The 144,179-nt window shown below is 43.2% G+C and overlaps 1 protein-coding gene and 1 long non-coding RNA gene across 2 annotated transcripts; both read left to right on the top strand.

Annotated features, from left to right (window-relative positions):
* Window positions 1–32,849: 32,849 nt before the first annotated feature.
* On the top strand, window positions 32,850–115,163 carry BARX2 (BARX homeobox 2). Its single transcript, XM_086384038.1, has 4 exons — window positions 32,850–33,414; window positions 99,633–99,930; window positions 105,292–105,376; window positions 114,196–115,163. The coding sequence occupies exons 1-4, from the start codon at window positions 33,228–33,230 to the stop codon at window positions 114,460–114,462; spliced, it is 837 nt and encodes a 278-aa protein (XP_086240164.1). The 5' UTR covers window positions 32,850–33,227; the 3' UTR covers window positions 114,463–115,163.
* A 5,202-nt stretch (window positions 115,164–120,365) lies between these two features.
* Window positions 120,366–135,446, top strand: LOC147342210 (uncharacterized). The gene is made up of 2 exons (XR_015157835.1): window positions 120,366–120,551; window positions 129,121–135,446. It is a non-coding gene; the product is annotated as an uncharacterized LOC147342210 (long non-coding RNA).
* The last annotated feature ends 8,733 nt before the right edge of the window (window positions 135,447–144,179 follow it).

The raw sequence follows: 144,179 nt of genomic DNA, 5'->3' as shown, positions 1-144,179 counted from the left end.
TCCAAGATCTCCTATTTGGAGGGTCTAAGGACTCATATGGCATCCGGTCCCATCCCTTCATGGGAAATAGATGGGGAAACAGTGTCAGACTTTATTTTTTGGGGCTCCAAAATCACTGCAGATGGTGATTGCAGCCATGAAATTAAAAGATGCTTACTCCTTGGAAGGAAAGTTATGACCAACCTAGATAGCATATTCAAAAGCAGAGACATTACTTTGCCAACAAAGGTCCGTCTAGTCAAGGCTATGGTTTTTCCTATGGTCATGTGTGGATGTAAGAGTTGGACTGTGAAGAAGGCTGAGCGCTGAAGAATTGATGCTTTTGAACTGTGGTGTTGGAGAAGACTCTTGAAAGTCCTTTGGACTGCAAGGAGATCCAACCAGTCCATTCTGAAGGAGAACAGCCCTGGGATTTCTTTGGAAGGACTGATGCTAAAGCTGAAACTCCAGTACTTTGGCCACCTCATGCGAAGAGTTGACTCATTGGAAAAGACTCTGATGCTGGGAGGGATTGGGGGCAGGAGGAGAAGTGGACGACAGAGGATGAGATGGCTGGATGGCATCACTGACTCGATGGACGTGAGTCTGAGTGAACTCCAGGAGTTGGTGATGGACAGGGAGGCCTGGCGTGCTGTGATTCATGAGGTCACAAAGAGTCGGACACGACTGAGCCTTCAGGGTTGGACCTAGTCTTATCCATTTTCTGCGGTGGAACAAGGTCAGGGAGAGAGGGCCCCCCAGCTGGGAAGGCTCCCTGAGAAGCAGAGACAAGCAGGTGGGTGCAGAGGCAGGCAGCTGTGGCTGCAAGAGAGCTTTGGTTTGGCAGCTGGGCTTGAGAGGTTCATACTGTGGCTCAGCCACTGGTAGCCCGGTGACCTGGGGCGTGTAACTGAACTTCTCTCTATCTGGGTTTCCCATTTGTCGAGTTTTAAAAGAGGCTGTAGGAGGGGTGAGATTGAATGAGCTAACAGAAGTAAAGTGAGATACTGATGAACCTATCTATCTGCAGGGCAACGATAGAGACACAGACATAGAGAACAGACCTGTGGGCACCGAGGGGCAAGCAGAGGGTGGGACGAATTGAGAGAGTAACATTGAAACATATACATTACCATGTGCAAAATAGATAGCCAGTGGAATTTGCTGTATGACTCAGGGAGGTCAAATCCAATGTTCTGTCACAACCTAGAGGGGTGGGAACCGGTGGGAGGTGGGAAGGAGGTTCAGGAGGGAGGGGTCATATGTATACCTATGGCTTTGATTCGTGTTGATGTGTGGCAGAAACCAACACAATATTGCAAAGCAATTAAAAACAAATATATTTTTTTAAAAAGAAGTAAAGTGAAAACAGTTCTGTGTACAAAGCCCTCCAGAAATGTTCATTCTCAATTTGGAATAAGACTAAAGGAAAGCTGATGGTTTTGCAGGATCTCAGAGGCAGATGGAGGAGTCAGACTGGGCTTGGTGAGATAAGGCATGGGGAACATGTCGAATAGAATTTGGGATGAAGAATCAGACCCAGGCAGCCCAGCCAGGCGGTGGCTGCTGGGATCAGGGTGTAAGGATGTGGTGACCATGAGGCAGATCTCAAGACGGAATGACAGATCAGATACGGGGATAAAGGATTGCTTCTGTGATGTTTCAAGGCCGAGTTTCTAGAACTCTAGATCCAGAAAGTGCCCCAAGAAAGGACCCATTCATCTAAATTGGAGAAAACCACATATTTCTCTGTTTGGAAAGTCACAATGTATATTAACAGAGTAAATCAGTCTAAGAACTCTGCAGTAAACAAACAGTTAAAATTTTGATGAATTCAGTACTTCTGAAATAGTTTGATCACAGGACATCCCTCCCCTTCTTCCCCCAGATGAGTAATTCAAAGAAGAAGAGCCTCTGTTCAGCAGGACCCCTCTGGAATCCACTGCCGTGGTAACATGTGTGAACCGTATAACAGTTCACAGAAGGGAGAACACACACACACACACACACACAAAGCCTAGAATGTTACTGTTTTCCCTTCCGCTGTTCGCTGGTGGGCTCCCACAGTGGGGAGCCCAGGAGGACAGCTTAAAATTAAATGCATATTTCCCTTTCCGTGCTTGGTGTGAAGCTGCCTTTCTCCCCTGCCTCCTACCCACTTCCTTCTCCAGCAGAGTTTGCGTGCCCTAGAGAGAGCCATCTGGGTATTAATGCTGCAATATTGACTCTTTCAAGACACCTCCTTTTGGCATTCATTCTAGTTCGTGGTGTTTTACTTCAGCCTCTCTGTGTTAGAAAATCATCTGGCTTCTCTAAGTGGTTTCTTTGGGGGTAGTATTATTAGTACAATTTTTCTTTTTCTCCAGAATCAAGGCTATTTCCTCCCCCTCCAGGACTTCTTGGCATTTCCGTGAGGTGTGTTATTCTGTTGTGCTTGAAATAGGTGGCATCCTGTTTGCACGGCAAATAGTAGAATAAAATCCCCGCTCAGGATCACTAAGGAGCCTTAGGGTCACTTCTGCAGAAGGAATTCCATCTGTCCTTGGTTGGCATCTTGACCCAGGAGACGTGTCTGGACTGGAAAGGGAAATGGGACCGGCAGAGGTGATGTCGACTTTGCAGGCTCCGGTTTGCACTGCGATGTGAGTAAATGCAGGTAAGGAGGGCCAGAGGCCACAAGGTTGTGTGAACCACCGACATTCAGAAACTGAGAATGAACAGCTGGGGCTGGTCCCACTTCCTAAATCTGGGCAAGAAACTCTCATGCATAAAGAGACTCCTCCTGAAAATCTTCCTCATCCTTCAGACTGTTCTCTTATCTGTCTGTTATCTCTTATCAGTCTGTTCTCTTATCCCTCCTTAGCAGCATGGTGTCATCAACATATTTCTGTGTGTTGAATCATGCAGTTGTGTCCGACTCCTTTGTGACCCTATGGACTGCAGCCTTTCAGGTTCCTCTGTTCATGGAATTTTCCAGGCAAGAATACTTGAGCGGGTTGCCATTCCCTTTCCCAGGGGATATTCCTGACCCTGGAATCGAACCTGTGTTTCCTGCTTGGCAGGCCCATTCTTTACCAATGAGCCACCTGGGAAGCCCTCTGTTCTCATCTCCCTCCTTAGCAGGACGGTGTCATCAGCATATTTCTGCTTGGTTGGCTATAAGAACTGCACAAAAATGGGAGAGTTAAACAGACAGATCCACGGCTATCCTTGGCTTGGAAACCGTCTTCTAAATAAAACTCAACACTTCGGGTGCCCTTCTTGGGTACACACTTCTCCCCTGTGAATCCAACTTTTCTTGGCCACATTTTCTGGGCAAACCAGGTCCTTTGGGGGTTGGGATTCAGATACCAGATCAATTCCAGGTCAAACTGCATCTACTCAGCCACTGAATTCTGAAGCTCTTTTTCCACCCTGCAAGTCTCCTGATTGGCCTCAAGCAGGAGCCTCCACTCCCACTCGAGTTCCCAAGCAAGCTTCCCCCTGCAGCTGTGACTGTCACTCTGGAGCTTGCTCTGAGAGGATTGCCATGGTTTTCCATTGTTAAGGCTCCTTTTCCTCATTGGCCAGATAAGAAAGCTTTATCCTAGGAGACTGAGAATAATTGGAGAGACACTTCAAGGAGGCTTATTTCTGGAATTTAGGCAGGTGGGGCATGGAGCTGAAATAAGGGTAGTATATAAAAAGTAAGTGGGATCTCATTCTGTTATAGGCTGGTGAGGCCAGTGATGTGAGTTACTCGGGGGCATTGTTACTTGTTGATATCTCTTTCTTACCTGGTTGAAACCATACCTTACTCAGTTTTACATCTTCAGAAGCTAGCCCAGTGCTCGACCATAGAGAGTATTCAATGAGTGGTTATGGAACACATTTCCCTCTTCAAAAATAACTCCTCAGTGTGACTGGTTAACTCTATGTGATTATCTGGAGCAGAGACAAGTTTCTGATCTCACAGAGTAGATCGTGCTGAAACCACACTACCCAGATGGGACTTGAACCAATGGGCCAGACTCAAACCCAGCCTGAACCCAGATCAGGACTTGAACCCACAGTCTTTTAACTGAAATCACACACCTGGGGTCAGGACTTAACGAAGCTCAGATTCTTTATGTCGAACTTCCCTGGCAGTTAGTGGTTAAGACTCCGTGCTTTCCAAGCAGGGGGCACAGGTTCCATCCCTGTTCAGTGAATGAAGAGCCTACATGTTGTTGTGCATAGTCAAAGAATAAATAAATAAAATTAAAAAATTTTTAAAAAAGATTCTCTAAGACTCATGTAGACAGAATTCAATAAAAGACAAAACAATAGGTAAGAAGAGTGTTTATTGAGAGACGCACATTCCACAAACAGAATGCATGGAGATGTCTATCTAGTAAAAGCTATGGATTTTCCAGTAGTCATGTACGGATATGAGACTTGGACCACAAGGCTGAGCACCAAAGAACTGATGCTTTCAAATTGTGGTGCTAGAGAAGACTCTTAAGAGTCCCCAAAGGAGATCAAACCAGTCAATCCTAAAGGAAATCAACCCTGAATATTCATTGGAAGGACTGATGCTGAATGTGAAGCTCCAATTCTTTGGCCACCTGATGCTAAGACCTGACTCTTTGGAAAAGACCCTGATGCTGGGAAAAGATTAAGGGTAGGAGAATGAGGTGACAGAGGATGAGATGGTGGGATGGCATCATTGACTCAATGGACATGAGTTTGAGCAAACTCTGGGAGATAGTGAAGGACAGGGAAGCCTGGCATGCTGTAGTCCATGGGGTTGCCAAGATTGGAAGTGACTTAGCTACTGAACAATAAGAGACAAAATGTGGTCTATCTCAAAAGGGGAGAACAGCCTTGGAAGAAATGCACTCCACAGACAGTGTGGGCTATGTTGGAAGGCCAGGGGGCATGAAATGTGAGGTGGTTAGGTTTTACGGGCTGTGTAATTTCACAGTCTAGTAAGTGGAAGGATTAGTCCAACTGTTTGGGGGAAGGGGCAGAGATTTCCAGGAATTGGGCTTTTAGGGTTGCCCAATTTTTTGGCCTTTTAGGGTTGGCCTAAGAACTGTTGTGAAACCCATGGGTGTGTCATTTAGCTAATGCATTACAGGGCGTGTATAATGAGTCTCAAGGTCCACAGGAAATTGAATCTCCCACTATCTTGGACCTGGTTGGATCTAACCAGTTTTTGTCAGGTCTGGTGGTCATGTCATTCTTTCAAAGGTTGTGCCCTATCCCTCTTCCTTCCTGTTTCAATTCCACGAACAGGTACTTCTTAACATTTTCAGAGATTTTTCTTAAATGGAATTGAAACCTGCCTTTATTCTTTCTACTTTACCCTCTGGAGTCAAAATTACAAATCAGATACCTCTTCCAGGGTGATATTTGGTTTTCTAAGAAACTTCTTTCTCATGTTCAGTTCAGTTCAGTTGCTCAGTTGTGTCCGACTCTTTGCGACCCCATGAATCCCAGCGCGCCAGGCCTCGCTGTCCATCACCAACTCCCGGAGTTCACTCAAACTCACATCCATCGAGTCGGTGATGCCATCCAGCCATCTCATTCTCTGTCATCCCCTTTTACTTCTGCCCCCAATCCCTCCAAGCATCAGAGTCTTTTCCAATGAGTCAACTCTTCACATGAGGTGGCCAAAGTACTGGAGTTTCAGCTTTAGCATCAGTCCTTCCAATGAACACCCAGGACTGATCTCCTTTAGAATGGACTGGTTGGATCTCCTTGCAGTCCAAGGGACTCTCAAGAGTCTTCTCCAACACCACAGTTCAAAAGCATCAATTCTTCGGGGCTCAGCTTTCTTCATAGTCCAACTCTCACATCCATACATGATCACTGGAAAAACCATAGCCCTGACTAGACGGCCCTTTGTTGGCAAAGTAATGTCTCTGCTTTGGAATATGCTGTCTAGGTTGGTCATAACTTTCCTTCCAAGGAGTAAGCATCTTTTAATTTCATGGCTGCAGTCACCATCTGTAGTGATTTTGGAGTCCCCAAAAATAAAGTCTGACACTGTTTCCACTGTTTCCCCATCTATTTCCCATGAAGTGATGGGACCGGATGCCATGATCTTCTTTCTCTGAATGTTGAGCTTTAAGCCAACTTTTTCACTCTCCACTTTCACTTTCATCAAGAGGCTTTGTAGTTCCTCTTCACTTTCTGCCATATGGGTGGTGTCATCTGCATATCTGAGGTGATTGATATTTCTCCCAGCAATCTTGATTCCAGCTTGTGCTTCTTCCAGCCCAGCGTTTCTCATGATGTACTCTGCATATAAGTTAAATAAGGAGGGTGACAATATACAGCCTTGACGTACTCCTTTTCCTATTTGGAACCAGTCTGTTGTTCCATGTCCAGTTCTAACTGTTGCTTCTTGACCTGCATATAGGTTTCTCAAGAGACTGGTCAGGTGGTCTGGTATTCCCATCACTTTCAGAATTTTCCACAGTTTATTGTGATCCACACAGTCAAAGGCTTTGGCATAGTCAATAAAGCAGAAATAGAGGTTTTTCTGGAACTCTCTTGCTTTTCCCATGATCCAGCAGATGTTGGCAATTTGATCTCTGGTTCCTCTGCCTTTTCTAAAACCAGCTTGAACATCAGGAAGTTCACGGTTCACATATTGCTGAAGCCTGGCTTGGAGAATTTTGAGTATTACTTTACTAGAGTGTGAGATGAGTGCAATTGTGTGGTAGTTTGAGCATTCTTTGGCATTGCCTTTCCTTGGGATTGGAATGAAAACTGACCTTTTCCACCAGTCCTGTGGCCACTGCTGAGTTTTCCAAATTTGCTGACATATTGAATGCAGCACTTTCACAGCATCATCTTTCAAGATTTGAAGTAGCTCAACTGGAATTCCATCACCTCCACTAGCTTTGTTTGTAGTGATGCTTTCTAAAGCCCACTTAACTTCACATTCCTGGATGTCTGGCTCTAGGTGAGTGATCACCATCATGATTATCTTGGTCATGAAGATATTTTTGGTACAGTTTTTCTGTGTATTCTTGCCACCTCTTCTTAATATCTTCTGCTTCTGTTAGGTCCATACCATTTCTGTCCTTTATCGAGCCCATCTTTGCATGAAATGTTCCCTTGATATCTCTAATTTTCTTGAAGAGATCTCTAGTCTTTCCCATTCTGTTGTTTTCCTCTACTTCTTTGCATTAATCGCTGAGGAAGGCTTTCTTATCTCTCCTTGCTATTCTTTGGAACTCTGCATTCAGATGCTTATATCTTTCCATGTTAAACATTTCTAAATACTTGAATTTTCTCTTATATGACAAGCTATCTTAGTGCTCATTGCCTGGGTGACTCTCTTCAAATAATTGATCATATTTATGAGCATAAATTAGAGTATTTGCCCCTGAAATCACTCCTGTTTATTAAGAACCCTTTTAAGGTGAGCACCAGGAATTGCCCTCCAGGCTTTGGGGCAGAGGGCAAAGTCATCCTGGACAGAGTCACTTCCTCCTTTGCCCCCTGCTCTCTTTTTCTACCAACGCACCTGCAGAGCATTCAGGCCTTTAGGAGGCCACTACAATCGACTGCAAATTCTCAGGAATGCAGCCCTAAGGAAATGGAGGACAGGGCAGCTGAGTTTTGATGCAAATAGGGTGGAGAGCTATCTGGAGAGCTGGAGTTTGGGGAGAAAGACAAAGTCAAGCTGGGAGTTATCACAGGTGGAAAAATGCAGGGAGGGAAGGTTCCCCTTCCCCATCCCTTCCCTCAAAAATCAAATATAAAATAGGAGTGGGGGTGACTGGGGAGGTCATTCCAACTGGGAGGCTAAGAGGAGAGGCCTGGGGTGTGGCAGGGAAGGGAGAGGGTGCTCAGACAAATTCCCCCTACCCAGACCCCTAATCCAAGCCCCACCTATAGTCCCGTGCTTAAAAATAACATCTTATGGAAAAACCCCAATGAACTTTTAGGCCAACCCAATAAATCTGAGACTAAAGTTATTGAGCTTAGCTGTCAAAGAGAAAGGATTCCATTTTAATTTCATTTTAATAGACTTCTGCTCTATGAATTTTGCATCAAAATGTTTTACATTTGCACTTATACAAAATGTATGATTGAATTCAGAATGAAAAACGATAAATTACAGAGATACATGTTAGATCTTCTATTCTAATGCCAGCCTATTAAACCAACTCAGTAGTTAAGCAAATTCAATCTTCAATTAAAATAGACAAGTATTTTCACTAGTGAAAAGCTGAAATATAAATGACTGGCTTATATCTAGAGCTCTTTTCCTGGTCAGTAGGTAGGATAATTTGTTGTGAATTGGTCTCTTTTCATCAAGAGAAAGCAGTGAGGCTGTAATTTCCTATCTGTCACTCTTTCTTCTCCTTTGTCTTGAAGATGTTATTTTTCTTCAGAAAAATCTCCTTGGGGTGGATTTCTTAGCCAGATGAGTGTCTTGGTGATCTTAGAGTTCAACATCTTATTTTGTTGCAGATAAAAGCATCAGAGAGGTTGCTGATTAGCCTGCAGTCGCACAGCTAGTTGCTGACAGACTGTTAGTCCCTTAAAGAGTGTTATATTCTGCCTTTTCTTGGACTTTCAGAATTTATCTGGGCAGTTTGTCTTCTGGCTAGGACTCCCAGTCCTCCTCTCTCCTCTTGAGCGCCAGTGTTGCCTCTCTTAATTCCAACTCTACACACTTGGAATGAACACAAGCTTTCCCTCCTCCATGAGAACTGTGAAGACGTGTTAACGCAAGTTTGTGTTCCCAACGCAGAGAGGCCAAACAAACAGAAATGTTGGGACTTTGAAGCAGAGAAAGGTTTACTGCAAGGCCATGCAAGGAGATGGGTGCCTCATGCTCTATAAAGGGTTTCCCTGGAGGGATTCAGCAAAGGACTTTTAAAAGCCAGGCAAGGGAGATGGGGGTCAAAGGGTGCTAGATGGATCTTATCGAACCCAATTCTCTGGTCTGCTGATGGTGAGGGAGCAGGGTAGTTTTACAGGGGTGAACATGATCAGTCCTCAGGCTTCAGGAGGCCTGGGGCTGTGTGCTCAGGCTCATCAAGTAGTTCTTTCATTTAGTGGGTGTTTTTTTTTTTTTTTTACATCTACAAAACAATTCGGGAATACGCATCAAATACTGTTATCTATTCAATAGGTACTTCAGAGAGGACCTAAAGCAGATGATGCTGGGATGGAGGGAAGGCCCCATAGGGTCCTGTTCAGTTACATGCACAGAGAAATGTAGGGACTATTTCTAACACATTGTCCAAATCAGGTGGGGAATATTGGTGGGGAGGACGCCCAAGAGAAAAATACAAGATGGGCATAGAATAGGCTGATTTGCATCTGATTATGCTTAATGTCTGACCTTTCTCTGTGGCGAGAGAGTAAATAATCTGTCTGCGGGAGATTCAAGAGACACGGGTTTGATCGCTGGGTTAGGAGGAGGAGGAAATGGCAACCCACCCCAGTATTCTTGCCTAGGAAATCTCAAGGATAGAGGAGTCTGGTGGACTACAGTCCATGGGGTTGCAAAGAGTCTGATGAGACTGAGCACGCGCGCGCGCACACGCACGCGCACACACACACACACACACACTTTCTACATTTACTGATGTAACCCTGCAGGGCTAAACAGAAGATTACATAAATTAACCTGAACTTTGCTAACTAAATGACTCAATTTTACACTTCCATGCATTCACATTAAGAGAAAGAGACAGAAAAAAATGGAAAGGAGATTTAGGAAGAACAACTACATCAACATTGCTGGTCAGCGTCTCTGGTTCTCTGCATCTGGGTCTTCCTCCTGCCCACAGGGCATGTCTGCATGGACAGCCTTGGCTCATATGGGACTCAGCCTTACCATGTCCCACCGAGGTGCATTTACTGAATTTTGTTATTTAAAACAAATGGAGGGACTTCCGTGGTGGTCCAGTGGTAAGGACCCCGCACTTCCTCTGCAGGGGGCACAGGTTCAATCCTTGGTCTGGGAACTAAGATCCCACATGCCGTGGGGCAACTAAGCCGGTGTGCCTCAACTGCTGAAGTCTGTGCACTGTAGAGCCTGTGCTCGGCAAGAGAAGCATTGCATTGAGAAGCCCACGCACCACAACTAGAGTAGCCCCGACTCACTGCGGCTAGGGAAAGCACATGCACCGCAAAGAAGACCCAGCGCAGCCAAAAATAAAGTAAATAAATAACATTAAAAAAATAAATTAAAAAATAAAACAAATAGAAAAAGACTTCCTCAGCAGTTTCGTACCTGACATTGAACTTAACGACAAGTCAGGGGTACACAGTAACCATGCTCTTTCCTCTTTTTCTTCCCATGTCTTCTCCTCTACAGCCTGTTCTCTCCTTTCCATCTTAATCTGCTTCTTTTTCTTCGATTTCTATCCTTCTTGGTTTTTTCTCTTTTCTCTTCCCCCATGTTTTTCTCTTGTGCCGATGAGAGATAGAGAAATTAGGAGTCAATTGAGAGTGATCCCAGAGGCCACAGGGAGAAGTGTGGAGCACTTCAGCTCTGGACTTGAGGCTGGAATCCTGGTTTTGACCTTTGCTAGCTGTGGAAGTCCCAGCAAATTATTTAAACTCTCTGAGCTTGTGGTTACTTATTGGTGAAATGAAGATGAAAAGGACAGCTTCCTTCATTGGTTTTTGTGAAAATTAGAAAAGATAATGCATGTAAAGAGCTTAATACAGTGGTTGGATGTTAATGGTAGCCACTTATTGTATTAAGAGAAAGAGAATGTATATTGTGGAAGCCATGCCTATATTTTCTGTGTTATTTTAGGGATAGGATTCTTTAACAAAACTGCATGTTTCAAATGTGTATTTAAGGGCTATGGGACAAGACTTGCCATGTGTGTCACGTTCTTTTTGAATGAATAGCCCCATGGATAAGCATCCCACTTACCTGTCTGTTCCCCTTCTCTACTTCAGTAATTCTGAGCAGACAGCTTGTGGTAATGGTGGAAATGAGCAGATGGGGGACCAAAGAAAATGGGAAAAGGAGGGGTCACGTCTGAACCCGAAGCTGAGATATGCACGTTAGGTACTGTATTTATTAGAAGTCATTTGGGCCTATCTCTATCCCACTGACAGCCCCAGTGGTAGACAGATACACCTCAGAGTTTATCTGGACTTGAGGAACACAGACCTGAAAAGAGACGCTCTAGTGGGTGTTAAAAGAATGGGAGCTGGGGAGATCCAGGGAGAAGAGAGGTGCCAGGCACCACGTGCTCAGTAAACAGCAGAGAGATCAAGTAACAAATACATTTATTCACTATTAAACTATCTGTCATGGGCCAGGTCTGTACCAGGCTGTAAGAAAAAAGATGACTAAGAAATGGTCCTTGTCTGCAATAACATGGATGGACCTAGAGATGATCATACTAAGCGAAGTAAGTCAGACAGAGAAAGACAAATATCATGTGATATCACTTATATATGGAATCTGAAAAACTGATACAAATGAACATTTTTACAAAACAGAAATAAACTTACAGACATAGAGAACAAACTTATGGTTACCAAAGGGGAAAGGCGGGTGAAGGGATAAATTAGGAGTTTGGGATGAACAGGTACACACCACTACACACAACATAGGTAAACAACAGGACCTGTTGTATGGCACAGGGAACTATGTGCAATAAAATATTGTATTAACCTGTAACAGAAAAGATTCTGAAAAAGTTTCAAATATATATAACGATCACTCTGTTGTCTACTTGAAACTAACACATTACAAATCAATGATCCTTCAATAAAAAGTTATTTGTTTTGGAAAAAAGAGTCAGTCCTTGTCACCAAGAAGCATATTATCTACTGAGAGACAGATATCTAAATAAATACTAATTACAAAACAGTATGGTATAGAATTTGGTACTGAATGGCTTGCTCCGCCTCTGGAGTTGGAGTGTGTGGCTTTGAATCACACTACTCTCACTTTGTGAGTATATTTGGACACGTCAATTAACCTCATTGTGTCTGTTTTCTCATCTATTAAATGGGGATAATAACAGTGTCTGTCTTCCTCATAGGGTAAGTGTGAGAACTGAATGAGTTATACGTAAAGCATATAGACTTCTGCCTGGCACAAAGTAAATGCTATGTATGTGTGGGCAACAAGCATTATTTTTACAGATGAGCACACTATGTGCTGGGGCTTCCCAGGTGGCACTAGTAGTAAAGAATCTATCTGCCAATGCAGGAGACATAAGAGACTCAGGTTCAATCCCCTGGGCTGGGAAGATGCCCTCGAGGAGGGCATGGCAACCCACTCCAGTATTCTTGGCTGGAGAATCCCAAGGACAGAGGAGCCTGGCGGGTTACAGTCCATAAATTCGTAAAGGGTCAGACACAGCTGAAGCGACTTAGCAGGCATGCATACCATTTGCTAGATGAGCAAGGTGGAAAGAGCAGATGATTCTGGAAGGTTTTATGGAGAAGGTAACATTTGACTTAAGTCTTGGTATAGTTTGGTCTTCCCTGGTGGCTCAGACAGTAGAGTCTGCCTGCAATGTGGAAGATCCGGTTTTGATCCCTGAGTCAAGAAGATCCCCCAGAGAAGGAAACTGCAATCCACTCCAGTATTCTTGCCTGGAAAATCCCATGGATGGAGGAGCCTGGTGGGCTACAGTCCATGGGGTTGCAAAGAGTCAGACACAATTGAGTGACTAACACTTTCACTTCATATAGCTGTTTGCCGGCAGAAATAGGGCAGGAGGAGGTATAGGAGAGAGTGATACATGCAGGGAGAAGATCACTTGCATGAACAAAGACTTATGCAAGAGGATGGGGTGACTGGAAAACACAGTCCACGGATTACTTGTAGGTCCTTAAATACATTTCTTTTCTTTCAAAGATGCAGTAAAGGGAAAACGACCAACTTACTTGGAGAAAATACATCTCACTGTGTTTTGTGCTGCTGTTGTCTTGAAAGCACTGAATGCCTGTGTGCATGGGGAAGGCAACTCCCATAAGGGGATGAAAGTTGTCTATACCTACAAGAGTAGAGAGGACATCTCTATGCACACACACACCAATGTCTATGCACAGAGACAATTGTCCTTTGTGGCTGGTTTGGAAATCGTTGTGTTCCTGGTCTTGCAAAGTTCAGACTTGTATTGATTGTCATGATCACAGACTTCTAGACCACAGAGATGACATCATCCAATGACCTCATTTTATAGCCAAAGCCTGAGGCCCAGAGAGTGACTTGCTCCACATGACTACATTGCCCAGTTACTTAGTGGGAGAACCAGGATGAGAACTGGGGTGTTGTTATTGGAGGAGCTGTGTCAAACAAGTCCATATGCTGAAGTCCTGACTCCCAGGACCTTAGAATGTGTCTGTATTTGGAGATATGGTCATTAAAGAGATGATCAAGTTAAAATAAGGTCATTAGGATGGGCCCTAATCCAAAATGAGTGGAGTCCCTTTACAAACAGGATATATATACATTTTAAATTTTATTAATTTTTTGAAGTAGAGTTGATTTACAGTGTTGTGTTAATCTCTGCTATTTAGCAAAGTGACTTAGTCATGCACAGACATTCTTTTTTTTAATATTCGTTTCCATTATAGTTTATCACAGGATATCTAATATATATAGATCCCTGTGCTATACAGTATGTATGTGGTCAGTTCAGTCGTGTCCAACTCTTTGTGATGCCATGGACTGTAGCCCACCAGGCTCCTCTGTCCATGGAATTTTCCAGGCAAGGATACTGGATTGGTTTGCCATATCCTCTTCCAGGGGATCTTCCTGACCCAGGGATCGATCCCGTGTCTCCTGTACTGGCAGGTGGATTCTTTACAGGGAAGAATTCTTTACCTAGGGAGCCCTGTACTATACTGTCAAAACTTGTTATTTATCCATTCTATATATAAGAATAAGATCCCACATGTGACAATTAAGAGTCTGTACTAAGACCTGGTGCAGCCACATTAAAGAAAATAAAAATAATGCTGATTTAATTTTTGAACAGTGACTATTCATAAATACTGCTGGAGTATTTGCATGTCTTCATCTTTTTTTAATACTTACTTTTATTTGTTTATTTATTTGGCTGCTCTGGGTCTTAGTTGGCGCATGTGGGAACAAATTCCCTGACCAGGGATTGAACTCAGGTCTCCTGCATTGGGAGCATGGAGTCTTAGCCACTGGACCATCAGGGAAGTTCCCAGTGATTTAGCTTTTGTACAGTGACTATCCATAAATATTACTGATGTATTTGCATGTCTTTATCTTGATTGCATGTCTCATCCTTGGCAAGGACTGTAATAATGTACACCTTTATGTGTTCTTTGTGTCAATAAAAAAATCCTCATTAGATAATAAAAAGAAAATTTATCAGCAGTAATTCAAACAAACAGTGCCTCTGCGTTGGCATCAGCACAAATTCCTGCAATTGGTACCTCTTGGACACGCTGTCCGACTCCCTGTTGACACACTGCCATCTGGTGGAGCGGGGCCTGCGGACCGCTTTTCATAGTCTGATGTTGCCTGTGTCTTGACATATGTTTGTTCCCTTTTCCTGCTGATTTTCCTGACAGCTGTCCAAATCCAGGGGCGAGACCCATGCAGGCCCAGGCCTTTGCAAAATACCACAGGAGGCAAAAATTGTCTTCGATTTTCTCTTGCTTTGCCTTTCAATGATGCTAACAGCCTGGTGTTCCCTGGTTTGGGGATGAAAACTTGAATTCCATTCACCAAATTAACATCTCTCTCCCTTTCTCAAATCCCCTTTATTTGCATAAAGTTTAGAAATTTCTTCTGAAACTACTCTGTCATTGGCTTCAATTTTTTTTGAAGTAGGCATGTCTAGAATATTGCCTTCACTCAACAAAAATTTACTGTGTATTGACTTGCTCAATATTAGAACTAGGGGTACAGAGATGGTGGAAAGACCAGGGCCAACTTAATTCATTGCATGCAGAAGGCCTGGAGTCTTTCATATTTGTAGGGACCTATAAAAATGTTTCAATTTCTTTTAAAATCAGAACAAAAAATAAAGTTTTAAGTGGAATAAATGTAATTTGATTATTATATATGATCCTTTTAATGTATTGTTGAATACATTAAACATAATGAATTTCGTTTGCTAGTATTTTGTTGAGAATTTTTGCTTCATATTCATCAGTATGGGGCTTCCCTGGTGTCTCAGATTGTTAGGAATCTGCCTACAATGTGGGAGACCTGGGTTCAATCCCTGGGTCAAGAAAGTGCCCCTGGAGAAGGGAATGGCTACCCACTCCAATATTCTTGTCTGGAGAATGCCATGGACAGAGGAACCTGGTGGGCTACAGTCCATGGGGTCACAAAAAGTTGTACATAACTGAGTGACTAATGCTTTTTCACTTCATCAGTATATGGGTCTATGATTTTCTTGTACTGTCCTTGTCTAATTTTGGTCCTGGGGAAATACTGGCCTTATAAAATGAGTTGGAAGTAGTCTCTCCTCTTGTATTTTATGGAAGAGTTTGAGAAGATTGGTATTAATTATTCTTTAAACGTTTGTTAAAATTCAACAGTGAGGCCATCTGGTCATGGTCCTTGTTGGGAAGTTTTTGATTACTAATTCATTCTTCTTAACCAATTAGTCTGTCTAGATTTCCTACTCTTTCAAGATTCAGTCTTGATAGGTTGTGTATTTCTAGGATTTTATGCACTTCTGCCTTGTTCAATTTGTTCATAGTAGTCTCTTAAGATCATTTCTATTTGTGTGGTATCAGTCGTAATGACTCTTCTTTCATTTCTAAAATGGCATTGGACAGTCACCCTCTGCAGACCCACAGATTTGGAGATCCAGAGAGCTAGTTGTTCTCATCGATAACTCACTGATTTTTTAAAATATAATTTTGAATTCATAGATTTAAACCTGTTTGAGGAGTTCCAAAGAATTGCAATTATTTTCATTTTGAAGCTCCAGCTGGATTTTCTTTGGCCAGTGAGAGTCTCTTTGTCTTGGTTCTTTCTGGCAAGATCCTAGGAATATTTGATAGCTTCCTTGTTATCTAGAAAGACAGGATGTTCTAGTCTTGCAACATTTCCTTCCCTAGACCTGAAATTCAGCCATTTTTTCAAGAAGTACTAGTTTCTTTTATTTTTTTTAAACTTATTTTATTTTTTGGCCACATGGCATGTGAGATCTCAGTTTCCCAACCAGGGATTGAACCCATGCCCCCTGCAGGGGAAACACAGAACCCTAAGCAGTGGACCACCAGGGAAGTCCAAGAAGGACTAATTTCTTCAATTAATAGTGCAAATGGTATCAGGTTTCAATTGAAAGGTATCATGGGCTTCCTTGGAGGCATGAGTTCGATCCCTGGGTTGAGAAGATCCTCTGGTGGAGGAAATGGCAACCTACTCTAGTAGGAGAAGGTGACGACGGAAGATGAGATGGTTGGATGGCCTCACCGACTTGATGGACATGAGTTTGAGCAAGCTCCGGGAGCTGGTGATGGCTGATGTGTTGCAGGCTACGGGGTTGTGAAGAGTTGAATGTGACTGAGTGACTGAACTGAACTGAACTAGTATTCTTGCCTGAAAAATCCCATAGACAGAGGAGCCTGGTGGGCTACAATCCATAGGGTCATAAAGAGTCAGATACCACTGAAGCTACTGAGCTTGAACACTAGGTACTATGGTCTGAATTGTGTCCACTTCCTTCCCCAAGTTCATGTGTCAAAGCCCTAGCCCCCTAATGTGACTGCATTTGGAGCTAGGACCTTTCAAAGGTAACCAACGTTAAATGAGGTTAGAGGAGTGGGCCCTACTCTGATGACCAGACAGTTCTTTCTCTCTTGTGAAGACACAGCAGGAAGGTGGCCATGTACAAGCTGGGAAGGCGAGTGAACCAGCCAGCACCTGGATCTGGGACTTTTAGCTTCCAGAACTGGGAGAAATAAAAGTCTGTTGTTTAAGCCATCCAATCAGTGCTTTTTTTTTTTTTTATGGCAACCTGAACAGACTAATATGCTTGGGATGCTCATTGTTACTGGATTGGTGATTACTTTTAGCTTCTTTAATGGACAAGACAAAATAAAGTTTATTCCTCATTATATGGTTTACAGTCCCAGGATAACAACACTGAAACTACCAACTATGTTATATAATGGAATATTTTCATCATATAATCACTAAAAAGGCTGAAAGCTCTTCCTTATACTTTCCTCATATAGCTCTACTATATTTGTATAGAGCATATTACCATTACACAATGTTCTCTCCCTTTTAATTTTCATTTAGCCTTAAATTTACAAGTAAGCATAGGCTTAATGTTCATCAGTTTTGGGGTTACTTTTCTGTGTTCGTAGTGCTGAGGACCTTTATTTTTCCCCAGCTTTATTGAGGTATAATTGACAAATGAAACATATTTATTTATTTTTAATTGGAGGATAATTGATTTACAGTGCTGTGTTGGTTTATGCCATACAAGAACAAGAACCAGCCTCAGGTGTACACATGTCCCCTCCCCCATGAACTATTTATTTTTAATTAATTTATTTTTTGACTGCTCCATGCAGCATGTGAGATCTGAGTTCAGTGACCAAGGATGGAAACTGTGACCCCTGCAGTGAAAGCGTGGAGTCTTAACCACTGAACCTCTAGAGACATCCCCAACTTCCCCAATACATGTATTTATTTAAAGTGTATAATAGGATGATTTGACACATATTTATATATAATATCTATATATATGTGAAAAAACGATGACCACAGTCAAGCTAATTCACACATCCATCACCTCATGTAGTCATCTTTTGCATATGTATGTTGTGGGAACACTTAAGATTTCCTCTCAAAGGTGGTTGTCTGAAAGCCAGGAAGAGGGGTCTCACCAGGAAGTGAATCAGCCAGCACCTTTGTCTTGAACTTCCAAGCTCCAGAGCAGTGAGAAATAAATGTCTGTTGTTGAAGTCTATGGCTAATCTATGGTATTTTGTTATAGCAGCACAAGCAGACTAACATGTGCCTGTGTGACTACGTGTGTACACGGGTGCACAGGGTCATGCACACACACACATATCTATATTTACATATTCTGTTTCTATAGAAACCTGTGAGTGCTCATCAACACCCCCAATTCCAATCCAACAGCAGAGTATTCCTTTCGCCTTGCCCTCATTTCGAATCTCAGACGATGAAAACTATGACTCTTGCTGCCCTCATTATTTTTGTCCTCAATATTACTTTATTTGCTCAGTCACCCTAGGCAATCAATCTTTTCACCCCCAATCCCTGGGTCTCACTTGGCCATCTTCCTCACTCTGTCCTAACCACCTGCTAAGCCACCTCTCTGCCCAATCTCCTTCTTTGCTTGGGTCCCCTAATGGCTCTTCCCAGGTGGAGCTAGTGGTAAAGAATATGCGTATAATGCAGGAGACATGGGCTCAATCCCTGGGTCAGGAAGATTCCCTGGAGTATGAAGTGGCAACCCCCTCCAGTATTCTTGCCTGGGAAATCCCATGGGCAGTGGCCCTGGCAGGCTACAATCTATGGGGTCGCAGAGTCAGTCATGACTGAGCACCAGTGGCTCTTCTATTCAATTCGTTAAGAAGGAAATAAACTTGTATTATTTAAAAAATGAATTTAAATTTATCTTGAAATAGAGATTCACTGTTCTCTGTTGTAAGATTATGGCATGTTCTTATCTGTAAGGATGTTATTTTACTCCTTATTCTTTTTTTTTTTCTTGTAAGAATTTCCATAAGATTTGATTTTGATACTTTTCTCTTGCTATTTTTTATGTGAGGTTAGTTTCTCTGAGTTTTTAGAAAGAGGCAGAGTTGAGAGAGGCCCATCTAACTTCCAAAAGCATTAACAAACATGATAGCTTGCTTTCTGAGATTTCCGGTCTCTTTTCCTCCACCCCAACTTTGTCTGGGCCTTTTCTTCCATTGTCTTTTTCATCCCTGTCCTGTGAAATCTGATTTCACTCTTGGGACTTTCTCCTTAGTAGAGGTTCTGTTCTGGAAATCAGTCTTTTTTTTTTTTTTTTTTTAATGGTACAGCCACTTAAAAAAAATTTTTTTTAAAGCACTCTTATTTCTTTATTTGGCTTCACTATGAGGCATACGGGATCCTGGTTCCCAGATCAGGGATTGAACCCAAGCTCCTGCACTGGGAACTTAGAGTCCTAAGCACTGGACCACCAGGGAAGCCCCTGGGAGGGAGTCTTGGAAGTCAGTTTTGAGACCTACAGAGGGTAGGCTCTCTAGACCTTTTCACGTTCACCTTGGACTCCTTGCACTCACCTGTTATAACCCCAAGTAAATGGTACTACCATGCTGTTAAAACTGTTCGGTGTCAGGTGCTGCTCTCAAGTTAGACCATCACAGATTTTAGGGAATACTAGTTGCTCTTTTGGGGTTCACCTTTTGTCAACTTCTCAGATACCCCATTGCTTCCATCTGCACACGTGCCAGTGCCCTACCAGCCTGTGCCATGGGTGGGTTGCCCTCACTGCTTGCATTTTGTAGTTCATGGGGACGCTTTATCACTTAGTTTCCCTGTAAAGTCGTGTCCAACTCACACAATCCCATGGACCATAGCCAGCCAGGCTCCTCTGACCATGGGATTTTCTAAGCAAGGATACCGGAGTAGTTTGTTATTTCCTTCTCCAGGGATTTTGGCCCCTGATTGACAACTACCGATCATACCTCCAGGCCCCCCTCCACCTCCACTCCTATCAGAAAAAATAAGCAGAAGCAGTCTGCCCTCACCTGGGTGGAATGAAGGAAGACCTTTACAGTCCTGTCTCACAGCCTCGCCACATCTCCAGCTCTCTGACACATAAAATCCAGAAGGATTTGACTGTCCTGCTCTCCCGTGGAACATCATGCTGGCCCCTGACATTGATAACATTTTTTTCTAGTTGAATCTGGAAGAAAGAATTAGGGAACACTCTGACAAGATAGGAGAAGGCAATGGCACCCCACTCTAGTACTCTTGCCTGGAAAATCCCATGGGCGGAGGAGCCCGGTGGGCTGCAGTCTATAGGGTCGCTAGGAGTCGGACAGGACTGAGTGACTTCACTTTCATTTTTCACTTTCATGCATTGGAGAAGAAAATGGCAACCCACTCCAGTGTTCTTGCCTGGAGAATCCCAGGGACGGGGGAGCCTGGTGGGTTGCCGTCTCTGGGGTCGCACAGAGTCGGATACGACTGAAGCGACTTAGCAGCAGCAGCTGACAAGATGCATGCTAGAAGGGAGCTCAGAAGCGCTTGCTCCATCAGTGACAGTTCCAGGGCTGCTATGGTCTGGGGCTTAACAGCCACTGCTAAGTGAGGCACAGACTCCTGCACCTTGCATGCTCACCGCAAAGGAAAAGCACCCCGTTTGCGAGCCTGTTTGGGTTGTGGGGCTTCGTATCTGACATTTGGCTGTGCTACTTTGACTCACACACTGGGTCCCCCATTAGGCTGCTTATTTTGAGTGGAGCCTGATACAAGAACCCTTGGCAGAGCTGCAGGCTTCATTTCAAACTGTCCCACCAGTTTCACTGTAAAATCCAGCAGACCTAAATTATGGAATCCCTGGCAGACAGAGATGCAACCTCCACCCAGCTCCCACAGGAGACCCCAGGGGCAAAGCCAGGCTTGTTCTGTGAACAACTATACTGTATTTGCAAATACAGCCACCTCACAGCTGGGTCCTGGCAGAGACGAGATGTCTGACGATGGGACACGAGATGAGTTTGCAACCTGAACTGTTTGACTAAACTACATTTGTCATACAACTAAATGCAACCACAGAGCAGCATGTCAGCATAGGATGGAACCAATATCTATGAGATCAGGCCTGAACACGTCCAGGAGGCACGTTTTCTGTTGCCGTGCAAGAAACTAAGTGATTCGAAACAATGACTTGTTATTTCTCCTGATTCCGTGGGCTGGGAATTCAGGCAGGAATTGGCAGAGGAGTGCAGGAGCTCCCTGCTGTGTTTCCATGCTGTGAGGTCATGACCATGGTGGGGCCAGATCATCCAAAAGCATTCACATGCCTGGCTCCTTGAGACCCCTCTGCATGGCCACTCTCCTCCCAAGAATTTGGGATTCCTCACAGGTCTGTGGTCTGTCAGGGGAGCTGGATTTCTTGCATAGTATGTACTTTCCAAGGGAAAAAAGTGGAATCGCCAGTGCTCTGAAGAGCCAGGTCCGGAGCCATCACTTCTGCTGTGTGTGTGTGTGTGTGTGTGTGTGTGTTAGTCACTCAGTCATGTCCAACTCTTTGCAACCCCATGGACTGTAGCCCTCCAGGCCCCTCTGTCCATGGAATTCTCCGGGCAAGAATACTGGAGCGGGTTGCCATTTCCGTCTTCCAGAAAGGATGCCTGATCTTCCCTATTTCAGGACATGATAGGGATTTGTGGTACTTCTGAGACAGCACTGAGGTCAGGGAGCCCCTGGAGTGGAGGACAGGGGAACTAGTTGTCCAGGGAGGGCATTCCTTAAACGTCTGCACTGAAATACAATAGAATGGTACCTCCTGAGGACCTCGGGTGCTGGTCTGGGCCCAGGTGATGCTCTGAGCCCACCGGCGCCTCTCTGAAACCAGTCTTGGGCGATGGAGATTTTTCTGCCAATAGAGGGAGACGTGGCACCACAGCACAGATGCAGTTCTTCCTTTCATCCGGGAGGGGGCAGTGCCGGCCGCCGCCCTAGACACCGCGGGCTCCCGGACAATCCGTTGCTGACTCCTGGCAGGGTCCCTCCGAAAGCCAAGGCGATTGGGCCCTAAAGCCCCTCCGGGGGCGCCGGGAAGGACTGCTAGGAGGTGAAAAACTTGTGAGAACTCCGAGAAAGCCCATTGACAGTCTACCTTCTACATGATTATCAACTCATTTTCCTTGCTCATGAAATTTCTGTTAACTTTCAACAGGTGATTGGGACTGTCTATATTTAGAGTAACCGAAGCTGCAGGACACATGAGATGCTTCGGCTTACCATCCGAGACCAACTTTGCTATTTCCTGACTTTAATATGTTTTCATATCAGCTTCCTTAGTATTCAGTACATCTCAGTTTTATAAAGTGCTGAGCATTAATCTTAATGTGGAAGATGAAAAACAGATATTTGTATAACTGTAATTATAACTTTTCCCACCCCCTTCCCTCCTGTTTGGAAAAATAAACTGGTATTCTTGAAGAATCATTGTCCAGTGGGAGGTATAGTGAACTTGAACTCAAAAGACCTGGGTCTGGGTTGTTTCATCGCTAAGTCCTGTCAGACTCTTGTGACCCCATGGATTGTAGCGGGCCAGGCTCCTCTGTCCATGAGATTTCCCAGGCAAGAGTACTGGAGTGGGGTGCCATTGCCTTTTCCAGGGATCTGCCCAGCCAAGGGATTGAACCCTTGTCTCCTGCATTGGCAGGCGGATTCTTTACCAATGAACCCCCTGGGGAGCCTGAGGCTCTGAGATTAGGGTCTACAACATTCTTAGCTGTGGGTGGGGTCCTCAGGTAAAACACTAATTGTTCATACCTGAAACACAAATGATGAGATATGTCCCTTTTCATTCATAGGACTTTGTAAGCCTCTAATGAAATAAGCTATTTGGAAATTTTCTGTAAATGTAAGTGTTCTGCACATGTAAGATGTTTTAAAAGTATATAATATTTTTGAACTTAAATGAAATGCTTTTGAGGAAAATGAGAAATGTTAATTGAAAAATAATTCAAACAATATGAAAAACTACAGAAAGGAAAGTAAGTCCCTCAAAATTTCACTATTAAGAGATTATCACTGTTAGTATTTGAACATGTTTTCAGACAACTCTGCATGTCCATATTTACATATGTATGTAAACAGTGTTTCAAAAGTTAAATTGTATTCCACATTCTCTTACTTAAATGCCTTTTCCTCCACTCAACATTGCATAATATCTAATATTTATTGATCTTTAATAATGTGTCAAGCTTTATCTAAGCCTTTTAAGTGAACCCTTATTTAATCTCAGAGCAGTGGCATTGAGTATCTACTTTTATTGTAAAGATGGGGAACTGAGGTTCAGAGAAGTGAAATAACATTTTCCAATTTCCTGCCACTTTAAGGAGTCTTAGAACTAACGTATTTGCTTCTGCTTATGGCTTTTTCTACTTTTATTACTATGTCTTCGGCACCCTGTTTATTGGTAATGAAATCAAGAGAGCTACTTATTTAATACGTCGATTCTCATACCTGCAAATCTCTGGGGAAAGAGACTTAGGGGTTGAGAAATTTTTAAACAAGCTCTCCTTGGAAGTTGCTCTGTGTACAGTCATGTTTGAGAACCACAACCTTGGTTTAAATTCCTAGGTTGGGTTTGCTGGATCAGTCTTAAATCTGAGACATAATGCCAAACGGCCCTCCAGAAATGTCAACCAGTTTACATTCCCACAAACCGTGTGACTAATTTAGGCTCTTTTGCTTGGATCTCTTTTTCTATTCCACAATAGTATCTTATAAATTGTTTCCTAGTTTGTCATCAGGACAGTAACCTACTTCTTGGCTATTTAGCGTGTGTGTGTGTGTGTGCTAAAGTTTCAATTTGAGGTTGAGCACTTGTTTTGAAATATGTTAATTATTTGAAGTTCAGGAACCTTTGTGTGTATTCTGTTCAACACTACCTTCTCTTCCTGTCTCATCTCTCTAACACCTTGCCTCATGCTGTTCTCTTTCTGGTCTCCAAGCCATTGTCTTGGACTATAAAACGTATTTTTCTAAAATCCTACTGGATAAATGAAAGTATAAACTGCATAATTAGTACCTCCAGGTGGAAAACAGATTCTTGTTATTTCCACAAGAAGTCAACTATAATCTACCTTCTGCCCCCGTTTGATCTCCCTAGTTTATCCTATTCTTAACCCAGAATCCTTCTGCCAAATTCTCCAAAATGTCTTGATCTTACCAACCTCCAGTCTCCCCACGTCAGAACTAAAGTCCTTCCCCTTGTCTACGTGAACATCATTCCTTTACTGGATCCCAGAGTTCATGAAGCAAGATTCTCCTTGTACTAAAGTTCTAAATAAAACTCCTTTTCTCCTTTTCAAAAACTATCTTCTTCCTACCTAGGAAACTGGATTTCTTTGAATTTCTTTGTCCTCAAAGTAAAGAGTTATTTTCTCTCCTAAAGAATACAGACTTTTTTTTTAAACCCATTCGTTAACTATTAACTTTTAACAATTAAGATACAGACAATTCACAAGTTATACACAGACAGCCCCTAAGTGACCATGTACTCTGGAATATTCAGTAGGAGGGTGAGTCATCTCAGACTTAAAGTTTACATTATTCATTTATGACAGTGATTGTTTCTAATTGTCTGTATCTTATAAAAAACATTTAAATCTATACGCAGAGAATAAAGCCCTGTAAAATTAGACATAGGTAAGTTATCTGGATTTCATTTTGCCCAAAAGAATATAAAAATGTCTTCTTTTTCTAATGCATTTATGCAAGTGAGAGCTTTCGTTCTGATACAGTTTTCTGAAACAAATTATTTTATAAACTGTTTCAGATCAGAAGATTTTTAGTCTGTGAATGAGAGCATGAATGTGAAAGGAAGACGGGTTAGTACAAGCAGAATGTTGGGCTGAGGTCCTGACACTTTCTCTTCCCTTCTCTGAGCATTTGTTTCTCTTTGGGGCTGTCTCTATGTCATCTAGAAAGGTAGTGATTTGAAATCACAAATATTCGTTGACAATTCCATATAGGAGGCTGAAAAAAATAAAAGGATTTCATTGTTATGATGATTTTACAGAGAAGCATTCTATGAAGCAGTGATTCAAAGAAAAGGCTGTATTCTCATATATGTGGTCGTTCAAATAATGTATCAGATTTCCTTTAAGTGAGGACATAGGCGGACAGGAATGCTAGTAAATTCCAGGGGAATAAACACTATTCGGTGATTTCTAATACTGCTGCTTTTATTTTTCAACATTTAACAAACACCAGTCTGGCTTAATTCTGGCATGATCCCAACCTTGAGAACGTCGAATTCAAATGAACACAGAATCGTCTCAGAGACATGGCTAAGCCATCTTCATACCCATGACATTTTGGACTGAAGATCTGTCAGAACACCTCCCAAACATTAACCGATAAAAATCGCAACCTCCTTCAGGAACCGGTTTCAGAAAAGAAAATTAAAACCTTTTGAGCTGTATCCACTTACTGTCTACTCTGAGAAAACAACCCATTGTTCTGCTGTACAAATGACTAATTTGACTAATTTTTTCCCCTGACTTGGCAGAATCTTTTATTGAACTGATTGAAATGACCAGATGTTTTGGCAGCTTATGTAGACATAATCTAAGAAACTCAGTAATTGACTTAAGTAAACGTATCAGGATGTGGACTGGCAATAGAATTGGGGATTCTCTGTTCTGTGATGACTTCAAATCCCTTTTTAAAAGGAAGGCTGCTTGTGTAGTTGAAATGCACAACAGAGATTGGCACCATCTCATTCATTTACTTTAGTAATTTATAGCCTATATAGATCTGAGCAACTCTGTAACTTTCAGAAAAAAAGCAAGGAAAAGCTTCAGCACTAGAGAGCTATAAAAATTGTCTGTGAGGCTGTCTGCTCAAGTGAAATGAAATACTTCTCTGCATAAGAATCCCCAGATGAAAAGATTGAAGCAGAATTTCATTTGACTCAAATTATCTAGAAAATGATACAGTTGCTTGCCTTAAGTTTTTGAGTGTTTTTTTGAGAAACTATTTAATACCAGAATTTTCCATTTTATTTTTTGATTCTCCATTTTGCTTTGAGCACACTTCTGTGTTATAATCTCTACTGATAATTAAAAATATTCATCATAAATAACTCACTAAGGTCAACTTTCTCTTAAAAGCCTATAACCAAAAGAAATATTTTAAATTGTGGTTTATTCCTTAGAAAAGGAAACAGTCTAATGAAAAAAGAAAAAAAAAAGGAAACAGTCTACACGTCTTTCTGTGTCCAAAAGTCTGCCAACCTGGGAAGACCACAGGGCAGACAGAAAACAAATGTCAAACTTTGGGCTGGACAATTCACTTGGCCTCAGGTTTTTTTTTTTTTAAGAGTGTTTTTTCCCCTCTCCTCTAAGATTAAGGATTCCTCCTGAATTTGTTTAGGAAACAAGGTTTTTTAATATCTCTTATTTCCCCCTTTTCCTGTTTTTTCCTACTCATTTATTCCTATATTCTAAAAAATGTATAGAACCTGGGCTCTGGCAAGTGTGCACACTCACCTCCTCTACACTTAGAACTAAGTGGGTGATTAGCACCTGTGTCCAGGAGTCCAAGCAACTTCCTCTTCCTTACCAGCTTGGAGAGCAGAGGCCATTACGTTCTGATTGGCACTCTGCACCCAGTGTTCTTGGTAAATATTGTTCTGTAAGAGCATAATAACAAACCCGCCAGCAAGTTAATCATTTGAGCATTGTTTTCCCTTCATGTGGTCAGAGGCAGACTGGCTCCACAAGTCTTTCCCTGTGCTGGCTGACACAGGAACCTTCCTGTCCTTGATAACAGCCTATGCCAACAACCAAACGACTGATCGCTCTCTTTGAAATCTGGCCTCTCTGGGTTGGTTGCTGGCTGGCCCTTTATTAGGGCAGATTACAGAGAATTCACATGAAACCTAACTGAGGCCTGCTTGAGGCAGAGGAGAGAATAAAAATACTTTATGAGATGATTTGGGTAAGCTGTCACCCAGTGGGTGCAGGATCTTAGCATTGTTTTGTGCAGACAGAAAACAACAACGATCAATGAGCCAGTCTCTTGTGAAGTGCTGGTTAGGATGATTGACACCTACAGATGTGCTGAGTCTGGGCTGCAGGTGCCAGATGTTGAGTAGCACTCAGGGACGCTTGGTGGCCAGCGCCATTCCCCTCAGTTAATGACAGTCCCTTACTCTTATACCGGTCCCTCCCACTCTTCATTTCTTGGTTGACCCTAGGTTCTGAACATTGAACAAAAGCCCAAACCAGATGTATATGAAACTGCAGTGGCTCTGACTCTTTTTAAAATATGCAGTTGTATTTTGTGATGGTTTTTTAGCCTAATCCTTGCTGTTTATCTATTAAAAAAAATTTTTTTTGGCTACTTCACAAGGCGTGTGGGATCTTAGTTCCCTGACCAGGGATCTAACTTGCACTCCCCCTGCATTGGAAGCTTGGAGTCTTAACCACTGAACTGCCAGGGAAATCCCTTTGTGATTTAAAATATATATATATATATATTTTATATATATATATTAGTTCATTTATTTATTTTTGGTTGCACTGGGTCTTCACTGATGCACAAAAGCTTTAATCTCGTTGCAGTGCGTGGGGGCTACTGTTTCCTGGGGTGAGCGGGCTGCTTATTGCAGCGGCTTCTCTTGTTGCCAGCCACAAGCTGTAGGGTGCGTGGGCCTCAGTAGCTGCAGCTCCCAGGTTCTAGAGCACAGGTTCAACGTTTATGGCACATGGACTTAGTTGCCCCGAGGCCTGTGGTGTCTTCCCAGATCAGGGATCAAACCCATATCTCATATATTGGCAGGAGGATTCGTTACCACTCACTGAGCTTCCAGGGAAGCCCTGTGATGGTTTTTGAAAGCAAATTGCTTCCTAGGTTCTGGACATTGAACAAAAAACCAACCAAAGGCTCGGATGCTTTTTGAAAAATGCAGTTGTATTGTGTGATGGTTTTTGAAAGTGAATAGCGTATTTTATAGAACTCAGAGTAAAGGTAGTGGGAGCACCGGCTTCTCATAAATTAGCACAGTGCCTACAGTCCTCCATTGAACCCTCCAGCAAAAGTGAGTTGGCTATCATCATCCCACGTTGCGGGTGCAGACCAGAGGTCAGGGAGATTACTAACTGATTGGGCTGTGAATGGAACACACATTTGCCTGACTCAAAAGTTCTTTCCACTTACCCCAGGCTCAGAGCACTGCTCCCTAACATATTGAAAAATGATTCTCCTCTCTTGTGGCAGCTTCCTCATGAGTGAGGGATATTATTTCCAAAAAAAGAACAAATCAAAAGCAGTGGTGTCCCAAACATCAATATCCATTTCTACAACATTATGAAAAACATAGGAGTGCTTAAATTTTATTTTCCTGGCTATATCCAATGGGATAATTGAGAAAAATAGGCAGAAACAAGACTGTTTAGCCTGGATGGAAGGGAAGGTTGGGGGAGAATGGATACACGTATATGTATGACTGGGTCCCTTTGCCGTCCACCTAAAATTATAACAACATTGCTAGGCAGATATATTCCAATATAAAATAAAAAGTTAAAAAAAAAAGAAAAAGAAAGAAGACTGTTTAATGTTAGGATAGAGCAATTTTAAAAAGGAAATAATCAACAAAACAAATGTTTTTTGAACTTTTTATTTTATATTGGAGTATAGCTGATTCACAATGTTGTGATTGTTTCAGGTGGACAGCAAAGGGACCCAGCCATACACATATGTGCATCCATTCTCCCCCAAACTTCCCTCCCACCCAGGCTCCCACATAACATTGAGCAGAGTTCCCTGTGCTGTACAGTAGGTCCTCAAAACAAATGTGTGTGTGTGTGTGTGTGTGTTTTAATTTTTAAACCTGTATACCAAGCTTCTAAAAATTTGGAAACATTTGGATGATTCACTGCATTTTCACTTTTCACATAAATGTTAGGTGCCCTGTAGATACAGCAATCGTCTTTTTTTTTTTTTTCAGTTTAAAAACTTTTCCACCAGAAAGATGTTTCGAGAAAGAAGGACCTATTCAGACATTTCCAAGCCCATTTGTCAAGTGCATTGCATTTGTACCCTCTCTTAAAAAGATGCTTTACAGAGTATGAGAGCAGTTTTTGTAAATTAATATCATCATTAAAAATAAGCTGGCTTTCTTGTCTGCCTCCTTTGACTTCTTGTGCAAGACTGCTGGGCCGGGCTCTGCAGGCAGCAGTTTTGGCATGGCCCTGGAGCCCAGGGGAATATTAACTTACAAGGCTTTCCCTATTTTGCTTTTACATGTCTGAAACTATTTCAAAACTTAGCGACTGAAATACAAGTTATTAAACACACTTTACTGGAGTGTAAGGAGTGCTTTCGCTCCCCTCTCCCTACTTGGAGAAAAGACGATGGGGAATGAATTCGTTTGCTCAGAAGGCTTATTTATGCACTGGCCACTTCGGTATCTACCTTGACACATTGCCCAAGGTTATAAAATGATAGTTACACAAAAAATGAAGCTGAGTTCATTTACCTAGGGTTAGCTCCTAGAGGCAATTTAAATGCCACCCTAGGATTTTTAAATACCATTTTGTTTTATTAAATTTTCATGTATTCTGGTTGAGTAGAGACACTGGGTGTCAGCTGAAATGGGAAAGAGCAGGTCTTTGGTTTCTAGTTGTCAAAACCTTAAACTTTACACAGGTGTCTTTGCCCCTTCTTTCTGGCTGGCCCTATCCCCAGGAATCAGGCGCCAGATGGGGGAGGGGAGCTGAGCTCCTGAAGCCTCCTGGGGGTGTGCATTATTATCCCCTTCCCTGCCTGCCTGAGCAAGAATGGCTGGGTACAGACGGGTCTGTTTCTCTCCGTGTGTGTTCCTCCCGGTAGAGGGGCAGACACCGCTGGGGCACCGTCGTCACAGGAGGCTGGGAAGTGTCTGTGGGTCTCCAGCAGCTGGAAAAGGTTTGAGGCTCTTTGGCAGATGTTTGCTGTTCCAGCCACTTCATTAATGTTGGAAACTAAACCCCGGACTATTTCTGACCAAAGCCCCACTTTGTGATTGACAGCTGGGGTGTGCTTCCTTCTACCGAAGCCCTTTACAATCTGAGACCAGGAGAAGGGGAGTGAAAAGAGAGAGATGAGAGCAAAATGGGAGCTGGGCTAGATGCCATTGCTGAAAAATCAAAACTACAAAGGAAAGAGAGATGGATTTAAGGAGAAAGACAAATTCAGTACAACCAGTGAAGATTCTGAAGTCCCACCAAGTTCTCGAGTCTTACACACATTATACAATGATACAAACTTTCATGCATTAACTTATTCATGACATGTACTGAGAACCTACTATGTGCCAGGTGCTATGCTGGTCTTGGTGATATAAGATGAATTGTTCAGTGGGTGACACTAACACAGAGAAGACAGTAATTCGGTAAAGAAACCCCTAAGATAGGAACAGCAACCCCAGTCTTGAGAAGTGGGGGATATTTTTCCAGAGGAGGTGACATATGAGATGGGCCCTGAATTACTTTTTCAGGCAGAGAACGAGGGAGGGGATGGGGTGCCTTGGGCATTCTCATTGAAGGCAAGAGCTGTAAAAAGGCACGGATCATGAAATGCCAACCTTGTGAAATAGATATTATGATGGTCACGTACAAATGAAAAAACAGGCTTGTCTTTGATTATAAGTAACACAGAACTGGAGGCTCCAGACTCCAATATCCGGCATCCCTCTCCACTCTACTTGGAGACTTGTGCCCTCAGACCCCTTCTGAGATTTCTTGCGTCTGTGGTAGAAAATAGAAAAGACGGAAAGCCCAAGAATTATTACTTAATTTATTATGTAGCTATTTGAATACGCTGCAGATTTCCAATCGCAGGACCAGTTGCGGGAGAGTCTGGGCGAACGTTGTGCAGTGCTCGTGTGCACACTGAGAGGAACGCGGGTTAGAGGGCGCGGAGGGCAGAGGCGAGGCCGGTTCCCCCCAGAACCGGCGGCTGGGGCTTTGGCGCAGTCCGGTCCCACGAGCCACCCGCAGCCGTCCGGGCGGCAGAGCGGCGATGCAGGAGCACAGGGAAGCGGCTTCAGATGCGTGTCTGAAGAGAGGGGGAGGGAGAGGACAAGAAGGAGCAAGGAAAGGAAGAGAGGAAAGAAAGAAAAAGAAACCAGGCTGGCAGATGGGGAGAAGGGGAAAAGCGGGAGTTCGATCGAGCAGAGGAGGCCCGAAGGCCTGGGAACAGTGGGGGAAGGAGAAATGGGCGCAAGCGGAGGAAAGGGACGGTGGCGGTGCAAGGGCCAGGAAGAGCCGGCGAGGGGAGGACCGGGCAAGAGGTGGAGGAAAAGGCAGGGGCCAAAGGGCGCGCGCGTTCCGTGAAGGCCCAACAGAGGGTTCAAGTGGTTAACGCTCGATCCCTCGCCAGGGTCGCTGGGTGCGATGCAGAGGCCCACCCCACAGCACGCCGCGCCCTCCGCTCCCACCAAACAGTTTCTCGTCGCTGCAGACAACGCTGCACTTTCCAGCAGGAAATTTAGCTCCGCACCCAACAATGTCCTCTGCTTCAACGCCGTACCCCCTGGGACTGTCCCCAGCTCGTGGCGCAGCGTGTTCTGAAGGCGCCGGGCGGCGCTGCCCGGACTGAGCCCGGAGCATCCTCGGCCAGGCTTGGGGCAGAGGACAGGCCGCGGAACCCGCCACCACGGCCGGGGGCGCACCGGGGCCCAGCAGGGCGACCTCCAGGCCTTGCGGCGGGACGCGAGCCGCACCCGGACACATGGCCGCAGCTCCCGCGGGCCCTCGAGCTGTCTCTCCGGGGGAGAGAAGAATGAGCATAAGGAGATATGAGAATAAACGAAAATCGTACTAAATGCAGGGAAGGGGCGGAGGGGAGCCAGGGTGCACGCAAACACTTTGGGAATGAAGTTCCTCAAAGGCGCGTAGCGGGCCATGTCTAATGTAAGGCTATAATTCGGTTTATTACTACTTTTTTTCTAAGTGCCTCGTTATTAGTTCTCCAGGCGTGGCCCTTCCCTCTGAGTCGAACCACTCGCCCAGGCGCGCGCGTTCACTTGCTTTGCCGCGACTCCGGCTCCGGGACAAGCAGCTCCGCTGGGAGCCCGCCGCGATCGAGACCGCGAGATGTCACCAGCCCCAAACTCGGTCTCGGCGAAGGCCATTCGCATCTGTAATTCTTAATACTCCTTACGGCCCCGCGCAAACCCATTTCCAAACTAAATCGCGAGGAACTGGCAGCACCAACAGTTTCTGCCGAGCGCGGGCGCGCGGGGAGGATGCCGGCAGCACTGTCAGTCCGGGTGCCTAGGCTGGGTGGGGTCCCCTTGCCCAACAATTTCAACTGAAAGCAAAACTTCGTTCAGCTACTAATTGGAGCACCCAGGAGGCAAAAGACAAAACATTTCATGAACGCGTGTCCTCGAGAGTCCCCGAACCCTGCGCGTTGCCAGGGACCTGGGGGAGGAACGCTGCGGTGCCCGAGTATTCGGCGCCAGGAGCCACCGCCGGGCCGGCTGCCCGAGGACCGGCCGCACCGGCAGTCACTCTCCGCTGGCCCTCCTGGAGACGAAAAAAGGTTTATAAACAGAGTTAAAGAATAAAAATAAACACACACACACACACACACATGTTTTTACTGATTCCTCTTTTTTTTTTTTTAAAAAAAAGTTTACTGGTGGGATAACGGACAGCGCTAGGGTCATTGATGGCTTGGGATCTCCGTGGAACCATTAAGTTCGCGATCCCAGCGCACACTCCGGGTGCTGGAGCGCGCGGGCTGGGCGCGGGCTGCGAGCCTAAGGAACGCGAGGGGATGCCGTAGTCCTCGGGAAACGGCCTCCGGAAGTCCAGGTGGAGAGGGAAGAAGGCAACCAGATGCTGGGGGTCGCCGATTCTGGGGGTCGCCGATTCTGGGGTCCGCAGTCTCGGGAGCCACGGCGAGGTCTCCACTTCTTTCTAGTAACAGACCAGGAGGTGCCGGCCGGCTGGGTGCTGGCGATGGGAGCGGGACCGGGAGCGCAGCATGCCCAGAGCGTCGGGCTCGGCGGGGGCCGCGGCCAGCTGAGGCCTGGCCGGCAGGCGGGGGCGGCGCGCGCTCCCCTCACCGCGCGCACACACGGGCGCGCACACTGCACACACACCTGGAGCTCGTCCCGGGAAGGGGGTGGGGAGGAAAGCCAAAGCAAGTGTCTTAAAATAGGCAGGCAGAAGAGCGCTAGACGCTGAGAGGCGGGAGGAGGCGATCGCGAGCGGCAGGCACTAGGCGCGCAGGTCCGCGCCGGGTTGCACAGGAGGGCTGGGCGGGGTGGGCGCCGACGCCCCTCGGCGGCCAGCCCTCGGCGCAGCTCCGCACCCTGTCCCGCAGGAAGCGCGCGCTGATTGACAGCTGCGATGTCCCCAAAAGGCTCCGCGAAGATGCTGATCCGCGGGTGGGTCTAGACGCGCGGCCGGCACGCCCGGTGCCGCCTCCCCTCCGCACGCCTCCTGAGCCCCGCCGCCTCCCGGCCGCGGAGGAGCCGGGCCGAGGCCCCCGCCGGCGTGCCAGCCCCACGGCCCCGGCTGGTGGGCGCTCGCCCGGGCTCACCATGCACTGCCACGCGGAGCTGAGGCTGAGCTCGCCCGGCCAACTCAAAGCAGCCAGGCGGCGCTACAAGACTTTCATGATCGACGAGATCCTCTCCAAGGAGACCTGCGATTACTTTGAGAAACTTTCCCTCTACTCCGTGTGCCCGTCGCTGGTCGTGCGACCCAAGCCTCTGCATTCCTGTACCGGTAAGACGGCCCGCGGGGGCGCAGTGGGGTGCGGCAGCTTTGGCACCAGGGTCGGGCGCTTGACCACCTCTGTTCTCGCACCCGAGGGCGAGAGGAAGGAACCCGGGAATTCTGGGCCCCTGCAAGGGAACTAGGCTTCTCCGCGGCTAGCATGGCAGAGGCCTCTGCAAGTTGGGGAAAGGCCCCGCAAGGTGTCGATGGCCAGGTTGGAAACGCAGTCACGGCAGCGCGCCCCCGAGAAACTGTGGCTCCGCAGCGCCCTGGGATCCGCCGGCAGGAGAACCTTCCTTCTTCCCAGCGCCGCTGTGGTTTTCCGGCAGAAAAGGCTTGTTTTCGGGCACAGAAGGCAACCCCCTGACCTGGTTCAGCGCCTAAATCACAGTTTCTCACCTGAGTTAACTCGTCCAACCCCCTCCTGTCTCCAGTGAGAATTTTACATGTAAATCAGTAGTATCCTGAGGTTCCCAGAAAAATCGTGAATCCGCTGAAGTTTGCTTTAAAGGATCGCCTTCTGGGAAAGTAGTACTTCTGGGGAAGAAGTGTGGCGTTGTGCGGCAAACACAACCCCCTGAGTTCTAAGCGAGTGAGAAACAATGCTCACAATAAAAACGGTCCTGAGGTCTGGTTTCCTTTCTCCATAAGAGCTAAGACCCTTGGGAAAGATAAAGAGCACTTAATAAATATATTTTAAAAGTCGTAGGTTTATATAGAAAATAAAACTTTACATTAAGAGAAGCTCCAAGTTTCATAGTACCCTGGTATTATAATTATAAAATCATCATAATTTGGATTTGGACTATCCAAACGTGGGTGTAGCAAAAAAAATTTTTTTTTAATCAAAAAAACCTGTTGACTGTGCTTCAACTTAAGGTAAAAAGTTTAGTATTTTCAAACTGGAAGACCCTTTGAAGTTATGTTTGTTGCATGGGTGATATGAAATAAATGAATTTAATTGTACTAACATTGAAAAAGTAAAGGGAAGTGTTAGCAGTGGTTTTCAAAGACAATTTTGTAATGTTCGGGCCAACTGCTGGTACACAATGCTTGGAATACTACATTTTCTGGTGGCTCCATTGACAGGCTCTTTAGGGAAATCAGTAAATCAGTGTGTGAATAGATAAAGTTCTTTCACAACCAAGTTGTTGCTACATGTGTTTGGTAATAAATGAATATTCTATTCAGTTACTCCTTTGTAAAATACAATTTGTCTGTAAGGTGAAGTTAGGTCTGATAGCCCAGAGCAAGACTTGAAATACTGAATTTCAAAAGCCAAGAAATTTATGAAACAAGAAATGAAGAAGAAATTTTAGAAACAAGACAGATATGGTTGATGTTGATGTTTTTACTTTTGTGTGTCTGCTGTGCGTTAGCCCTGGGATGACTCGTCCACATAGATCTTGAATGAAGAGAGGAGGTAGGCTGAACCTTATTTTGAGTATGAAGAATCATTTCCTGAAAAAACTCAAATCCCTTAAAGGAAAAAGAGAGGATCTGTTTTAATCATAAATCTCCATGAACCCTGCAAAGACATTGCATACCTGGGGGTCCCTAGGACAAAGCAGAACAGCTTCTCCTAAGCACCTTGGCATAGGCTGATGCCTGCAAACTTTTTAGTGACTTTGTACCATGCGTTGACTGGAAGGCAGCTTTTCCTGGCTTTTAGCAGTCACAGAGTTGGATCATAGAAGAAATCATGCCATAAAAAGAGTAATAAATAGCCTCCAAAAACAATGATCCAGTCATCAGTCAAGGCTGAGTAAGTTCTATGTTTTATTGAACCTTGTGCGGGACATAAATCAGAGGAAAATACAGTGATTCATATGTACTTTTGTGAGTGTTAAGAGTGAATTGCACATATTTCACAAACTAAACGTTTTGCTCAGTCTTGTGCTCTTGAAGTTCTTTGATGGTTTGTTGGGAAGCATGGTTGTTGGCACTGACATTCTTTCCCTATCATTCCCGCGCTTGATTTCTTTAGGTTGTTCTTTTGAAACGTGTGTTATGATTTTGCTGTAGTTGAGATTTAAAATATAGAAACTGGGATTGGCCAGTGGAATTAAACTCAAGAAAACTGGCTACAATAGTCCATCCTTTCAGATCATAAGCTTTCAGTGGGTTTACGATTACAGTTAAAGCCTTACATGTATTAGATCATGGGAATACCATTAACGACTTCTCAAAGGCTTTGCAAATACCACGCTTTGAAAGTTTTGCTTTTAACAGTAATATTCAGGTTCACAAATCTTAAGATTGGATGAACTTAATTTTTTTTTGAACTTAATTTTTATTAATTGAAAAAAACAGCAATAAGTTGCTGGCATCCATAATGAAACTATATATACATATATATATGTATATATAGGATAGAAATAAGTACCTTAGCACTTTGGTGGAACCAATGAATAAAATATTCAAATCAAGTGAAAGGCATAATTTGGAATTAAAGTTACTGAACTGTCTCATCCTTTGGTTTTGCTGTTTTAAGGTTTAAATAACTAAGAGAAATGAACTTTGTCAGATAAAATAATGAAAACTAAGATAGTAAAGTGACCACCCTCCACAATAAGTACATAAAATTGTAGAGAAAAAACTACAGTGTTTTAAAAGCCTCTACATAATTAAACAATCTGTGTTGTTTAGATTTAACAATCCAAATGTCAGTTTATGATACCGATCTCCTTAGGCAGAAGAGCATGTATTCAAGTAAACTGAGAAATGGAAACATTTTTCATCAGGCAGATAATCGCCTGACAGTAATTTATTATTAGATACTTTAACCTTGATGGACTGCTCATCTTCAAAAAAACTTATTTGTTTGAACAGGTCTTTTCTTATTAAAATATAGTGATTTTAGTTTTAGGACGCAATCTCTAAACGGATTTAAGTTTCCTAATGGATCTCTTACATCATATAATAGATATTGAGTGAAGCAATCCTTTTCTTAAAGCCAAATAAAGGAATATTTGTCATTAAATTTAAAATGAAATAACTTAAAGAGAGTCTCCATTTGAAAAAAAATTGTTATTCCGACCATTGATGAATGTGGAACATGTTTAGAATTGAGTTTAGAACATGTTGTTCATATTTTAAAATCTGATAACAGTAATCTTTATTCAGAGGGGAACGATATTGTCGTTTAGAAGCCAGTGATGATCTCTCATAAATATTAGAATGTTGACAGTGATTGAAGCGCAATATGACTTGTAGTGTATGCTATCATATTTAACTTTCTGGTGCCTTGTTTTATTTTTCTGGTTGTGATGACTGTTTCTTGGTGGGAGAGTTGCTTGAACTGGCTTCTCAGGACAGAACATTGCAGAGGTATCGTCACGGTTCCTTTGGAAGAATCTCTTTCAGTTTGATCTTTAGAAATGGGCAGGGTTTCTAAATTTGAGGAGTGTTTGGAAAAAATGAGTAACTTGAATCACAAAAACGAGTTGTTACAATTTACCCTAAGAGTTTTCATATGAGGATACTGAGAAACCAATGCACTGTGCATAATTACATATAGCATTATAATTATTGAGATTTATAACCTAGAATTACCCTAGGTCTTGGACATGCACATTTAGGGGGAGCTGACTATGATATTTGAACATTTTACAACCCGTGACCGCTACATGATTTTTAGTGATCTTACTGAAACCTATAGTTTAATTCCTTTTCTCTTCTCTGGGTTCTGTTGACTGTCTCCGGGACCTCCAGTGGCCAGTCTTATAGAGCTGACTGGTGAGTTTTAGAGCTGGAAGGAAACATACCAATCACAGACCAAGCTTCCCAAGTAGACATACTTTTATTTTTTGCAAAGTCCCCAAACTCCCCTCCCATCCAGGCTGCCACAATATGGAGAAGAGTTTCATGTAATGTATGGCTGAGACCCTTCACTTCACCTGAAGCTATCACAACATTGTCTGTTAATTGATTATACCCAGTACAAAATTAAAAGTTAAAAAAAAAAGTGCTGTGGTCACATCAGTGACATATGACAGCTTAGACGTACTTTCAGCCTGCACCAAACACTGCTGCCTTTCATATTAGGGTACTCAGAACTCAGGAAGATTTTTCCAACTCATTTACACACCCAGGATAAATCCGCACAGTCACACCCAAGAGACAGTCAACCAGTCAATTAAAAGGGGCATGTGGGGAAGGGTGTTTATCTTAGGAGGTGGCTTTGAGAACATTTTATTCTTTGGTGGGTCTAAGAGAAACAAGTTCTTTTGGGTGGTGTCCTTGGGTTCATTTTTTTATCATAAAGATTGAGTGTCATCCTGGTTAAGAATGAAATGAGGTGTGGACATGTGTGATGACTTCTTTGGGACTTAGGGAGCTGGCCGCTGCTTCATGAGTTGGCTCCAGTGAGTCCCTAGATTGTAGCTCAGTTTTTTTAAATTAGAGCCCAAAACCCATTGGATATTGGGAGCCTGGCTCCTGGGCCCTGAAATGTTGATGGAGAAATGCAAACTGTGGGTTTGGAAAATGGTCTTTATCAACAGGCATTTGTATTTCTGCCAGAGGCAAATGGGCTTTTATTAGCAATTACTCATCTCTGTCTTTCCTGTTCCCATTCTCAGGGTAAATAAACTAAGGAATGCATGGGGTAGAGGACTCAGAGTCAGAATATATTTGGAGCGGAGCTCTTTTTGGATACTGAGTTTGGGATCCTCAGCTGTCGTCTCTTTCCTCTTTAAATTTTATAATGCCTCTGCAAAATAGAGAGGCTAAGGGGATTCCTTAGGAGTCAGTTTTAAGGAGTTTATTAGCAGTTTCTTCTCTGGTTCTGCTTTTTCTAATAGGAAATGGGAAAATGATTCCAAATTTAGCAAGTTAAAAATGCCTTTCCAAAAGTCTATAATCTTCAGTATCATTTAACTCAGTAATTTAATTCAACAAATATTTACACTTGGTTGGTGATGGCAGTCCCATTATTTTTAAGTTTATTTTAAGTCTTGACTAACAGTGGGGATATTTTAAACCTTTCTCTGAAGCACCTGTAGAGCCACTGCCTACTTTGTGGTCCTCTGAAGTCTGTTCGGGCAATTTAGAATTGTGGACATTAAGGGCATAGTAACCCACTCCAGTATTCTTGCCTGGAGAATCTCATGGACAGGGGAGACTGGCAGGGTTGCAGAGAGTCAGAGATGACTGAACTTCATGACTGAAGCAACTGAGCATGCATGCATGACAATTAAATCCTTTTGCTTACCATCTGGAATTTTCTTTTTGAAGTACACCTGAAGGGTATTATCAGCACCAAAATTGTCATATTAACCTCCTTAAATGCAACTCAACTGACACTGCATATATAATAAATCTTTTATGAAACCAGTTTCCTACAGTGTCAGTTGTACCTCTGGGTTGAAAATAGAATTTGTGATCCCAGCGTAGCCCGTATACAGTTGCTCGGTGGAAATCTAAATGAAAAGATTGTTACATTTTTACATCCAAGAAATCTATGTGGAAAGCAGTAAGGATGGTAAGATGTTGTTGAGATTGTAAAGAGAGATGAAAATGAAAGAAGAGATGGAATAGGGAAAAATAAAAAGAGTAGGTTTCTTTGAAACTCTTGAAGCCACTTGATTCCACCTTGTATGTAGCACAGTGTCCTTCAGGATGACCGTAGGGGTGACACAAAGGTGGCTTCTAAGATTTTTCTGTCCCTGCGTGGAGAGGAAATGACCAACGCTGATTTTACTTAGACACCTCCCTGGGGACCCCTCAGGGGAGAGCCTGGCGCCAGTGCCCTGCCTGGCATTTAGGCCTCACGGTGCAGGACTGAGCCCGGGTGAACCCAGAGCATTTTTAGATGCTGTTTGCACTTTGTTTTGAGGTCAGAAGGAAGGGGTGGAAGTTAGGCAGGGCACGGACCAGAAGCGCCCTCCTTTGTAGGAGCCTGGGGACTTTGGTGTTGGAGCCTACAGGCTGCACTCACCACTCATCCATCCAGAGTGAAGACACTTTGGGTCCCCTGGCGACACCGTTGCTGACCTCTTAGCTGGAATATGATTAGAGGTCACGGGGCTTTGGTTAGATGGATAGATAGAGGCCTCATTCTGCATTCTCTTGGGGAGTGTCAGTGTCCATTCTGATCTTGAGACGGTGGAGTTTTTCTCATGGACCCCTGACTCTGCTAAATTCACCCCCTTCTAACCCAGAACTTGCCAAAACCAACAGGTGCTCTCTGGCCTGCTGCGAATCACTGGGCTGCAGGTCTTTTGGGAACAGTACGACAAAGAGGAGGAAGGAGAGAAAGAAAAATAGAGAACCTTTGGGTAGAGACTTCCCATGTGAGGCAAAGGCCCTCCGTCCCACCTGGCATGCCTGCCTCCATTTCAGCTGCTGTGATGTTGGAACGGTTGTTTCTCCTTCCGTAACACAGATGACGGAATTAGAACTGGCCTTAGGATTGATCAAGAATGGGGTTCAGACCAGGACCGTGTACCAACTTAGTGATATTAATAAAATCAGAAATACTCTTGGTCCAGGAGGAGAGCTGTTTGTTTGTTTTTCACCAGAAATGCCTTGCAAACCCTCAGAATTTAATTTATTTTTATTGCAGTTTAAAAACAGTTAGAAAAAGAAATGTCTTGTTAAAATGAATGCTCTAAATAAAAACAAGGTTAATTTTCCATTACAGTGTCTAATTACTTATCATCACCAGGGCATTTTTATATGGCGATTTAACTTCTTGGAAGCAGAAACTTGGCACACATTTAGGGAAGAAAGCAATACACCCAGATAGATATCAGAAGAGGGTCTAATTATATTTGGGCTGGAGTTGACACTTACACATGATTGCTCTGCCGAAGGCAGGAGGAGGGTCACTGAGGAAAGTCTCTGGTTTCTTGAGTGCTGGTGGAAACTGAATCTGGAGGGAGAGATGAGGTGCCAGTCACCTGTTGAAGCTGATGTCAGGACTTCTTGATCGGCCTGGAGGTCAGCTGTAAATGCTCCCTGACTCCCCTGGCAGAGTTCATGAGGATGAATGTGGCCCTTCTCCAAGGAGAAGCCAAGATGCAACTGAGCAGAAGCCAACCTGGGAGGCTCTTGGCACAAAATTAAATATGTTAAGAGTCTGAGCAGAGAGGCTTACGTGATTCCTTTTTATTGCATCTCTCTAGCTCACCACCATACCCTTAGAAACATGTGCTTCTGGATAGCAGGGATAGATAAGTATTTTCACAGAGTGCTTGCCACCGAGGTGATGTCAGTGTACTTTTGGTCACTATTATAAAAAACACTTCTGTGTTTGATATGTGATAGGATGATTGTCTTTTTGCTGTTCTTATGTGAGGGACGTCATGGAGGCATCTCATGAAGTCAAGGCTGTGCTTCCATCCCAGGAACACCAACAGGTCTCTAGCACTGACTTACCTGCTGGCTTCTACCACCTCCTGCCCCCCTCCCTTTTCATGCAGGTACTTGAAATTCAGGATCATGGTCCTTCTGCAGACAAGATCACAGTCGCTTGTGGATTGGAGGATGTGTCACTTTGATGTTTCGTTTAAGCTGTCTGGGAGGATCAGCACTGCACACGTTCCTCATAGAAACTTGTAAACAACAGAATCTTATTATGTTCTTGTATCTAGGGGAAGTCGGAGTAAGAGATGCTCAGAGTCCCCTTCCTGAGTCCTGCAACATTTATCCCAAAGGAGTTGTGAACTGGGGAGGAAGGCTACAAATGCATACTCTAAACCTCATTCTTCATCTTCATCACAATAATGGAAATAGTGACTTGTTTTGAGGCTCTATGTGTAACAGGCACTGGACTCAGTGCTTTTTGATCTGCTTCCGATTGTTCCTAAGAGATGTTATCTCTACTTTTCTGATAGGAGGCTGAGAAATTAAGTCACTTTCCCAAAGTCACAGAATATATAAACATCTCTTCCAGACCAGTTAAGAAAAAAAATGCAAGTAGGACTTCCCTGGTGGCGCAGTGGATGAGAATCTGCCTACCAATGCAGATAGGGGACTGGGTTCGATCCCTGGTCTGGGAAGATCCCACATGCCGGAGAACAGCTAAGCCCATGTGCCATGACTACTGAAGCCCAAGCTCTAGAGCCCATGCTCCGCAACAAGAGAAGCCACTGCAATGAGAAGCGCTTGCCCAGCTAGAGAGTAGCCCCTGCTCGCTGCTACCAGAGAAAAGCCCACAAAAAGTAACAAAGACCCAGCTCAGCCCAAAATAAATTTAAAAAGACAGCTTAAAAAAAGGAAAAAATGCAAGTAGAAAAATTGGCAATTCATAGAAATGAAGATCTATGTCCAGTGAACATGAAAAGGACTTTCCTGGTAATCAAGAAAACACAAATGAAAACGAGGTACCGTTTCATACCCATCGGACAAGCGAGCATGAAAGAGTCTGATGCTATCGCTAGATGAGAAGGGTGCAGAACAATAGGCACTCTCATCCCCTGATGGTGGAAGTGTTGTTTGGTACAATTACTTTGGAAGCCATGTGGCAGCACCTGAAACTGCACATATGCACAGAAGCCCTTGATCTGGCACTTCCACCTCTGTTTACGCCCTAGATCACTGCATGTGGGCAACGGGATGCTGGGAGAGGAATGTTCATGTCTCTGTTGTTTATGCTAATGAAAAATCTCAAGCAGTTTAACTGCCTTCAGAGGAAAAAAATCATATGTATTGTATTCATGCAGTTAAATTCATGCAATAATGAAAATGAATGTGTGTGTGTGTGTATGTGTGTGTGTGTTCGCGTATGCTCACTTGTGTCCAGCTCTTTACAATGCCATGGACTGTGGCCCGTCAGGCTCCTCTGTCCATGGAATTTTCCAGGCAAGAATACTGGAGTGGGTTGCCATTTCCTTCTCTGGGGTATCTTCCCGACCTAGGAATCGAAACCTCGTCTCCTGTCTCCTGCATTGCTGGGTGGATTCTTTCCTACTGTGCCACTAAGGAAACCCAAAAATGGATGACCCAGACCTAACTGTATGAAGATAGATAAGATTTAGAATTACAAGGCTGAGGAAGAACAAGCTGTAGGTTGACACCATGTATATAATGCTGGAAAATGTGTAGACTGATACTGTTATATTGTTTAGGAAAGCAGGTGCATGGGATTGGGAGGGCTACACACAGATTTTTTATTTTCCTGTGTAGTAATTTATTTATTAAGGAAAAGAAAAGGCCTAGTGTCAGTATAGCCAGGCATAAATATTGGACAAAGCTGATCACGGGCACAAAAATGTTCCTTACATTATTTTGTGGACTTTTCTGCATGTTTGAAAATTTTTATAGTATAAACTTTGAAAATGATAGTACAGGAGACTCCACATATTCATACACCTCTTGGTCTTGGGGACTTCTGATGGTTTTCTTCATTGCTTTCTATCCTGAAACAGAAACTTTTAAATACAAGCTTCCTGTATTCATACTCACAGTAGGGAAAGAACTTTATAATTAGACCTGTGTGTGTGCTCACCCTGAAACAACCAAAGCAGCTTCTGAAATTGGGTTTTGGATCTCACTTACCTACCCTGGCTGGATGGGGATGTCATTTATCACCAAGATAACTGCTGTTCCCCCAAGTAATGCTTTGGCATCTGAATAAATGGGCTGAGTTGGGCTTGGAGGCAGGAGGGAATTGCTGATGAACTGTGTGTTTATTTTCCCTAAATATCCGTCAGTGATCATGCAAGCAAGAGTCGTGAGGTTCTTTTCCCCTCTTTCTTAATGATGTTTCAAAATCCAAGTAAATTGCCTTTGATTGCATCCTGCTTTGCTGTTTATCTGCTCAAATGATATGCCACCCTTAGCTTTTGACCAGTGGTCATTGCTATTAACAGTTTAACTTAAAATTTGTCTAGGGACATTGGTGAATATCAAATAATCAAAAACTGTTTTAAAAAACATAGCTTCTTGTATAGTTTTGAGATTAGTTGTTTGTCAGTTGCTTCATTTGCTATTATTTTCTCCCATTCTGAAGGCTGTCTTTTCACCTTGTTGATAGTTTCCTTTGATGTGCAGAAGCTTTTAAGGTTAATTAGGTCCCATTTGTTTATTTTTGCTTTTATTTCTGATACTCTGGGAGGTGGGTCATAGAGGATCCTGCTGTGATGTATGTCAGAGAGTGTTTTGCCTATGTTCTCCTCTAGGAGTTTTATAGTTTCTGGTCTTATGTTTAGATCTTTAATCCATTTTGAGTTTATTTTTGTGTATGGTGTTAGAAAGTGTTCTAGTTTCATTCTTTTACAAGTGGTTGACCAGTTTTCCCAGCACCACTTGTTAAAGAGATTGTCTTTAATCCATTGTATATTCTTGCCTCCTTTGTCAAAGATAAGGTGTCCATATGTGCGTGGATTTATCTCTGGGCTTTCTATTTTGTTCCATTGATCTATATTTCTGTCTTTGTGCCAGTACCATACTGTCTTGATAACTGTGGCTTTGTAGTAGAGCCTGAAGTCAGGCAGGTTGATTCCTCCAGTTCCATTCTTCTTTCTCAAGATCGCTTTGGCTATTCGAGGTTTTTTGTATTTCCATACAAATTGTGAAATTATTTGTTCTAGCTCTGTGAAGAATACTGTTGGTAGCTTGATAGGGATTGCATTGAATCTATAGATTGCTTTGGGTAGTATACTCATTTTCACTATATTGATTCTTCCAATCCATGAACATGGTATATTTCTCCATCTATTAGTGTCCTCTTTGATTTCTTTCACCAGTGTTTTATAGTTTTCTATATATAGGTCTTTAGTTTCTTTAGGTAGATATATTCCTAAGTATTTTATTCTTTCCGTTGCAATGGTGAATGGAATTGTTTCCTTAATTTCTCTTTCTGTTTTCTCATTATTAGTGTATAGGAATGCAAGGGATTTCTGTGTGTTGATTTTATATCCTGCAACTTTACTATAGTCATTGATTAGTTCTAGTAATTTTCTGGTGGAGTCTTTAGGGTTTTCTATGTAGAGGATCATGTCATCTGCAAATAGTGAGAGTTTTACTTCTTCTTTTCCAATTTTCAACTCCTACAGCTCAACTCCAGAAAAATAAATGACCCAATCAAAAAATGGGCCAAAGAACTAAATAGACATTTCTCCAAAGAAGACATACAGATGGCTAACAAACACATGAAAAGATGCTCAACATCATTCATTATCAGAGAAATGCAAATCAAGACCACTATGAGGTACCATTTCACACCAGTCAGAATGGCTGCGATCCAAAAGTCTACAAATAATAAATGTTGGAGAGGGTGTGGAGGAAAGGGAACCCTCTTACACTGTTGGTGGAAATGCAAACTAGTACAGCCACTATGGAGAACAGTGTGGAGATTCCTTAAAAAACTGGAAATAGAACTGCCTTATGATCCAGCAATCCCACTGCTGGGCATACACACTGAGGAAACCAGAAGGGAAAGAGACACGTGTACCCCAATGTTCATCGCAGCACTGTTTATAATAGCCAGGACATGGAAGCAACCTAGATGTCCATCAGCAGATGAATGGATAAGAAAGCTGTGGTACATATACACAATGGAGTATTACTCAGCCATTAAAAAGAATACATTTGAATCAGTTCTAATGAGATGGATGAAACTGGAGCCTATTATACAGAGTGAAGTAAGCCAGAAGGAAAAACACCAATACAGTATACTAACGCATATATATGGAATTTAGAAGGATGATAACAATAACCCTGTGTACGAGACAGCAAGGGTGACGCTGATGTATGGAACAGTCTTATGGACTCTGTGGGAGAGGGAGAGGGTGGGAAGATTTGGGAGAATGGCATTGAAACATGTAAAGTATCATGTATGAAACGAGATGCCAGTCCAGGTTCAATGCACGATACTGGATGCTTGGGGCTAGTGCACTGGGACGACCCAGAGGGATGGTGTGGGGAGGGAGGAGGGAGGAGGGTTCAGGATGGGGAGCACATGTATACCTGTGATGGATTCATTTTGATATTTGGCAAAACTAATACAATTATGTAAAGTTTAAAAATAAAATAAAATTTAAAAAAAAAACATAGCTTCTTAGCTGGGAAGAATCATGTGGATGTTGGCACATAAGCTGGTGAGTTCTCTTTATAGTCTATAACCATGATTTGATTTTAAAACTTTGATGTGTGGTGTCAGGGATTGTTAGGAAGGAATGAGAACTATTACCATGGTAATCACACAGAGAGCTGTCTGTTAGGGGTGATGGATGGTCATATTGTGGTTTGGAGAGGTTAACCTGGACCACGTTACTTTCCAGTGACAACTGTGATGGCAGGTGCTTTGTTCAGCCTCTCTTAACAGCCCACAAATTCTTCTTTTCTCTGCAGAATAGTTGCAATGTATAAATGTTGCTTTAAGGTACTGTGACAAAACCCTGACATTTTGGGAGCTCTATCTTTCTATGTCCCTTCAGAGGGAATGTACTCCTTGGTGTGAATGAAACAGTCTGTACAGTCAAGAGTTTGCCAAAGCATTTCTCCTTCCAAAACCACCCGTCTGTCCAAAGTAAGGTACAGAGTGCATGAGTGCTCAGTCATGTTTGATTCTTTGCGACCCCGTGGACTGTAGCTGGCCAGGCTCCTCTGTCCATGGGATTCTCCAGGCAATAATACTGGAGTGGGTTGCCATTTCCTCCTCCAGGAGATCTTCCAGCCCCAGGGATCATACCTGGGTTTCCCTACATATCCTCCATTGGCAGGCAGATTCTTTACCAACTGCACCAGCTGGGAAGCCTCTCTCCAAAATCCATATATAAATGGAGAAGCAAATAGATCAAAGCATCCAGAGCTCACATCTCATCCCTACCGTCCATAGCCAGGGTCGCTGTGCTGTCTTTGGTACTTGGCAGTGTGGCGAGGTCTGCAGGAATTAATGACCACATCTGGAGGGTGGTGGCCAAATTGCACATGACTGAAAGGCCGGTGGATCTAGCAGACCTGCTGCCAGTGGACAGACTTTCAGGGCTACAGGAGCGAGGCCTTCTGCATTTGATCTTATCTGTATGGAAGCACAGAATGGCTTCGGTGAGAAGAATAGATTGAAACTTCATTTTTGCCACACTCTGTCCCCTTCCTGGGTTTCTCTAGTGAAATCTTATTCCTTCAAGATGGACTTACCAGGCTTGAGGCTCTGAACGGAGTGAATACTATCGAGAAACACACTCCATGGGCTGTGTGCGGCTGTCCAAGGAAGATAAAATGCAAGTCTTGCTCCTGCTGCCCTGACTGCCCATTTACTGGCAGCAAATCTGACGGCTCCACCTTTGATCTTCTCTTTGGAACGACTTGGGAAAGGACGAGCAAGGATTTGGTGTGTTTATGGTAACTTTGAACAAGTTTCACTGACAGAGGGGATATATCTCACTAAGGTTCCAACCCAAGTTCTTTCTTTGTCACCACTGAACATTTGATTGAAATAATTCGTAACTTTCCCCAGAGGAGATTTTTTTAGGGAGAGAATGTTGTTAATTTTGTTATCCCTGGATATCATGGCAACTCATTATTGCTCTTAGCATGTTAGACAGCTGTGTGTCTTGGAAGCATGCTCTCAATCCTCAGTTGGGAGGACGGCAGAAAGGAATGTCCTACTGGAGGGCTGGATTTTTTTTTTTTTTTTAACTGGGACATTGAGCCTGTGCAGTTAGCTGCATAAACAAAATGTGTTTCACTTTTCAGAGAACGGGAAAGTAAAAATAATAACAATTATAAATGGTAACTGTGAGCCATTTGTAGAGGAGCCAATGGTGCTCCTCTATACTGAGTAATTAAACCATAAGTGGATACTCTATAGGAAGTAGTTATGGTTATCACTGTTTTTCAGAGGAGGACAGTATTAGTAAAACTCAGAGAGGTGAAGAAAATTGTAACACGATCCCGTGAGGAAGTGGCAGAGTTGAGACTGGAATTCAGGTCTGTCTCTTTCAATATCAAGTTCCATCCTGTGATAATATGTTGTTGTTGTTCAGTCACTAAGTCGTGTCTGCCTCTTTGAGACCCCATGGACTGCAGCATGCCAGGCTTGCCTGTTCTTCACTATTTCCTGGAGTTTGCTCGGTGATGCTATCTAACCATCTCATTGTCTGTCACCCCCTTCCCCTTTTGCCTTCAATCTCTCTCAGCATCAGGGCCTTTTCCAATGAGTCTGCTCTTTGTATCAGGTGGCCAGCTTCAGCATCAGTCCTTCCAATGAATATTCAGGGTTGATTTCCTTTAGGACTGACTGGTTTGATCTCCTTGCAGTCCAAGGGATTCTCAAGAGTCTTCTCCAGCGCCACAATTCAAAAGCATCAGTTCTTTGGCACTCTGCCTTCTTTATGGTCCAACTCTCACATCCATACATGACTACTGGAAAAATCATAGCTTTGAATCTACAGACATTTGTCAGCATAATGATATCTCTGCTTTTTAATATGCTGTCTAGGTGTGTCATAGCTTTCCTTCCAAGGAGCAAGTGTCTTTCAATTTCTTGGCTGCAGTCACCGTCTGCAGTGATTTTGGAGCCCAAGAAAATAAAACCCATCACCTTTTTTGAGACCATACAAAGGTGTGTCAATTAGGAGTCAAGTATATCTTCTTGCATGGAGGCACCATGCTCTGTGTAAGGAAAGGTCCAGTGAATGCCGGCTCCCTAAGGATTTATTTTGAATGTATTAACTCCTTTACACATGTATTATACAAATGTATTTATGATCATTTCACATGTTTCTGAACAATTCCAGATGAATCTTAAGCAGCAGTGCCTTCTTTGGAGGACGTGAGTGGTGGGCAGATTTTGGGCCTGCAGCTGTCTGGCTGGGTCACCCTGAACTCATGTCATTATTTCTGGACATTAGTGTTCCCTGCCCAGGGATCAAACTGACACCCCCTGCATCAAAAGTGCAGAGTCTTAACCACTGGACACCAGGGAAGCCCCTGGAAGCTTCTTCTTCTGGATAAAGCTTTTCTGTGGGAGTCCAGAGTAGAATTCCCAGGCATGCCTGTGTTCATTCATTTATTCATTCTTGTGAACCAGAGAGAAAGTACTGAACGATGGAATGCTAGCCAATTGCCTTGAGAGTTAAGATTTTGAGTATTTTTTGTGAAATATTCATTATTAAGTTCAATGGGGAAAAAAAAAAATCTGGGACTTCCCTGCTAGTCCAGTGGCATCTGCCTTGAAATGCAGACCTGGTTTGATCCCTGGTTGGGGAACTAACATCCCACATGCCGAGGGGCAACTAAGCCTGGGCAGTATTACTGAGCCAAGAGAAATTCAAAGTGAGAGAAAAAAATCTGGCCATTTTTTTGGCATTGCTTAAAACAAAAGATTAATTTCTTTCATATTTTATCCAGTCGGGTTGGGGTGAGTTCTGGGAATCTCCATTTTGAAAAAGAGATTGTAATGAAAAGTCAAGTTTGGGAATCACTGTAGTAGACGGTAGCTTAAGGATGAGATTGAGGTAATTTATATCCATGACTCAAATATATGAAGCTGTTGAGCAGAATGATCCTACTGGATGGATTTTGAGTCAGATGGTCCTGGATTTGTTTGTGTTTTATTATTGGTGTGACCTTAGGCAAGTCATTTAGTCTTTCTGACACTCAATTTCCTCATCTGTAAAAGGAAGATAGTAATAGCTACCTAATAGGGTTAGTCATATAGGTTAAATGAGATAATGTGTATAAAGCACTTAGCATTAGTTCCTGGCACGTAAGTACTTGGTAATTGATAGCTTCTATTACAACTAATTATCTTATAATAATAACCTCATCTTGGTTGGCTGAAGCACAGCCATTTAGAGAATGATTACTATTCCTGATGAATGAAACTCAAGAAAAATTAAATATCCTTTAAAAACCACTTCACTCTAGGGCATTCTTGTGGGTTATGTCATTGTACTGGCTGCCTTGTAAGTCCTCTGCAACCTGGGTGGTCTGTGAGCTGTTGAAGTCTTCATGAGTAGGTATGTTTCATTCTCTCCACCATTCTGGTTTATAGTGTGAATTCAGAATTTTGTGAATTCATACATGAGTGGCACAAACAAGTCAAACACTACAGCATCACAAAATGTGCTTTGTTACTTTACTTTTTACAAGAATTGCTCGGGATTCATTTACCCCTAGGAAATATTTCATCATACATCTATGCATCTCAAGAACTGTTTTAGAAAAGTGGCAGAATTTCTCAGCATGTTTTTTTTTTTTTCCTTTGAAGAATAGAGTTAGGAAAAGTCTTTTCTTTTGAAAGAGAATATGTGTTTTTATTTTCTTATCTCAAAGTACTAAGAGAAGGAAAGAAATGCAGTTGATATCTTTCTTTCTGATTGGTAGTGTGGAAAAAGGTGGCAGGTTGGGGGTAATCCTTGTCTTCCTATATTTTTGAATCTGTGATTCAGAGGGAGTTCTAAAGGAAACCCCTGTATTACAGCTTTCAGTTGCTCATGGGGATCTTTTATGATTGCCTTCTGATCAGTAATGATGACCATTGTATAGAAGGGGCTCAATGCACAGGGTTTGCATGGATTTTTCCTGGAATTGTGTTTCTTAACTACTCACTGGTATCTTAGGAAACCAAGTATCTGCCAATGAAACTAACTGGTGGATCCCCATCATAGGGTGAGAAGATTCCCATGGGCTGAAGGAAGTTACAGTGACCAGGGCAGCAGCTCTGTCCAACTATTTATAGTGGCGGTTCCTGCAGACAGTTTCTAGTGACATCATCCAGGTTCAGAGGGGGTGGGGGCTGGCTGGAAGCAGGTGGGATAGGAAGGAGGAGGTGCCTTGGGTGGTATTAATTTGTGGAGAGAATGCCAAAGTGGTCCCTTAAGCTCCTCAGAACCCTTGTAGAAATAGGACTCAGTTGGAGATAAGGATCTTTCTCCCCTCTCTTTATGTTTACTTTTGAAGACCATTATTTTTTTATTTATTTGGCGTGCTGTGCCTTTCTTGTGGCATGTGGGATGTAGTTCCCCAACCAGGGATTGAACCTGTGCCCCCTGCTTTGGGAACGAGGAGTCTTAATCATTGGACGACCAGGGAAGTCCCTATTTTCATGATTTTTTTAAACCTTTTATTTTATATTGGAGGATAGCCGATCAACAATATTGTGATAGTTTCAGGTGGATAACAAAGAGATATGGATCTGTGGCAGCCTGTTGAGAATACTCTGTTCCCGGTGAATTTGGAGAAGCAGTGTTTCTACTCTGGTGGGAGGGGAGCAGGCAGGGATAGGTCGGGGGTGAGAAAGAATGAGGGGGGTGGGGAGAGAGGAGTCAGTGGAAGGCTTAAACAGGCTATTCTCCTGACGTGTGGATCCTTATGTGCTTGTTCAGCACTTGTTGTCCAGATTTGAAAATGAGAATGGGACATTTCATTTGGGAAATTGCCCTGTGAGTACGTGCTGCTTCTCAGAGGCGTAACTCAGAACTGACAGCAGCGATGACTTGGGGTTGGGCCAGGACTTGCTCAGCCACATAGGTTGCCTCATTATCATATATATTATGATAATATATATTAATGATGCATTAAAGAGTTTCACCATCCTGGGTCATGGAAGATTCTATTATCCCATTAGGATGCAGTAATAGTGCTCTTGCAGTGCTCTGCAGGAGATGTGTGTACTCGAGATGAGCAGGCAACGGGGGCACAGAGTTCAAGGTGGAATTGCTCTCAGAAAGCCTCCCCTAGGACTTCCCTGGTGGTTGAGTGGCTAAGCCTCCACACTCCCAATCAGGAGGCTGGGGTTTGATCCCTGGTCAGGAAACTAGATTCCAAATGCAGAAACTAAGAGTTCACGTGCCGCAACTACAAGATCCTGCATGCTGCAACAAAGACCAAAGAGCCTGCGTGCCATAACTAAGACCCAATAAACATAAAATTTTTTAAAAAAGAGAACCTCCTCTGGGGCCCCCTTTCTCTGGGTTCATTCTGGGTCGGCTCAGTGCTTCAGTTTCTGCATTGATAAGACAGACCTGCCTCCCCGGTGTGTGGGCAAGAGTGGTTGATTAAGGATTATTAACTTAATGCCCTGAGAAGATCAAGGTGCAATGAACAAGCACAGTCTCCACGTGAGGGCAGCTGTTCAGTGTCAGGATCATTCTGCTTTTCCTAAATGGCTGGACCCCAGAGAGGCCAAACCTGGACCAACACCTGTCTTCCTGTTGTCATGAGCTCATGATGGCTTTTACACCTGTGCACAAAAGTCAGAAGAACAATATTCCATGACGTGTGAAAGTTATATCAGGTCCAGGTATCAGTGTCTATGAAGTTTTACTGGGGACAGCCATTCCCCTTTGTATACATACGGAGTCCTTTTGACGGAGAAAGTGTGGTCCACAGGATCTAAAATATTTACTATCCTGGCCCTTCGCGGGAAGAGTTTGCAGACCCTTGAATGAGACTGTTGGAAACAGGGTCCCTCGGCTGTGAAATGAAGTTGTTACCGATCCACATGTGGGATGTCCTTCTAGGCTACAGCCTGATGCCTCACACACCAGGCTTGTGTAGTCATCTTGAAATGCGTGGAGGCCAGAAAATGGGAGCTTAGTGGGGAATTTTACACAGACTCTCTGAACTTGGGATCAGGCTCTTAGCTCTATGGAGACATTTTCATGCCTTTCTAGAAATAACACTAGATTATTTTCTGCACAGAGACAGGGGTCAAAAATACTTACAGGAAAGTGGTTGGGATTCCACTGAACTGGGGAGACTTTTCTTTATAGTTCTAAAGAGGAAATCTTTAGATTTCCCAGAGGAAATATGAGAATGACGACTGATGGGAGGCTGGGAGCAGCAAAATTACTGGCCTTTTTCCGTTTGAGGTTTGGGTGACTTTTATATGCTTCTTCTCTGACTTTAATTTGTTGCCTGGCCCTTGAAGTAATAGTAATAATAATAAACATTGTGCAATCACGGTAGCACAACCCCACCTGGAAGGGTGTGTATCACTGGATAAAGTGCATAATTGCTGTGGTCCTTTCTGCTGTGGTTTCCACACACATCTGTGTGTGTCCATCGGAACCATCAGCTCGCCAGGGTCAGGGCTGCCAGGCCTCTCTGGAGGGACCAAGCGTGATTCTCTCGGTGCCTTGTCCCATCCTTGCTTTTGTCTGAGCACTTGAGTTCCAGTGAGGCTTCTGGGTTCCAAAGCAACCGTGAAGTGTTAGGGGAAGTGGGAGACTGAAATTAACCTGATGAGGCGCTAACTTCCTATTTGTGTTGGGTTGTTCCAGCCACCAGCCTGAGAATCCTTTAGGTTTAACCCTTGCCACTGGGATGTAGTGGAGAGTGTGAGGGCAAGTGGAACGCAGAGTAACTTCAGAGGAGAAAGTGGTTGATGTTGCAGGTAAAATTCTACCTGGAAGAGAAGTATGTGTGGGAGCACTTCATCAGACTTTCTTACACCAAACCAGAGGTGAAGTCACAAAGCAACAATAATAACAATAATAAACAAAAGAACTGTAAAAACAAATACGCATGATAGCAGACACTTACGTAATTGTTCCTATATACCAGGCACTGCTCTGATGACTTATGTGAATTAACTTATTTAATTCCTAATGCAATCATATGATACTTTTTTTTTTCTTTTTTTTGGAAGTAAAGTTGAATTACAGCATTGTTTTAATTACTGCTGTACAGCAAAGTGATCAGTTATATGTATACTGTTTTTCATAGTCTTTTACATTATGGTTTATCAGAGGATATTGAATGTAATTTCCTGTGCAGACTAGTTCTCTTATAATCCCTGTTTCACTTGCAGCTGAGAAATGAAGCCTAGAATGTGGGAGAGGGTAGAAGCAATGACTCTCCCTCCTAATTGCTATTTTCAGGCCTCATTGCATTTGAGACACTATTATTCTTCCTATTTAATAGTCGTGTCCGACCCTTGGGACCCCGTGGACTGTAGCCCACCAGGCTTCTCTATGCATGGGATTTTCTAGGTAAGAGTACTGAAGTGGGCTGCCATTTCCTTCTCCAGGGGATCTTCCCAACCTGGGGATAGATCCCTTGTCTCCTGCATCACAGGCAGATTCTACCAACTGAGCCACAGAGAAAGCACCTAATAGAGGAGGAAGCAGATAGAAAGAAGTAGGGAGATAGACCTCTTCTTGGGTGGGAGATTATGGGAGAGAAGAGGAGAGACAGCAGGATTCTAGGTTGTATAGAGATTGACTACATTAAGGGATAATCTCTGAGATCTATGATGCTAATATAGAAAGACAAAAACTCTACTCAAAAAATATGTGAGAAAAAAAAATATGTGAGGGAAGGCAGAGGAGAAATCAAAACCTGTCACTCATAGAGAACTGTGTTGCCTCATTTGGAGCTTAAACACCTGAAGAACTTATTTTCAAAAGCATGGTGCTGGGTACAAAGTAGGTCTTCAGCAATATTTAAATTTATTTTTCTTTTATTACAACCAATTTGACTTTCCCTTACCTAGTTCTTTATTTCTAGGCAATAAAAACACCCCTAGAGTGATGAGGACATGTTTTTTTGCCCTCAAGGAACAGTAAAGTTCTTACACAGCTGGAGCCCTAGGGAATGTCTGGATACCCAAATATGCCAGGTGTGCCAGTGATGGACGAAATTCACTATTTTATCCATTATGCTTCACTTCCTTAGGTATTGTTCCAGGGTGAGTACGATTTAAGTAAATTTCACCTGATTGTTGGACGCCAAGGTGGGAAAGGAGGGGTGGGATGGATTGGGAGATATATACACCACTATGGATAAAGTAGATAAGTAATGAGAAGCTACACTATAGCACAAGGAGCTCTACTCAGTGCTCTGTGGCGCCCTAAATGGGAAGGAAATCCCAAAAGGGGGATATATGTGTATGTATAACTGATTCACTTTACTGCACTTTACTGCAGAAAATAACACAACATTGTAAAGTGACTATACTCCAATAAAAACTTTAAATAAATAAATGTCACCTGATTATAAATATTGTTAATATAAATATCAGGTAGATAAAAATATTTATATAAGATATGTAGGATAGAAAAATAACAATACAGAGGGGTAGATGAGGGAGGGACTGCAAATTTGAGATTAACAGATGCAAATTATTATATAGAGAATGGATAAACAAGGTCCTACTGTATAGCATAGGGAACTCTATTTAGTATTTTGTGGTAAACCATCATGGAAAAGAATATGAAAAAGAATATATATATATACACACACATAACTGAATCACTGTTGCACAGCATAAATTAATACAACATTTAAATCAACTACACTTCTATAAAAAAGAGTAATGGTGAATAGCTGTGTACCTGCCACTCGGTTTAAGACAAAGGGCATTTTGTCTCAGGCTGCCTATGCTCTGGCCTGACACTGTCCTCAGCGCTTTGCCCATTAAGGACCCCGTATCTCAGCTCGCTATGCACACCTTGTGGTTTTCTGCAGTCTTACCATGTATTTGATGGTTCAGCTAGTAAAGAACCAGCCTGCCAATTCAGGAGATGCAAGAGATGCAAGTTCGATTTCTGGATCTGGACAAAGTGAAAGTGAAGTCACTCAGTCGTGTCAGACTCTTTGCGACCCCATGGACTGTAGCCTACCAGGCTCCTCTGTCCATGGGATTTTCCAGGCAAGAGTACTGGAGTGGGTTGCCATTTCCTTCTCCAGGAGATCTTCCCAACCCAGGGATTGAACCCGGGTCTCCTGTATTGTAGGCAGACACTTTACCATCTATCTGGACATGGAAATGACAACTCGATCCAGTATTCTTGCTTGGAAAATCCCATAGACAGAGGAGCCTGGTGGGCTACAGACCATGGGATCTCAAGAGTTGGACACAACTGAGTGTGCACACACGCACATCATATATTTATATCTCTTAATCCCTTTAGTTTGACTGTATATTTATTTTTTTTTCTTGGAAGAATTTCCTCTTCCCTTTTTATTTAAATGTAAACTGCAAAATAAAATCACCGAGTCAGTTGATTGATTATTCATCAGAGACTTGTGACAGGTCAAGAAATCAATTATTTATCATTTTAATTGTGAGAGAATGGTCCATGGAAAGAATAAAATAAAATTGTTAAGAGAAGTACTGTTGGGTTTCATACCCACCATTCCCTTTCAAATTACAAGTTTTACAGTTAAACCACAGTGCAATTAAAATGTGAATGGACTGATTGCACAAAGAGTCCATCATCTCTTAATCACATATTGATTAGCTCTGCTGGTTTTTGAACTTGTTATAAATGTATTTTTGTGACTTGTTTTCTCATATAACATCCAAGATTTGGAATCATGTAGATTCCAAGAATCACCTATGCTGTGTGTAGCTGCAGTTCACTCATGTTCGTTACTGTATAGAATCCAGTATATAAATATTATATGTTTATCCACTCCATTGACTTTTGCATTGTTTCCAGTTCTTATTACCAATATTGCTGCTTGAATATTATTGCTAAAGTCTTTTTTAAAAAACAATGACCAGGAAGACTCATTTAATTTTTTTTATTATTAAAAAAATAGTCTTAGAGCTTAATGAAAATTATAATGTTTGTTCTTTGCACAGATAAATGTAGTTTCCATTTGGGGGCACATATTACATGGGTTTATTTTTAGTTGCTTTTGGGGTTAATTTTTTTCCTGAATTGATAATGATCTGTGTATTTTATTTGGTAAACAAATCGAAGCATTGACTGTAAAAAAAACTGCCCCGTTTTACAGGAAAGGCTTTGTAAATATTTTGATAAACAAGTTTGAAAATAGTAGTTAAATTAGAATGTGAAGGACTTTCTTCTCTAAATTAAACAGGATATAAACTTTTTTCATCCAGAGCAACAAACAAACAATGTTTCATTATGTAGCTCAGAGGGTCATTGCCCTCTTCTTTTATTTGGAGACTAGAAAAGAAATTTTTAACATTTTCCAACTTAAAAAGATAGGACTGAAAATACTTGTGAAATCACTGCTAGAATTGTGCACAGGCACAGAGATTTAACTGGAGAAGGATTTAGAGTTCACTCTGCTTTTTTTTTTGGACTAGAAGGAAAACCAAAGCTCCGAATAATTAGATGACTTCACCACCATCACAGCAAGGCTCTAGTCTTTTAGATAGGATTTCTCTAAAACAGTGTTGTGAGCTATAATTTCATTTTGAAATTAGAAGCCACAGCTTCTTTTCTTTTTAAATTTATTGACCATCTTCTGTGCTTTTTTTTTCTTTAAGCTTTTGGCTGTGCAGCAAGGCACGGGGGATCTTACTTCCCTCACCAGGGATTGCTGTGCAGCAAGGCACGGGGAATCTTACTTCCCTCCCCAGGGGTTGAACCTGCGTGCCTGAAAGTGAAAGTGCAGTCGCTCAGTCGTGTCCGATTCTTTCGGACCCCGTGGACTGTAGCCTACCAGGCTCCTCTGTCCATGGGATTTTCCAGGCAATAGTACTGGAGTGGATTGCCCTTTCCTTCTCCAGGGGATCTTCCCAACCCAGGGATTGAACCGGGTTCTCCCGCATTGTAGACAGATGCTTTACCGTCTGAGCCATCAGGGAGGTCCTGCGCCGCGTGCATTGGCAGCAAGATCATTTGAATCAGGCTGCAATCGCAGGCAGTGGATACCGGGTGTTTGGGGCTGGGTGTGAGGCTTTTTTGTGTTTCTGGACTCGCCCCTGCCCTCCTGTCACTCCCTGCAGCGCCCCACGGAGCCCCACCCTCTGCCCCATCCTGAAATAGCCGTAATTCAGCGGGAGGGGGGCGGGAATTGCTGGTGAGCCCTGCATTTGCCCCGGGGTGGCTTTTGATTTCCTTTCCCTTTCTGGAGAATCTGAAAGCTTAAAATCTGTGTAAAGAACCTGGACTGGTAGGAATGTAACAGAGCCTGGCGGCCACCGTGGAGACTGAGGGTCCAGCCCGGCTCCGCTGTTGGTGACTCTGGACCAGCCACCGTCCTTTCCTGGGTCTCTCCTTTTCGATTGTGAAGCAGGTATAATAGTACTAATACTGCTTTTTTGAGCTGAATCTCTATCATTTTATACAAATAATTTCACCTCTGAAATACATTTGAGGAAAAAAAAAAAAAAAAAACAACCCCACATATTTCCTTATGTTTTTACATCAAAACCAGGAACACATTTGCAAGAGGCCAGAGTGCTAGTGGTTGGTTGCTGGGCTCACGACCTGTCCAGCCTGGTCACACATCAGTGCCCTCCTCTTGCACTCCAGCAGCACTGACACAGTGGGGATATTATACCGAAACTGTCACTGTCCCTCCTGTGGGGCTCTGAGCTTCCATCAGAGGCAAGGTTTGTGCTTCATTCTTCTTTGTGCTTCTGGCATCTAACATATTAGTGGCGCATGGTAGGTACTAAGCTTCCCAGCTAGTGAAAAAGAATTAGCCTGCCAGTGCAGGAGATGCAAGAGTCGAGGGTTAGATCCCTGGGTTGGGAAGATCCCCTGGAGAAGGAAATAGCAACCCATTCCAGTGTTCTTGCTTGGGGATTCCCATGGACAGAGGAGCTGGACCATGGGGTCGCAAAGAGTTGGACATGACTGGGCAACTGAACAACAGCACCAAACTGTTGAGAATTGTCTGTCCCTGGTGTTTCTTTACAGGAACTTGTTTTTTCCCTTATCATTTTCTTGTCCACACTTTCGGGCATGTGAGATCTTAGTTCCCTGGCCAGGGATCGAACCCATACTGCCTGCGTTGGAAGTGCAGAAGTCTTAACTTCTGAGCGGCCAGGGAAGCCCCTACAGAAATCTTTCTTACTATATTTAATGGGTTTCTCTCTCACTCAGCCTTCCCTGCTTCCTCCACACAATTGACTTTTTCACCCGGTCTGGGGACCACCCAGATCCTACACATGCAGTTTTCACACATTGCTGCTCCTCCGTACACCCCCTTTTTTTGGGGTGGGGTCTAAAAATTTATAATATGTAGCTTGCCACACTTAGCTCATAGGCTTTATTATCTGGAATGGTCTGCTTCAGCGTGAGAATCCTTAAGTTGAAGGCTTTATTTGTCTATTTTACTGTGTCTGCTGTTTTTTTTTTTAATTCTCTTAGTTCACCCTAATTGTACTTCACCATGAGGGATAACGGTTCATTTCAAGTTAATCTACGAGACTAAAGTGTAGCCTATTTGATGGCAGACCGGAGTTAAATGGCAGCTGTTAAGCAGTGCAGAGCAACTCCTCACAAGGGCTTAAACATGAAAAAGCAATCAGAGTAATAGAATATGCTGGAATTTGATGAGGACACTGAATGCTACAGGACAGGGGACATGAACTTGCAGTTGCAGACAATGACCATGCTTCCAAAGCGAGAGCTCCTGAGCCCTTCAGCCCCATGGTGCCCCCAAGAAGGGCTGCTGGGGTTACCAGCAAGTTTCCCGTGTAGCTCCCTGGACCTTTACGCTCTGTTGTCACACACCACCCGTTCCTTTCTTCCTTCAAGTTCCCTGTGATAGAGACATACAGACTTGCCCCCTTCATGAAACCGTAAGGCTGATGATCAAACCAATTGCAAAACCTTTTAAAACTTTCAGAGATGAAAAGTGGTAAGAAATGGAAAGAAGTCACCCAGTGCACGTAACTGGCATTCAACATTTTTTTCATGAAAGAATCTAGTCTAAGTTAGTGGCTATCAAAAAATGCCCTAGTTGAAAGTATTTTAAGAGTGTGGACGCCCTAGGCGGGTGGGAGGGAGACCCAAGAAGGAGGGGATATATGTATACTTATAGCTGATTCACATTGTTGTACAGCAGAAACTAACAGCATTGTAAAGCAGTTATACTCCAATTTAAAAATAAATTTAAATAAAGAGTGTGGGTCCATTTGGAAATAAAAATTATTAATAAGCTCTCTTGCCTTTTTTTTGTGCACAGGAAATTTTGTCGATGGCTGTTATTTTTTGGATTTTATATAAACTTAGATTCCGAACAAGTTTATCAAAAACTTAGTGTCTCCATTGAAAACCTTAGTGAATTCAATCTAACCCTTAATTGATGGAGTGATCCATACTTAACTTTCTGGCTAAAACAAAAAAATCTAATAGCACTTATTGTTTCAAGTAGAGTTCATTAAAAACAAAACAGGTGTTGTGCTAAGACTGTGGTTATGATGGGGACAGAGCCTCAGAGCTCTGCCCCTGTGGTTGTGGGAGAAATATGCAGAGGAATAAATGTGGAGTCACCAGCGCAACGAGACATGGCACGTTCCATGATGGGGAAGGTCTGTGTGCGGAGGGGCATCTAACCCAGGCTGGGATGGCATAGCAGTTACGGAAAGCAGCGTTAAGATGAAACTGCGGGATGAAGGAGCAGGCTGAAAGCGGTGCCCCAGCAGAGGCAGGACATTGCTAAACTGAGTTCGTGTTCCTGAATGCTGTAATAAATGTAGTTGAACTTTTTTTTTTTTTGATGGTTGAAGATCTTATGACCTTCAGGGTAATTATTATTTTTTTTAGTATTTTAAAAATTGAAGTATAGTTGATTTATAATGCTGTGTTAATTTCTGCTGTATAGTCAAGTGATTCGGTTACACATGTTTATACATTCTCTTTTATATTCTTTTTTGTTACAGTTTATCACGTGATATTGAATATAATTTCCTGTGTTGTACAGTAAAACCTTGTTGTTTATCTGTCTAAATATACTTGTTTGCATCTGCTAAACCCAAGAATAATATTTTAATCATCAGTGTTTATATAATATTGCAGATGAAATTGTATCAAATGTAGTAATATTAATGACAACATGGTCTGAAATGCATCTTGAGAAGCTGTATTTTAAAAATAAAACTCAATACTACTGTGGTAAGACTATGAAAACCATTAGGGTGAATTGTGTGTTCTTGAATCATGACTTATTGTTGCTTCATAAATCTATTTTTCCCCCCTTTTCATCATTTTCCCCTTGGAAGGTCAGAATATTTTTCATGTTTCTTGATGAAGTTAGGACTTTGTGTTTTACCAGGAATGGAGGTTCACTGATGTACTGGGTTTACTTTTAATTTTATAATGAGCCCCTGGAGTGACAGGGGTAAGCTGTTTCACTTCTTTTGAACTCTTTTTCCTTTAGAACAGAAACAGTATGCTCATTAGTCAAGTGCTTGGAGATTCTTAAATATCAAATAGGAAACTTAGGAAAATGTAAAGTATGATTCTCTACATATAAATGTGTTTGCCTGTTCTAAGCAGATGTATGATAAATGTGTCCTAAAGTAAGTCTGATTGAGAATTTAACCATTTATAGTTCATTGTAAAGCATTGGAATCCTAGTTGCAGCAGGTGAAAAGAAAAAAACTCGCTGATAATTCTATTGGACTTTGAGAGAGTCGTGTGAGAGTATTCCTTGGGCATACCACACAGCTTGTGGGATCTTAGTTCCCTGACTGGGGATTGAACCCCGGCCCTTGGCAGTGAAAGCATAGGTGTGTGAATATTTTTGATTCTGCTCCACTCATCATTTGGTTAGCTCAGTTCATCAGAATCTGCATGGGAGTTCAGGAGATACGTTAGCTTGGTTTGTGCAGGATACAGCTCAGCACCATTTGCAAAAGCTGAGTCTGAGTTCTAATACTTGCTTTACGGAACCTCAAGAGAGCCCAGTGACCATGCTGGGGTTTGTGAGAGAAGGGGCTGTGTAGCTATGAGTTTCCTTATCCTCAGAGGCTTAGGATAACTGTGTTTTGTTCCTTGGTAATATAGTGGCTCGGAGAAAACCATTTCTGACTACTTTACCTCCCTAACTTATTTTGGGATTACAGTTCAACTCTAGGGATATTTTCAGAAAGAGAAAAAAAAATGTAGCCACTTTTTTCCATAGCTCTTCTTTTTTTTTAAATCATTTTGAAAGTATAGTTACATTTCCTCATACTCATTTCAAGCTATTACCAACTTCTTTCTCTTTCTATTCTGTCTTCTTTAAAAAATTTATCTTTAATTGAAGTACAGTTGCTTTACAATGTTCAGTAGCTCTTCAAGGAACATCATACAGACCACTTGGCAGTCCGTGGATCAGCTCATGTCCACCTAGTAGAGTGGTCCATCAGTATTGCATTTATAGGGGCTTCCCTGGCAGCTCAGACGGTAAAGAATCTGCCTGCAATTCGGGAGACTTAGGTTCAATCCCAGGGTCAAAGATCCCCTGGAGAAGGGAATGACTACCCACTCTAATATTCTTGCCTGGAGAATTCCAGGGACAGAAGAGCCTGGTGGGCTACCATCCCTGGGGTCACAAAAGAGTCGGATGCGACTGAGTGACTGACACTTTCTCGTTTTTCTTGATTGCATTCATAACACTTAGGGGTTTGGCGCTGTAGGCTCTCCTGAAGTAGAGTTAATTAGGAAGCTTAGTTTTGAGATTACGGTTCTCATGGGAAGACTTGCAGATCAACTGGAGCGGCAGAGTGGGAGGACCAGTGGTTCTAGAAAGCCACGAGAACAGATTAGACTGTAAGCCAGCTGCTGCTTGTCCCAAGCCTGGAGAGTCTTTGATTAGAACTGTAGACCTATAGACCTGAAAGGTACTGAGGCTGCTCATCTTAAGGACCTTTGTTTGGCGTAGGAGAAACAGGTGTGTGTCAGCTCAGAAAACATTCTTGGAGCACCCACTCTTTGCCAGGTTGAGGGAGCAGCTACAATGATGAATTATCCCCTCAAAGAGCTTACTGAGCAGTAAAGGGCTGCAAACATAAGTCAATTTAAATACTCCGTGGAGGCACCGTGGGAGCACAAAGGAAGAGATTCAGCCCTGTCCCTGTAGGAGGCAGCAGGAAGGGCTGGGGAAGGCTTTATGGATGAGAAAACCTAAACTGAATCTTAAAGGATGAAAAGAATTAGCCAGGGGAATGAGAAACCTGGGGTGAGGCTAACAGCCTCCTGGGAAGAGGGGAAATAGAACCAAAGATGAGGCGGCTTGAGATAGCATGTGTCTGGGAGCTGCGGGCAGCTCAACAGTAATAGGAGGTAAAGTGCAGAGAGCAAGTGCTGAGAGGTGGGGTGGGAAAGGACCACACCATAGAGGTTTTGTTCTGTAGACTCTGGAGAGTCCCTACCTGGCTCTAAGCAGGAGAAGAGCAATCGAGTTTGGGTTTGGGGAGAATCACTATGGGGGATGGCTTTGCAGGAACAAGACTGAACACAGGAGGACCAGTTAGGAGGCTCTTGCCATCATCCAGGGAAAAGATGACGGACTAGGACAGTTCCCATTGTCAGGCGGCTCAAGTGGTAAGAAATCTGCCTGCCAATGCAGGAGACGCAGGTTCACTTCCTTGGTTGGAAAGATCGCCTGGAGGAGAAAATGGCAACCCACTAGTATTCTTACCTGGAGAATTCCATGGACAGAGGAGCCTGGGGGGCTGCAGTCCATGGGGTCGCAAAGAGTCGGACACGACTGAGCACACGTGAACGCACACGGGACAGTGGTAGGATTGGACCAAGGATGGAGCCTTAATGGGCAGGAGAAAATTAGGAACCTAAGCAAAACCCCAAAGAGAGAAAAGAAAAAATCAGCAAAGAGTGTCAAGAAGAGGATTTCAGAAGCAATGGGTGATGGAAGCTACTAAATGTAGCTGAGGGATCCAGTTGGCTAAAGACTGAGAAGTGTCCAAAGTGGTGGTCTGTGACCCAGCAGTACCAGTAGTATCTGGGGGCTGGCTACAAGAGCAAACTCGTGGCCCACACGAGAGACATGGATGTAGAGATGGCTGTTGACGATCTGGACAGATCATCTTTATTGGAGTGGCTGGGACAGGATCAACACTGCAGACAATTTGGGAGTTAATATAAAATGAGAAAGTGGAGCTAATATTGTCTTGAAAGAAACTTGACCGAGACAGAAAAGTGAGTTTGTTAGAGACAGGTGTAAGTCAACAAGGCACATTTCTGGAGCTTCCCTGGTGGTCCAGTGGTCAAGACTCTGTGCTTTCAGTGCAGGGGGAACGGGTTTGATACCTGGTCAGGGAACTAAGATCCCGCATGCCACACAGCATGGCCAAAATAAAATAAAATAAAAATTATATGTTAAAAAAAAGAAGACACATTTCTTAGCATGGCTAAGACTTGAGCACCTGTTTTTGTTTTGTTGTTTTTCATGTCTAAAGGAAAGTAGGAAGATTGAGGTTTATGATAAGGAGGTGGCTAAAGAAAAAAAAAATATGTAGAAGACTTACATATCCTTTCATCACCGTGTAAGAACAAATGTAAATTACTGTATAGTGGGATTGAAAGAAATGGCTGTTGCCTTGGGGTTGTGAGGCATGGAGTTTAATTCTGGCTCTGTTTTTCAAGGTTTCTTTGAGAAATCTTGTGTATGAATAATAATACATTGTAGGAGCCTCCCTGGCAGTCTAGTGGCTAAGACTGTGAGCTCCCAATTTGTGGGGCCTGGGTTCAATCCCTGGTCAGGGAACTAGATCCCACATGCTGCAGCTAAGAGTTCAAATGCTGCAGCTAAGACCTGGTGCAGTCAAAGGAATAAACAGATAAAAATAAATATTTAAAAATCCCATATGTTTAAAAAATAGTACATTGTGTATTAATAATAGCCCACAGCTATTTATGGCAGGGACCTGGTTAGAATTCCAAGTCCCTTACCATTAAGTGTGTAAACATGAGCAAATCATCTAGACATTCTTAGCGTTTGTTTCCTCGTTTCTAGAAAAGGCAAAATAATATCCACTATCGTGAGTTAATGTGGTGATTAAATGAGAAAGTGTGTATGTAAACTCTAGGGTGTCCCCTATTAGCATAGACAGGATAAGCACTCAACAACTGTTTGAAGGAATGACTAAGAGAATTGATGTAAAAATCAGCACGTGACTAGGCAGGCTATTTAATATCGGAATGTTGCAATTTCCCCATCTGTGGAAAAGGGCTAATAATAGCACCCTTTCATTTATAGAATTTTATTAAGAGAAAAAGGAGCCATTTATGAAACAGTTGTATGAAATTTAATGCTCAGAAGTTAAAGGAAACATTTCACAGTACTGACGATTAACTGATTGGCTATCTTTTTCTGTGTCAGTTTCCTTGTAAATCCTCTAAAGGAGAAATTAGTCAAGTAATCAGTCAATCAGCGATCATTCATGCGTATGTGCATAGTCGCTAAGTCGTGTCTGACTCTTTGCAGCCCCATGGACTGTAGCCCGCAAGGCTCCTCTGCCCTCCAGGCAGAAATACTGGAGTGGGTTGGCATTTCCTTCTCCAGGCAGCAATGACTCATTGAATGTCTAATGTATGTAAGAGAACATTCTAGACACTGAAGGAGAGCCACAATAAACCAACAACAACAAAAGTCCAGGAGGAGCTTCAAGTCTAACAAAAGACATGATGTTCCAGGGTAGAAGTGATTCTAGCCGTGTCAGGAGCTCAAACAGTTCGCGGTCAGGAACTTGTTCAGAAGAGGAGAGCATTTGCAAGTCACTTCTTTTTGCGGATGCACTATGTTTGGAGAAATGGCAGCTGCTAAGACCAGTGGTGCCCTTGGAATAATCCCATTCCTTGAGCTGCAGTAGTCTCCCTGGCAGCTTTGCGACTTCAAGGAACTCTGACCCCAGCGGCTTCCTTGGCCTCTACATTTCTTACTCGGGAACGAGCTCATTTGGAATGGTGGTCACTGATTACTCTGAAATTTCTTCCTTTCCACTGCTTTTTATATACAGACTAGGTGGTGGGAGAAATAGAAGAGGACGTAACAAGGCAGGGTTGTGAACTTCGTGTTCATCATGGAAATTGGGTGACTGCTGCTTTGTCTTCTTGGACATCCTTGAAGGCTGTGTGAAATTTGCATCTGCCTGGAGATGTTATGGCCAGTTCATCTGTGAGGCTGCTTCTGTTTTCTCAAGCTTTGGCTTCCCGGTGGCAGCCTCCACTCTTGGACCACCATTTCTCAGTATACTCCCCACCCTGAACCTTTGGTCACAGTGCTCACTCAGCATGAGTATTTCCCAAGCTGCTGGTGACTGTGGAGGGCACAGTACTACTACCACATGAGGTTCCATCTTATGTTTCCTATATGACCAGTTGGCATGTTGTGTTGTAGAGCTGATATGGAGTGGTGGGTGCCGGGAGGTGAAAGCAGTAATAGAGCCTCCACCCGTTTCTTGCTGAGATCTATCTCGATTGCTTCCATTGCAAGTGGATTTGGATGCAATGGAAATTTGTACTTTTCTGTAGGCAAAGAAAGGTCAGTAGGAGTAAGGACTGCATCAGAACAAGCAATGGGATGCTGAACCAAGGATCATTTCTTTTTTTGAGGTTTCCCTGGTGGCTGAGTGGTAAAGAATCCACCTGCAATGCAGGAGACCCGGGTTCGATCCCTGGGTCCTGAAGATCCCCTGGAGAAGGGAATGGTAACCCACTCCAGTATTCTTGCCTGGGAAATCCCATGGACAGAAGAGCCTGGCGGGCTGCAGTCCATGGGGTTGCAAAGAGTCAGACACGACTAAGTGACAAACATTGATTTACAATGTGTTAATTTCTGCTGTACAGCAAAGTGACTCAGTTATGCACATATATACATTATTTTTCAAATTCTTTTCCATTATGATTTATCCCAAGATATTGAATATAGTTCCCTGTACTGTATAGTAGGACTTTGTTGTTTATCCATCCTACATATACTAGTTTGCACCTGCTAATCCCAAACTCCCACTCCATCCTTGGCAGCTACGTATCTGCAGGAACCCATTCTCAATAAGGATTTGATCAAAACTTCTGTGAGAGAGAATCCAGTGTCCATTTCACCCTGAGATTTTCCAGAAGGAGCATTATTGAGACCCACAGGCACACCTGCCGACACAGCCATTTTTGTTACAGTTCTGTCTGCTATTGCCACATCCTTATGTAAACCCAGATCGGAGAGGTCATCGTGGGAGGCTGCAGGCTGACATGGGGGAACAATGCCCCCATTCACAGGGTACAAGGGCGGGCCTGTCTCCTGTGCCAAGCAAAATGGTGCCCAGGATAGATGTCACTCTTCTAATCTTGTTTCAGGTGATTAGAACCAATTAAGAGGGTGACACATAGCAGAGACGGAGAAGGAAAACACAGAGGGTGTCAGTTGGTTTCTCTTGGCCCAAGAGAGAGAGCAAGCATTTGCATCTGCCTGCTTCACAAGTGCCCTTGTAAACTGTTGGACACCTTTAGCTTGTCTGCTGACCTTTCCGGGCTCTTCTCCCCCTTGGTTCCTGAAACAGCAGAGTTGCTACCTGCTCAGTGAGAGTCATTTAGTCTTAAAGAATCTGGTGGGAAATGCTTTTCTCTTTGGAGAGCCTACTGTTATTGCATGCTTCCTTCCCAGGAGCACACAGAGCCTGTCCATTTGGTGCAAACCGTGGAGGGAGGAGGCCAACAGGTGCCATTGGGGGAGCATTCTGGTCCATTCAGGGGGCACCAGGCTTGTTTTGATCTTCACTCAGATGGGAGGCTTTAGCGGGATCCCCTCTTGGGCTAGGAAGGGGACTCTTTGATCTTGCTTCGCCTAATAGGCAGAACCCTCTTCTCTGTTTCCTCTAAGGACAAAAATAAACAGAGAAGCTGAGTTTGTGGACAGCTGCATAAACATGCAATTTGGAAGTATGCAAAAAATATGTGGGTTATATATACATTCGTACACATATCCTCTTGATCTGGTCTTGCATCCTTGTGACCATCGCTGGATCTGAGATTTTCTTCGGTTGCAGTAAAATCCAGTCCCTTAATGCTTCGAGGAGTTTAAGGACTCAGAGCACTTGGGAAGAAGCATTTCTCTCCCTTGGACATGCAGCAGTTCTGAGACATTCCAACTGTAATCATTTCAAGTGTAATAAGACAGCCCTCCTTAACATGTCAAAAGCAGGCTACTCACACTGTAGACGGCAGGTAACTTGATTGTGTAGTAGAGGCAATAAGTTTACACTTAGACAACAGAGTCTGCAAGTCTGAGGCCAAATTCATCTTCTTTTCTGTGCCCCTCCCTCCCAAAGAGGTCTTTCTTCTGACACTTATCACTTATTTAATGGGACCACCATTTGCCTGCTCACAGGCACAAAACCCTGGAGTGACCTAGTCTCCTTTGCTCTCAACATCCAATCAGTCTCCATAAACGTTCTCTATTAGTCTGTCTCTTCATTGACAGAGTTCAGGTCATTGACCTGATCAGAACTAATGCAACAGTTTCCTAACTGATAGTATAGCTTTACATTTAATGACATACATAAAGTATTTCGGATAATAATATGATAAGATGTGGAAAGCTCATACACTTTAGATGCTTGGGAGAACAGAGAAGAGACATTGACATTCAAGAGACGGCAGTGGTTAAATGTTTAGAAACGTTTCACTATTTAGTGCTGGTCTCTAGTTATTTTCCATGGCTTTTCCTCCCTGACCAGTCCTGCAAGTTTTTGTCTTTGTACCCGTGTCACAATGCTCCCTCTGCCTAGAATGCTGGCGTTCATTTTTTCCTTCTGCCGATCAAAATCCTCTCTGTTAATCAGAGTGGCTCATAGCTATGTCCTTCCTGAACGTTCCAGGCAGAAATCTTCACTCCCTTGACTGGATTTCCAGAATTCTTATATGCTTTATTCCACTTTTAATTGAATACCTTGCTTTCTAGTTTCCTGTGTATATTTCTTACCTGTCTCCTTACTAGATTATGGATTCCTGGACCAAAGTGGGGTTTATTTTATTTACTGTGTTTTTTCTTAATTGAAGTCTAGTTGATTTGCAATATTGTATTAGTTTCAGATGTAGGGCAAAGTAATTTGATATTTTTTCAAATTATTTTCCATTATAGGCTATTATACTGAATATAGTTCCCTGTGCTATATAGTATATCCTTGTTGCTTATCTGGCTTATGTATAGCAGTGTGTATTAGTGGTCTTCCATATTCCTAATACACACCTCCTCTCCCTCCCTTTTCCCTTTGGTAACTATGTTTGTTTTGGATGTCTGTGAGTCCCTTTCTGTTTCATATAATGTATGAAAGTGAGTGAAGTCTCTCAGTCATGTCCGACTCTTTGGGGCCTCAGGGACTATAGCCTACCAGGCTCCTCCATCCATCCATGGGATTTACTAGGCAAGAATACTGGAGTGGGTTGCCATTTCCTTCTCCAGGGGAATCTTCCCAATCCAGGGATTGAACCTGGGTCTCCCACATTGTAGGCAGATGCTTTTACTGTCTGAGCCACCAGGGAAGTTCATATAATATATAATGTATAGGGTAATTTATGTTATTTTTTTTAGATTCCACATGTAAGTGATATTATATAATATTTATCTTTCTCTTTCTGACTTCCTTCACTTAGTATGATAATCTCTAGGTCTATCCATTTGCTGCAGATGGCATTACTTCATTCTTTCTATAGCTCAGTAATATCCCACTGTATATATGTACCACACCTTAAACTAGTCATCTGTTGTGGGATGTTTTTTCCCCTCAAACATATTTGTTACCTGCAGAGCATAGCATGGTGCCCTGCATAAGGTAACCCCTAAACAAATACTTTAAAAAGCAGATGGATGGTACCAACCATGATATCCACACATTTATCTAATATTCCTTGGGTGGGGGGAAGGGATAAATTAGGAGACTGGGGTTGACATATACACAGTTCTATATATAAAATAGATAACTGTTAATAATAGGACCTGAATACTGTATTCACAGAAAACTCTGCTCAGTATTCTGTAATGACCTATGTGGAAAAAGAATCTAAAAAAGAATGGTTATATGTATAACTGATTCACTTTTCTGTACAGCAGAAACTAACACAAAGTTGTAAACCAATTATAATCCAATAAGAATTAATTTAAAATTAAAATAAAAAATAATATTTTTATGCCCATCATTTTGTGCCTTTATGCCCATGATTTCTTTTCCTAACCTTATTGAGACCAGGCTTTTTCTCCAGGAACTCATAGCCTGATTCAATTAGCAATTCTTGACAGAACATTATTTCTAATTACCCTGATCCCATCACCCTCTCCTGGAGAGTCAAATCTCACTTAAAGGATGCTTTCAACAATTGGGCCCAGTGCTCTGTGAGATTGGTCTTTAGCAATTCAAACTGTAATCAACTCACATCCCCCCTTTCACCCATACCTGCTCCACAGACAGCTGTTAAATCCTGTTTTCCATGTTATATCTGTTTAATTAATTTATTCATTCGGTAAACTTTGCTCCTGCTCAGTTGCTTCAGTCGTGTCCAACTCTTTGCGACCTCGTGGACTGTAGCCTACCTCTGTCCATGGGATTCTCCACGCAAGAATACTGGAGTGGGTTGCCATGCCCTCCTCCAGGAGATCTTCCCGACCCAGGGATCAAACCCTCGACTGTGTCTCCTGAACTGGTACGTGGATTCTTTACCCGCTGAGCCACTGGGAAGCCCAGTAAACTTTGAGTATCTATTAAATGCTCAGTACTCTACCAGATGCTGTCTCTAAGATTTAATTCTGGACTTAGATGCAGTTTTGAAATTGAGCTCAGGGACTTCCCTGTGTGGTCCAGAGATGAAGAATCCACCTCCCAATGCAGGGGACACAGGTTCGATCCCTGGTCTGAGAAGAGCTCACATGCTGCAAAACATTAAGCCCATGTGCCACAATTACTGAAGCCCTCGCTCTAGATCCCGTGCTCTGCAACAGGAGAAACCACGGCAACAAGAAGCCTGTGCATTGCAGCTAGAGAGTAGCCCCCTTCACCACAACTAGGGAAAGAAAGCCTGCGTGCAGCAGTGAAGACCTGGAGCAGCCAAAAATACAAAATAAAAATACTGATAAATAAATAAAATTTCTTTGAAAAGAAATTGAACTCAGTCTAGTAGGAAAGACATACATAAATAGAAATTACCCACAGAGTGTGACAGTGCTGTGACAGAAATGTGTTTTTGTTATATAGTCACAAGCCTCTTCCCTGGTGGCTCAGTGGTAAAGACTCTGCCTGCAGTGCAGGAATCTTGGGTTCAATCCCTGAGTTGGGCAGATCCCCTGGAGGAGGGCATGGAGACCCACTCCAGTATTTTTGCCTGGAGAATTCCATGGACAGGGCAGCCTGGTGGGCTATAGTCCATGGAGTCACAAAGAGTCGGACATGACTGAATGACTAACACATACACATACAGTCACAGAGGAGGGATATTCCCTGGAAGGGAAGAAGGTGGGGAGAGGGCAGAGAAGGATTCCTGGGGATTTGGTAATTCTGTGAAAGCTTGGAGCAGTAAAAAAGAAAAAAAAAAGTAACTTAACCAGGGGAAGGAGAACAGGGCAAATAGGACAACCTTTGCGAGTGTGTGTGTGTGTGTGTGTGTGTGTGTGTGTGTGTGCAGGGGCGGGGGGTGGCTGAGAATGCCTGAGAGTATTCGGAGGACCGACCAGAACAGGGTCTGTGATGAGTGAGGAAGCTGCAGAGGTGGGCAGGTTTTGCATGCCTTGCTAGAGAGATTGGATTTTGTCTGAAAAGCTACTGAAGGATTTATTTATGTCTGTGGAATTTAGCCCATGCCAAGCTTTACAAATTCTGATAACATCTGCAGCGCGTTACTTTTTTGTGGCATGAGAGGACAGTTTGGTAAGAATACTTTTTCTGTTTCCAGATAAATTTTGGATAAAAACATCGGAAAAGGCATACTAACACATGGACAGAGGCCCCTGACATGAAGGTAGCCATTCAACAGCATTGAGTATGGGTGGTCAGCGAGCAGCTGCAGGGCTTACAAAACCTGCTCACTGTCCTGACCTGGCCCTTCCTGTCTCTCCAGACTCCTGCTCTGCTTCGTGCACGTCCTCTCAGCTGTCCCTGGGATGCGCGAAGCTTTTCCCTGTTCTGGTCCTTTGCCTCAGTCATTCCGCATCCTGATACACTCATTCTTTCTATGGCTGGTTCTCCTCAACCTTGAGAGATCTTCTAAAAGGTCTTTTCAGAGGCTATATCTCAGACTTCTTAATCCCAAACCCCACCTGGATATTTTCCATCATTCCATCTGAACACTTCTTGCATATACTTAATACAAGTATGCTTATATATTTGTTAACTTTCTACCATATTATTTATTCATCTTCTGTCTCTTTCTCTAGACTGTAAGCTTTCTTTTTTAATTTATTTATTTTTGATGGAAGGATAATTGCTTTACAATATTGTGTTGGTTTCTGCCATTCATCAACATGAATCAGACATAGGTATACATGTGTCCCCTCCCTCTTGAGCCTCTTTCCCACCTCCCACGCCTTCCCACCCCTCTAGGTTGTTACAGAGCCCCAGTTTGAGTTCCCTGAGTCATATAGCAAATAGGCTGTAATCTTTCTGAGAGGAGAGACCAGGTCTCTCTGTCTACCACAGGTGCTCAGGAAATATTTAGGTGCTATTAAATGTGGAGGTTTCTGTGTGAACACCCATCAAATATGGTGGAACATGAACCCTAGGATATGGGCAATGACCTTTGCTGACCTCAGGCTGACCAAAGGGGAATCTAATCACTATCCAAAATCCATGGTGATGGCCATATTATAGATGAGGCTAAATTATAGCAAGATTCTTTCCAAGTATATTCTTGGACAGTCTCAAAGTAGGTCTGTGATTCAGGGGATGTCACAACCTTTCTGCTTATGCTATGGTGACCCTCCCTGTAAAAGTGAGTCTATGAAGAAAGTCAGGGGGACTTCCCTAGTGGTTCAGTGGTAAAGAATCCTTCTGCCAATGCAGGAGACAAGGGTTCAATCCCTGGTATGGGAAGATCCCACATGCTACTGGAGCAACTAAGCCCGTGTGCTACAACTATTCAGCCTGTGCTCTGGAGTACATGAGTTGCAACTACAGAAGCCTGTGCACCCTAAAGCCCATGCTTCATAACAAAGAGAAGCCACTGCGGTAAGCCCACATGCCACAAGTAGAGAATAGCCACTGCTCACTGCAACTAGAGAAAGCCAGTGCAAAGCAAAAAGCTAGTGCAAAGCCAGTGCAGCCAAAATAAATGAATATGATTTTAAAAAAGGCAGTGAGTAGATATAAATGAGAATAATATGGACATGATGGACTTATGCTCAATAACTTGCCTTTTAAATATGGCAGAGCCATGTTGACATGGAGATTCAGTAATGGAATTGTGGGATGATGAGCTACATGAAATCAGGAGTAGAATTGCCATGAGGCTCCTATAAGGCAGAGTTCAGAGAAAAGAGGTTTATTCACTTAGAGACAGGAAGACTGGGAGGCTTCATGATAGTTTGTGAGCGTGTCAATCAGTAAATCAACAAGCATTTGTTGACTTACAGTTTGAACTTGGTGATAAGTTGCTTTTCAAACCTGGCTGCGCAACAGACTCCTCACAGCCCACCTCAGGCCATTTAAATCAGAACCTCTAGGGGTGGGGCCTGGGAATGAATATTTTTAAAAGCTCCCAAGATCATTTTAATTTGCAACTGGGATTGAGATTTACAGGCATGGAGTCTCTTTGGAAGATAATCAGATGTGTAATACGACTCCTGTCCTTAAGGGGCTTGATTGGAGCTTGAAATTTAACAATGACAACTCAAGTGATAACACAAAGCCTGTGCCAAGTGAGTAGTTTGTAACATGTGTAGATGAGGTTAGAGTAGGGACATATTTTTGTACTTGGGATACTTCAGTTCAGTTCAGTTCAGTCGCTCAGTCGTGTCCGACTCTTTGCAACCCCATGAATCGCAGCACACCAGGCCTCCCTGTCCATCACCAACTCCCAGAGTTCACTCAGACTCACGTCCATCGAGTCAGTGATGCCATCCAGCCATCTCATCCTCTGTCGTCCACTTCTCCTCCTGCCCCCAATCCCTCCCAGCATCAGAGTCTTTTCCAATGAGTCAACTCTTCGCGTGAGGTGGCCAAAGTGTTGGAGTTTCAGCTTTAGCATCAGTCCTTCCAAAGAAATCCCAGGGCTGATCTCCTTCAGAATGGACTGGTTGGATCTCCTTGCAGTCCAAGAGATTCTCAAGAGTCTTCTCTAACACCACAGTTCAAAAGCATCAATTCTTCAGCACTCAGCTTTCTTCACAGTCCAACTCTCACATCCATACATGACCACAGGAAAAACCATAGCCTTGACTAGACGGACCTTTGTTGGCAAAGTAATGTCTATGCTTTTGAATATGCTATCTAGGTTGGTCATAACTTTCCTTTCAAGGAATAAACGTCTTTTAATTTCACGGCTGCAGTCAGGGACAATTAATTAAATATCAGTTATGTACCCAGCCTTGGAATAAATTCTGAAGGCGATACAGAGGAGAATAACACACAAGAAACATCTGTTTCATATAGAGGAAAACAGAATTAACAACTTTGAAAAAACCAGAATGGTATTTGCTATGGTAAATTATGATTGGGAATTTAAGTGCATTAAGATATTGAAAAGGAATTCCCTGGTGGTTCAGTGGTTAGGACTTGGTGCCTTCACTGTGTGATGCAGGTTCAATCCCTGGTCAGGGAACTAAGATCCTGCAAGCTGTGCATTGTACCCCCGCTGCACCTCCCTCACCTCCTCCACCAAGAAAAGTATTGAAGAGATACAATTAAACATATTTGGAGAAAGTTTCTAGTTGGAGGTAGAATTTGAGTTTTGCCTTAGAGAACTGCAAATAATTTAATTCTACAATTTAAAGAGGACATACTTCTTCTTCCCAGGCAGCATGGTAAGCACTTTGCAGGAATTATCTCATTCAGTGATCACAGTATACTTCTGAACTATGTTATTATTATCTCTCTTTTGCAGGTGGCAAAACTAAGGCTTATTGAAGAAGACATTTGTCAAAGGCCACACAAGGTATAAAGTGGTAGAGTTAAATTCAAAACCAGGGCTGTGTGGCCCTTGGACTGGGCTTGAACTCATGTCTATAGGACCAGCATGAGCAGAGAGGGAAGGCCAGGGTAGGCAAAGTACATTTCTTGCATGTTGAGTAAGTAGCAGGTGAGGTTGAGTAGACCTTTGATTGAAAAAGTGAGTTGGGGCCCAGTTCAGTTTATCAGAGATTTTGATGTCCATTTCATGGAATGTAACTTTATATAGATCTCTCAGCAGGTGAATAGATAAAGAAGATGAGGTACATTTACACAATGGAGTACTACTCAGTCATAAAAAAGAATGAAATAGGAATTTCCCTGGCGAGCCAGTGGTTAAGACTCTGCCTCCCAATATAGGGTTTGTGTGTTCAAGCCCTGGTCGGGGAGCCACATGCCTCATGGCCAAAAAACCAAACTGTAACAAATTCAATAAAGATTTTAAAAATGGTCCATGTCAAAAAATATCTTGAAAAAAAAAAAAGAATGAAATAATTCCACTTGCAACAACATGGTTGAACCTAGAGATGATCATACCAAGTGAAGTAAGTCAGAAGGAGAAAGGCAAATACCATATGATAAAACTTACATGTAGAATCTAAAATATGATACAATGAACTGTTTTTTACCAAACAGAAACTGACTCACAGACATAGAAAACTGACTTGTGGTTGTCTGGGAGAAGGGGGCAGGAGAGGGTTGGATTGGGAATTTGAGGTCAGCAGATGCAACTATTATATACAGGATGGGTAAAAATCAATGTCCCGCTATACAACAGGGGGAGCTATTTTCAGTATTTTATATATTATATATATATAACTATTTTCATATATTTTATATATATATATATATATATATATATATCTGAATCACTTTGCTATACAACAGAAATTAACACAACATTTTAAGTCAACTATACTTCAGTAAGGGCTTCCCAGGTGGCACAGTGGTAAAGAATCCACCTGCCAATGCAGGAGACACAAGAGATGCTAGTTCAATTCCTGGATAGGGAATATTCCCTAGAGTAGGAAATGGCAACCCACTCCAATATTCTTATCTGGGAAATCCCGTGGACAGAGGAGCCTGGTAATCTACAGTCCATGGGGTTGCAATAGAGTTGGACATGACTGAGCTACTGAGCACACACACACATACATACTTCAATAAAATAAATTTTAAAAAATGTCTCAGAAGTCAAGGCATGAAGGCCGAAGGGCCTGAACAAGGTCAGTGACAGAGGGACAAGGAAGCATTCGATTTGGGGCACCTTAGAGAGGAATATCTGTTCTTCATGTCCAAAGATGGCAGAGCATGTGGGATTGGACAGTAAGTACCTTGGGGCTTATTTTGGCTTGATTTGAGTTTGAATTTCCTTACATTACATTAAAGAAAGGTAGGGAGACGTTCAAGGTCAGGAGGGGCGGCGGTGAGGAGATACCGCTCCTCCAAGGTAAGGAGCAACGGCTGCACTTTGCTGGAGCAGCCGTGAAGAGATACCCCACGCCCAAGGTAAGAGAAACCCAAGTAAGACGGTAGGTGTTGCAAGAGGGCATCATAGGGCAGACACACTGAAACCATACTCACAGAAAACTAGTCAATCTAATCACACAGACGACAGCTTTGTCCTGATGGAACGTGGTCCACTGGAGAAGGGAATGGCAAAAAACTTCAGTATTCTTGCCTTGAGAACCCCATGAACAGTATGAAAAGGCAAAATGATAGGATACTGAAAGAGGAACTCCCCAGGTCAGTAGGTGCCCAATTTGCTACTGGAAATCAGTGGAGAAATAACTCCAGAAAGAATGACGGGATGGAGCCAAAGCAAAAACAATACCCAGCTGTGGATGTGACTGGTGATAGAAGCAAGGTCTGATGCTGTAAAGAGCAATATTGCATCAGATCAGATCAGATCAGTCGCTCAGTCGTGTCCGACTCTTTGCGACCCCATGAATCACAGCATGCCAGGCCTCCCTGTCCATCACCTGGAATGTTAGGTCCATGAATCAAGGCGAAATGGAAGTGGTCAAACAGGAGATGGCAAGAGTGAACGTCGACATTCTAGGAATCAGCAAACTAAAATGGACTGGAATGGGTGAATTTAACTCAGATGACCATTATATCTACTACTGTGGGCAGGAATCCCTTAGAAGAAATGGAGTAGCCATCATGGTCAACAAAAGAGTCCAAAATGCAGTACTTGGATGCAATCTCAAAAATGACAGAATGATCTCTGTTCGTTTCCAAGGCAAACTATTCAATATCACAGTAATCCAAGTCTATGCCCCAAACAGTAGTGCTGAAGAAGCTGAAATTGAATGGTTCTATGAAGACCTACAAGACCTTTTAGAACTAACACCCAAAAAAGATGTCCTTTTCATTGTAGGGGACTGGAATGCAAAAGTAGGAAGTCGAGAAACACCTGGAGTAACAGGCAAATTTGGCCTTGGAATATGGAATGAAGCAGGGCAAAGGCTAATAGAGTTTTGCCAAGACAACGCACTGGTCATAGCATACACCCTCTTCCAATAACATGAGAAGACTCTACACATGGACATCACCAGATAGTCAATACTGAAATCAGATTGATTATATTCTTTGCAGCCAAAAATGGAGAAGCTCTATACAGTCAGCAAAAATAAGACTGGGAGCTGACTGTGGCTCAGATCATGAACTCCTTATTGCCAAATTCAGACTGAAATTGAAGAAAGTAGGGAAAACCACTAGACCATTCAGGTATGACCTAAATCAAATCCCTTATGATTATACAGTGGAAGTGAGAAATAGATTTAAGGGCCTAGATCTGATAGATAGAGTGCCTGATGAACTATGGATGGAGGTTCGTGACATTGTACAGGAGACAGGGATCAAGACCCCCATGGAAAAGAAATGCAAAAAAGGAAAATGGCTGTCTGGGGAGGCCTTACAAATAGCTGTGAAAAGAAGAGAAGCAAAAAGCAAAGGAGAAAAGGAAAGATATAAGCATCTGAATGCAGAGTTCCAATGAATAGCAAGAAGAGATAAGAAAGCCTTCCTCAGTGATCAATGCAAAGAAATAGAGGAAAACAACAGAATGGGAAAGACTAGAGATCTCTTCAAGAAAATTAGAGATACCAAGGGAACATTTCATGCAAAGATGGGCTCGATAAAGGACAGAAATGGTATGGACCTAACAGAAGCAAAAGATATTAAGAAGAGGTGGCAAGAATACACAGAAGAACTGTACAAAAAGATCTTCATGACCCAGATAATCATGATGGTGTAATCACTGACCTAGAGCCAGACATCCTGGAATGTGAAGTCAAGTGGGCCTTAGAAAGCATCACTACGAACAAAGCTAGTGGAGGTGATGGAATTCCAGTTGAGCTATTTCAAATCCTGAAAGATGATGCTGTGAAAGTGCTGCACTCAATATGTCAGCAAATTTGGAAAACTCAGCAGTGGCCACAGGACTGGAAAAGGTCAGTTTTCATTCCAATCCCTAAGAAAGGCAATGTCAAAGAATGCTCAAACTACCGCACAATGGCACTCATCTCACACGCTAGTAAAGTGATGCTCAAAATTCTGCAAGTCAGGCTTCAGCAGTACGTGAACCGTGAACTTTTCCAGATGTTCAAGCTGATTTTAGAAAAGGCAGAGGACCCAGAGATCAAATTGCCAACATCCGCTGGATCATGGAAAGAGCAAGAGAATTCCAGAAAAACATCTGTTTCTGCTTTATTGACTATGCCAAAGCCTTTGACTGTGTGGATCACAATAAACTGTGGAAAATTCTGAAAGAGATGGGAATCCCAGACCACATGACCTGCCTCTTGAGAAATCTATATGCAGGTCAGGAAGCAACAGTTAGAACTGGACATGGAACAACAGACTGGTTCCAAATAGGAAAAGGAGAATGTCAAGGCTGTATATTGTCACCCTGCTTATTTAACTTATATGCAGAGTACATTATGAGAAACACTGGGCTGGAAGAAGCACAAGCTGGAATCAAGATTGCCAGGAGAAATATCAATCACCTCAGATATGCAGATGACACCACCCTTATGGCAGAAAGTGAAGAGGAACTAAAAAGCCTCTTGATGAAAGTGAAAGTGGAGAGTGAAAAAGTTGGCTTAAAGCTCAACATTCAGAAAACGAAGATCATGGCCTCTGGTCCCATCACTTCATGGGAAATAGATGGGGAAACAGTGGAAACAGTGTCAGACTTTATTTTTTGGGGCTCCAAAATCACTACAGATGGTGACTGCAGCCATGAAATTAAAAGATGCTTACTTCTTGGAAGGAAAGTTATGACCAACCTAGATAGCACATTCAAAAGCAGAGACATTACTTTGCCAACAAAGGTCTGTCTAGTCAGGGCTATGGTTTTTCTAGTGGTCATGTATGGATGTGAGAGTTGGACTGTGAAGAAAGCTGAGTGCTGAAGAATTGATGCTTTTGAGGTGTGGTGTTGGAAAAGACTCTTGAGCGTCCCTTGGACTGCAAGGAGAACCAACCAGTCCATTTTAAAGGTCAATCCTGGGATTTCTTTGGATGGAATGATGTTAAAGCTGAAACTCCAGTACTTTGGCCACCTCATGCGAAGAGTTGACTCATTGGAAAAGACTCTGACGCTGGGAGGGAGTGGGGGCAGGAGGAGAAGGGGACGACAGAGGATGAGATAGCTGGATGGCATCATTGATTCGATGGACGTGAGTCTGAGTGAACTCCGGGAGTTGGTGGTGGACAAGGAGGCCTGGTGTGCTGCGATTCATGGGGTCCCAAAGAGTTGGACACGACTGAGCGATTGAACTGAACTGAACTGAGGGAGATTTTGGAGTTGAGCATGTCTCTCCTTCTTTTAAGAAAGAGGCCAATGGCAATTTTTCTGAAATTGTTTAACTTTTATCTAAATTAGCTCTAGCCTGTAAGGATTGAATGACCTTTGATTCAGTTCAGCCCTGGATATTATTTAATGTAGGCCCTGAGACTAAGGACTAAGCTACTTCACGTGGCTTATCTTAGAGCTTCTGAGATAAAGGAATTACGTAAGTTCAACCTTTCCTTCTGATGTAGAACTGGTAATATTTTCTCAGTGAGCCAGTAAGCCTTAGTTCTCATTTCCCCTGTTTTCTTTAGTATTAATTACAGGTCCCGGGTTGTGTATAGATCTTTCCTTAATAACCCAAGAGTTTACCAAATGAGATCTTCTCCAAGTCTTGGATGGGAAGCCTTTCCAGATCTTATCTTGGGCTTCCCTAATGCTGTACTGACACCTGTGTCTTCAAGTGCTGTGCTCGCACTGCCTGGGGTGACAGCAGGGAGAAGCAGGGGACAGTTCCGAGTCTGCCTGGAGCTCTCTGCTCTTGCTGTCCTGTGCTAGCGTAGGAAAGACTCTATGCCTTGATGACTGGGATCCTGGTTGTGAGAAAATACTAGGTGAGCCAGGAGCGTTATTACTAATGATTTTCACAAGGGCCGAAGTGTTTGGGCCAAAAATAATTAGAGTGAGCAATAGAGCTACCAGAAGAGCAACCAAATACTGAGATGGCAATTAATGAACCGGCTCATTGTTCTTTTTGGCTCCAGGACATTAAGCCTTTCATTTTGTCATGATGACTAGTAGTAATATTGTTCATTTATACCTTTATTTAATAGTTATTGTATCCCTTTATTTGATAGTTATTTTACTTTTCATTTCTTTTAGTTTTAATCTTAATTTAATATCAAATCTTTTATTTTATTAATTTATTTGGCCGCACCGGGTCTTAGTCGCAGTATTCGGACTCTTACTTGGACCATGTGGGATTGAGTTCCCTGACCAGGGATCGAACCCAGGTCCCCTGCGTTGGGAGCGTGGAGTCTTAACCACTGGACTACCAGGGAAGTCCCAAGTCTTTTATTTTAATTAAAAAATTAGATTCCATCCCTCATACCCACCCCATCACAAACCTTATGAGCAAGAATGCTTTTGGTGCTTTGTAACTTTCTGATTTCCTTCCCTGTGATAGGCCCCATAATAAAGGTCCCCAGTAAGTGTTTTGGTGTGTCAATAATGATCCACTCCAGTATTCTTGCCTGGGCAAGAGATCCCATGGGCAGAGAAGCCTGGCGGGCTACAGTCCATGGAGTCGCAAACGAGTCAGGCACAACTGAGCAACTGAGCATGCTGTACACTGGACCTCCCTTTAGGTATCCATTTCCTCCTCCCTTTAGATCCAGAAGTATCGGGAAAAGCCTTTCACCTTACTTTCATAGCCAGGCCTCCAGGATGTCATGGGAACTGCCGGCACACAACTGACCCCGGCATCAAGCTTCCCCTCCTACGACTGCCTGCCCAGAGATTCCAGACAAGCAATGCTAGGTGCTCCCCGGAGCCTATTTGTCCTAATTTGTATATTAAGTGCTTCTCCTATCACCTTCAGTGTTTCTCCCTTCTCCTCCAGAAAGACCAGATTGCTTGCAAACCATTTCTCAGACCACAGAACACTGAGTCGTGGAAACTTTGGGCTTCTTTCCATAACTAAAGTGTTCAAAGAGTTGTAAGCCAAGGACTGATCCTGTCCTTTATTGCACAAGTTATGTTTGCACAAGACATTTATCAAGATTTGGTTGAACAAATTCCTCTCCCCCAACCCTAACTTTTCTTTGTTCTCCTCCTTCTGAAGAAAAGAGGTCAATAGGCCACTTTAGATCTTCTCTGAAGCCTTAGCTGACCCTTGCTGGTTCTGAAGTAAAAGTGTGGCTTAAGACCCACTAATTTCCCTGAATCTTTCAAAGATTCTGTTTCTGGAGGCCCCTTCTTCCAAGGTCCAAACTCCCCTGTGCTCTTCTCTCCCTTTTTTGGCTTCTCAGAGTTCACACCCAGAGAGACCCATTGGTTTCAGAGATGTGGATTTTTAAGAAATCTTCTGGTCTCTCCCCCTTTAAAAAAAGATTTATTTATTTAGCTAGATCCTCTAGAGGAGGGCATGACAACCCACTCCAGTATTCTTGCCTAGAGAATCCAATGGAAAGAAGAGTCTGGCGGGCTATAGTTCATGGGGTTGCAAAGAACTGGACACCATTGAGCAACTAAGCACACACACATCTATTTATTTATTGGCTGTGCTGGGTCTTCGTTGCTGTGCAGGCTTTTCTCTAGTTGCAGATAGTAGGGGCTACTCTTTGTGGTGGTTTCTTTTGTTGCAGATGAGCTTTAGGGCATGTGGGCTTCAGTAGTTGTGGCTCCCCGCTCTAGAGCACAGGCTCAATAACTGGCACATGGGCTTAGTTCCCAAGGCATGTGGGATCTTCCTGGACCCAGGGATTGAACGTGTGTCCCCTACATTGACAGGCAGATTCTTTACCACTGAGTCACCAGGGAAGCCCAGAAATCTCCTGTCCTTTGTTTCATCTTTGTCTTGTGTGGGAAAGGTTGGATTAGATGGGCTGGCTGACCTCCATGTAGACACTCTGTTGGGTCTGCAGGTGGGTTCAGGGCTGAGGCTGCCATGGAGGGTAAGGCTAGGGTGTGCTTTTTTGAAATTTCATTTGTTTTTTATTTTTTGGCCATACCTCTCACCGTGTGGGAATCTTAGTTCCCCTACCAGGGATCAAACCCTGGTCCCCTATGTTGGAAGTGCAGAGCCTTAACCACTGGACCACCAGGAAAGTCCTGGAGGTGCTTTTTTGATCCTTATGCCTGACTCTGAGTTGGGTCTCTTGTATGTCATACTTGGGATCCATGCTGTGTGTGGATTCTGAGATTGTTTACCGGCCTTGACAAGAGGTGACATTGATAGTGGCTGTGGGGAGAGTAGGGTGTGGCTGGGGTGGAGGTGGGAACGCTGGTTATGAAAGACTAGCAAACATTAGTGTGTGGACAGTGGGAGGAGCCACGTGGGGGATGGAAAAGTTTGGCAGGACAGGCTCTTCCTACATGAACTTTCTCAGAAATTCCTTAGCAGAAACGAGCTGGCTTGGTGCTTCTGAAGGAAGCTATAATGGCTGTGTATCTCTGACTGTAATGCCCAAAGAGTTTTGAAACTCAGGATTATAGAGATTCTTGCTGGTTAAGAATAAGAAGAAATTGTGTTGCCCATGACCTGTACTTGGAGTTGGTGTGTTCGTGCTGATTATTTCCCATTTGAACTCTGATGAGCCAGGTGCCCTCATCAGTTAAGTGAGCAGGATAACAGGTGTCACCACGAGTCTGTATTTAATTGCTACCTTAGAAAAGTGACAGCCTGAGCGTGACTCTAATAACTTCACTATAGGCCTAAAAATATAAAAGACTAACTGCGGTTCTTCATCTTCTCTGTGAATGGATGTTTGCCACTGAGATCCTGGTGCTGTGTAGATTGGTATGAGGCTATTTTGGGAGGCTTTTGCAATGTCCAGGGAGTTCATCCAACCAGGGTCTTTATCTGTACTTTAAATGACATGACCACACTCCTGCCTCTGCCAGCCCTCTAATGAGCTGTGGGGTAGTGATGTGGATGCAACAGACCAGCGAGGGACCCCGCTGTCTTCTGACTCTCTCAGCTCCGCTCCCAGGCCTGAGAAGATGCTTCCTGGGGCAGCTCTCAGCTTAGCTCTCAGATGTGTGATGAGAGAGGGAAGGCGGGTTCTGGCCTGAAATAAGGACCCAGGGATGGTGGGCACAGGGCCTGTGGGGTTGGACCGTTGGAAGAGAGCTCGTGCCTACAGGACACACTGTGTGTTCAGCTCTTCTCACTGGGGCCCGAGTTGCTTTGGTCAAAAACTCTCTTTTCTGTGCTGAATCTAAAGAGTGGAGATGAATCTTTTTTGACTGTTGAAGCTACTGCAGAGTCCCGTTGAGTCTGAGCTAGTAGTTAGTTATGCTTCATGTGGGAACTGGTTTCTGTCATGTTGAAGGCAGGAAGGGGAGAAGTTCTGGGAAGGACTGTGCTTGTCTGGGGGTCCCTGTCCGATGATAACTCTTAGTCTATAGGTGTATTGCCCTTTTCAGTTTAGCATAGTATATATATAGTGGTATAATAGTATAAAATAGTATATGTAAGTGAAGTACATCAATGATTACATTGACATTTGTATAATTTTCCATTTTCTGATTAAATTTCAAAATCTTATTCTAGTATTCATCTCATAGGCAGAAGAGACCCTAAATTAGTATATATATAGCCTTATTTTATTTATTAATTTATTTTGTTGAAATATAGTGGATTTGCAATGTTGTATTAATTTCTGCTATACAACAAAGTGATTCAGTTATACATATATATATATCCATTCTTTTTAAAAAATATTCTTTTCCATTATGGTTTATCTCGGGGTATTGAATTATATATCTTTATTTTAAAAATTTGTCCCTTTGTAAATCAACTCTACTTCAATTGAAAAAATTCTATGCTTTGAGATATCTTGGTAGAATTCTACACTGCAGTTTATTGACCTTATTTTTTTTCTGTTAATAATTGACAATTTTTGAACCAGTAGTCCTGAGCTTAGAATCTAGTGAGAAGTAGGGTTTATCTGTGCTTGTACAACTTTTCTACAGCAATTGTTAACACATTCCCAGCTCTGAAAATAAATTTGACTAATTGGGAGAAGCAGTGTTGATGTATATCTCTAGAAATAAGAGTTGCAAGTTCTATAAAAATGCCTCTCTGCTTCTCACATGGTCAGTAGGGAAATGGCTCATGGAAAATGAGAAAATACCTGGGTATCTGGCTACAAATCTGAGTTTCTTGCCATGTGTGTGGCTTGGCTCAGTTCTTTGGTCTTGGTAATAGGCTCATTATTGCCATGTTAGATGGATTTCAGTATGTCATACTTTGTTTCCATCCAAGCTGTTCCCCAGGAAACACAACTGTTTGTCCTCTTTTTCTTGTTGGACTAAAACCATGGCACCATCTTTCTTCCAGGCAGACCAGTCTATCCAAATAGGACCTCCTATGTCTTTCAGAAATCTGTGAGCTTTGCTGGTTTTTCTGTATGTGGAATGTACACAGCTTTTTTTTGGTGTCTGTGTTTCTGTAGATTTAAATTTTCTACACTGAAACATGTTGCTTCCTACTGGGAAAAAAAATGAATGTGATTTAAGAAGAAACAAAAGATGATATCCTTTGTCTGTTTCTTTTGGAGAGGGGGAATGGGGCACTGAGTCATGAAAATTATGGAGCCTTGAGATAAGAATTAACTATTTGGATGTCATGTGAGCCAACATGTATGCCCCATGCTAAGTCACTTTGGTTGTTTCTGACCCTTTGAGACCTAATGGACTGTAGCCTTCCAGGCTCCTCTGACTGTGCAGTTCTCCAGGCAAGAATACTTGAGTGGGTGGCCATGCCCTTCTCCTGGGGATTTTCCCCGTCCAGGGATCGAACCCACGTCTCTTACGTCTTCTGCATTGGCAGGTGTGTTCTTTACCATAGTGTTACCTGGGAAGCCCATGTGAGTCAATATTAGTGCCTAATTCACAAGCACACCCTGGAAGAGGCAGAGGTTTAACTGTGCTTGAATGTGCATCAACTGTCTGGAACAATAGAATGCCATAAGGGAAAGTCCCTGGTAAGGTGTATTTTAGGATTTTGAAAGGTAGCATGATATAATAATGAGCATGGCCATGAATCAAATTTCTGTACAGATTCCAGATATTTGCCCTCATCATCAGATAATCTTTGTGAGGAGTAAAAGAGATATGTGTGTGCGAAGTTTAGCCCGTGGTGGTGCCAATAAACTCTCCTCCCTTTGTCCCCTCCATCTGCCCATCACCTTGAGGTTATGGGTGGAATTTAAGGGATGTGAGGTTGACTTAGCATCTGTTAAGCATCTCTTCTTTTGGAGAGATTGGGTTATTATTTTTTTCTTATGAACAAATCGATGTCAATGTTTCGGGCCATTGAGCTTTAATATAGTCAGAGATCTACACTTATTTCCACCTTTCTCTTAAATATCTACTAGGATGTTTAGGAAAAATTTCCAAGCAGAAGTCTTTCAGACTGGCTGTTAAAAATATCAGATTATTAGCTGTTAATCTCTAATATGTTCAAACTTCCTAAAAACTGGACCACATGATTACAGCCATTCCAGAAAACAGTATGGAAGTTCCTAAAAAATGAAAGATAGATCATATGATGTGATAATTTCACTTCTGGATATGTATCCAAAGAAAGTAAAATCACTGTCTTAAAGAGACACCTGTGCCCTCGTGCTCAGTGCCACACTATTCATGACAGTCAAGACATGGAGACAGCCTAAGTATTCGTTGACATATAAATAAAGAAAATATGAGATAAACATTCTCTATGCAGTGAAATATTACTCAGCCTTGAAAAAGGAGGAAAACCTGCCACTGTGACAACATAGATGAACCTGGAGGACATCACGCTGAGTGAAATGTCAGACAAAGACAAATACAGCATGAACTCCTTTAGAGGTGAAGTCTAAAATAGTAGGACTGAGAATTCCCTGGTGGTCCAGTGGTTAGTTTCCACTGCAGGGGTACAGTTTCCATCCCTGGTCTGGGAGCTAAGATCCACCCACATGCTACACTGTGTGGCAAAAAAAACAAAAACAAAAAACAACTGTATAACTCATAGAATAGAAACAGAGAAAAGATTTGTAGGGAGCTAGATTGCAGAGTAAAAGCATTAACCATTAAAATAAATAGACTATATGAATGAGGAAGAATTAGTGTCTGAAGCCAAAAGTACTCAGCACTCTGGCAGGCTCTTGCCTAGAAAGGCAATACGTGACGTGAAAAAAGTGACGTTAAAAGAACATTTGTCTCTTCAATGGACACGAGTCTGAGCAAACTCCGGGAGATAGTGAAGGACAGGGAAGCCTGGAGTGCTACAGTCCATGGACTCACATAGAGTCAGACACGACTTAGCGACTAGACAACAATAACAAACTGGAGGTCTGGGCTCTGGTCCTAGTTCAGACATCGACTTTGTGTGACTTTATCCCGTCAAAGGCTGGGTTACGAAAAACTACTCTCTGTGTTTTGTTATTCAATGTGTCATTCCCTATAAATCAAATAGCGTCGAAGTCTTAATTGTGCGTGGTGAGATTAATTCAAAGATAGTCTTTTGCCTTTATAGTTAAAATCTGGATCACCTATGAGGCTATCAGATGAGTAAATAATTCATCAGTCCACTCCCTTGTGAACGGACAAGATTTAGTGGTTCTGGGGAAGTTTACGTGAGGGCATTAATACTCTTGCTCTTAGCTCACTCATTAACTGCAGCTAATATTTATTTAGTTGATGCCATTTGCGAAGCATGGGAAGTACATCGTGGGAAAGGAAGTATAAGACAAAGACTTCACAATTGAGTTGACGAATGTAAGAGACTCCGTATGTCCGAGTGTGGTTATTGCTCATAAAGTCGTTGTATCTTGGTACTCAAAAGGACCCTAGAAACCACCCAACTCCCCCAACTACTGATGAGGAAAACTCAGAGAAAGAGAGACCTCATCGTGGACTGAGGCCAAGGCGAGGGGAATGGCGTTGTTGAGTAGAGTTGGATCTTAGACAGGATGGGGCTCAGTGCAGGGAGCATCTTGCTGTAGGAACAACTCTCTTTGGTCCAGTTGACCAGTTAGTTACCATGGTCCACATGATTCACATTCAGTGTGTTGCAGGATTTTATTGCTGTTTTCTCTTATTACCTACAAGAGCAAGACTCAAGCATGAGTAAATATTGATATCTGTTGTATAATTTTCTCACTACTGTTTGGGGGTACGCTGGCTGCCATTTGATCTTAACTCCTTGAACAAAAGAGAAAAGGAGAGGAATTGTTTCATTCTAACAAGAGCCTTCCACCAAACAACAGAGTTCTGTCCCTCTCTTTTCAATTAGTAGATTCCTCTCAAGTTTGAGTGCATTTTGCAACACAGTTATGTATCTGCATAAGCTTCAAAAGTACACTTTTATCAGAAAATAATGGGGCACCAGGAAGAGGAGATTTAACCATTGAAATCACATGACTATCTGCATGACATCAAGGAATCTTGATGGAGATGCCTGCATTATGCTGGTTATCACAGTAGAGAGAGATGTGCTAGTCATTGACTGTACTGGGGGCTTACCGGGCACTGGTTTGAGAGGCCTCCAGTTTAATGTTTTGCCTTCATGTTCCAGGGTATCCCAGGTGAGTAATGCTTTACAGTGGTAAAGCATTCACCTGCCAATGCAGAAGACGTGGGTTTGATCCTTGGGTTGGGAAGATCCCTTGGAGTAGGAAATGGCAACCCGCTCCAATATTCTTACCTGGAGAATCCCATGGATAGAGGAGCCTGGTAGGCTACAGTCCAGGGGGTGAAAAAGAGTCAGACATGACTGAGTACACACACAGAGAATGCATAGGGAGAGGAGGAAAACTAAATTGGACTTAGAAAATTACATTTTGGCATGAGATGCTCAGTGTTTGGTGGCTGCTTCTCCTCCTGGGTAGTCAAGAGCTTGCCTGGGCCCCACAGGACCACTGACAGAAAGCAATCTTCAGTGGCTTCTCCTTGGCACTGCCCAGGGTCCTAGCACAATATGTATTTTCCCGGTCTGCCTGGTGGAGATTCCTATACCATGAAGATAGGTCTGGAATATCAGAGAAGGGGAGAAATTTTCAAAACTTACGTCAAGAGATTTCCTAGTGAGTAAGCTTATTGAAAGTGGATCCTTCTTGAAATTCTCTGGTCATTTCCACTGACCCTGTATTCCTACTTGTGCTGCTTGCTTCTTACACTGCAGTGTCTCTGGTTTATTGGTCCTATTTCCTTTCCCAGCTCCATTGATGAAGATGTACCCCAAGGCCCAGTCCTTCATCCCCTGATGGTCTTAAATCTTTGTTCTTGGGAGATGAATTCTACTTTCAACCCTTCAGTTATGTGCTGACCAAAGGTTAATGCCTTGTTGAGGAAAAAACTCTATGAGAAACTGACTGAAAGCTAGTGAGACCAAAGCACAGGACTGAGAAGACTGTCCCACGATTCAGAAAGCAGGCAAGGTCCAGATCCTGCAGGGCCCTCACGGGCCTTGGTGAATAGTTTGGGTTTAGTTTTAAATTCAGTGGAAATCTGAGGAACAGTTTTATCCATGAAAGTAACATGTTTAAATTTGCATTTTACTTCATTCTGGCAGTTGCTATCACAATGACCCAGGTACAGCAGCTTGGGTTATAGCTTGGTAATAACAGAGGTGGAAAGAGTTGCTGTCATTCACTTGCTAAGTCATGCCTGACTCTTTGCGACCCCACGGACCACAACCTTCCAGGCTTCCCTGTCCTTTACTATCTCCTGGAGTTTGCTCAGATTCATGTCCGTTGTGTTGGTGATGCTATCTAAACCATTCCATCCTCTGCCACTCCGTTCTCCTTTTGCCTTCATTGTTTCACAGCATCAGGGTCTTTTCCAGTGAGTCAGCTCTTCAACTCTTATTCTATGTAAAATCCACAGACTCATCTCCGAGTCCTTCAGCAAAAATGAGTTTATGACCATGCATGCCTGCCAGGAATCATATGTCAAAATCAGTGTATGATTTTACCTCAAACTAAATAAGCCTCTGCAAGCCGTGTCTCTTCTAATGAAACACTGTCACGGGACAGAGGCAGAGGCTCTCTGCTCCCAGCAGTTCTGCTGCAGTATTGAATCTTGCAGCATCTTCTCTGTTTGCCCTCCTCTCTCTTCCCAATCTAGTGCTTCTCCAGGTCCTGTGGGTTCTTCCTAGACAGTGATTCTGAAATCTGTTCCTTCCTTCCCTCTCAGAACCCAAGCTCCTCCTTTTTTCATGACCAGCCACTGTACACTCTAGAGTGCAGAAATCCATCCTGAATTCCCATGAGTCTTCTGCCATCCAGCATTTGCCATACGCTTCTTTGTCTACTTATTAACTTTTATTGTAATGCCTCATGTCTCCAGTGAGATAATTAGCTTCAATAGGCTTCACAGATGATGGTGACAGTGAACCAGAGGGCCCCTCCTGGTCAGTTTTGTGTAGCCTCTATCCCTGTGACAACAGAACCTTAACTGGAAATGACAGTGTACAAGAGACAAGACAAAGGGGGATTAGGTTAGCACAGAAAGCAGGATTAATGTTTGTTTTTTCGATTGTTTTCTTGGCCGTGTCACAAGGCCTGTGGGATTCTAGTTCCTTTACCAGGGATTGAACCCATGCTCCCTGCAGTGGAAGCACGAAGTCTTAACCACTGGACTGCCTGTGAAGTCCCAGGATTATGATTTCTTTGGAAATAGAAGCATCTCTGAAATTTGGAAAGGTAGTACTTTTTTGACTGTTGGAAAAAAAAAAAGACTACCTTTTTTTGGTATAGTTCTTCGTTTTTTACAAAATTGTTTTATACTCATTATCCATTGCTATCTTTCAACAAGCTTGGGAGAAGTATTATTAGTGTCATTTTTAGGAAAGAAAGCTGAAGGTTGGAAGGATGGTTTGACCAAGACCACAGACCCCAAACGTGTCAGAACAATGTCTCCAGTCTTCTAATACCAGGTAAAATCAGTTCAGGTCAGGCGTGGCATTTTCACTGGGAAGATGCACTTAAAATTTTTTTTTAATTTTTATTTGAAGGATAATTTCTGTACAATATTGCTTTGGTTTTTGCCATACATCAACCTGAATTAGCCATAGGTATACCTATGTCCCCACCCTCTTGATCCTCCCTCCTACCTCTCACCCTTTCCCACTCCCCTCGGTTGTTACGGAACCTCAGTTTGAGTTCCCTGAGTGCATTTCCATTGGCTGTCTATTTTACATATAGTAGTGTATGTGCTTCCACGCTCCTGTCTCCATTCATCTCACTCTCTCCTTCCTTCCTCCGCCCCAACCCGTATCCATAAAACGATGCACTTTTTAATTCTGTCCTGAAGAAGTTTGCAATCTAGTGAGCAATAGATGGGTAAACACATTAACTCTTGCTCCAAGGTTTGAATTAAGTAAGGGTGAATAAGGACACATACAAAAAGCTGGGGTGGGGGTGCCTGGAGGTAGGAGTGATGAATTCAATCTCTGTACTAAACAACAGCTGCTCTGGGAAGCTTTCCATCCATGAGTGGTTACAAGGAATGGCTAAAAGCAGGTGTGGGTGTATGGAGACAGCAGAATGGCCAGGAGGAGAAAGACAATGTCATTTCTTATGTATGCTTTGGTGCCAGAGGACATGGAGCAGTGACAGCTAGAGGGTGGTTGATGACCACATCTGGGTGGGTCACTTTAGGCAGGATGGGAAGGTTCACACACCTATCTTCCAGCTTAATTGATTTCACGGAGCTCCCAGTGAAGCCCTGTGTTTTTGTGGGCGTCTGTCATTTTGATGATGCTGCAGGTTGAATGTGGTAAGACCGAGCTTGTTTCTTTGCGAAATCAAGAATCTGAAAAGATGGCGTGATGCAGTCCAGCCTTCTGGGGTTGCTCTCATGTCTCCTCTTTGTTTCCCAAATCTTCATTGCTCTAAATACCCAAAATGTCTTCTCTCCATCCCTTTGTGAACCTTCTTCAGTTTTTAATTTCACTAGATGCTTATTCCAGAATCTACATTATGGCAGTCGCATATGGATGCTGGAATAAATTTATTCCACATGTTTCTAATTCATTTACACTTAACTCATCAAAATGCCCACCCACTTTTTTTTTTTTATGAGGTAGTTGATGGCTAAGATGTTTTGTTAGCCTTTGAGTTGGCCTCTTAAAACATTTTCTTTTTTCTTTAGTAATACAAAGCCATAACCTGTAAAGGGAGCATGTATTCCATTAACTCTTACTGGGCTAGAAACTTAGTATGTCACAGAGTTAAATGGCCATTCAGCCTCATTATATCCTCTTTCCTCCCTTCCTTGCCTTTCTTTCTCTACAGCCAAAGAAATAGATACACAAATATTTAAATAAAATTCACATGCTGTTTGGTCCAGAAACTTACATTTAAAAATGTACCCAGCAGGGATAGATGTTCATTGCAGCATTATGTGTCATAGCAAAAACATAACTATCCTAAATGTCCACAAAGGGAGGAATGACTGAATAAGCATCAGGTGCAATCACAGTGTAGACCGCTGTATTTAAAATGTTTATGTAAGTGTATGTTTAGGTATTGGGATGAATTACATCAATTATCAACAGAAACAGAGAACAATTTTTAACATATGATACAATTTTAATAAATATAAACTCACTTTCACCCGCTGTAGACAATTTGAAAGTCTTCTTTCTTTATGTGTGTTTTTATAAAAAAATTAATTAAAAAATTACTTATTTATTGGCTGCACGGGCTTTTCTCTAGTTGCAGTGAGCAGGGGCTGCTCTTTAGCTGAGGTGCATGGGATTCTTATGGCAGTGGCTTCTCTTGTGGAGCACAGGCTCTGCGGGCTTCAGTCGTTGTGGTGCATGGGCTCAGTTGCCCCATAGCATGTGGGATCCTCTTGGCCCAGGGATCTAACTGGTGTGCCCTGTGATGTCAGGCAGACTCATAACCACTGGAACACCAAGGAAGTCCCTATATGGATAATCTTCAAGAATGGTAAGGGAGGAGGCTTCCCTGGTGGTCCAGTGGTTAAGACTTTACCTTCCAACACAGGGGATTTGGGTTTGATCCCTGGTCAGGGAGCTAAGATCCCATATGCCTCAGGGCCAAAAAGCTAAAGCATGAAACAGAAGCAATATTGTAACAAATTCAATAAAGACTTTAAATAATGGTCCATGTTAAAAAGAATCTTAAAAAAAGATTATTCTTATAGACAAACAAGCACTGAACTTTGATGTCTGGTTGCCACTTACCCTCAGCTTAGACTTTTCTTAGTCCACCTTCAACACAAGATGAGGCACGTTAATTTTAACCATGCATCTCTGTTTGCCCTGCAATTTTTAGAAATTGACTTTGGTACGGTCCTGTGTGCCACCACCGTCATCCTTCTTCGCCTGCAACTAACCTTGGGAAGGGCTATGAATTGTTTATCCAGGTGTGCAAAACCACAGTAGTTATTTCTTCATGGTTTTAGGGGGACGTCACTGGTACTAGTGGTAAAACCCACCTGCCAATGCAGGAGACATAAGAGACGTGGGTTCAGTCTCTGAGTTGGGAAGATCCCCTGGAGGAGGGAATGGCAACCTGCTCCTGTATCCTTGCTCGGAGATCGCATGGGCAGAGGAGCCTGGTGGGCTGTGGTCCACGGGGTCGCAAAGAGTCAGACATGACTGAAGCGACTTAGCACACATGCACTGGCTAGATTAGCCCTCTCACCGATTTACTCTAGCTGTCTTGTTTTGCTGTTAGGGCATGTAAAGACCCCCACTTGGCAAAGAGAAGCTGGCATATTCTAGTGTTGCTGAATCTTGCTTTTCATGCATATGTGCAGAGGATAAGAAGAGAACGCATGCGTAGCTCACAATTAAGTCTGCTTTCTTGCTAAGTCCAACTTCCACTGAGCTCATTCACGGAGCATCAAACCATTGAAGTGAAAAGAGGAAAGAAAGAGAGCTAACGGCAATTAAATGCATTTCATCTGTATAGTAATCTACACGGGGAAATTATTATTACTCCTGCTTTACAGAAGAGGAAACTGAAACTAAGAAAGTTTTGCTAACCTGCTCAAGGTCCCTCCAGGAGTCAGTGAGGTCCCGTTCTTTCCATTGTCCTAGCTTACCAGCCAATGTGTAGGGATGTGAGTCCATGGGAGCCATTTGGTGTGGGTGGTTTTATGATTTTCCCCAGGAAACTCAGCCAGAGCTCCCCAGTTGTTCCACCGAGTCTGTCTTTTAGGTTAACTGAACACATCTCTACCCATGTCTCTGTGTATGCTGCCTCTGTTCCTCAGAAGCTTTCTGCGGGTATATAGGTCACACATTCCCAGGACATAAATCAGTCAAGCAGGCAGCTTAGAGATCCTTATCCACTCAGACCTTTGACCTTCACTTGTGTCAACCAGAATGTGGGTGTAGAGAGCCAATGTAGGGACTTGGTGTCTTGGAGGAATGGAAGGGGAACCCCTAGGAGGTGTATGGGTGCTGACATGGTGCTCTGGGGTTCAAGTCCTGCTGTAGCTAGGGGTAGACTGGTGTCTACCAGTGGGGAAGGAGGAATTATGTTGGGGAGCTGTGCCTGAAATTGGCCATTCTGGACTGTGCCCATACTTGGCCCAGTTGCATTCACGTGTGTCACTTCCACTCAGTTTGCAGAATCCACTTGGGCTTCCCAGGTGGCTCAGCAGTAAATAATCCAACTGCCAATGCAGGAGACGAGGGTTTGATTCCTGGGTGGAGAAGATCCCCTGGAGGAGGAAATGGCAACCCACTGCAGTATTCCTGCCTGGGCAATCCCAAAGACAGAAAAGCCTGGCCAGCTACAGTCTGTGGGGTCACCAAAGAGTTGGACAAGACTGAGCAGCTAAACAACTTGCGGAATCCACGCGATGGAACATTCTGTTTAGCCTCCTGAATGTTCCACTTCTTCCCAGGCTGCCGGGGATGTCCCTGAGCATCAGCCTATCACAAATGTGCTCAGGTTTTCTAATCCCAAAACAGTTTCTCAAAACTCTCCCACATTTGGCAGGCAGCTATTTCTAGGTTGACGGTACATGCAGTTACGTGATACCCATCTTACAGCCTTATTGGTCTGGGGGCTGGGTTAAAGAAAACAGCTATTAGAAGATGCATTCACTGTGGTCATGTTTATATTCCTTTTGTCAACTAAAATGTGTTTGTTTAAACAAAGTCTTTGGTTTATGACAGTCATTACTCCCTCTCAGTAGCAGATAATGTGCTCAAATTTCCCAAGTGTATGTAAATGATCCAGGGTGGCTGGGCAGCTGTCTTCAGTCAACATTTTCACATAGTGATAATTCTCAGGAAAAGGAAAAGGCATACTTAATACATAGTGTTATACATTATCTGCCTTCTCAGTAACCCAAGTGGCCCCCCTCCATTGTATGTGCTCATTTATCATTTCCCCTCTATTTTTAAAACCTAAATTCGATTTTTTAGCCAAAATGTAAATAGGGGGCTAGATGATTTCATAGGACTTCTGTGAGAATGTGAAATGGGAGTGTGTAAGTGCTTGGTGGAATGAAAGCTCTGGGTACTGTTTTGTTGGAAATCAGGTCATATATTAAAACAAGGAAAGACAGGGAGCAGCTGGCTGGAGTATATTTGGGCTCACTTTTCTGCTCTCTGGTTTGCCTCTCAGGAGACGCCCCGCTTTGCTGCACACACAGAACCCACCCTGTGTCCTGGTGCAACCATGCTGTTCTTTCCTTAGGGACACACATCAAATACTAAAAACACAATATGGTGTCTCACTGCGATTGTGTTTATTTACGATGATGGCCTCCCTGAACCCTCCAAACATTTATCAGCATCCCAGAGGCCCCGTGGGTATCTCCAACATCAGAAGGTGCTCTTTTCACTGAGTGAAGTTGCTCAGTCATGTCTGACTCTTTGCAACCTCATGGACTGTAGCCCCTCCAGGCTTCTTTGTCCATGGGATTCTCCAGGCAAGAATCCTGGAGTGGGTAGCCATTCCCTTCTCCAGGGGATCTTCCCAACCCAGGGATCGAACCTGCATCTCCTGTGTCTCCTGCATTGGCAGGAGGGTTCTTTACTGTCTGAGCCACCAGGGAAACCTACTGGGGGAGTACAATTTTGTTACTGAACCTGCATCAGAGTATTGGGTAAAGATTCCTGAAATTATAAACTTCGGTGGTTAGAATGTTGCCTTGAATCACCACCATTCTTCTGAAGTTTTTTATTTTGTTTGCGTTTTTTTTAATGTGAGGTTTTCATTGGGTTTAAACTTTGTGGAACCAAATATTATAAATCTCCAAAAGCCATTTTTAAATACCCATAATTGCTTTCAGCCTATAGAGACCAGGATTGTCAAAAGAATAATTTTTCCCAGTGGCACCCCACTCCAGTACTCTTGCCTGGAAAATCCCATGGACGGAGGGGCCTGGTAGGCTGCAGTCCATGGGGTCGCTACGAGTCGGACATGACTGAGTGACTTCACTTTCACTTTTCACTTTCATGCATTGGAGAAGGAAATGGCAACCCACTCCAGTGTTCTTGCCTGGAGAATCCCAGGGACAGAGGAGCCTGGTGGGCTGCCGTCTATGGGGTAGCACAGAGTCGGACACGACTGAAGTGACTTAGCAGCAGCAGCAGTAATCTGTAAGGTCAGGGGAAGTCTAATACATTTTTAGTAGGATTTGCTTTTTTAGAGACTAACAAGTTGATTCTAAAATTCAACTGAAAAAATTAATGACAATAGCCAAAAAAGTTTTGTAGAAAGAATAAAAAGGGGAAATTTGTTCTATAATAAAACTCCCCAATACCCCACAATAATAAAAGTGGAATGGTCTTATAACAGGATCATATATTAGTTCAGTAGAGTCCAGAAACAGATACATGTATATATAAAGTAATCCATCTATTTCTAAGGCCCCATAGGACCCAGTGTATCTGTAGAATTCTACTCAATGACAACTGAAATCTGATTACAGAAGCCTTGAGCATGAAGATCTTTAGTATTTTTTAAAGGAATATATTCAAGGATTTTACCCAGTACACCCCTAAAATGTTTTTCAGAAATCCTCTCAAAGTAGTCTTCACTCTCCCCAAAGTGCAGACTCTCGGGAGCCCCCTCAAAATCTGCCCCTTTCTGTTCCACCCGGTTTCCTAACTCTAGCCTCCCCAACCCCACCTCCTCCTGCACACCCACCGCCCTCCTGTAGCAGCTGTACACCTGTTTATAACCATACTAATAGAGGGCAGCCCTTGAGAAGGGTGGTTCTTGTCCTAGTTTGGCTGCTTTTCTACAAAGCAGGAAGCTCTCATACTTATGGTGACTAAAATTCCCCAGTAGACTCTCAGAATTCTGATAACCAGAAATTCCCAACTTCATTTCTTTAGGAGGAACTTAATGTCTCAAAGCTGACACTTTAAGTAATGGACTAGTCAGATTTGGGGAATTGTTGGCTATCTGTTTAGAAAAAATAAAGTGACACGTCTATATTTTACCAAATAAACACTTTGTAACTATGGGTTTCAGTAGATTAGAATATACATTATTAGATTTAGAACTTATGTATATTTGTGAATATGTGCGTGCTAAGCCACTTCAGTCATGACTGACTCTGTGCAGCCCTATCTGTGGACTGTAGCCTGCCAGGCTTCTCTGTCCATGGAATTCTCCAGGCAAGAATAATGGAGTGGGCAAGAATAATGGAGTGCCAGGCCTTCCTTCAGGGGATCTTCCTGACTCAGGTATGGAACCCGTGTCTCTTAAGTCTCCTGCATTGGCAGGCGGGTCTTTACCACCAGCGCCACCTGGGAAGTCCATGTTTGTGTATACACAGGGGCAGTTATGGAAGTTTACCTCTAAGATTTGGGGTTGAAAACTGAGAGGGGAGACCTTTATTTTATATATTTCCAATTACTTTAAAGTTCTTTTATAACAAATTGTGTTACATTGGTAATGAGAAACAAAGTAGTGAATTTTGCCGGTGGTCCAGTGGTGAAGAATCCTCTTGCCAATTCAGGGGACACAGGTTTGATCCCTGGTGCAGGAAGATTCCACATTCCTCAAAGCAACTAAGCCCGTGTGCCACAGCTGTTGAAGCCCGTGCATCTACAGCTTTTGCTTAGCAATAGGAGGAGCCACTGCAATGAGAAGCCTGCCTGCTACCAGGAAAAGCAACCCCTGCTCACTGCAACGAGAGAAAGTCTTCATAGTAACAAAGACTCAGTGCAGCCATAAATAAATAAACAATTTTTTAAAAATAGTAGTATAAGAAGCTTTTAGATTGTTTCTTTTTGAAGAAGCAGCATTTCATAATGTATACAGATACAAAACCACTGTACAAGGTATCCTACTTTTTCTTATTATAAAATATCATTCCCAGATTCTTTTCTTTAAAAGAAAGAAGAAAACCTTAAGTGTTAGCCTTGTCTGGATAGTTATTGGAAATAGTAGCCCTTGATGATTTATTGTTTAACAACTTTGGTTTCTACTGGGTCTTATCAGACATGTGGTCAAAGAACAGGAGAAGTTACCTGTTTTCGTAGTTGTGACTGGGGTCTAAAAACAGAAGCATGGAAATGAGTAAGAAGAGAAATGCCAGCCTAGAGGAGAGAGCATACACATAGCACGCAGGAGCTTTTGTGAACGCTAAACAAGTGTGAGTGTTATCTGGCTCAGATATTCGCCTTGCTCTTGTAGTGAGTTGTCGGGGCTGGGCTGAGTCCCAAAGGGCACCCCAGAACTTCCTGTTTTCGTCATATATCAAGATGGGCTCGGGATGAAAGGTGCTTTCATGACATTAGTATGAAAGTGAACAAGTGAAAGTGTTAGTGGCTCAGTCTTGTATCCTCTATCCATGGGATTCTCCAGGCAAGAATACTGGAGTGGGTAACCATTCCCTTCTCCAGCGGATCTTCCCAACCCAGAGATTGAACCTGGGTCTCCAGCAATGCAGGCAGATTTTTTTTTTTACCATCTGAGCCGCTGAGGAAGCCCCATATAAGAGCTTGAAGAATTCTTCGAAATTATCTCCTTTTACTCACTTTACAGCTGATACAACTGAGGCCCAGAGGGATAAAATGATTTCCATAGGTAGTGATAGTGACATTTTAAACACAGTTCTATGGAATAATGGAAAGGAAGGACTTTTTCACTTGAGCCTTAAAAGTATCAGCAAATAAGAAATGGTGCAGCCCTCAAGCCACTCAGCCCTGAGCCACTACCCCCGCCCCTTGGTGAGCCTGAGGGAACTCAGGAGGGAGACCAACAGGCTGCAGGCTGCCCATTACCCTTGACCACTGCAGCTGCCCCCAGCGGTGCACCCCGAGGGGGCTCAGGAGAAGAAGGAAGGGCTCAGCTATACTGGCCCCAGATAGCTGAGGTGCATATCAAAGGAATGACTTTAGTGAGTCCAGATTTGTTCTTCTCTTGTGCGGAAAAGTGCTAAATCCATTAACTTGGGATGTCTGTGTTTTCTCTCTCCTTCTCTTTTTAAAACTTTTATTGGAGTATAGTTGCTTTACAATGTTGTGTTAGTTTTGGCTGTACAGCAAAAAGAATCACCCATATCTATACATATATCTGCTCTTTTTTGGATTTCCTTCCCATTTAGGTCATCATAAAGGACTGAGTGGAGCTCCTTGTACTATACAGCCGGTTCTCATTAGTTATGTATTTTATACATAGTAGTGTATGTATATCAATCCCAATATCCCAGTTCATCCCACCAACCCTTCCCCCTTGTTGTCCATGCATTTATTCTCTACGTCTGTGTCTCTATTCATACTCTGGAAATTTAAGTTCATCTGTACCATTTTTCAAGATTCCAAATATAAGTGATCTTATAGGATATTTGTTTCTCTCTTTCTGACTTACTTCACACTGTACGACAGTCTCTAGGTCTGTCCATGGTTTTCTTTAGTTAATAGTAATCCTTTGATGTTGTGACCACCTAGTCTTTGTTGCAAATACTCCTATATATCCTGGCTCCTCCCTTACCTCTTCAGAGCAGTCCCTTGGAGCTATCTGCAAAGATGCTCCTGGGCTTCATGTCTTAAGAAAGTCCCTAAAATATAAAACATAACTCTCAACTTTTAGGTTGTACAATTCTTTTCAGTCAACAAAAGAGAAAACATATTTTTGGACAGGAAAGGTCTCCTCTCTTAAAATTCAGAAGAGGCACAGAACTGTCTGGGAACTACCACGCCTCACGACCCCAGCACACCCTGGGGCAGACATTGCTAATCAACCCCAGCTCTCTTCCATCAGCTGGACTCTGACCCAGCCTGAGAATCCTCCTTAACATAGAGCTGGAGGCAGCCACTATAACAGATCTGAATTTTCATGTGAATTAAAATCTTTTGGGCCCCTCTTTTCTAAATGATGCATCTATGTGATTCATGGTGTGGTAACTGCCCCGTAGTTCAAGCCAGAAGAACCTAGTTTGACTCCTAAATGTGCTTGTTTCTAGCTCTGTGACACCGTCTAAGTCCTTTAGCCTTTCTGGCCAGAACTGTTTTCTTGTCTCTGAAATGAGGGAGTTGAAGTAACTTTTAAGCATCTTTCTACCTCCGAAAAATGTTTTGATTCAATGTTTGTAGACTTCCCAGGAAGAATTTATACTTAGAACCATGTATTTTTTATAAAGACCGGAGGTGGTTCTCAGGTACTTTGTATATTACGAATCTATTTCAGATTCCTTAAGTCTTCAGTTCCTTGCTTTATCTGACTACTTCCTTCTATCTGCTGTGTCATTGACCCATATCTGTGAAACCAGAATTTGAAGATTCTAAAGGAAGAGATGAGGAAAGAGTCATTTAAAACCAGAGGGATTTCGGGACCCTCTTCTTTGTCCTGTAAGACTTGAATGTTCTCACCCATTAGGCTGATCTAACCTGCATGTGTTCTGTCCGCCCAGCCTTCCCCATTTATACCCGGTTGTGAACAGGAGGCCCTGCCAGGCAGACGGGTCTCACTGTGGGGTCCTCTGGGATCTCTGGCCCCCTTTCTCTCCCCGCCCCTGCCCCGCCCCATGTGACTCGCCTCCCTGTTTGTCTTCCAGGCCCCACTTCCCTCCGGGCATATCCTCTCCTCTCGGTGATCACCCGACAGCCCACGGTCATCTCCCATCTGGTCCCCACCACCCCGGGAATCGCCCAGGTTCTGTCCCGCCACCCGGCCACTGAAGCTGCCTCTGCGGAGGCCCCAGGCGAGAACCACGGGAGCAGCGAGTCTGAGACGGAACAGCCCACGCCCCGGCAGAAAAAGCCCCGCCGGAGCCGCACCATCTTCACCGAGCTGCAGCTCATGGGCCTGGAGAAGAAATTCCAGAAGCAGAAGTACTTGTCCACCCCAGACAGGTGAGGACACGGGGAAGGGACTGTTCCAGGAAAGGCCCTTGAGAAGGGAGACTCCTTTTGCTCTCAATGTGGCATGGAGGGCCACAAGGACTGTTCTAGGGTTTGTGCAGGACACTAGGGCAGGAGTCTGTCCATGTCTCAGCTCAAGTAATCTCAGCCTTGGTTAAACAAAAGCCAGCCCACTGAGTGCTTCCTAGGTGGTGCAGTGGTAAAGAATCTGTCTGCCAGTGCAGGAGATGCAAGAGACCCAGGTTTGATCCCTGGGTGGGGAAAATCCCCTGGAGTAGGAAATGGTCAACTCACTCCAGTATCATTGCCTGGAAAATTCCACAGACAGAGGAGCCTGGTGGGCTAATTATAGTCCATGGGGTTGCAGAAGAGTCAGACACGACTGAGCCATTAAGCACACACATAGCTCACCTGAATTCATCATACTTAGTCCCAGAAGCCTGCCTGATGCTGAATTTTTACTCCTCACTGCATCTCTGTATGTTAACTACTGCAGTACAACAAGCATGGTGAAAGTGAAAGTTGTGTCCGACTCTTTGTGACCCCATGGACTATACAGTCCATGGAATTCTCCAGCAGAATACTGGAGTAGGTAGTCCTTCCCTTCTCCAGGGGATCTTCCCAACCCAGGGATTGAACCCAGGTCTCCCGCATTGCAGGCAGATTATTTACCAGCTGAGCCACAAGGGAAGCCCAGCAAGCTTGTTTACCATACAACAAGCATGGTAAAGCTTAGCAAATGGTTGCCCAGGCGCTCAGCTGGGAAACAGGTTTGGTGTTTAAAACCACTGACACTTAGGATCAGATGCACTGGGACTAGACCTGGAGTTGAGGTCCATGATCTTCCCAGGCTTCTGCCTACCCTCCAACCCCCAACTGGCTTAGCAGGCACACCTGGCTTCTGCATGGCAGCCTGGATTAATGGGGCTGCGGAGCTGTCAGATGTCCTGATGAACTTGACAGGTACCAAGTCAGAACCATTTGGCTGAGACCAAGGAGGACCTGGATGAAGGTCTCTTCTTTAAACCCTTTTGAGATCTCAGTGAGGGTGGCTATGACCCCTGCTTTACTCAGAGGCTTCAGTACCTCCCCACTTTCTTTAATTTAGCATCTTAGCAAAGAAATATGCCGCAAGAGTGTATGTTCTACCTTGTTCTTTCAAACTCACTCTGGAATGACTGGCCTAATGTGTGACCCTGTTTATTGGAAGGATTTTCAAGGTACTTTTGCTCTTTCTTTGCTTACTGCCTTGTCTATTTCAGGTCTGACCCTATTAAAGAGAAGGAAAGGAAACTCAAATGCATTTCAAGCTGTTTATTAGCTGCTCGATAAAAATTTGAGAGAGGAGCTTGCAAGTCATTGATTAAAAGGGAATTTGTTTACTGATTCAGTTAGTTGAGCTCCCAGCAGCTGTGTGCAAGGCATTGTGGCAGGGATTATGGGTCCAGAAGATAGCAGACAAGAGACTTGCTCTAGAGGAGGTCACGGGGAAGGATGTGGCTGCAGTAACCACATCACGACTTGGGGTGTGGATGCCAACATGTTCCTGAGGGCTCCAGGAGCACAAAAGTATTGCTGAGTGTATCTGGTGGCAGCTGGGAAGCCTTCTCAGAGGAGGCAGCACTTCAGAAGCACTTTGATCCCAGGAGGGAGATCCCACAGAGGGAATAACGTGCGAAAGGCACAGATGTGCTGCTGGGCATGCTGAGTGCTCTGCAGGTGATAGATGTTTCCAGCTCCAGGAGTTGGGGGGTGGTGTATGGGGGGAGTGAGGCTGCAGAGATGAGAAGGACCCTGTATGTCTGACCAAAAGATGTGGACTTTGTTGTGCAGGCTGTGTGTCGGTAGCTGTGAAGAGCTGCGAGTGTTGTGGCCAGATTTACGTTTTATTTTTTTCATTTTTTATTTATTAAAAAAAATTTAGGCCATGCCCTATAGCATGTGGGATTTTAGTTCCTTGATCGGGAATCAAACTTGGGCCCCCTGCATGGGGAGCATGGAGTTTTAACCACTGGACTAGCAGGGAAGTCCCAAGATTTACATCTCGGAATCTTCATATTGCTAGCACGATACGTAACAGAGAGGGAAGAGTGAGAAGAGATCGAGCAGGGAAAGCAGGTGGACAGAGTCCAGGGAAGGTCATTGAAAAGAATTAAGGTGGAGACAGTGGGAACAGAGACAAGAGAATAGATCTGAGACCTGTTGTGAAGCCAGAACAACAGAATTTCCATTGGCGTGAGGCAGACAGCTGAGAATTCTGTGGCTCCTGCCTGGGCCACCAGGGAAAGAGGGACAAGCATTAACTGAAGCTGGAAGGCAGAGGGCAGAGTGAGTTTGGTGAGGAAAGAGTGCATTCTGTTTTGGACATGTGCAATTTGGGGCACCTTCAGGCAGAGGATGGAGGCAGGTCTGTGGTTTGGGGATTAATAGATGAGATCTCTGGGGCTTCCCTGGTGGCTCAGATGGTAAAGAATCTGCCTGCAATGAAGGAGACCTGGATTCGATCCCTGGGTGGAGAAGATGCCCTGGAGAAGGGAATGGGTACCCACTCCAGTATTCTTGCCTGGAAAATCCCATGGACAGGGGAGCCTGGCCGGCTACAGTCCATAGGGTCGCAAAGTGTTGAATACAATTAAGTGACTAAGCACACTCACGCGCGCGCACACACACACACATGGTGTTCTGCTATTCTGATGCTCCCTGGTGTAACGAAGCACCTCCTGCACTCAACACACGTGGAGTACAGGAGGTGGAGTGGGCATCTGGATTTATGAATCAGCACACTCAAGATGACATTCTAGGCTTATTTTAGAAGTTAGAATTTTTTTTTTTTAGCAGAAATGTTAGTTCCAAATCAACCTCCTGGGGCTTCCTGCTACCTGCCCAGGCACCTCTCAGGTGAGCTTGATTCACTTGCCTGCAGAAGAGGACCATCTGGCTGGTGTGGAGGCTGCCGCCCAAGCTGCCCCACCAGCTGTTCCTCACCTCGTACGTGACCGGGGCCATGAGCACGCCTCCTCCCACGGCGCACACCCTCTTCCCCTGTGTTTGTTTCTCCAGTCTCCTAGGTGACCCCATTGAAGCGAATTTGCACAGGGAAGTGAGAATCTGTAACGGTGGCAGGTAATGAGAGAGAGCTGATGACAGTGAAGTGTGTTTCTGGGGCCAGCATGAGTCAGGAGTGCATTTTTCCCAAGTGAGCTCATCCTGGTTTGCCAATGCTGTGGCAGAGCTGTGAACTGATCCTTCCATTCACTGATGCACCTGACGGCCTTAGGTGAACTGGCCAGGAAGGCTATGCAGAGGGGGGAAGCCCTCTGCCTCCAGGGAGGTCTGGGAGACCCGTGGGATGGCCCCCCTGGGCTCTTGGTGTTTAAATGAATAGCTACCTGGGATGCCAAATTGTGGCCAGAAAGGCTACGATGCAAAATTTACCTATGCCCCCCGAAAAGCTATCCAGAGATACCGTAAACTGCTATATGGTTGTTAATAACACTTTTGCTTATAGTGTACCCGCTGGGTGACAGGCATTGTTAGGTGCTTTGCATTAGCAGTTCTCAAAGGGTTTGGTCTTGGGACCCTTTTACATTCCTAAAAATTTTTGAGCCCTACTCCCCAGAAAACTTTTGTTGGTTAAACTATTGATATTTACCAAATTGAGTATTAAAGTTGAGAAAGTTTAAAAATATTTAGTTACTCATTACAGGATAACAATATTAGACCTATCACATTAACATAAATAACAGTTTTTAAATTTAAAAATTTTCCAAAAAAGTGAGAAAAACTGATCTTGTTTTCACTTATGCAAATTTATGTCTACCTTAATAAAAAAAGTTTAGATTCTCATATGTGCTTCTTGGGCTTCCCAAGTGGTGCCAGTGGTAAAGAATCCACCTGCTAATGCAGGAGATGCAAAAGGCGCAGATTCAATCCCTGAATCGGGAAGATCCCCTGGAGAAGGAAATGGCAACCCACTCCAGTATTCTTGCCTGGAAAATTCTATGGACAGAGGAGCTTGGTGGGTTACAGTCCATGGGGTCACTGAGTCGGACACGATTGAACGCACACACACCTGGGCTGCAGGGCTTCATTAGTGGGGAGGCTAAGGACTGCTAGCACAAGGAATTTACTGGCTTCAGTCTGTTAATGACTTTCAATAAAACTGTCAGCTTACAGTAGCCCTTTTACTGGGCAAGCAGATAGGTGTGAATGGGGATTGAAGCCAGGAGCTGAAGTCCTTGAAGGAAAATGGTTTTTCTTATTGGAGATTGAATTGGGCACTCTGGTCCAAGCAGGGGGTCTGAGAAGGGTACCTGGCATGCCAGGAGCCACACCTGGAGCCTTCACTCCTGTACCACTGGTCTTCCTGATGGTGAGGTGTCGCTTGTTACTCCTCAAGTAGAGAAAGTTGAAGCTGAGGTGCTGTGCTTAGTCGCTCAGTCGTGTCCAATTCTTTGTGACCCCATGGACTGTAGCTGGCCAGGCTCCTCTGTCCATGGGGCAAGAATACTGGAGTGGATTGCCATGCCCTCCTCTATGGGATCTTCCAACCCAGGGATCGAACCCAGGTCTCCTGCATTGCAGGCGGATTCTTTACCAGATGAGCTACCAAGGAAGCCCCAGGGAAGCTTGGGTGCAGCTGAGGCTGTGTACCCAAGTCCCTTGGCCCAGGCTGGTGGCTCTGCAGGCTACAGAGAAATGTAGGACCACGCTTGGCCATGAAATGGAGAGCAGGAAGGGGACAGATGTAATGTTCCTTTTGGAATCCGTAACAGTTGAGGGCAGGGATGAAAGATGAGTCAACCTGTCAAAACGTATTTTTGAGCCCTCGTTCTTGATTTAGAATACGGTAAGCACGTTTGTGATTGTGAAGGAAGCAGTGGAGTCAGGGAGGCAGAAATAACTCATGAGAAGCAGAGACCAGCGAGAACTCAGAGCTCCCTGGTTGAGACGTGACCTGTGCAGAGGAAGCAACCTTCAAGGGGGTTTGTAGAGATAGCAGGGGTTGGGGGTGGGGGTGGCGGGAGGCTTACCACCCGGAAAAATGGGACTTTACCTTTCCTCCCCAGTTTGGATTTGGGGTCAGAGCCTTCATTTTATACAGGATCAGAGTAAAGAGTCTGTCGGGTCAGGGAGAGGACTTTGCAGTGAAGGTTCAGAAATTCCTTTCAGGTTCCATGTAGACAGTTCTTAGGCTTGGGCATCTATTTTTTAGCTTCACAGTTTCCTCCATAGGATTCTGGGAAGGAAAGCAGAGCTCTTTGGGAGGAACTGGTTTAATGGGGAGGTCCACATGTTGGTAACAGGCCTTCCCCTCTTCCTCATCATACCCCTGTCTCTCGTGCCTTCTAGGTTGGACTTGGCCCAGTCTCTGGGACTCACTCAACTGCAGGTGAAGACCTGGTACCAGAACCGCAGGATGAAATGGAAAAAAATGGTAAGAAAGAGAATAAGTCTTAACCATGGGCCCATCATGATCGGAAGAATTCTTACTACAGGGCTGGCAAGAAGGCAGGAAGGACCCTTTGGTGGATTGAGCTCCAGAGACTGGAAGGCCTTTTACCATGCTGGCTGGGAGGGAGGCCGTTTGAACAAAAGGATGAGCAATTCTTTCTGACCTGGATTTCCTGACCAGAAGGATATTCTTTTTCACAGTTTCATTGGAAATAAAAAGGAAGCCTCCAGACTTGTCTGTTGCTGCTTTTAACCCCACCTAAAATCCCACGGACGGAGGAGCCTGGTAGGCTGCAGTCCATAGGGTCGCTAAGAGTCGGACACGACTGAGCGACTTCACTTTCCCTTTTCACTTTCATGCATTGGAGGAGGAAATGGCAACCCATTTCAGTGTTCTTGCCTGGAGAATCCCAGGGACGGCAGGGCCTGGTGGGCTGCTGTCTCTGGGGTCGCTCAGAGTCGGACATGACTAAAGTGACTTAGCAGCAGCAGTAGCTAGCCTTTTCAAAGAACTTCCTTCCCACTCCCACCAATAGCTAAGAATAGAAGTCAGTCCTCTCTGTTTTTTAGAGGACATGTAGGGTGCACCTGCTCTTGTAGAATTCTCAACTCTAGTGGGCATCAGAGGAACCTGGGTGGCAGGTATGAATGCAGAACTCAAGGCCCTTCCTAAGATTCTGCTTTGCTGGCCCAAGGCAGGGAGTGTTAACTAGCACCCAGGTTCCTCTGATGCATATGGTATAGTGACTCTGATTTCCCAAATACCACTCTAGTGCCTTACAGATGAGTTGTTCCCTATTTGGTTTTTAAATGAATTTATATAGCAATAGAAGGGGAAAATGTGGAAGCAGTGACAGATTTTATTTTCTTGGGCTCCAAAATCACTGTGGACAGTGGCTGTAGCCATGAAATTAAAAGACGCTTGCTCCTTGGAAGGAAAGCTATGAAAAACCTGCTGCTGCTGCTGCTAAGTCACTTCACTCGTGTCCGACTCTGAGCAACCCCATAGACGGCAGCCCACCAGGTTCCCCCGTCCCTGGGATTCTCCAGGCAAGAACACTGGAGTGGGTTGCCATTTCCTTCTCCAATGCATGAAAGTGAAAAGTGAAAGTGAAGTCACTCAGTCATATCCGACTCTTAGCCACCCCATGGACTGCAGCCTTCCAGGATCCTCTGTCCATGGGATTTTCCAGGCAAGAGTACTGGAGTGGGGTGCCATTGCCTTCTCCCTAGACAGCATATTAAAAAGCAGAGATAACACTTTGCCGACAAAGGTCCACATAGTCAAAGCTATGGTTTTTTCAGTAGCCATGTACAGATATAAGAGCTGGACCATAAAGAAGGCAGAGCGCCAAAGAACTGATGCTTTAGAATTGTGGTGCTGGAGAAGACTCTTGAGAGTCCCTTGGACTGCAAGGGGATCAAACCAGTCAGTCCTAAAGGAAATCAGTCTTGAATACTCACTGGAATGACTGATGCTAAAGCTGAAACTCCAATACTTTGGCCACCTGATGTGAAGAGCTGGCTCTTTGGAAAAGACCCTGATGCTGGGAAAGACTGAAGGCAAACGGAGAAAGGGCAGCTGAAGATGAGATAGTTACATAGCATCACTGACGCAATGGATATGAATTTGATCAAACTCTGGGAGATGCTGAAGGAAAGGGAAGCCTGGAGTGCTGCAATCCATGGAGTTGCACAAAGTTGGACACGACTTAGTGACTGAACAACAACAAATTAGTGTAAACAGCTCTTTAAAAAAGAAACATCTCTACATTTTAAGGACCTCATTTCATAATGGCTTAGCCCTCTCTTTTTCTTATTCAAAAAAAAGCAACAGTTAAATCCAGATTTTCCAAAGCAGTTGTCTCACTTCCAGTTTTGAAAATTCCAAGGGTCAAAGCCCAGAGAAAACAGGAGAGTTGGGAAGAGAGTGGGAAGAAACCTCTGACCCAGGCCTTTCCATGTTCTCGCTGGGTCTCTGGCCCCCTCTCCTATCCTGTGGACCGAGCATCTCAGGCCTGCCTGCATGATGTCCTAATTGCTAGGCCATCTGGTCACAAGCCTTGGTGTCTCAAGGGCTGGAGTATGAATTTTCTACAATGACCAAATAACTAAGCCCTCCTTCCCCTGCACCAGCTACCTAGTTTTCAGAAACAAAAAGAGTTAATAGGCACTTTTTGATAATGGGTAACAGATTTGAGTTTTCTCCATTTTGTGTTTTTATCCAATATATGTATTTTTTTCTCTGAAAACTTTGGTTCTTGCTATTGCCTGCTAACAGGCTTCCAGATGGTGCTAGTGGTAAAGAACGAGACTGCCAGTGCAGGAGACATAAGAGATGTAGGTTTGATCCCAGGGTCAGGAAGATACCCTGGAGGAAGAAATGGCAACCAAGTCCAGTGTTCTTTCCTGGAAAATTCCATGGGCAGAGGAGCCTGGTGGGCTACGGTCCATTGGGTCGCAAAGAGTCAGACATGACTGAGCACACACAAGCAAGAGTCCAGAGGAGAAGTGAAATATTGGGACAGCTTGCAGGGAGAAATTGAAATGGAAAGATAAATAAGATTCGATTAAACATGTTGTTGCTCCCCAACTTCTAGAATGCTCAGACACCCATGGAGCCTTTTAGGGGACTGATCTCTAAGGGAACCAGATCTGGGACCTGGAAACACTGGGCTGTGTTTCCCGGCGTGCCCCTCCCTGGTTGGTTTTGGGCAAGTCTCTTCACTGCTTTTTGTGCAAGTTCCACCACCCATCTCCTTCCCCGTCCCATCATCGTCATCAAAATTGATGTCTCCTGAGTGGCAGAGGCATTGTTTGAGTTGGTTATCAGCGATCTTTTCGTGACTCAAACGATGGAGGCACTGACAGCCCGCCAGCCCTGCCAGCACCGCCCAGTGCCCGTGGGGAACACGTGTGCCCCTGCCACTGACGTCAGCTGTTTTCCACCAGCCTCTGCACGGCTGGCACCGCTGCAGGCCGCGTGTCGATAGTTATCAATGTCGTAGAAAACAAAATGGAAGTAACTGCACAGATTTAAATCTCCGAGCAGTCCACAAGCCAACCGAAGGCAGGCCCCTTCCAGAAATTTCACCTTATGAGCAGTGACTTTTCACCAGGCAGTAGAGATGTGGCTATAAGACACCAGTTGTTGTTGTTGTTGAGTTGCTGAGTTGTGTCCTACTCTTTGCGACCCTGTGGACTGCAGCACACCAGGCTTCCCTGTCCTTCACTATCTCCCATAGTTTGCTCAAATTCACGCCCATTGTGTTGGTGACACCATTCAACCATATCATCTGCTCTTGCCCCCTTCTCCTCCTACCTTCACTCTTTCCCAGCATCAAGGTCTTTTCCAATGAGTAAGATACCAGGCCATCCATTAAAAAAAAATTCAAAAAAGGTACTCAGTCAGTGGAGGTAGCTGACCTGTAAGTCGCTCATTATTCAGAGTGATCAGGGCAACACTGGAAGGAAATAAAAGGTTCAGCATCAGTAGGAGAAGGGAGGGCTTCCTGGAAGGGGTGCCATCTAAGCTGGGTTTAATGGATGAATAGACACCTGCCAGATGAAGTTTGGAAGGGTGTCAAAGGCTGAAGGAAGGAACAGAAGTACGCAGGGGCACTGCAGGGACCTCAGAACAGCTGGAGTGAAGAGGAGAACAAGGTGGCTCAGGTGTGGGTCACGTTCTGACTTTCTCAAAACAGCAAGGCATTGTTGGGATCCTGATTGCTTCATAGTTTCCCCTGGTAAAACTTTCAAGGCTGCCTCTTCAAGGACTGGGAAAGAAAAGAATAATTGAGTAATAAAGATGTCTCAAGGCAAGTAATCTCACTGGAACTGGAAAAAGAGCATTCGCTTCTCAGTGTTACTCGCATGCTGCCAGAACCGAGATAGCATCTCTGACTAGTTTTTACCGGTCAGCGTGTAGAACCTGTGGCGGGTTGGGTAAATGTGGTCTCCCATGTTTGGTGGGATCTGCACCCTCCCTTCCATTTCTGTTTGGCTTGGGTTCCAATAGGGCCCAGCAGGCTTCGTAGCGGGCCAGAAGTACCTCATCATTCAGGGGTACTTTTCATCTCCAAAGTAGGGTTCTGTTCTGTGAGAGGGTCCAGATGGGTGGTCCCTTCCTCTCCCAGTCACAGAGCTGGGTGGGCCACGTACCGTGCCCAGTGGTCATCTTGTGCACCAAAAGTCTCCAGCTGGTCAACAATTCTGTGTAACTGCTACCGGTTTCTACCTATGTAATCGTGGGCAAGCGCCTGTTTCCTCATCAGTAAATGCCTGATGTCCACCTTACAGGGATGCAGATGAGGTCAGTGAGCTAATCTGAGCCAATCCCTGTAGGACCCAGAACAGTGTCTGCCCCATAGGATACAGTCAAGAAGTGTTAGCTGCTGTTCGTCTCAGTGTTTTTTTTTTTTGTTTTTAATTCTTTACCCATCCACAAAATTCATGTCTATAGAAAATCTCAACTTTTGGAGGCCAGGAGAGATAACCTGAAAATGAATTCTGCAAGTTTCCGGGATGCTGGTTAAGACAGTCAGGTGTTTTTCTGCATCCTCCCTACCTGCAAGCCTTCCCCGGTCAGTTGGTGCTTTAGCATTCAGGATTGAGTTGAGTGGAACATCCCATCTTCTGGCAGAAAATCTGCTAAACAGTGAGCTGGGGGAACATCTGTGCTGGAGATGGTGAATGTCTCAGCTTCAGAGAAATAGCATCAGTTACATGGCTCTCTGGACTTCCCTGGTGGCTCCATGGTAAAGAATTTACCTGCCAATGCAGAAGATGCGGGTTCAATCCCTGGTTCAGGAAGATCCCCTGGAGAAGGAAATGGCAACCCACACCAGTATTCTTGCCTGGGAAATCCCATGGACAGAGGAGCCTGGTGGGCTACAATCCATGGGGTCACAAAGAGTCAGACATGACTGAAGCAACTAGACAACAGCATGGCTCTAATTCCCATAGAGCAGCAGATAGAGAAAGGGAACAAAAAGGCAATGGGATAATGAGTCCATGGCCTAGGATCTGCTGGGAGGTTAGGAGGTCGGTAAGATAAATGTGGTAGAAATATCAGTGGAATCCTTCCCTTGCACATTACATGCAATGAAATACCAATAAGAGTGTTAGATTCAGGCAATCGAGGTTTTGTATTCAAATCCCAGCTCTGCCTTGGGTTGCTTTTCCACCATGACAAGCCACTTCTGCCTGAAAAGTGAGGGAGGTAGAAGGTTTCTCTCTGCGCTGACAGCCGGGCCCTCCCATCAATGTGCCCGTCCTCCGCCCACCTGTGCAGGTGGAGAAGGAAGGTCCTGACATCCCCAGCAGGAGGGCACAGGAGAGTCTAGTTTTAGAGTTTGGAGGAAGGCTGCCAGCGGGCCAGGTTAATAAAAGTAGGTGGTGTGCTGGGTGTTTTTCCCAGAGGCGTGTGACCTCACGTGCAATGGGTTGCCTGGCCTCTCTGGACGAAGGAAAGTAAATTGGCTCCAGGGATGCCTAGGGAGGAGGGGTCCTGAGAGAAGGGCCACAGAGTGCACGTGAGTGTGTAGTCTTAGCATGGGGTGGTTGCGAGATAATTGCATGTCTCAGGTGTGCTGGGAGGCAGAGGCCAGAGGTCAGGTGCAGAAAGCAGCCAAGAGTGTAGTTATGTCCTAATTATTGCTTGTGCTGGAATGTTTTATTCCATTTAGAAAATGGTCTGATTGTTTTGATTTTTTTTTTTTTCATGCTGTAGGAAAACAGCCAGGTGGGGTCTAGCCAAGCTGTGTGGGTGGTGTTCCCTAATTGCTGGGCTGGACTTTCTTTTGCCAATTAGGTGGCTTCCTTAGACCTGCTCTTTTATAACTTGATTACTATGTGGGGCAACTCGATTTTGTATAACCTCTTTCATACTGAGTGGAGCTGCTTTCAACATGTCAATTTCATCTTGGCACATTTGGGTGCTTTCAACAGCCTGCGCTCACAGTGAAACCAAAATCAGATACTGACATATGAAAAGGAATATAGAGACCTCTTTTCCCCAGAGGTTGATTCTGTCAGCATCTCTATCTTGTTAGAAGTCCCCTTCATACCTCTGTGTTAGCTGTTTGGATTGAAAGTACAGTGGCTGAGTAGATGCCCAGCTAAATGGAGGTGTTTAGTGCAAATTTATGGTTTTCCTTATACCATAAGCAAAAGTTAACTCAAAAGGAATCATAAACCTAACTAAACATTAAAACTATGAAACTCCTATGGCTGATTCATGATGAGGTTTGACAGAAAACAACAAAATTCTATAAAGCAATTATCCTTCAATAAAAAATTAAATTTAAAAAAAGTTATGAAACTCAGAGGGAGGGGACATACATATATCTGTTGCTGATTTATGCTGATATATGGCAGAAATAACACAATATTTTAAAGCAATTTTCCTCCAATTAAATTTACATATTAAAAAAGGAAAAAAGAACTATGAAATTCTTAGAAGAAAACATTTTCTTTTGGAGTAAATGCTTATGACCCTAGGTTAGGCAAAACCTTTTTAGATAAGACACCAAAAGCACAAGCAATAGCAACAAAAATTGCACTTCATGAAAATTAAAAACTTTTGTTCTGTTGAAGGCCATCATCAACAAAGTGCAAAGGTGGGACTTCCCTTCTTAATTTGCCAGAGGTTAAGAATCTGCCATGCAATGTAGGGATATGGGTTCAATCCTTGATCAGGGAACTGATAATATCCCCCATGCCAAGGAGCAATGAAGCCAATAAATAAATAAACATTTTTAGAAATGACTTGAAAAGGCAACACAGAACAGAAGAATATATTTGTAAATCTTCTATCTGATAAGGGGCTTTCATCCAATGTATTAGTATTAATAGAGAACTCATAACTCAGTAATTAAAAAGGACAACCGCATTTTTAAATGGGCAAAGGATTTGAATAGACACTTCTGCAAGGAAGATATACAACTGGCCCATAAGCACATGAAAAGATGATGAACTTCAATAATTATCAGGGTTGTACAAATCAAAACCACAATGAAAAGCAACTTCACAACAGCTAGGATGGCTGGAATGAAAAAGACAGGTAGTAACAAGTACTGGGACTTCCCTCTGGTCCAGTGGTTAAGATTTAACCTTCCGATGCAAGGAATACAGGTTTGATCCCTGGCTGGGGAACTAAGATCCTACATACTTTGAGGCCAAAACAAAACAAAACATAAAACAGAAGCAATATTGTAACAAATTCAATAAAGGCTCTAAAAATGGTTCACATCAAAACAGCCCTTAAAAAAATGAGTTTTGCAGAGGATGTGGAGCACTGGAGCCCTCACATACCGCTGATTGAAATATAACATGGTGCTCTTGCCTTAAGAGAACAGTCTGGAAATTCCTCAGTCTTGGACTTCCCCTGTGGCTCAGATGCTAAAGAATCTGCCAGCAACGCGGGAGACCCAGGTTCTATCCCTGGGTCGGGAAGATCCCCTGGAGGACAACACAGCAACCCACTCCAGTATTCTTGCCTGGAGAATCTCAAGGACAGAGGAGTTGCTGGGCTACAGTCCATAGGGTTGCAAAGAGTTGGACACAACTAAAGTGACTTACCACGCATGCATGCATCGCTCTTTTACAGAATAGGAAACTGAGGCCCAGAGTCTTTAAAGGACTCTCCCAAAAACAAAGTAGACAAGGGGGCACAGTTGGTGTTTAATCTAGTTATTCTACTTTCAAAACAAGAACACACTCTCTCCTATGTGTTACTGCTTCTTCAAACAACATAAAACCATATGTTTCATATTTCCTTTTCTGATTACAGAAATACATGATCATTGTTGAAAAATTTAAAAAGACATTAAAAAAGAATTGAAATTATCCTTGATCTTGAGACTACAAGCAGGGTAGTGTGTAGTTGTCTAGCCACCAAATTAAATTATGCTGGTTTAGAACCCATTTTCACAAAACTATATTAATATTTCCCATGTTATTATATGTTCGCCTATATAATGATTGTAATGGTTGTTAAGTTTTCTCTCTTTGCCATATACTATAATTATGTACTCAATTATATGGTGGAAACTGTAGAGTATTTTTCTGGCTGTTGTTGCCATTTTTGTGATGAACATTTTTGCACATCAGTCATTGTCCCAATCTTTGATGACTTCCTTAGGCTAAATTGTTAGAAGTAGAATTTCTGTGTCAAACATTATGCACATTTTTTTTTAAGACTTTTGATTTGCATCCTCAGGTTGTCTTTTGAAAAAGCTGTACCAATTACACTTTTATATAGACATATGAGTGTTTATTTTCCTGTTTGTGACACTGTTTTTTTCTTTTAACTTATCAACTTGCTGTCACACTCATATTTTAATTTTCACTTGTTTCCCTATTTTTGAAGTTGGATTTTTAATGTATTTATGATCATTGTATTTAATAGAAATTATCCTGACTAAAAGTACATTGAACCTTTCATGAATGAAGCTGTCTTTGTAGACTGCAGGTGACTCCTGGAGAATATTTTTTGCCAAACTTTGCAACTTCATTGCCGGGAAGGAATGGTTTAGAGCAGGGGTGCCCAACCTGGGATCTAATGCCTGATGATCTGAAGTGGAGCTGATGCAATAAAAATAGAAATAAAGTGCACAATAAAATGTAATGTGCCTTTATCATCCTGAAACCATCCCCTCCCCAGTCTGTGGAAAAACCGTCTTCCACGAAACCAATCCCTGGTGCCAAAATGTTGGGGACCGCTGGTTCAGAGGTGGGGGAGTGGGAAAGTGGAGGGAAGAAGTTATTTCTTAGATTTGATCTCATTTGTCTCCTACGTAGGTTCTTAAAGGTGGACAGGAAGCACCCACAAAACCTAAAGGTCGTCCCAAGAAGAACTCCATCCCCACATCAGAAGAGATAGAAGCTGAAGAGAAGCTGAACAGTCAGGTTCACAGCCAGGAGCTCCTGGAGCCCTCCCAGAGCCTGGAGGGGCTCTGTGATATGCAGAAACCAAAGGCACGCGTTGTCCCTGTGGAGGTGGCTGAGTCCCCAGGCCAGGCCCAGGAGTTGCCAGTAGCCTCTCCGGAACCCCCACCATCAAGCTAAAATAAAACTCTTGGTCGAGGGGAAGGGGGAGACTGGGAAGAAGGGAAAGAGAGAGGGCAGGGAGACCAGGGAGAAGAAAGCTGCCAAGAGCCCGAGACCTGGGGGAGAAGACCACGGCCGGCTCCCTCCCTCCTGCCCACGGCTCTCAGCTCCAGCTTTTGAGGAAGACTTGCTAGCCTTGGCCTGCTCTTCCTGAAAGGCTGCCTAAGCCACACAAGCCCTTGACTAAGGGACACAGTGCCTTGGAACTGCCAGCCCCAGTTGGGGTGACGCCGTGGAGCTGTCCAGGTCCAAGCTCCCCCTGGCATGATGGGGGACACTCCGACCAGCCTCGGAGCAGCTAGCCATCAAAGCAGAGATGGAGGAGTGGGCAGCATGCCCAGGTTCCTTGCTGACTCAGCACTTATTTCTGTAGCTTTAAAAGAAAATTTAATGTTTTTGATTGTTGTTTTTTTTTGGGGGGGAGGGGTGGTCGGTGAGGGTGGGCAGATAAGAGTTGGGGGAAGGGAGTTTTGAGTTAATAGAATAAAGTTTGTTTGAAGACACGTGTGCCTTTGTACCCATTATAAGGTAGTCAGGTGACCCAGGAACTGATAAACCTTGTTTTTCTCGCTTGATTCAGTTGCCATCCCTGAAGCTGCAATGCAGATATGTTAAGATAACTTTTATTTTTTAATTAAAAATAAATCTTTCAAAAAAGATGGGATGTGTTGTTTCTTCCAGGGAGTGTATTTAGATCTTCTAGAATATGTCCTATGGAAAGAGGGTGGTGCTAGTGGTAAAGAACCCGCCTGCCAATGCAGGAGACACAAGAGACCCGGGTTCGACCCCAGGTCTGGGAAGATCCCACATGCCATGGGACAACTAAGCCTGTGTGCCCGTGTGCTGAGCCTGAGCTCCCTATAGCCTGTGCTTCATAACAAGAGAAGCCACTGGAGTGAGAAGCCCATGTATCACAACTAGAGAAAGCCCACACACAGCATCAGAGACTCAGCACAGCCAAAGATAAAATTAAGAAAAAACAAAAAACCAAAACTCGTAAGCCTGTGAGCTTGTAGTATACAACTCCTTCGACAGGACTGGATTCAAGTATCGTGACTGCCACTTCAACTTTGCTAAGGCCGTGCCTTCCCTTGGCCGTTGAGATCAACAAAGAGAAAGCAGTCTCTCTCTTAACGCAGAGGTAAGGACTTGGCTTCTGCGAACCAGTTCGTGCAGCCCACACCCAGCTGTCGGCCACTGCCTCTCTCAGCTGAGCCCACCCCACCCAGGGCTTTAGGATCTGCCCACCAGGCAGAGTCACCACGGCCAAAGTAAGCAGGTGAGTCCTGCCAGCTGGGTCTCCCTTCTGTCCTGTTCTCCTGCCCCAGGAAGGCCCTCATTAGGACGCAGCTTTCTTAGGCTGGTTTGTCTCTGGTCTGGGCTCTCATGCTGTCCTTCTCCTAGGCGTCTGACAGTGGCCACCACGGCTCAGGGAGAGGTGTGTGCACACATCTGGGTTTCCCTCAGCTGGGCTCTGGGCACTGTTTCTGACTTCCAGCCCTGGGTTCTTGGCCCATCATCTTTGGTATTGTTTCTTGGCCCTATGTAAGAGACAGGGGTTTGATCCCTGTATCGGGAAGTTCCCCTGGAGGAGGAAATGGCAACCCACTCCAGTATTCTTGCCTGGAGAATCCCATGAACAGAGGAGCCTGGTGGGCTACAGTCCATGGAATCACAGAGTCGGACACAACTGAAGCCACTTAGCACAGCACAGCACTTGGTTGGTGGGGTGAGTGCAGAGTCTTAAGAGCTTGGGGTATCTTGCCTCCTGTTTTCGAAGCCCCAAGCTCAATGTCACCTCCACTGACCAGCCTTGAGCTTGTCCTCCAGCCTCAGCTCTGTGGAGTTCAGCCCCATGGCTCAGAGGTGGGTCTGGGCTGGGCCTTTCCAAAGCCGATGGGTGCAGATTCAGGGGCCAAGTCACGGTCCTTCTCCACCTCCATCCTTCCCTTTTCCTTCCAGGTCTCAAGCCTCGTGACCAGTACCCAGAAACCAGCTCCACAAGTCCCTGTGGGGGACCGCCTCCTTTATCAGCAGCCACTGGATGTCTACCTTTGAGGACCCTGCTGAACAAAAGCATTCTCTTCTCCAGCATCCAGGGTGGTGACCCCTGTGGGTTCAGGGTCTTATTTTGGGATCTGCTCACCTGCTGCCTTTTGTTTTTCAAAGGATGGAAGAGGGCGGAGGCAAACTGACCACGGAGGGAAGGTGACCACGTGAGATTCCTGCATCCCTGTGAGGATGGAGGAGTCTCTTACAAGCACTATAGCTGATGCTGCCCCTTGGGCTGCAATGTGGACTGTTTTTCCCAGTTTTACAGGAAGCTTACTCATTGGAGTGAAGTTGATCATCTAACCCTGGTCGTGCAGCTGGCGGGGAGCCATGCCGAGAACTAAGCCTGGTGGCCTTTGTCCTTGCCGAAGGTCTCCATGACTGGCCTGCCCTCTGTCCCCACTTGCAAACCACCTGGGCCTTCTTGGGGTGGTGGTGGGGAAGTTGCTTCCAGCAGCAGTCTGCTCCCTGCACACAGCTTCAACCAGATTGCAAGGTGGCCTCCCTGCCTCCACTCCCACCACCTGGACTCCCAGGGCAGGTCCCAGCCTCCCAGGGTGCCCAGGCCTGCTTGCCGAGCTCTACATTCATGTTCTGGGGCATGGCACCCCCTGAATGACTTCTCCATGGTCTGCAAAGGTCTCACCCAGCTTGACTCACACAATCTCCCAATGGGTCATGCTGTGAGCTTCGAGCCCTCACATTAGCCCAGGCAGATCTATCAGAAACCAACCTTAACTGGGCTGGTTTCCAGTCAGTCTCAGAGATTGATCAGTCCTAGAGCCATCTTAGAGAAGGGGGCCTGCGGACCTCAGTGATCTGCCCTTTGAGCTGTGTATAGATTCCCCTGCACTTCTCAACACCTTTCAACTTCATCACCCAGCCTTGCCCCACGGCCTGAGAAGGGCCAGGGCTGAAACTGGACTGCAGGGCAGGAAGCTCTTTCCTCAGGAAGCTGTGCTCTGTCAGCCTGCTTGCATATTGTCCACTCAGCAGAAAATGACCAGGGACTTAACAGGACCGGGTTAAAGGCTGTCCTGGGGACTCACCCCAAGAGCTCCTGCCTGGGTCACCCGCTGGATGATTGCCTGAGCCCCTGGCGATTTTCTGTAGGTGCGACAGAAATCTTACCCCATCCAGTATTTGAAGACCAGGAAGTACTGGGATTAGACAGCTGAAGTGTGCTTACAGCTGAAATGTGCTTTACACACACACACACACACACACACACACCCCACACCTGTTTCTCAGGATTTCTATACACTGAATGCCTGTTTGTCTAAAGTTTGTGGGGGGCTGCTGCTCTGTGTCCACATAGACTCCCTGGTGGTCCCCTCTCTGCTGTCCTCGTGGAGGGAGGAGCTGAATCTTCCAGGCTTCTCCAGAGGCTTCTCCCTCCTCTTTGGACCCTTGCAGTCCCACTCCACGAGGCTGCGCCCCTCCCTACCCAGGAGACAATGTCCTCCTCCCCACTGGCTCCCTCTCCCTTCCCCTTCTCCAGCATGAGTTTGAAGCCACGTCTTCCCCTTCTTTCATTAAGCTCACCTCTACGCCAGTCTAACCTGTTCCTTTCTCTCTGCTTCCTCTTAATGCATCTTTTGTCATCATCGTTGTGATCCTGCCATTCTTCCAAAGAGCACACGGATTTGTTTGGTTTCCCTGTTAGAGCATGAATTCCTTCAGGCTGTTTTCCAGTTGATACGTTCCGAGTTTCTGCACAGAGGCTCCCAAGAACCACACACAGGCACTGGAAGATCAGGACCTGCTGACACTGCTCCTGGCCCAGGGGTTCTGTGTTCTCAGCAGGAGGGTCGGTCTGGCTTTGAGCCATGCACTGCCTCTCCCATCACTGACCCCTGTTAGCACCTCGCTTGCTGGCGGCAGGGCAGGGGGCTGCCAGCACTTTTCAGAGAGGAGAGAGAAGGCTGAGCAAAACATCTGTCGTCCGCAGAAAGAGTCCCACCAGCCAAGGGACGCTGTGCCAGGCTTCTTCCCCAGGGACAGAGGCACTGGGGAGGGTGATGGGGAGCCCCCACTTGCTGGCCTGCAGGGCCAAGGGTCAGCTCACCTCTATCTGGCTAACCCTTTGAGGGGAAAGGCATTGAAGCGGCTTCGAAGAAGAAACCCTTGGAACATTCTCCAGATCACAGGCTGGGATGCAGCCGGCAGCCTGGGAAAAAGATGCATACAGAGGTGTTTGTCTAAAACAGAATTAAAATCTTATGTAGGGCTTTCCGGGTGGCTCAGTGGTAAAGAATCTGTCTGCCAGTCCTGGAGACACAGTTTCGATCCCTAGTTGGGGAAGATCACACAGGCTGAGAAGCAACTAAGTCTGTGTGCCACAAATACGGAGCCCACGTGCTGCCAACTACTGAAGCCCGCACGCCCTGGAGCTTGTGCTCCACAAGAGAAGCCACTGCAATGAGAAGCTGAAGCACTGTACCTGGAGAGTAGCCCCCATTCACCACAACTTGAGAAAAGCCCATGCAGCATAGAAGACCCAGCACAGCCAAAAATAAGTAAATAAAAAATTTAAAAATCTCCTATTTAGACGCAAATCCTATTTGTAGCTGGTGGCGGGTGGGTGAGGCGGTCTGATCTGGCTCCTGAGGTGATGTGGGAGGTGGCTGAAGGGAAGGCATCGGTCCTGGAGGACTGGGGGGACAGGGAAGGAGGAGGTGGCAGCTGCGCCTAGGGCTCACGTCTAAAGCCTTGGGGCTGGCAGCACTTGCAGGTTGTGGGGAGGGAGGGCTGGGGGAGACAGCAGAGAGAGGCCTGACACTCAGGCAGGAAGCCAGCAGTGACCTCTGCCCTCAGAAAGTGGGGTGTCCCGGCCTCTGGGCCCAGCAGCAGTGTCAGCCCCATTGGAGTCAGCAGGTGCTTCCCGTGCCTGCCCAGGGCTGGTGCCAAGGGCAGGGGAGCTGCGAGCGGGCCAAGGAACATGTCTCTGTCCTCAGTAAGCTTGCCGGAGACACACCTGAGTGAGTGTTGGAGCAAAGGCGGGGATTCCAGCTAGATCTCTATGTTTCTACCCTGCCCCTACCCAGGAGCTGGTGTTCTTTGTGGGCAAGGAAGGTGATTCATGGAGGGCGCATCCCCACCATGTCCTTACCAGGCTAGGCCACTAAGGTAGCATTGAGTCCTTATGTTGGACCCTTGTACACCCGGGAGGGTGATTAACACTGGAACAACAGGTGTGCGATAAGTCACCTGAACCTGCCTCTAATCCCAGATTGTTGCCCCAATCCTGGGCGGAGGGTGGTTTGGGAGGCAGAAAGGTCCTGGTAACACCGCCTCTAATCCAGGGGCAGATGCTGAAAAGAACGGAGCTCTGCACCAGCCTGCTTCGGCCTCCCTGCCTCCTTTTGCTCTTGCCCCTCCTGTGGACAGGGGATGCGTGGTCCTCCCCGCCTCCTCCCCCATCCAGCTGTGTGTGCCCGTCCAGGTGTGTGTGCTCATCCAGCCATGCGCACTGTCGGCCCCTGGCTGCTCCAGGTCAGTGGTGGCCAGGAGGGTGCGGGCAGACGCTGTGGTTGCTGAGGGCTGGTAAGTCACCTTGACAGGCCCCTTTCATACTGACCTCCTTTCCTTCCAAAACCCTCTTCCCTCTGTGTACTCTGGTGCTGATTTATTAGATACGCAGTTAAGTGCCCATTTAGCTCTGCAAACTGTCAGCACCCCTGCTTTATGAATAAGATTATTCACTGACAAAACCTTTGAAACATTTTTTTTAACAAGAGGGTGGGGAGGAATGGGGGAGAGGAGAGGACCAGGAAGTAGCGCCCCGGGTCAGTGAGGAGGCCAGGAGGGACCGAAACCAGAGCGCAGCCTCTCAGCTCAAGAATGCAGCCAGCGCCTGGAGCCGCCTCACACTCACCCTGTCCATCAAGACAGGTGTCATTGCGTCCATGGGACTGTGGGGTCTAGAGTTCACTCCTTTGTCTCAGCTGCGTGTGCCTGCTCTGAGTGGTTCTGAGAATCTCAAGGCCTGCTGGGTGAGTCGGTGCCCCTTGGGCGTCCTCGGTTGACGGGCCGGTTCTGCCAGGGCTCCCCTCCTCCATCCAGGTGGCATCTCTTCCCAAGCACCCACTGCTTAAACACACAGAGAGTAGCTGACCCTGGTCCGTGTCTCTCTATACCCTCTGACCAGATGCCAGGCCCTGCAATGAGGACCACTTACATCATCACACCTAACACCTCAGCAGCCCTGTGATGGCAGCATAATTAGCATCTTGGCTCAGAGATGGGGAAGCGAGGCCAACATGGTGAGCTCTCCCCAACACAGCTATGGGTCTGTCTCCCCCACAAACCATGCCTGGGCTTACTTCTAAGAAGGCTGAGGTGACCAAGTCTGATCTGAGGTCAGTAGCACCCTGCAGGTGCCCTCACCCACCTCCCACACAGCTGTCACTGGGGTCCCCGTCATGGCATGCTCTTACAGTGCGGGGTACAGAGAACAGAGCGCAGTCTTCCCCTCAGGTGTGAATGATCAAGTCCTCCAACTACCCACCTGTGATGGTGAATACCTGGTTCCCCCTCCCACTTCTATTGTGTTTTCAGAGGCTTGGAAAGAGTCGGAGTTTGGGGGTGTGTTGTCCTTGGCAGTGACCTTGGAAAGGGGTGCTGGCATCTGGAGGAAGCTTGACGGGAGGGGTCACGTCTGAAGCACAGAGACAGCATAGATCCTCGCTACCAAGTGGCAGGCAGTGCCAGGGGATACTGGCTTCCACCCCGAAATGGGAGGGGCACAGAGAAGCTGGGAGACCCCCAATAGGATCTGTGTGGAGTCATGAGACTTCTATTCTGGCTCTGGACGTGGATGCTGTGCCTTCTTGGCAGTCCTGGGTGCCCTCTGAGGTCTAGGCCAGCCTTGGAGCTTGCCTTCTGGACCCAGAGGTCCCAAAGCTAGTGTTCCTTTTCCTGCTCCTCCCTGTCCTCCTCTTGATTTCTCCCTCAGCCATTTATTTCTCTCTATTTGTAGTATGTGTTCAGTGCAAACAAATTCCCTAATACGAGAAAGTCACTGTGAATCCGAGCATCATTAACACAGATACAAGGATGATCCAAGCAGATGTTCCACACACAAATAGAAAGCAACAAGGAGTATTCATGAGATATACAAAAGCTTGAGATGTGTTGGAGATGCTTGTTTTATACTGTTTTCTAAGAATGGCAAATATTTGCTTTTGTTATCAAGACTATACACCTGTTTGGACCCTGGAACACCAGAGTATGGTCATGGTAATCAAAGAATACAATGAGTGCATATTTCTAAACATAGGTTTCTGCACACACAGACAGTTGTATAAGATGTACTTTCCAGAATCAAGCTGTTTTTAGACCAGGTGTCTGGTTCTAACCATTTAAAACACTGGCTGACAGAGTGTGCTTCAATGCTAGCCTTATTCATATAGGTGCAAAAAGTATTTATAAAAATAGCATAAAAGAATTTTTATGAGCTCAATTCAGGTTAAGTTTCCAATGTTCAATTTACCTCAGTTTTTTTTTTTTTTTTAATTTCTTTCAAGATTTACAAAAAATGTTCACTGGATGTTTTAAATTTTTACATATACTGAAAAAAAGGCACTAATTTAAAGTTATTTGGGACGTCCCTGGTGGTCCATTGGTAAAGACTTCACTTTCAGTGCGAGGGGTGTGGGTTTGATTCCTGGTCAGGGAGCTAAGCTCCCACAAGCCTCAGGGCCAAAAGACATAAAACAGAAACAATATTGTAACAAATTCAATAAAGTCTTTAAAAATAGTCAAAAAATTCTTAAAAATAAATAAATTTATTTGGGGTCATATTCTCTCAGCCAAAAGAATCTGACTCTTTTGGTGAATGGGAATATGTGAAGGGAAATGCCCAGTTTTCAACCTTTCTGGCTTATAAGCAACATTTAGTAATTATCTTCCATTTTGGGTAGTTTCCAATCTATAACTACTCTGGCACACGCCAGTTACTTTCAGCAAGTCAAGTGCAAAACCCTGGAGGAAACAATTTAGTTCCCAAGAGAACAGTGAAGGCTTATCAATGGAAACCTTTATCCAGAATAAGTCAGCATTAAATCAGTGCTGCTGAAATAATACAAAGAAGCTTCAAGGTAGAACCTGCAGGTTCCCTCCACTGTACACATTGATAGGAACCTGGAAATTTTCATACTATCTAGTTACTTTACATCTGTATAGATTTAACCAAAGTGAAAACTTTGTAGAATGAAAACTCCATTCTACATTCTGTTTTTTTATTCTAGATCAAGGTACAGTCTTTTCATTTCCAAAGTGGGGTTTTAGGTATCCACATTTCCTAAGCCATATTATTTTTATACTTGCATCTCTCTTTGATTTTGTATCAGAAATCTCATTTTCCAGGTTTTTAACATTGGCATCTACCATAAAATTAAATCCCTCAGATGTTCTTCAAACCAATCACATTTAGGAGTCTCAATAACTAAGCCACTGCTGTACAGCAGAAATTTTTACAACATTGTAAATCAATTATTCTCAATAAATTTTTTTAAAAGCCCCCAAACACCCCCACCCCACCCTCCAAAAAAGAAAGTAAGTGCTAAATAATTGTTTGATATGAGGGACATGGACAACAGTTAGACCCTGTAATGATTAACTTTATGTGTCAAAATTAGCTAAACTATGTTGTTTGGTCAAACATCAGTTTAAATGCTGCTGCGCAGATAGATATGATTGCCATTTATAATCACTGGAAAACTGTATGAAGTTTCCTCAAAAAAAAAAAAATTAGAACTACCATAGGATCCAGAAACTCCACTTCTGGTATTTATCTGAAGAAACCAAAACAACAAAAATGATAGCTACACCCCCATATTCATTGCAGCATTATACATGCTAACCAAGATATAGAAGCAACCTAAGTGAATACCGACAGATGAATGAATAAAGAAAATGTGGTATGTATATATATGTATAATATATATCAGATCAGATCAGTCGCTCAGTCGTGTCCAACTCTTTGAGACCCCATGAATCGCAGCATGCCAGGCCTCCCTGTCCATCACCAACTCCCAGAGTTCACTGAGACTCACATCCTTCGAATCAGTGATGCCATCCAGCCATCCTAATGAAATATTATTCAACCATAAAAAAGAATGAGATATTGCCATTTGTGACAACATGGATGAACCTTGAGAGCATTGCATTAAGTGAAATAAATCAGACAAAAATCAAGTATCATATAACCTCACTTATGTATTAAATCTAAAAAAAAGAAAAACCACACATACACCCCCCTCAAAAAAAAAAAAGAACAAACTGAGCTCATAGATACAAAGAACAAATTGGTGGTTTCCAGAGGTAGGAGTGAGCAAGATGGGTGAAGGTGACCACAAGGTACAAACATCCAGTTAGAAGATAAATAAGTCCTGGGGGTTAGTATGCAGCATGGTGACTACAGTTAACAATTTTTTGTTGAATATTTCAAAGTTGCTATATGCAGAGTACATCATGAGAAAAACCGGGCTGGAGGAAACACAAGCTGGAATCAAGATTGCCAGGAGAAATATCAATAACCTCAGATATGCAGATGACATCACCCCTATGTCAGAAAATGAAGAACTAAAGAGCCTCTTGATGAAAGTGAAAAAGTTGGCTTAAAGTTCAACATTCAGAAAACTAAGATCATGGCATCCAGTCCCAACACTTCATGGCAAATAGATGGGGAAATGGTGGCTGACTTTATTTTGGGGGGCTTCAAAATCACTGCAGATGGTGACTGCAGCCATGAAATTAAAAGATGCTTACTCCTTGGAAGGAAAGTTATGACCAACCTAGATAGCATATTAAAAAGCAAAGACATTACTTTGTCAACAAAGGTCCAAAACCAAGGCTATGGTTTTCCCTGTGGTCATGTATGGATGCGAGAGTTGGACTGTGAAGAAGGCTGAGCGCCGAAGAATTGATGCTTTTGAAGTGTGGTGTTGGAGAAGACTCTTGAGAGTCCCTTGGACTGCAAGGAGATCCAACCAGTCCATTCTGAAGGAGATCAGCCCTGGGATTTCTTTGGAAGGAATGATGCTAAAGCTGAAACTCCAGTACTTTGGCCACCTCATGCGAAGAGTCGACTCATTGGAAAAGACTCTGATGCTGGGAGGGATTGCGGGCAGGAGGAGAAGGGGATGACAGAGGATGAGATGGCTGGATGGCATCACCGACTCGATGGATGTGAGTTTGAGTGAACTCCGGGAGTTGGTGATGGACAGGGAGGCCTGGCGTGCTGCGATTCATGGGGTCGCAAAGAGTCGGACAGGACTGAGCGACTGAACTGAACTGATGCTGTACATCTGAAACCAATACAATGTTACATGTCAGTTCTATCTGAAAAAAAATTGTAAAAATTGTCAAACTAAAGAAAGTTTTACAATGAGCAGCAGACTTTGAGTGAGGCAGATAATATTCCATAATATGGGTGGGCTTCTTTCAATCAGTTGAAAGTTGCAAGTAAAAACATTGAGGCTGCCAAAAGGAAGAAATTCTGCTTCCATGCTTCCTTCAGACTCAAAACTGCATCAACTCCTGCTGGAATTTTCATCCCACCAGTCTGCCTCACATATTTAGGACTTGCCAGTCCCACAATTGCATAAGCCAATACATATCTATCTTTTTCTTTATCATGTCTATCCATAGATGATCTATATCTTCCACTGGCTCTGTTTCCTTGGAGATCCTTGAGTAACTCCCATCCCAAGTCCCAAGTACAGCTCCTAATTCAGATGCTCCAGAGGAAGAACTTTCTTTCCTGCCCCGCGCTGTCTCTTCCCTCTGCCTTCTTTTCTTTGATTTTTCTGTCTTTCATATGGCAGCTTTTCTCATCCATGATCCTTGCCCAACTATATAAATGATACATGAGGTAGTTGATGGAGACTTCAGGTAGAATTATCAATTGGTGGGCTTTATTTACCATAGGGCTTTCAGGCTTGAACCTGGCCTCTTTGGGGGGCAGGGGGTACCTATGTTTGTAAGTTGTTTGCAGTGAAGGCATTTATCAAAGAAATAAGTGTGATAATAGTTCCAAGAATTTGAGTGTGTTCATTTCTAGATGAAGAAAGTCTACTTTATGCTTAGTGTGAATGAGAAAAGACCCACATCAAGGCAACTGTCATGAAAATTTGGAACACGAGGAATATGAGAAAGATGCTTATATACATCTCCTGGGGCATGTTTGCAAGCATCTCTAGAATAGACACCTAACTCTTCTAGCGTCTGCTAGGGTGTACATGGCCAGCATAATAGATGTTGCCAAATCACTCTCCTACATGTCCCAACTGAAAGCAGTGAATGACAGTGTGACCAGACTTCAGGTTTTGCAATCTAATTAGGGTGAAATGGTATTTAATTATCATTTTAATTTGCATTTTCTCTTTATTAGAGAGGTGTGGCATATTTTCACATATTTATTGTTCAGATATATTCCTCTGTTTATTGTATATAAATATCCTTCATTCATTTTTCTTACTTGAGTAGTTGTTTATGTATTATAGATATTAATTCTTTTTCAGTTATAAAGTGTTACAAAAATCTTTTCCCATTTTGTACTTTTCACTTTGTGTTTTTAATGTTTTGTTCTATAAATTTAGAATGCTTCTTTTAAAAAAATTAACATCTTTGGACTATATCTTTTTTATATATCATGTAGGGTATTGTTATTTTTGTCATTATTATTTATATTTATTATCTTTTTTATATATCATGTAGGGTGTTGTTATCTTAGTCGTTAAGTCATGTCCGACTCTTTGCGATGCCACGGACTGTAGTCTGCCAGGCTCCTCTGTCCATGGGATTCTCCAGGCAAGAGTACTGGAGTGGGTTGCCATTTCCTTCTCCAAGAGATCTTCCCGACCAGGGATTAAACTTGAGTCTTCTGCATTGCAGGCAGATTCTTTTACTGCTGAGTCACTGTAGGGTAGGGACATATTTTTCCTCCCATAGGGACAGGTATCATGCCTTAAATAGCCATCTTCCACTGACTTGTAATGACACCAAACTTATGGATATATTGATATATTTTTAGATCTGTGTCTAGGGGGTCTCTGCTCTCTCAATTTGCCTTTTGTCTATCCATGTTATAATACCATGCTCACTTTATTTTATTTTCTAGTGAGTTCCTTTAATTTCTAGTGAGTCTTACTGTAAGTTTAATTCATCTCCATAGACTCTTCATGTACACAATTGTTTTGCCTATTTTTAAATGTTAAATTTAGAATTAGATGATCAACTAGGTGGGAAAAAACTCTGCCAGTAATTTTATATTTTTCACTGAATTTGTACTTTAATTTGGAAGATATACTGTCTATTTAAAGTTGTTTTTAAGCTCTTTAAGTTCCTTTTCATAATTAAAAAATAATTTTCTCCACAAAAGTCTTATGCATTATTGTTAGAATTATTCCTAGGTACTTTATAGTTTTTGTTGGTATTGCAAATGGTGTGTCTGTGTTAGTCACTCAGTCGTGTCCAACTCTTTGTGATTCCATGGACTGTAGCCTGTCAGGCTCCTCTGTCCATGGAATTCTCCAGGCAAGAATACTGGAGTGGGTAGCCATTCCCTTCTCCGGGGGATCTTCCCGACCCAGGGTTCAAACCCAGGTCTCCCAAATTGCAGACAGATTCTTTACTGTCTGAGCCACTAGGGAAGCCCCGTTGCAAATGATATCATTTTTCAAAATTTATATTTTCCATTTGATAACTGTTTGTCTGTAAGAACACTGATGATTTTATATACTGATTTTATGTAGAACTTTGTTAAAATTCTAATATTAGGATTATAGATATTCTCAAGTATTCTAAATAATTATATCCTCTGAGAACAATAGCAGTTTTGTTTTATACTTTTCAATCTCCTTTCTTCCTAATCAATCAATTTTAATGACTCTAGGTTGATTCATGTTCTCTTTTTTCTTGAATTAGTTTTAAAAATTATTTTCCTGGAAAATTGCCCATTTGGCCAACCTTTTAAAATTATTTCATTTTTGTTTATTTATTTAGGTATAGTTGACATACAGTATATTGGTTTCAGGTGTACAACATAATGATTAGGTATGTGTTGCTGCTGCTGCTGCTGCTGCTAAGTCACTTCAGTCGTGTCCGACTCTGTGTGACCCCATAGACGGCAGCCTACGTGGCTTCCCCGTCCCTGGGATTCTCCAGGCTGGAATCTCCAGGCTGGAGAACACTGGAGTGGGTTGCCATTTCCTTCTCCAATGCAGGAAAGTGAAAAGTGAAAGTGAAGTCGCTCAGTCATGTCCTACCCTCAGCGACCCCATGGACTGCAGCCTTCCAGGCTCCTCTGTCCATGGGATTTTCCAGGCAAGAGTACTGGAGTGGGATGCCATTGTCTTCTCCATTAGACATGTGTCTACACTTCCAAATGATCACCCCATAAGTCTTGTTAATGACATTCATCACCATACATAGTTAACAGATTTTTTTCTTATTATGAGAACTTTTAAGATCAACTTTCTTAACAGCTTTCAAATGTGCAATATAGTATTGTTAACTATAGTCACCATGTTATACATTATGTTGCCAGGACTTATTTATTTTATAACTGGGAGTTTGTACATTTTGACCATTTTCACCTATTTTGCCCCTCCCCCCACCTCCCCACTCTGGGAATCAGCAATCTGTCTCCCGTATTTGTCAATATTTATAAGGTTGTTTGTTGTATGATTTTGTTTTGTTGGCTATTACTTATGAGATCATATGGCATTTGTCTTTGTCTGACTTATTCCACTTTAGCCTGATGCCCTCGAGTCATATGACAAGACTTCATTCTGTTTTATTGCTGGATAATATTTCATTGCATATATATAAACCACACCTTATTTATCCATTCATCCATCAACAGGCACCTAAGTTGTTTTCATATCTTGGTTATTGTAAAGAATGCTGCAATGAACAGAGTGACACATGTATCTTTTTTTCCCCTTACCACAGTAATCTACTGTAATCTACCTTTTTTACTTTTTAACTTTAAAAAGCATATATCTTTTGGAGTTAGTGTTTTCATTTTCTTTGGATAAATATCCAAAAATGGAATTTCTGGTTCACATACTAGCTCTATTTTTAATTTTTTGAGGACCCTCCATACTGTTTTCCATAGTAGCTGAGCCAATTGACATTCCTATCAGTACTGCACAGGGTTCTCTTTTCTCCAGATCCTCAACAGTTCTTGTTATTTCTTGTCTTTTTGGTAGTAACAGGTATGAAGTGATATTTCATGGAGACTTTGACTTGCATTTCCCTGATGATTAGTGATGCTGAGCATCTTTTTTAGTACCTGCAGGTCACCTGTATATCTTCTCTAGAAAAAAAGTGTCTGTTTAGATACTTTGTCCATATTTTATTTGGATTGCTTTTTTTTGCTATTGAGTTGTATTGTTCTTTATATATTTTGTATATTAACTCCTTGTCAGATAGATGATTTGCAAACATAACCTCCCATCAGTATAGGTTGCCTTTTCATTTCATCGCTGGTTTCCTTTGCCTTTTAGCTTGATGTAGTTTCATTTGTTTAGGCTTCCTTTTTGTTGCCTTTAGTTTTGATGTCAGATCCCACAAGTCTTCACCAATGTCAAGAATGACTATGCCTTTTAAAAAACTGGTTGCCGGAGAACTGAGAAGATGGCGGAGGAGTAGGATGGGGAGAACACTTTCTCCCCCACAAATTCATCAAAAGAACATTTAAACGCCAAGTAAATTCCACAAAACAACTTCTGAATGCCGGCAGAGGACATCAGGCACCCAGAAAAGCAACCCAAGTCTTCGAAAGGAGGTAGGAAAAAATATAAAAGACAAAAAAAGAGACAAAAGAGGGAGGGACGGAGTTCCGTCCCAGGAAGGGAGTCTTAAAAAGAGAGAAGTTTCCAAACACCAGGAAATCTTCTCACTGCCGAATCTGTGCCGAGCCTTGGAAGCACAGAGGGCAACATAACAGGGAGGAAAAATAAACAAACAATTAAAACCCGCACATTGCGAGCCCTACGGTAACTCCCCCAGCGGAGAAGCAGCGCAGACGCCTGCATCCACCGTTAGCAAGCGGGGGCTGGGAGGGACGCGCGGCACGGGCTGCATCGCAAGGATCTATCCTGAATACCCGGAGCGCCATCTGAGCGAAATAATTTGGACTAGCAAACCAGACTGTGGGATATCTACTACGCAAAAAGTCAGCCCTAACCTAAGACACCGCCAGACCTGCGCACGGAACAAAGGACTGAACAGAGATAGCCGGCAGCAGACCATTCCCTTCCGGTGATAGGAAGCCAGAGCCGGAAGGGGACAATCGCAGCCCCAGAAAGACATTATCTATAAAACTGTAAGCAGGTTTCTTTGCTAACTAAAACTTCTTGGGGGTCTGGACGGTCAACATCTGCCTGAGAAGGTGTGCCAGTGCACACCTAGATAACCGAGCGGCAGGGAGGCGATAAGTCACAGCAATCGCGCGCGCCAAACACCTCATCACCTGAGCTGCTCGGATCTGGGAAGGGCACAAAACGCAGGCCCAACCGAGAGTCTGCGCCTCTGAGGACTACCCGAGTGCCTGAACCTGAGCGGCTTGGACCTGGGAAGTGCAGGCAGCCCAGGGCCAGCCACAGATGGTTCCCGGTGGAGCAACCCAGAGCCTGAGCAGCGTGGGCAGAGAGGCTACACACGCCGTGAACGGGGGGCAGACCCAGTGTGGCTGAGGCACTGCGAGCACACGCCAGTGTTATTTGTTTGCAGCATCCCTCCCTATCTCCCCTCAGCGCGACTGAACAAGTGAGCCTAAAAAAAAAAAAAAAAAAAAGTGTCCTCCACCATCCCCTTTGTGTCAGGGCGGAAACCAGACACTGAAGAGACCAGTAAACAGAAGAAGCTATAACAGAGGGAACTGCCTTGGAAGCTACAGGCAATAGATTAAAACCCTGTGGTTACTACCAACTACGTAGGAAGGGGCCTATAGATCTTGAGAAATATTAGTCGGACCAAGGAACTAGCCAAAAATGAACTGAACCCACAATACTCACAACAAAACCGGAGAAAGTCCTAGATATATTTTTACTATTTGTACGATCATTCTTTCTTTCTTTTTTTTTTAATTGTTTCTTTTTAATTAAAAAAATTTTTTAAGTCCTCTATTATTCCTTTAATTTTCACTTTTATAACTGATTACTTTGCAAAAAAAAAAGAAGACCCTATTTTTTTAAAGCAAACTTCATATATATATTTTTTATAATTTTTTTGACCTTGTTTTTTTTTTCCCCTTCTTTTCTTTAACATATTATTTTTGAAATTCCAAACTCTATTCTAGATTTTTAATTTAATTTTAGCTTTTTGGTATTTGTTATCAATTTTGTACCTATAGTTTTTTTTTTTTTTTTTTTATAATTTCTGTGACCCTTTTTTCTTTTCTCTTTTTCTTTTTCTCCGTTTCTTTCTCTTCTCCTTTTAAATAAAATTGTATATCTGAAATTCCAAACTCTACTCTAGATTTTTAATTTATGCTTTTTGGTACTTGTTATCAATTTTGTACCTGTATTTTTTTTTAATAATTTATGTGACTTTGTTTGTTCTTGTTTGTTTTTTTTTTCTCTCTCTTTCTTTTTCTTCTTCTTTTTTTAACATTGTATTTTTGAAATTCCAAACTCTATTCTAGATTTTTAACTTTTGCTTTTTGGTATTAGTTATCAATTTTGTACCTATATTTTCTTTATAATTTTCGCGACCTTGTTTGTTTTTGTTTGTTCATTTTTTCTCTCTTTCTTTTCCTTCTTCTTTTCTTTAACATCGTATTTTTGAAATTCCAAACTCTACTCCAGATTTTTAATTTTTGCTTTTATGTATTTGTTACCAATTTTGTACCTTTAAGAACCCAATCTTCAGTAGCCGTTTTTCACTAGGGAGTGAGATTACTGGCTTAACTGCTCTCTCTCCCTTTGGACTCTCCTTTTTCTCCACCAGGTCGCCTGTGTCTCCTCCCTAACCCCTCTCTACTCTACCCAACTCTGTGAATTTCTGTGTGTTCCAGACGGTGGAGAACACTTAGGGAACTGATTACTGGCTGGATCTGTCTCCCTCCTTTTCATTACCCCCATTTATCCTCCTGGCCACCTCTGTCACCTTCCTCCTTCTTCTCTTCTCTGTATCACTCTGTGAATGACTCTGAGCCGTCCAGTTGTGGAGTGCACATAAGGAAGAGCTTACTGAATAGCCCACTCTCTCCTCTATTGATTCCATCTCATCTCATTCGGGTCACCTCTAACTCCCTCCTCCCTCTTCTCTTCTCCATATAATGCTGTAAACCTCTCTGGGTGACTCTCACAGTAGAAAAACTTTTCATCTTTAACGTAGATGTTTTATCAATAGTGCTGTATAGAAGGAGAAGCTTTGAAACTACTGTAAAATAAGACCGATAACTGGAAGCAGGAGGCTTAAGTCCAAACCCTGACTCCAGGGAGCTCCTGACTCCAAGGAACATTAATTGACAGGAGCTCATCAAATGCCTCCATACCTGCACTGAAACCAAGCACCACACAAGGGCCAACAAGTTTCAGGGCAAGACATACCAAGCAAATTCTCCAGCAACAAGGAACACAGCCCTGAGCTCCAAGATACAGGTAGCCCAAAGTCACCCCAAAACCATAGACATCCCATAACTCATTACTAGACTTTTCATTGCACTCCAGAGAGAAGAAATACAGCTCCACCCACCAGAACACCGACACAAGCTTCCCTAACGAAGAAACCTTGACAAGCCACCTGTACAAACCCACACAGAGTGAGAAAACGCCACAATAAAGAGAACTCCACAAACTGCCAGAATGCAGAAAGGACACCCCAAACTCAGCAATTTAAACAAGATGAAGAGACAGAGGAATACCCAGCAGATAAATGCCCACCAAACCAAACAAAAGAGGAAGAGATAGGGAATCTACCTGATAAAGAATTCTGAATAATGATAGTGAAATTGATCTAAAATCTCGAAATCAAAATGGAATCACAGATAAATAGCCTGGAGACAAAGATTGAGAAGATGCAAGAAAGGTTTAACAAGGACCTAGAAGAAATAAAAGAGAGTCAATATATAATGAATAATGCAATAAATGAAATTAAAAACACTCTGGAGGCAACAAATAGTAGAATAACAGAGGCAGAAGATAGGATTAGTGAATTAGAATATAGAATGGTAGAAATAAATGAATCAGAGAGGATAAAAGAAAAACGAATTAAAAGAAATGAGGACAATCTCAGAGACCTCCAGGACAATATTAAATGCTAAAACATTCAAATCATAGGGGTCCCAGAAGAAGAAGACAAAAAGAAAGACCATGAGAAAATACTTGAAGAGATAATAGTTGAAAACTTCCCTAAAATGGGGAAGGAAATAATCACCCAAGTCCAAGAAACCCAGAGAGTCCCAAACAGGATAAACCCAAGGCAAAACACCCCAAGACACATATTAATCAAATTAACAAAGATCAAACACAAAGAACAAATATTAAAAGTAGCAAGGGAAAAACAACAAATAACACACACGGGAATTCCCATAAGGATAACTGCTGATCTTTCAATAGAAACTCTTCAAGCCAGGAAGGAATGGCAAGACATACTTAAAGTGATGAAAGAAAACAACCTACAGCCCAGATTATTGTACCCAGCAAGGATCTCATTCAAATATGAAGGAGAAATCAAAAGCTACTCAGACAAGCAAAAGCTGAGAGAATTCAGCACCACCAAACCAGCTCTCCAACAAATACTAAAAGATATTCTCTAGACAGGAAACACAAAAATGGTGTATAAAATCGAACCCAAAACAATAGAGTAAATGGCAATGGGATCATACTTATCAGTAATTACCTTAAACATAAATGGGTTGAATGCCCCAACCAAAAGACAAAGACTGGCTGAATGGATACAAAAACAAGACCCCTACATATGTTGTCTACAAGAGACCCACCTCAAAACAGGGGACACATACAGACTGAAAGTGAAGGGCTGGAAAAAGATTTTCCATGCAAATAGGGACCAAAAGAAAGCAGGAGTAGCAATACTTATATCAGATAAAATAGACTTTAAAACAAAGGCTGTGAAAAGAGACAAAGATGGTCACTACATAATGATCAAAGGATCAATCCAAGAAGAAGATATAACAATTATATATGCACCCAACATGGGAGCGCCGCAATATGTAAGACAAATGCTAACAAGTATGAAAGGAGAAATTAACAATAACACAATAATAGTGGGAGACTTTAATACCCCACTCACACCTATGGATAGATCAACTAAACAGAAAATTAACAAGGAAACACAAACTTTAAACGATACAATAGACCAGTTAGACCTAATTGATATCTATAGGACATTTCATCCCAAAACAATGAATTTCACCTTTTTCTCAAGTGCACATGGAACCTTCTCCAGGATAGATCACATTCTGGGCCATAAAGCTAGCCTTGGTAAATTCAAAAAAATAGAAATCATTCCAAGCATCTTTTCTGACCACAATGCAGTAAGATTAGATCTCAATTACAGGAGAAAAACTATTAAAAATTCCAACATATGGAGGCTGAACAACACACTGCTGAATAACCAACAAATCACAGAAGAAATCAAAAAAGAAATCAAAATTTGCATAGAAACTAATGAAAATGAAAACACAACAACCCAAAACCTGTGGGACACTTTAAAAGCAGTCCTAAGGGGAAAGTTCATAGCAATACAGGCATACCTCAAGAAACAAGAAAAAAGTCAAATAAATAACCCTACACCTAAAGCAACTAGAAAAGGAAGAAATGAAGAACCCCAGGGTTAGTAGAAGGAAATAAATCTTAAAAATTAGGGCAGAAATAAATGCAAAAGAAACAATAGAGACCATAGCAAAAATCAACAAAGCCAAAAGCTGGTTCTTTGAAAGGATAAATATAATTGACAAGCCATTAGCCAGACTCATCAAGAAACAAAGGGAGAAAAATCAAATCAATAAAATTAGAAATGAAAATGGAGAGATCACAACAGACAACACAGAAATACAAAGGATCATAAGAGACTACTATCAACAATTATATGCCAAAAAAATGGACAACGTGGAAGAAATGGACAAATTCTTAGAAAAGTACAACTTTCCAAAACTGGACCAGGAAGAAATAGAAAATCTTAACAGACCCATCACAAGCATGGAAATTGAAACTGTAATCAAAAATCTTCCAGCAAACAAAAGCCCAGGTCCAGACGGCTTCACAGCTGAATTCTACCAAAAATTTAGAGAAGAGCTAACACCTATCCTGCTCAAACTCTTCCAAAAAATTGGAGAGGAAGGTAAACTTCCAAACTCATTCTATGAGGCCACCATCACCCTCATACCAAAACCTGACAAAGATCCCACAAAAAAAGAAAACTACAGGCCAATATCACTGATGAACATAGATGCAAAAATCCTTCACAAAATTCTAGCAATCAGAATCCAACAACACATTAAAAAGATCATACACCATGACCAAGTGGGCTTTATCCCAGGGATGCAAGGATTCTTCAATATCCGCAAATCAATCAATGTAATACACCACATTAACAAATTGAAAAATAAAAACCATATGATTATCTCAATAGATGCAGAGAAAACCTTTGACAAAATTCAACATCCATTTATGATAAGAACTCTCCAGAAAGCAGGAATAGAAGGAACATACCTCAACATAAAAAAAGCTATATATGACAAACTCTCAGCAAACATTATTCTCAATGGTGAAAAATTGAAAGCATTTCCTCTAAAGTCAGGAACAAGACAAGGGTGCCCACTTTCACCATTACTATTCAACATAGTTTTGGAAGTTTTGGCCTCAGCAATCAGAGCAGAAAAAGAAATAAAAGGAATCCAAATTGGAAAAGAAGAAGTAAAACTCTCACTGTTTGCAGATGACATGATCCTCTACATAGAAAACCCTAAAGACTCCACCAGAAAATTACTAGAACTAATCAATGATTATAGTAAAGTTGCAGGATATAAAACCAACACAAAGAAATCCCTTGCATTCCTATACACTAATAATGAGAAAACAGAAAGAGAAATTAAGGAAACAATTCCATTCACCATTGCAACGGAAAGAATAAAATACTTAGGAATACATCTACCTAAAGAAACTAAAGACCTATATATAGAAAACTATAAAACACTGGTGAAAGAAATCAAAGAGGACACTAATAGATGGAGAAATATACCATGTTCATGGATTGGAAGAATCAATATAGTGAAAATGAGTATACTACCCAAAGCAATTTATGGATTCAATGCAATCCCTATCAAGCTACCAATGGTATTCTTCACAGAGCTAGAACAAATAATTTCACAATTTGTATGGAAATACAAAAAACCTCGAATAGCCAAAGCTATCTTGAGAAAGAAGAATGGAACTGGAGGAATCAACCTGCCTGACTTCAGGCTCTATTACAAAGCCACAGTTATCAAGACAGTATGGTACTGGCACAAAGACAGAAATATAGATCAATGGAACAAAATAGAAAGCCCAGAGATAAATCCACGCACATATGGACACCTTATCTTTGACAAAGGAGGCAAGAATACACAATGGATTAAAGACAATCTCTTTAACAAGTGGTGCTGGGAAAACTGGTCAACCACTTGTAAAAGAATGAAACTAGAACACTTTCTAACACCATACACAAAAATAAACTCAAAATGGATTAAAGATCTCAACGTAAGACCAGAAACTATAATACTCCTAGAGGAGAACTTAGGCAAAACATTCTCCGACATACATCACAGCAGGATCCTCTATGACCCACCTCCCAGAATATTGGAAATAAAAGGAAAAATAAACAAATGGGACCTAATTAAACTTAAAAGCTTCTGCACAACAAAGGAAACTATTAGCAAGGTGAAAAGGCAGCCTTCAGAATGGGAGAAAATAATAGCAAATGAAGCAACTGACAAACAACTAATCTCAAAAATATACAAGCAAGAGCTACAGCTCAACTCCAGAAAAATAAATGACCCAATCAAAAAATGGGCCAAAGAACTAAATAGACATTTCTCCAAAGAAGACATACAGATGGCTAACAAACACATGAAAAGATGCTCAGCTTCACTCATTTTCAGAGAAATGCAAATCAAAACCACTATGAGGTACCATTTCACACCAGTCAGAATAGCTGCGATCCAAAAGTCTACAAGCAATAAATGCTGGAGAGGGTGTGGAGAAAAGGGAACCCTCTTACACTGTTGGTGGGAATGCAAACTAGTACAGCCACTATGGAGAACAGTGTGGAGATTCCTTAAAAAACTGGAAATAGAACTGCCTTATGATCCAGCAATCCCACTGCTGGGCATACACACTGAGGAAACCAGAAGGGAAAGAGACACGTGTACCCCAATGTTCATCACAGCACTGTTTATTATAGCCAGGACATGGAAGCAACCTAGATGCCCATCAGCAGATGAATGGATAAGAAAGCTGTGGTACATATACACAATGGAGTATTACTCAGCCATTAAAAAGAATACATTTGAATCAGTTCTAATGAGGTGGATGAAACTGGAACCTATTATACAGACTGAAGTAAGCCAGAAAGAAAAACACCAATACAGTATACTAATGCATATATATGGAATTTAGAAAGATGGTAACAATAACCCTGTGTACGAGACAGCAAAAGAGACACTGATGTATAGATCAGTCTTATGGACTCTGTGGGAGAGGGAGAGGGTGGGGAGATTTGGGAGAATGGCATTGAAACATGTATAATATCATGTATGAAACGAGTCGCCAGTCCAGGTTCGATGCACGATACTGGATGCTTGGGGCTAGTGCACTGGGACAACCCAGAGGGATGGTATGGGGAGGGAAGAGGGAGGAGGGTTCAGGATGGGGAACGCGGGTATACCTGTGGCGGATTCATTTTGATATTTGGCAAAACTAGTACAATACTGTAAAGTTTAAAAATAAAATTAAATTAAAAAAAAAAAACTGGTTGCCCTATACTTTCCACAGAATTTTCCTAATTTTAAAGAGAAATCTTATTTTATTTGTATTTATTTCACTTTTTAAATTCCTGGTGTTACTTACTGTATTTAAACTTTTTCTCATCTGGTTTTGCTCTTTTATTATACTTTCTTCTTTCTTCCCCTCTATATGCCTATGTGTGTATGTTTAGTCCTCTGCATTATTTCTAACTTCTTATTTGTCTATTTATCTTATTAATGTTTAGACTATCTTTCACTACTTTATACACACATGTATACACACCTATATGTTAGGTAATGGAATTTACTGTTCTTATCCTGTTTTTCTTATGATTTAGTTTTAATTAGTTTATACTTTCAATCTTTCCTTTTTCTTTGACATGTGAAACAAGAACATATTTTAAATATTAAGAAATACTTTTACTACTGTCGGAGAACATGGTTTGTGATAGCAATTCTCTTGATATTGGTTAAGATTTGTTCAGGAATACAGAAGTAGTCAATTTTTATAAATATTATATGTGTAATTAATAAAGTATTTGTCTAAAATAGATTTTCCAGTCAAATGTTAATTTCACTTTTTTGTGTCCTTATGATTCTAGTGTGTTTTTATGAAGACTGTGTAATAACTTAAATGATTATATATATATAAGTAATTTAAAAAGCATTATTTAGTGGTTCTTCTTTAACATCAATATATCTCTGATTCTCAAACTAATTTAAGAAGTTCCCCTGGGAAGAATATGCTTTATTTTTTATCTGATGCTAGAACTTCAGGTTGATATTATTCAACAGAACACAATTAGAGCAGTGTGAGAAAATGTCGAATTTTTCATTGGATAAAACAAAGCTGGTTATTTCTGTGGGCTTGGAATTCTAAAGATGTTTATGACTGCACCATAAAGTCAGTTTAAAATTTTGAGCATAAATAGTTAAATATGAGAGCTTCTATAATTGTATGTTAGATATTATTCATTTCTTATGATATTTATTTTTATGATAGGCTTTACGTTATTGCATCTAAAGTAGGAATACTTGCTCTATGTACTGCAGAAATGCTTTTGGAGGGTAGTTAGCAAGTAGATGTGGTGTTTTGGTCATTAATATCATCTAACTGAATAAATTGGACTATTAATGTTCAAGAACAGTTTTCTAGGTAGCAGAAGTATAGACCGTGAACTTCCAGATGTTCTAGCTGGTTTTAGAAAAGGCAGAGAAACCAGTGACCAAACTGCCAACATCCGTTGGCTTATCAAAAAAGCAAGAGAGTTCCAGAAAAACATCTATTTCTGCTATATTGACTATGCCAAAGCATTTGACTGTGTTCAGTTCAGTTCAGTCGCTCAGTCGTGTCTAACTCTTTGTGACCCCATGAACCGCAGCACGCCAGGCCTCCTCGTCCATCACCAACTCCCAGAGTTCACTCAGACTCATGTCCATTGAGTCAGTGATGCCATCCAGCCATCTCATCCTCTGTCATCCCCTTGTCCTCCTGCATCACATCCTCCCAGCATCACGATCTTTTCCAACGAGTCAACTCTTCGTTTGAGGTGGCCAAAGTTTTGGAGTTTCAGCTTCAGAATCAGTCCTTCCAATCAACACCCAGGACTGATCTCCTTTAGGGTGGACTGGTTGGATCTCCTTGCAGTCCAAGGGACTCTCAAGAGTCTTCTCCAACACCACAGCTCAAAAGCATCAATTCTTTGGTGTTCAGCTTTCTTCACAGTCCAACTCTCACATCCATACATGACTACTGGAAAAACCATAGCCTTAACTAGGCAGAACTTTGTTGGCAAAGTAATGTCTCTGCTTTTTAATATGCTAGCTAGGTTGGTCATAATTTACCTTCCAAGGAGTAAGCGTCTTTTAATTTCATGGCTTCCATCACCATCTGCGGTGATTTTGGAGCCCCAAAAAATAAAGTCTGACACTGCTTCCTCTGTTTCCCCATCTACTTCCCATGAAGTGATGGGACCAGATGCCGTGATCTTGGTTTTTCTGAGTGTTGAGCTTTAAGCCAACCTTTTCACTCTCCTCTTTCACTTTCATCAAGAGGCTCTTTAGCTTCTCTTTACTTTCTGCCATAAGAGTGGTGTCATCTGCATATCTGAGGTGATTGATATTTCTCCCACAATCTTGATTCCAGCTTGTGTTTCCTCCAGCCCAGCGTTTCTCATGACGTACTTTGCATATAAGTTAAATAAGCAGGGTGACAATATACAGCCTTGACGTACTCCTTTTCCTATTTGGAACCAGTCTGTTGTTCCATGTCCAATTCTAACTGTTGCTTCCTGACCTGCATATAGGTTTCTCAAGAGGCAGGTCAGGTGGTCTGGTATGCCCATCTCTTGAAGAATTTTCCACAGTTTATTGTGATCCGCATAGTCAATAAAGCAGAAATAGATGTTTTTCTGGAACTCTCTTGCTTTTTCCATGATCCAGCAGATGTTGGCAATTTGATCTCTGGTTCCTCTGCCTTTTCTAAAACCAGCTTGAACATCAGGAAGTTCATGGTTCACGTATTGCTGAAGCCTGACTTGGAGAATTTTGAGCATTACTTTACTAGCGTGTGAGATGAGTGCAATTGTGTGGTAGTTTGAGCGTTCTTTGGCATTGCCTTTCTTTGGGTTTGGAATGAAAACTGACCTTTTCCAGTCTTGTGGCCACTGCTGAGTTTTCCAAATTTGCTGGCATATTGAGTGCAGCACTTTGTGGATCACGACAAACTATGGAAAATTCTTAAAGAGATGGGAATACCAGACCACCTGACCTGCCTCTTGAGAAATCTGTTTGCAGGTCAGGAAGCAACAGTTAGAACTGGACATGGAACAACAGACTGGTTCCAAATCCAGAAAGGAGTATGTTAAGGCTGTATATTGTCACCCTGCTTATTTAACTTATATGCAGAGTACATCATGAGAAACTGATGGGCTGGATGAAGCACAAGCTGGAATTACAATTGCCAGGAGAAGTATCAGTAACCTCAGATATGCAGATGACACCACCCTTATGGCAGAAAGTGAAGAATTAAAGAGCCTCTTAATGAAAATGAAAGAAGGGAGTGAAAAAGTTGGCTTAAAACTCAACATTCAGAAAACTAAGATCATGGCATCTTGTCCCATTACTTTATGGCAAATAGATGGGGAAACAACAGAAACAGTGAGAGACTTCATTTTTTTGGGCTCCAAAATCACTGCAGATGGTGACTGAAGCCATGAAATTAAAAGATGCTTGCTCCTTGGAAGAAAAGTTATGACCAGCCTAGGCCCATATTAAAAAGCAGAGATATTACTTTGCCAACAAAGGTCTGTTCTAGTTGAGGCTATGGTTTTTCCAGTAGTCATGTATAGGTGTGAGAGTTGGACTACAAAGAAAGCTGAGTGCTGAAGAATTGATGCTTTTGAACTGTGGTGTTAGAGAAGACTCTTGAGAATCCCTTGGACAGCAAGGAGATCCAACCAGTCCATCCTAAAGGAAATCAGTCCTGAATATTCATTGAAAGGACTGATGCTGAAGCTGAAACTCCAATACTTTGGCCACCTGATGTGAAGAACGGACTCATTGGAAAAGACCCTGATGCTGGGAAAGACTAAAGGCAGGAGGAGAAGGGGATGACAGAAGATGAGATGGTTGGATGGCATCACTGACTCAGTGGACATGAGTTTGAGTAAAGTCTGGGAGTTGGTGATGGGCAGGGAGACCTGGCATGCTGCAGTCCATGGAGTTGCAGAGAGTCGGACATGACCGAGTAACTGAACTGAACTGAAATAATAGATACACAGCAGAGTTAGCACCCAGCTTTGGAATTCAGCTTATACTTGTCTTTAGTTCCCTCCTTACTGAGTTGGTTCTTTGGGGAGACAGCTAGTTAAGTTCACTCTTGAGGAGACAGGCCCTTGGGGCTGGTGATGCTTGTCCAGGCTGCTTCCTTAATCTTATATTGCCCTCTCCTCCCAGCTCTGGGGTTCCCATTCAGGAGCTTCAGCTGTGAAGTCCTGCTCTGTGGTACTGGCTTGGCAGAGCCTCTTCCTGCTCTGACCTTCTCTGTCACTGAAGCAGACATGAATTGTTCTTTAGTCAATGACTCTTACCCTGTGCCCTCCTCCTTTCCCAGGCTGTTAGCCTCTTCAACAGGGATCATCTTGCAGTGCCCATCACCCCCAGAACCTGGGCTAGGGCTGAGCCCACACTCAGGGCTCCACTAAGTAACACTGATGGATGGGGTGATAGCTTCATCCAAGAGAAGGAAATGACAATGTCCTTTTCTCCTGAGGTTTTATAATATCCTTATTGAGCAAAATATATATGGCACCAACACTGAGTCCCTTGACTGTGTGTATACCTATGTAAACCTTGTTGGTCTGTGAAATCCAAAAGTCTTGGATCCGTAGCTCTAGTGGATGGACCCTAAGTCTGCGGGACTTAGGAATCATTTAGGACAATAAAAAATAGATTCCTGGACCTTGTCCCAGGCCCAAGGAACTGAAAAATGAGAGCTCAGGAAAGCTGTTTTTAAAAAAGACATGCAGATTATTCTGATGTGGGTGGTATTTAAATTAGGCCTCAAACACTGGGGAGAGTTTGGACATGGGGTGTTGGAGGTGGGTACTGGCAGGAAGAAGCCTCCAGAGCGAATGTGTGAACAAAGGTGGAAAAGAGGAGAAGCAAGTTTTGGAGTTGTCAGTGGACCACACGGACCAGATAGATGGCCTGTACAAGGGAGCAGATGAGGTGCTGACCAAAAGGTAGGTGGTGGTTCAATTGTGACAAACTGAACCTTTACCAAGAATACTAGAACCTCCTCCAAGGGAGAAGAAAGAAAATTACTGAATTCCTTACATGCAAAAATCATTGTCTTTGGGCAGAACAGATAATGTCCCATATATTATATTATTTTATTTTTTTATGGATTTATCTATTTTAAATGCATATTGTTTGGATTAACACAACATAACATTAATATATAGAAAAGCTTTCCTGAATTCTAGGTAGTGTTTGGTTATTTTTAGCAGATCTTAGAGTACAATTTTCATGATGTGAGACGCTATGAGTTATTTTAACCAAAAGATTGAGACGGGCTTGTGGATTCAGGGGGACCCCCGTTTGTTTGGGTAGTGGTGGTTGTTCAGTCAGTAAGTTGTGTTTGACTCTTTTGTGACCCCATGGTCAGGCTCACCAGGCTCCTCTGTCCATGGGATTTCCCAGGAAAAAATACTGGAGTGAGTTGCCATTTCCTTCTCCACTGTTTGGATGGCATCATTCTTTTATTACTTTTTCTATTGAAATATGTTTTACATATAAATATGTGCAACATGTTGACTTGATACATTTTTATGCTGTAATGTGATTGCCGTTGTTCCAATAATTAACACCTCCATCAATTTACATAATTATCGTTTCTTTTGGTGGTTGGAATAATGCAGTTCTACTTTCTTAGCAAGTTTGATGATTATAGTACATTATTATTGTCTATGTTAACTATACTGTGCATTTGATCTCTAGGACTTATTTCCTAACTTGTTGCGGATTTGTACTCTTAACCTCTATCATATCCCTTCACCTCCTATCTATTGGTAACCATAATCTTACTCTCTGCTTTACAAGTTTGGCTTTTTTAGATTCTACATGTAGTGATATCATACAGTTCTTATCTTTCTCTAACTAATCTCACTTAGCATAATGTGAGCCCAGGAAAGCTGTTTTTAAAAAAGACATGCAGATTATTCTGATGTGGGTGGTATTTAAATTAGGCCTCAAACACTGGGGAGAATTTGGACATGGTGTGTTGGAGGTCCATTCATGTGGTTGCAAGTGGCAGGATGTCCTTCTTTCTCAGACTGAGTAGTATTCTGTTATATGTACCAGAATATACAATACACAATCAAGGAACTCAATGAAGATGCTTATAGGACATTTAGGTTGTTTCCATGTTTTAGCTATTATAAATAATATAGCTATTAATTTAATATAAATAATATGGGATGTACAGGTACCTCCTTAATAACCAAAGAAACCCTGAGAAAAAAGAACAAAACTTGAGGAATCCTATTTCTTGATATCAAACTATACACCAAAGCTATAATAATAAAAACAGTAAGTGCTGACATTAAAAACAGACACAGAGACCAATGGAACAGAAAGAGCCCTCAAATTAAACTTCTATATATACAGTCAGCTAATATTTACCAAGAGAACCAAAACCCAGTAGGGAAAGTATAGTCTCTTCAACAAATGGTGTTAGGAAAACTGGATAACCACATGTAGAGCATTGAACTTGGACCCCTATCTTATGCCACTCACAAAGAGTAACTCAAAATAGATAAAAGACTTAAAACCTAAGACCTGATAACTTAAAACTCCTAGAAGGAAACATAGGGAAGAAACTCCTTGCCATTGGTCTTAGCAATGATTTTTTGGCGATGAGACCAAAAGCATAAACAAGAAAAGTGAAAAACAACAAATGGGACATCAAACTTAAAGCTTTGGCACAACAGAAACAACTAACAATATGGAAAGGCAACCCTGGGAGTTTGAGCAGAAGACTAATGGATGCTCAGGGTGAACTGAGGAAGGGAACTACTGAAGATGGAGACACCAGGGAGAAGGCCACTCAGATAGCTCCAGAATGAAGTAATGAGGA

The sequence above is a fragment of the Bos grunniens genome, chromosome 29 (genome assembly GCF_055505025.1).
Source record: "Bos grunniens cultivar Pamir isolate PY7600 chromosome 29, Bosgru_T2T1.0, whole genome shotgun sequence".
Taxonomy (NCBI): domain Eukaryota; kingdom Metazoa; phylum Chordata; class Mammalia; order Artiodactyla; family Bovidae; genus Bos; species Bos grunniens.
This window is presented reverse-complemented; position numbering and strand designations above follow the sequence as displayed.

Bases quoted from the DNA above. Each gene is read 5' to 3' on its own strand.
- BARX2 (XM_086384038.1), top strand. From the start codon at position 33,228: ATGCACTGCCACGCGGAGCTGAGGCTGAGCTCGCCCGGCCAACTCAAA. The intron at 99,931-105,291 runs GTGAGGACACGG...CGTGCCTTCTAG, and splicing joins TACTTGTCCACCCCAGACAG to GTTGGACTTGGCCCAGTCTC. The intron at 105,377-114,195 runs GTAAGAAAGAGA...TCTCCTACGTAG, and splicing joins GGATGAAATGGAAAAAAATG to GTTCTTAAAGGTGGACAGGA.